This window comes from Leucopleurus acutus (genome assembly GCF_964270905.1).
Source record: "Leucopleurus acutus genome assembly, chromosome: 10".
Taxonomy (NCBI): Eukaryota; Metazoa; Chordata; class Mammalia; order Artiodactyla; family Delphinidae; genus Leucopleurus; species Leucopleurus acutus.
The window spans coordinates 103567767-103711945 of record NC_139153.1 but is presented as its reverse complement, the minus strand read 5'-3'; the positions used below and the strand labels follow the sequence as shown (position 1 = coordinate 103711945).

General features: G+C 47.5%; 1 protein-coding gene across 1 annotated transcript; it reads right to left on the bottom strand.

Moving 5' to 3' along the window:
- Positions 1-63567: 63567 nt before the first annotated feature.
- Positions 63568-134409, bottom strand: MYLK4 (myosin light chain kinase family member 4; the record flags this gene model as incomplete). The annotated part of the gene is made up of 11 exons (XM_082848095.1): positions 134236-134409; positions 84094-84172; positions 80408-80513; positions 76348-76441; positions 76165-76274; positions 75134-75275; positions 71495-71565; positions 70593-70721; positions 69793-69945; positions 67031-67109; positions 63568-63615 (listed from the first exon to the last, which is right to left on the bottom strand). The coding sequence occupies exons 1-11, from the start codon at positions 134392-134394 to the stop codon at positions 63568-63570; spliced, it is 1170 nt and encodes a 389-aa protein (XP_082704221.1). The 5' UTR covers positions 134395-134409.
- Between the last annotated feature and the right edge of the window lie 9770 nt (positions 134410-144179).

Genomic DNA, 144179 nt, shown 5'->3' with positions numbered 1-144179 from the left:
CCCAGAGCCACACGACACCTGTAAGTGGGAGCCACGCAATGCCGGCTGAGTTGCGTTAACATTTCAGAGCCTTTGCTGTCCTTTCTGTAAAATGCGACTGATAACAGTACCTAACTTACGAGGGTGAGGGGAGGATTAAATAGGATATTGCCCTCAGTGTGCTTAGTACAATGTCTGACAATTAATTAATAATCAGTCAACAGTTCTTGTCGTCACTGCTGTCCTTCTTCCTACTCTCTCATTTCCACTTTTCCGTTTGCTCGTTTGTTTTCATGTGGCCATCTTGTCGACCCCTACTAACTTGTAAGTTCTCGAAGGGCAAAGGCAACGCTATCTCTGTATTATGTTCTGCCCCGTGGTGCGCATACACACACACACACACACACACACACACACACACACACACACACACAACGTTGTTGGAGTCGTGCCGGGGGCTGAGTAGATGGTAGATGGACAAAATTCCTGTCTATTCCTGTCCAGGGTGGGTGGAGGCCTGGGGCCCCCATCATCTGTAGTGATGAAACATGGGCCTCGAGTAAAGAGGCCAGGCTGCCAACCAGGAGAGGCAGCGAGGGAGCTTCCAACGAGCACAGTTATTTTATCCAATGTCACCCAAAGGAAGGCTAGGATAACATGCTCTGACTTTGGGGAATTTATAAAATAGGCAAAGAACAACTGATGAGGACATGACAACTTCTGGATTCAGGATTTCAGGCAGCGTGTGAGGAGAAGGTGAAGAAAGGAAAGAGGCAGAAAGGGTCCCAAACAGTAGCCCCTGGTGATGGCCGTGTAATGGTTTTATCTGATCCAGGAACAAAACAAAGACAACTCTTTTCCATGTCAGAGTTTTAATTCTAGCGCTATTTCTCCGTCAAACAAAACTGAACTCAAGGTAAAATTGAAGGAGAATCCAATAGAAAGCAATTGAGGACAGGCAAAGTGAACCAAAATAATGAAAGAGGCCTTTATCACATCATGCCTCAAAACAGAATGAAGAGACAGGCCCCAGCCCTCCATCCCTCCCTGATTTCCAGGCCTGGGACTCCCCAGAGGCAGACTTCCTACTGGTTGTCCCATTGTTGCTTCAATCCAGCCCCAGGGCACTGATCTCATCTCTTCAGGTTTATTCATTTGTTTTCCTATCTCTAAAATGCACCTTTGTATAGAATCTGGGCATGGCTGAAAAATTACCCCATTCTCAGCAGTGTCTGCACTAATCCTGGCCCCTCCCTCCTCCTCTCCCACCTGGGACCGTCAGCGTCAGCACACCCGAGCCCTTGTCATCAGGCAACATCCTTAGCACCACAGGGGGGTAAGAAATACAAAGGCACATTTGGGGTATAAAGACCAGTGCTGTTTGGGCTTTAACCAGACCAGCAGAAGAAAAGGAGCCTTCAAGGGAGAGGGCCTTCCACTGAAAGGGAAACAACCACAAAACAAAACAAAACAGAATCAGGAACGCTGGAATAATTAGTCACTCAATATTGTAACAGTCTGCTTCTTAGCTAAACTCTGTTTTGTTTTCAGTACTACATAGATCGGGGTTGGGGGGAGATGGAGGTGGGCGTGTTTGCATCCTGGCCTGTGCCATTTGTGCAAATTCCCAGGTAAACTGAGTCAGTTAACCAAAGAAATAAGGAAGAAATAGAAACGGTTGTCCCAGGGTAGGCCTGCCTTTACAGATGTCACATTTCAAAGTCACGTTTGCTGTCACTACAATGAGAACTCGGTCATGGCTGGTGCCACTGCCTCATCCACTGGGCAGAAACAAACATCGGAGGGAGAAATGTGCTGTAGCCACACTGGGGGGAATGTGTGCCATTGCTGGTGCTTTAAATGATCTGAGAATGTGTCCCAGTGTTGACCGTTTCAAACGCTCTACTTATGTTAGACGGGCTTGAGACGTAGGGACGTCTGGGGGACTAAAATAAAACAGTCTTTCCCTTGTCCTGGAGAACAAAGCCCAGAAACTAAGGAGCAGGTCTTGGTTATCAGAAGGCCTATTATCTGCTCTTTATCTGACATTACTTTGGGGCTAGCTTTGGGCCCCTCTGTCCATCTTTCAGCCAGAGAGCAAGGGAACAGAGCCCAGCCTTACGATTCATCTAAGTGACACGTAACTGAGATGGCAAATCTGCAAAAACACCAAAATTAGACCAACTCAAAGCAAGACTCTAGTCCCCTCCACACACAGGCAGCGCCTTGGAGAGGCGAATCGCGCTGCCCTTCAGATGCTCTGCCTCACTGCCCCCCACGCTGAGAAACAACTGGGTCGGAACTGGTCTCCGGTCGTTGCTGTGACCAGGAAGGGCTGCCTTTCCCTGGGTCTCAGGATATGTGCTTGGTAACTTTCCAGACATTTATTGCCACAGTTCAGCCCTGTGCTGCCAAGGTCGGAGCCAAAAAGGGCGTCTGAAAATGTGCAAAAGTGAGATCTCGCTTGGCCCAGGCCTAGCCTGAGGGAAGAGAACCAGACGTTCTCCTGCCAGAAGCCAGTCCCCAACTTCATGGAAACTGGGGATCATTGCTGATGTCCTTCTCACTCGGCCAAGGTTCAATGCAGCTGCAATCACTCTACCTCCTATTCAAGTATGTCCTTGGTCCTAAGATCTTGGAGGCATCTGGTTCTTCTTTCTTTCTTTCTTTCTTTCTTTCTTTTTTCTGGCCAGGCCACACAGTGTGTGGGATCTTAGTTCCCTGACCAGGGATCCAGCCCGTGCTTCCTGTAGTGGAAGCGTGGAATCTTCACCACTAGACCGCCAGGGACGTCCCCGGAGATGTCTGGTTCTTAATCATTAAATGCATATTAATAAAAACCAATGTGCTATACCGTATCATGATATATTTATCACAATAATCCAAGAATAGTATGCATTAATAGAAGGATATTGTATTAGCTATAATTACTAGTCTATTACTAATTAATGTTAATTATATTAACTATAGGTATAGCTAATTACACTAACTCTACTATAAGGTAAGAGTAATATGTTAATATAAGCATATTCTATAAATACTCGGTTCCTCTGCATTTGTGAAAATTGACACGAGCTGCAGTGGTAGATGCCGTGCTGCTCTAACCAGATGCCGACTGTTGGCTCCCCTGGCTGACAGCTCAGCTCCCAGCCCCCTTCCAGGAACTGCTCTTGGCCGAAGCCGGCTGCCTCACCGTTTCCTGCCCTTTTCCTGGGGACGGCCTGCATCCAAATAACTGGGTGATGTGCAGTGTGGAGGCTTGGCCCCGACCCCAACTTGGGCCCACTGCGTAAGACGTGGGGCTCCCGGTGGGGCAGGCTGGGACCATCTCCCTCGGCCCCATCCTGCCTTCTCACCCTTCAGCTGTCACTCCTGAGAGCACTTCATGCGAATCTTCACCTCAGAGTCCGCTTCCCGGGGAGGTTAATCCGCAGTCTTTGGTCCCAGCAGGTGCCTGCCTGACCACGTGCTCAGTGGGCCCAGTGCTGCCTGCCCCCAGCCACTGGCAGTCGTGGTGGAGCGCTGATGGTGTCTGGGACAGGCTGCTGGTGGTGACTCTCCCGCTGGTGGTGACTGGATGTCACAGGCGTAGAAGGAAGGCTCAGTATATCAAGTGTCCGATAAACTTGGGAGACCTGAGCGTCCCCGTAGCCCATTGCCTAAAGAAGGGCCCGTCTTCTTTATCCAGAGGGGTGGGATAGGGAGGGTGGGAGGGAGGGAGATGCAAGAGGGAAGAGATATGGGGACGTATGTATACATATAGCTGATTAACTTTGTTATGAAGCAGAAACTGACACACCATTGTAAAGCAATTATACTCTAATAAAGATGTTAAAAAAAAAAAAAAGGAGGGCCCTGTCACCAATGAAGACCTAAGGGACCTGTGGCCACTGAGTGCTGGGGAAATGGGGTGCCCAAACATCTGAGGGTGGCTACTTGGTTGAGTGCTGGGCGTCCTGAGTCAGGGCCATGCCAGCGGCAGTGGAGAGTGCCATGCCGGCGGAAAACGGATACACACTGGTGAGCTCCTAGACCCCAGCGGGGCCAGAGTGCCGGCACTGTGTCACCAAGTGACCACGAAGCCAGAAGTGCCCAGCATGGGCTGAGTTCCATCAGCTCCACCAAGCCGTCAGGGGTGAGCCCAGCAAGCCATCGTCACATGTGCAGTGGCCGTGGCCCTTCAGGGGTCAGGCCTGAGTGAGGCCAGAGGGCCCAGGTGAGCCGTGGGGCAGGTGGCCCCCCACGGCCAGCTGGTGAAGGAGGTCTGTGCTGAGGTTTGCTCAGAGGGTCAGCTCTGCTCGGGACCCCTGTGAGGCAGAAGCGAACACTGAGGCACAGCAGGCAGGCCCAGGGCTGGCGCTGAGGGTGGAGCCGGCAGGTCAGCACCGAGGCCAGAGGAGACGCTCCCTGAGAGCGTGAGAATCTAGGAGGAGGGCAGCTGTTGTCGCCTGCAGGGCTGCAGCTGTGCTGCCACCTTCTTCTGGAAAGTTCCCCCAGGACACGCGGCCCGCCAGGCTCAGGAGGGGCGGCTCTTCATGGATTTACTCAGTGACAATGTTCAACAGTTATCGTGTGTTTGCCGTCGATCAGGGGCTGGGCTTCGGTGACATCAAAGGCAAAGACCTAGGTCCCTTGTGCAAAAAGTAAGAATTTCAAGGCAGCAGCTGCAGAGCATGAAACCACACCGGGCGTGGACGGTCTGCCCCGAAGCAGGCCCCGCCCAGCCTGTTCTCACGACTGGAGCTTCTAGCCATGGAGACAATTAATGTGTCAATTACAGTGAATTATTTTATTGCAGCTGTGAGAAGTGCTATGTTGGAGAAATGCAGGCTGGTGCCTATGCAAACTTACGAGGGACTCAGACCCTCTGGGCTGGGGGGCCGTGTGTGCGGGCTTCCGGGGGCAGGGTTTGAAGGGACAGAGACCTCAGGGACTTGAGAGCCATGGCCCTCACTCCGACTTCTCACCACACCGTGAACTGCTCACCTGACCACTGGCCAGCAGCGGGTCTTATTCGAAACCATCTCCAAGTCAGAGAAAATGGGCCACAGACACATGGATTCCTCCAAATGCCACACCACACACTTCCTTCACAGAGAAATGGCTCCAGAAAAAAAAAAATCATTAAAAGAAAAAAATGTTGTTAAAATAAAGTGAATGGAAACATAAGAAGGTCCTTCACTGGCTTAAGAAAATAAACCAAAATCCAAGATATTCTGAGAAACACATTAGGGAATTAGAGGGGATCAAAAAGTCCACCACAGGGCCAGTTATATGTCGGGTTCAGAAACGGGTTTAATTCTGCACTGACAGCACGGAGGCCTCAGTTCCATCCCCCGCACTCCAGGTCTGAGAAAGTCATTTCAGCTTTCTGTTCTTTGCCTGAATAATGAAAAAAAATGTTAATCTGTCATTTTGGAGTGCGTGAGTATGATGAGGATGACTCTTTCAGGGGACTCTGAGCTAGATCTTCTGGAAACACAGGCACCACGTTTACTCAGGACGAGGTGACCTCAGATCAGCGCCCACCACTCGGCCACACACACTGCGGAGAATTCAGACTCCACCCGACTGCGCCGTGACACAGACAGGTTTTCCCGAGACGCCAGACCTTCGCAGGTAGCCACGGCCCCCGCTGGGCGGGGCCTGCGCGACATCTTACCTCCTCCTTCGCTCACCCTTCAGTCAAGCCCACCTGCCCTCCACGACCACAGGGGCAGACGTCAGTTTTCCCATTTTGCAAAATGTATATAATTATTTAGTACACGAGAAATATAGTATTTCATATGCATAGTGAAAGGGTAGATTATCAAATGTACTGGGAAAACTACTGACCTAGCTGGAAAAAATTCGAGTAAGCCTTACGAGCAATAAAAGAAATTTAGATAATTATATAATTTTCATGGAAAACCCTTTCTAAAAACACCACCAGACTCACAGACATAGAGAACAGACTTGTGGTTGCCAAGGTTGGGGGTGGGGGATTGGGAGTTTGGGATGAGCAGATGAAAACCAGCATATATAGGATGGATAAACAACAAGGTCCTACTGTAGAGCACAGGGAACTGTATCAATTTCCTGTGATAAACCATCATGGAAAAGAATACGAAAAAGTATACGTATATGTATAACTGAGTCCCTTTGCTGTACAGCAGAAATTAACACAACACTGTAAATCAGCTAGACTTCAATAAAATTAAAAAAGGAATAAAAATAACACCAAAGGCAGAGATTATAAAATAAATCATCAACAGATCTGACTACATACAATAAATTCCACAAATCCCATAAACCCCATAAGCAAAGTTAAACGTCACTTCGCAAAGCAGGACAGTATCTGTCACGTACACTCCAGATAAGGTACCAGCATCCTTTGTACATGAAGAGCTCGTGAGAGTCAGTACGTGAAAGGCAAATTCTCTGGCTACCACTTCCACTTCCTGAAATCCATCCTACGGAAGCAAGTCTAGAAGTGATCATGGCAGTACTTGCCCGTTGAAGTCCCGTGGAGTTAGGCGGCCAGCGACTCCTCCCCACTTAGGAGAGAGGGACCCAGCCGAGGGTCACCGGGAGGGATGATTATGGGGGCGACACTGCATGCATTGCCAGTTCCTGGAGGAAGGGGGTCTGGAGAGCTAAAGAGGGCATCCAGTAAAGGGGTACCATACCAGGAAGAGTGCTCAGATCTGAAAACAAAGGCCCCGCTCTGGGGGCCCAATAAACACTGTAGCCCGCGGGAAGCAGAGCCAGGAAGACTGAGAGCCATCCTGCACGCCACCCCGTGACCTGCTTAGCGTTTGCATCACCCCCTTTTCAAGTTCAGGAGCGTAAAGCTGAGAAAGGTTGTTACCCAAGCTTTCATTCTCAGAAAGGGGGGAACAGACCCAACCCAGGTCTCCTGTGTTCAGTTCCCTGCTGTTCAGGTCTGGCTTCTTTCTTGGCACCTTTACTGATGTTTCTGCTCCTTGCTTTCTCCCAGGACCAGGGTAAAAGGTCTTTCTGTGGCGACGGTCGATGTGGCAGCCTGCAAACCAGGCTTGGGAGGGGCAGGCGCTCGTGGAAGCGTTTCCCAGTGTCACGGCCTCTGGACTGTGTCCGCTGACAGTTTCCAGAAGGTATCGGAGAGGTCTGGAGGCTGAGAAGGGGCTCTGTGTGCCAGGGTCGGGTTTCTCCGGCTTCTCTGCGTAAATTTCCCTTCATAAATTACAGGTCCGGCCAGCAGGTTGTGTACAGAGACCAGTAACGGTAAGAGGTGATTTGGGGGTACACAGAGGCCCCGCCAGTTCTTTAAAAGTCAGTTCCTTTTTGTTTGTCTGTTTTTACCGGGAGGTGGAAAGTCAGGCTTTGAGGACCTCGAGGGTCTCAGCAGAGCCTTTGGGAATCAATATTTGTCAGGATTCAGTTACCTGGTCTGAGCCCGTGGACTGTTATTAAAAGATTGAAAAAACCTTATCCTCCAGACTTGGGAAGATCACAGAGGTGGGGGGTAGATTTTGCGTCCCCTGCCCTTTATTTCCTCTCTGACTCTTGCACCTGACCACTGAACTGTCGGTAAATTGCATAAACGCGGATGTTCCGCTATTTGGTGCCCCTCCTTCTGGGCCAGGCAGACATTTTCTTAAAGAGCCAGGGTGTGATTTTTCCAGGCTCTGTGGGGTCAGATGGCCTCTGTCACAACCGCTCAACTCTGCCGTTTGAAAGTAGCCACCGACAATCCCCAGACACATGGGCGTAGCTGTGTTCAAATAAAACTTTATTGACAGGATATGACTGGACTTGGCCCCCGGGCCATGGTTTGCTGACCTCTGTTCCAGTCAAAACTCCTGGACCTCACATTCTGTTTTTCCACTTATTCCATCTCTTTTGCTTACTTCTTCCAAGTTTCATGTAACTTCTGTAATGTAAACAGCCCACCAACAACCAAAAGGGAGAAATCTGAGGTTTGAACAATTTGGTACCTGGCAAACCTGAACACACACTTCCTCTGGATTCCTGTTCCCGGGGCGGGGACTTACGGTTCTTTTTTTTTTTTTTTTTTTTTTTTGCGGTACGCGGGCCTCTCACTGCTGTGGCCTCTCCCGTTACAGAGCACCGGCTCCGGACGTGCAGGCTCAGCGGCCATGGCTCACGGGCCCAGCCGCTCCGCGGCATGTGGGATCTTCCCGGACTGGGGCACGAACCCGCGTCCCCTGCACCGGCAGGCGGACTCTCAACCGCTGCGCCACCAGGGAAGCCCTATGGTTCTCTTTAAATGTCTATTTTGCTTTTCCCAGTCTATCTGAAGTGCTGCATGAAGAGATGGGGCCCAGGGGCTAATTTTGCAAGGCAGTGTCCTGAGCCGGATTCTCTGTGTGGCCAAGTATTAAGAGCATTTTTACGCCCTGCTTTCAGCTACTGTTTGCATTAAATGCGCAAGGGCAAGGAGGGAGCCGTTCTAATCCCTGCAACACCCTCCCATTGCCTATAACCCCTCCTGCTCATAAAGGCTGCCATCCCCCTAGCATAACTTAGCCCTCGCAGTGTTGGATTGAATCGTAGCTCCTTTGATTGAGATCCTACTAAGCGCAAAAAGCCTCCAGGTTACTACGTCCTTGTTGCATATAATCACCCTGACAACTCTGGTGTCCCGTTAGCCAGAAGACATGATAGACTTAGAGGTTTACTCCACTGTGCAAAAAGTGCAGCCGAGAAGGGGGCCGAAGTCTGTCTGCCTTCCCACCCCTTCCAGCAGTGACACAGCTGTTATTATCGATTTGCCCATTTATGCCTACACTCACCCACCAAATACTCAGCACGCTTTTCTCGTTCCCCAGGCGCTGGGCCGGGTACTGGGGACGTAGCGCGGAACGAGGAGGCCTAGCCCCGTGGACCAGGAGCTCCAGATGCCTTACCCATCATCACGCATCAACGCGTCAACGTGACTGTGGCTTGGGCTGCAAAGAAGAGCCCAGGGAGACGTGTGGGCACGTGCCCAGGGGACCAAAGCTCCTTAGCCCTCCTTTCACGGTCAGAAACTTATTCAAGGACCGCGATTGCCCTTGTGTTATCTGCTACGTTATGTGCCTGTCCTATTGGGACAGTTCTGTTTTCTTCACCTTCTCTATCTGGGTGCACACAGATGAATGGTCGTGGAGACCAGCGTGACCTCTGTGGCATCCTGTAAGCGACCGGAAGGAATGAGATGAACGTATAGCAACATGGAGAGACTGAAAGCCTAGTGCCGTTGGGGGAAAGAACGCGGTGTATACGCAGCGCCGTGTATGGAAGTTGAAGCCCACACATACGGAGCGACTCAATACAGTGCATAAAGAGACGCATGCTTATTTAGGGATCTGTATAAAACACCCTGTACGGGGCCTGGGGGGCAGGCGTGGGGGCCTAGCTGGGAAGTCAGGGATAAAGGGAAAAACCAAAGCAAGAGAGGAGCCTTGTACAGCCTGGCCTGAGAAATAGGGTTGATTACATCTCCGCCCCTGAGGCCCCCAGAATAAACAACAAAAGCGAAATGTCATTTGACAAAGCAAGTCGCCTCGATGTTGTACTGGATAGAGGATGATGACCTTTCCGTGCTGACCCTGGGCCCCAGGCAGGGAAACGGGCAGGAAAGACAGAGGCAGAGAGGAAAACAAGGCAGAAAGCACGGCCTCGGGAACAGTGAGGGACGCTCCTGTGTTTATATAAACACGCACCCTGAGGGGGGCGACCCCTTGGCGATAAGGGCCGCATCTTCAGTACTTAATAGACGACTCTTTCAAATGGCCAGCCAAGGCTGAGTGGTGTCCCCAAGTATTCGAGGGGCGGCAGCAGGGACGTCGCTGTCGAGTGCTCTTCCTGGAACATCCGCTGTGCCGTCCGTTCGGGGCTGTGAAACGGTAGCTGATGCCTCGCGTCGATGTTCTCACGGAGTCGTGGGTCCTCTCCAACACAGCGTGACATGAAGAAACGCTGGCCGGGACCCCCAGAGGAGTGAGCATCTGGGCTCTGCCTCATCCACAGACTGTTCCAGAAACTGTCTGTCATTTCAGTTATTTGCAGTAACAAAGCCACTGCATTTGTTAGGAAACACCAAATACATCTTTCCGCCCCCGCCCCCCAAGGTAATGAATATCCAGCTTGGAAAGGGAAGAATGCAGGACATCCTCCCCCAGCGGAAAAGGGCCAAGAAAAGTAGGCTCCGCTCTTTCTCTGGCCTCCAAATGAAATCTTGGACAAGATGGCAGTGGCCTCGAGAGGGCTCACCAGAGCTGTTTAGATTTGCCAGTGTTCCTCTCGCAGAACTGATTTGTAGGTTAAAAGTACGCAGTGTACGAAAGCGGGGATCATTTATTTCTTGACTGACCTTGGGCCTTGATTTATCTTGATTTGGTGAAGGAGGGCTAATTCTTTCAGTAAGTCCTTGAAAGCTCCCTGCCATCAAAAACAATCCATATGCTGAATGCACAGAAACAGAAACGCTCTGAATTTCAGGAAGGTGTCGTGGGGAGTAGCAGGGAGGGAAGGAGATGCGAGAAGAAAAAGAGGCTGGAAGATCTAGGAGCAAGGATGCTTAGCTAATTACGCACGTTTCAAGATGGTAAAGAAAGCCCAGTTTGGGGAAGGATGAAGGTGGTCCTTGCCCCGGGCCCGCGAGCCCTCCCCGGTCCCCTCGCTGGCTGACCTCCCCCTGACTCGGGGAGGGGAGAAGAGTGAGGCCCTGTGTCCTCGCGGGCAGGGCCTTCCTGTGACCCGCCGGGGACCCCGCGGCCCCTTTCCCACAGCCCTCCCCTAGAGCCCTGCTGCAGCTCTCCGTTTATTTGTTCAGGTGAGTAAACTCTGTATCGAATGCTGGTTTCTCAGTTGCTTTTAATTAGGCTTCTGGGCTCCACTCTTTCATCTTGGTGGAATCTGCGTCACTTTTCTCCAGCTATTTTTGGTTCTAAAGCCCTGGGTTTGCTTTCATTCGGCTAATTGAAGGCACACAGGAAAGGAGAAAGGGGATAATCCCCATCACTCGATGTTTCTTAAGGCTGTGATAAACCACACGTTTTTTTAGCGGCAGAAAATCGCTTTCAAAATGTTAACTCTGCAGCCTCTTCCCTGAAGGCCCGGGATGCCGGCCCACCGAGGCTCCGAGCGAAGGTCACGTGGGCTCCTCGGAAGCCCTGAATTCCAGGGAGAAGGTGGGCGGGCAGGTGAGACGCCCAATGTGGCCAAACAGCCCCTCCACGACTTTCCCTTTCCGGCCACTCGAGCCCTTTGGCTCTGGCTGAGATCCTCGAATGATACGTTCGCGAAGCTCTGGGTGAAGGCTCGGGCTGACGCCTATTAACATCAGAGAACAGTGCGGACGGCGATGACCTTGAAACGTCCCTCGAAATGAACAGCCAGCTGCCAGGTGCTTCTTTAATCTCAGAAAGGGCAATATATGTGTGTATTTGTGTGTGTACACATATATATTAGTATAATTTTATTAAATCTTACTAAAATTAAAAGATGATAAATATAAAAAGATCATTTTTTTGCCCTTTGGACCAAAATAGTCTCTGAAAACTATATTCGTGAGGTGTGTATAATCTGTTGTTTTTACCAAGGCTATTTAGTAAACTTTAGATCTTGTTAGAGTAACAAAAATAGGTTTATGCAGGGCAAATATTTAGATTTATCACTCTTATTCTATTTTTATAATTGATAGATATGATTATGGGTGCTCTATACAGCTCCTACAAAATGGAAAAAAAAAAACCCTACTTTTTTGTTACCAAAAAAATAGAAATCATATTTACATTTATATCTTAATATACTGTTGTCCCCCCAGGTCCATTCCAGGAGACAAAACAGTGCAAACAGCCAACTACTTTTTTTTTTTTTTTGTATAATGTTGGGTTTATGTGAGACTTTATATCTTTTTTTTTCCAACTACTTCTAACTTAAGAAATAAAGTACTTACATGGATCCAAGACAATCAATTGACAATAAATTCAAGTTTCATGTTAAAGTAGCCTTCATAAGACAACGAATGGGAAAAATAGTTGCAATTCATACACGAAAAGGGGCTATAACTAATACCTAAATAGCTCCCACAAATCCACGAGAAAAAGACCAAGCTCCAGTAGAAAATGGGGAAAAGGACACTTTACAGACAAGATCACAGACATTTAAATGTATGAGAAGATGCTCAACCTCCCTCGCAGTGAGTAAAATGCAAATTAAGCTAGACTGAGATTTCATTATCCAACCCCCAGTTTGTTTGAACAAAGTGGGTAACATGGTATGGTTGCAAAAGGAGGGAAAAGGTCGCTTACGAAAAGCTGATGGGAACACATGCTGTTCTCAGCTTCTATGGGGAATCTGGCAACAGATATTAAAATTATAAATGCAAGTGCTCTTTGACCCAAAGTTATTTTTCTAAGAATTTATTCTATAAAAATATTCATCCAGGGGAGAAATAAAATATACACAAGGTTGTTCATTGGCACTGGCTGCAATAGCAGAAGATTAGAAACAACCCAAATTTCATCAATAAGGGTCTGGTTAAATAATTTTGTTATAACCCTGTGAGGGAATATTATACAGCTGTAAAAATGAGGAATCTCTCTTAAACAATCCCCACTACATATTACTAAGTGGAAAAGAAGTAATGCCTGTAATACATTATGACTTGCTAATAATAGGAGATAAATGTAGATGGTAGCGACAAGGAGTAAAGGCAGAGATAACCAGTGTCGGCACCTACTGGGTTTGTGTTTGTTTGAAATAATATAAAATAGCTCTGGAAGGATATATAAGAAATATTTATGTGCCTGCAGAAGGATTAGGTGTACCGGAGAACTAGGTTGGAAGAATTTTCATCATATATGCTATTATTGGTTAAACTGTGTCCCCCAAAGATATGTTGAACTTTTATCCTATGAATGGGACCTTTTTTGGAAATAGGGTCTTACACTGAAGATGTAATCAAGCTAAAACGAAATCATACTGGATTGGGTGGCTCTAATCCAATGTGACTGTTGTCCTTATTAGAAGGAAAAAGACACACACACACACACACACACACACACACACACACACGGAGACAGTCGAGAGAAAATGAAGGTAGACATTGGGAGGACGTGTCTACAAGCCAAGGAACCCCAGAGATTGCCAGCAAACCCCCAGAAGCCAGGAGGGAGGCCTGGAGCAGAGCCTCCTCCCAGACCTGAGGAGGAATAACCCGTTCATCACCTTGACTTCAGCTCCCGCCTCCAGGCTGTGAGACAATAACTCTCTGTTGTTCTAAGCCACCCAGTTGGAGGTGCCTTGTTACAGCAGCCCAGGAAACAAATGCACACCCTCTGTAATTGTTGAATTTTGAACCGTGTGAATGTAATATCTGTTCAAAGAAATTAAAAAGTAGATTGAAAATTTTTTGGCCAAAAGTAAGAAGAAATATAAAGTAGGTTTTCTTATACCATGGCTCTGGTGTAATTTCTAAAATCATACAGAATTTCACAAGATATATGGGGAATTCGTTTCAATGGAGTCAACCACACTTAGGCAAAGAGCGTGAAAATGAAAGAACTAAACCAGCAGAGGCCGAGGGGATGCGGGTCTCCGGCCCTCTGTGCCGCTGTCCCTGAGCGCCCGCCCCGAACTGAGACTCAGCTACAGATACAGTGGCTCTTTTTCCATCTTGCCTTCTTACCACACTTTTTTTTTTTTTAAAAGAAAGAAAGTGAATTCATTTATGAGCAAGAGAGTCTGCCTGAGCCCATTGAAGCTGCTGGAGCTATTAGGAGATCTGGTCTGGAGGGCTTTCAGCCACCGTCTGTCCACAGCTAGCAGTGACAACAGATCAGCCCCACAAGTGCAGTGCGGGCGCCGCTGACTCCTGGGCCCCTTCCCCGCTTCTGGAGTTGGACTGTGGCTTCTTGCAGACCCATAAACATGGGTCATATTTGATTTGCTGTTAGCTCTGAAACCGAAACTGCGCTCTCGGGCGGCCAGGGCGCCGAGATGCCTCATCAGCTGAGCAAAGCCACACAAAATCAGCTTTTGACACTAGGTGCCCAACTGAATTGTTTGAAAGGAGGCACTGTTTAAAAGGGTGGTTTAGATTTATTAAACACTTATAAAGAAAGTACAGGGTGTTCCTGCATGTCCCACATCCCTTTTCCCCTCTGTTTAACCTTACACCAGTTCGGTACATGTGTTACAATCGATGAGGCAATATGATAACATTGTTATTAACTAAACTTTATACTTTATTCAGACTTTCTTACTGCTTACCTGATGTCCTCTTTCTGTCCCGGGATCCCATCCAGGGCCCCTCATCACCCTGGGTTATCGTGTGATAACTCAGGCTCCTCTGGGCTGTGACGGTTTCTCAGACCTGGCTTTGGGTGACTTGGATGGCTTTGAGGAGGGCTGGGCAGGAATTTCGTAGAATGGCTCTCTGTCGGGAATTGTCTGGGTTTTCTTCCTCCTGATTAGCTCGGCTTATGGTTCTGGGGAGGAAGACCACAGGCAAAATGCCATTCTCATCACTTCATATCAAGGGCACACACTGTCAGGATGACTTGTCACTGTCGACATTGACCCCTGGCCGGGGTCGTGTCTGCCAGGCTTCTCTGCTTCAGAGTCACTCTGTTCCACCAGCTTTCCACACGGTCCTCATTGGACGGAAACCACTGTGCGCATCACACACTTAGGGGCTCTACTCAGCTTCCTTGAGGACAGAATGTATCCATAAATCATATGGAATTTTCTACGTGGAAGATTTGTCTCTTGTACACCCATTTATTTATTCAATCATTTGTTTACATCAGTATAGGCTCATGGATATTGATTAAATTCAGTGCCACTTTATTTACTTAGCTGAATCTTTTTATTAAATAGAATGATTGTTTTGGCGTTGTGAGCAGATCAGCTTAAAACCCAAAGCTCACCACACAACTGCACCCCACAGGTTCCGTCTGTGCTCCCATGGTAACGAGGGACCATTGCTAGGAACTCACTTTTTGACCACGTAGGGGCCAGGCGCACCCACTGTGCTGCAGGCGGGCTGCACAGGTGCGAACGGAGCAGGCTGCGTGCGCCCCGCGTGTATCGTCAACCTCGTGTTTGGCTTGTTTATTTGCACATCTCATTGGAATGCGGGGCAACAACAGAGACCCTCTAATTCCTGTCCTCAAGAAGCTCCAATAGTCATCTGAGCAGGCAAGAGGCACCCCCAAACTCATACAAGAGGAGAGAGGAAAGCAAGTACGGTGTAATTATAGACCAAAGCGTGTCAGGCGTGCTATAGGGCAGTTCATCAAGGGCGCTTTTCTTGGCGTGGCGCAGGAATAGATTATTTTAGAAAAGTTTTCTTTTTAAAAAAGTGAGAACTGGAGATGTGAGACGTCATTGGAAGGAACAACGGGGTCAAGTGTAGATTTTTCTACACTAGTATTTTTGCAGGAAGAATAAACAGATTCTCCATCAAACTGAGAAGGAGAATGTGGTGAGATCCCAGACTGTGGGTGAGGGGTCCCTGGACAGAGCAAAGTCTTTGAGGCACAGAAGTGGCGGAGGGGTTGGGTTGGGAAAGACAGTGGAGCTGAGGGTGACGCTACACCCACTGAGAGTGTGGGGAAGCATGAAACACCTGCACTTGACCTAAAAGGGAATCTGTGTCATCAGGCTCCACAGGGAATGAAGCGAAAAGAAGGATATTCCTTATCTGGGAGGGAAAATAGTCCTTTTCTTATTCAGTTTTATTGAAGTACAATTGACAAATAAAATGGTAAGATATTTACAGTACACAATGCAATGATTTATGGAAATATACATTATGAAAGGGTTCCCCCGTCGAGGGAGGAATTCATTAACAAACCCGTCACCTCACGTCACATATTAGCTTTTTTTTTTTTTTTTTTTTTGGTGAGAACACTTAAGTTCTGCTCTCTTAGCAAGTGTCAGCTATACCATATGGTGTTAGCAACTGTAGTCACCACGTTACACATTAGAGCCTCAGACCTCACTCACCTTATAACTCTGTGGGTTGGAAACATCTATGAAGAGTTCATTACGTTTTGGGGAAGAGCAGGTAGGATGATTCCAAAAGTCCCAGCTTGAGCTGCTGGAATCGTTCTTGAGAAAGATGTTTTCAATCCTGGAAGTTCACCACATTTCACTGCCCACCCTTCTGCCATGGCCCCAGGAGATCTGCTATATCTAAATCTTAATATGATCAGAACACTTCCAAGGATTGAAAGAAAACAGTGACATTACAAATATTAGAATAACGGCGGTATGGTTTACATGTTCTCTACACACCATAGCTCCTAACCATGATTTCTTGCTTCCAAACCTCATACGATGCTTTGCGCAAAGCAAATACAGTTACTGGGATATGCTTTAAAAAAACAGCCTCATCTCTAGAGTGAAGTAAGTCAGAAAGAAAAAAACAAATATCATATATTAACGCATATATGTGGACTCTAGAAAAATAGTACAGACGAGCATACTTCCAGGGCAGGAATAGAGATGCAGACGTAGAGAACGGACATGTGGACACAGGGTGGGAAGGGGAGGGTGGGATGCATTGGGAGATTAGGTTTGACATAAATGCACTATCATGTGTAGAACAGATAGCTAGTGGGAACCTGCTATACAGCACAGGGAGCTCAGCTCAGTGCCCTGTGACAACCTAGATGGGTGGGATGGGGGGTAGGAGGGAGGTCCAAGAGGGAGGGGATATAGGTGTACATATAGCTGATTCACTTCGTTGTACAGCAGAAACTAACACAACGTTGTAAGCAATTACACTCCAAAAAAAAAAAAAAAAAGCTTGGAGATAGAAGTTTTAGTTTTAAGTCTGAGATTTAAAAATAAATGTCGTACTTGACTGTTAAATTACTTTTTAAAACGTGGCATCTGCCTTCCTCACCCAAGTCAAAGCTTTTTGGGTTCCTTCCATTTTCTCCAAAACTATCACCTCCTTGTGCTTCCTTTCCCAGAGATTCCACCAAATAGATGCTGTGTGAATGTGGGCTAGTCAGCTGACTTCTTTTATCTTTATCCTCTCATCTTTAAATGAGGATGGTAATACCTATCACAAGGGGATGGGTCAGAATGGAATGACATTGCAATGTATGAGCGCTCCTGCTATGTGCTACAAAGACCTTGGACGTTACTTTTATTTGGGGTCACATTTTCCTTTGATAACATTGAGCTGTATTATATGTCAGGCACTAGCCTCACACTGAGGGCGCTGGTGTATTAGTTTCCAGTTGCTGCCATGACAAATTACCATAAACGTGGTAGCGTGAGTTTGTTATGTTACAGCTCTGCGGGTCAGAAGTCCCAGATGGGCCTCATTCACTAGGATCAAGGTGTCAGGAGGATGACACCTCTGGAGGCTCTGGGGAATCCATCGCCGTATCGTCCAGCATCTGAAGACTCCTTCTTTCTCTGGCCCTTGCTCCACTTCAATGCCAGCAATGACGGTTGAGTCCTTCTCATGTCCACTGTTCCGACCTCTGCTCCCATCACATCTTGTTTTTTCCCTTGTGATGGCACTGGGCTCACCCAGATGATCCCATCTCAAGGACCTTATCTGAAGTATGCCTGCAAAGTCCCCTTTGCCATGTAAGGTAAAAATCTTCAAAGGCTGGGGGAATTAGGACACGGACGTCTTTGGGGGCCACTCTTCTGCCTACAGATAGTCCCTGATTTAATGAGGTTAACTTATGACCCCATCTCCAGCTGAGAAACTTAGGAATAAGAGATGAAACGGCTTACAGAGGCCGTTGGGAAGGCCAGTGGTGCTGAACCTTGTCAGACCATGCTAAGATTTGGGGAAACTGAGCTTTCTGTGAAACACTTAGATTCCTCTCTAAAAGCACAATACATCCGATTAAAAAGAAAGACAGAAAAGAGAAAAGAAATCAGTGTACAGCTTCCATGGGTCTGGCCTTCGTGGAGCGAGACCGTGCTTTCCATTTGGAAGCTGGGATCCGCCCTGGGCAGCAGAGCTGGCTTTACTCTGATAGACCCCAGCTGAGTTAGGTAAAAGGCTGTAGCATAGAAAGTTGTCTCCACAAATCAGGAAAGCAACTGATTCTCATGGGTTTTAGTATGTAGGTCAGTAAGTTTGCTGAAATTGCCGTTCGGTTCAGGAACTGGAAAAGATTGTTTTGGTCGTCCGCCCTAACTTCATTGTTTGCTGGATGGGGTAGGTGGGACCCAGAGAGGCCGGTGGTGGGCCAAGGCCGCCCCCCAGCGAGCGGCAGAGCCAGGGCGGGCCTGGGACCAGTGACTCACATCCAACCTTCCTGGGTTCTGACTCAGGGGGGAAATTCTTTGTTTTAAAAGTTAAATCTTTCTGTCTCAAAACTACTGGACTTCCCGCATCTGTAGGGAAAATAGCACTGTGTGTGTGTGTGTGTGTGTGTGTGTGTGTAGCCAAGAAAACGTGGTAGTGAAACCACATGCCATTTAATAGTGAAATGATGACATCGAGGGTGAGGAGTGAAGAACAAGATCCTTCTTATTAACTTTGCAAAGAAGTCTGGATGTAGGTAAAGATTTAAATCCGCGAATACTGCGCTTCCTCAGTTCACATCTTACATACATATGAACCCCACCCCTCCTCCACACTGCCGCCTGCGGACCCAGGAGGGGTCGTCACCGCCCCCGGTGCCTAATTGCTTACACCCCCGCCCGGCCCCGCTCCAGCCCTCCTCCTGAAACAGTCTCTCTAAAAATGCAGTGTGTCCCTCTGGCCCTCTGAAAGCTCCATGCCTCTGCCTCAGTCTCAACACACGAGCCACCTTGCCCAGGACCCTGCTCCCTGGCCACCACCTCTCCAGTCCCAAGCCCCTGTTCTTCGCCGAGATCATGGGCTCCAGACACGCCTGACAGCGCAGCGTGCGCAGAAGCGGCCGCCTGGTTCAGCCCCCGTGCCCTTGCACGTGCCCCACCCGCTGCATTAAGACGCCTGCCTCGCCCCTCGGTGGTACGGCGTCCCTGCAGCCCGTGCGGAACTTCATCTCAAGGATGACCTCCTGGGCGGCATCTCCTGGACCCTCTTCTGTGCCACTGTCGGGCCCTTACTGACCACTATGGCCCGTGTGCCCTCCGTACGGTAATTTTGTTTACTCGTACGTCCTTCAGGGTCTGACACGTACAGGAGCTCAAGGCTTATTTGATGGGTAAATGAGTACATAAGTCTCTGAATTTAGCTTGAGGCAGGAAGTGGCGAAAAAACCCGTCTTAGCTGAACAAGCAGTGCTTCCGAAGGACGCGGCTAACTCTTTTCAGCCTGGCTTTTCCGAGCACCACGCTGTGCTTGACTCCCGGCAGCACGAGCGTTCAGGGAGTCTGCATTTCTGAATGGAAACACATCCTGAGGAAGTGGGCAGTGTGGGGACTTTCTCATGCTTTGTTCTTTCTGGCTCTTACACATCGCTGTGTATTCCTGCAGCAGAAACGCCCCAGATAGGGAGCCCTGGAGCACACTGGCCCATCAAGGGGTGGAAACTCGCGTTAGAGCTCCAGGACAAGAGAGCAGAGGGTTTCCAGAATAGCTACATACTGACCATCTACCCAGGCTCAGGGAATTGCTCAGCTCTCCTCATGGGCGCACGAAGCAATATTTTCTGTACGTATTCAGTAAGAGGCCCAGTGGTGGAGTGCATGGCATGGGCTCTGGAGGTGGACCAGCCTGGGTTCAGTCCCAACCTGGACATCTGCTGCATGTGTGACCTCTGATATGCAAGGGCTCTAACCCTCCATTTCTCCCTCTTTGAAGCAGTGGTTGTTGTGAACATTGAGAAAATGCAGGGGAGGCACTAAGCAGGGTACCTTGCATATGGGAAGAAATCGACATGTTCAGAGCTGGTGACGGTCATTCAATCGAACTTTTCTACTTCGGAACAAGCTGCTGGCTTGAACTGTCTCCAGATAAACGCACTGTGCCTTGTATGTCATCTTATAACCCATGCTACTGGGAGGCCAGGGAGATAATCCTCTTCTTACAGGTTGCAGTTAATTTGCTTCAGTTAATGGAATCGTGTGCGTAAATTCCATTTGGTCACCTAAGTGACTCACATGCTAATTTTCCTGATACGTCAAGTGGTTTGGTCGTCTGCTGCCGCCTAAAAATACTGCCCCTTAAATGCATGTAGCTAAGAGAAAGAAGCCAATCTGAAAAGGCTGCCTGCTGTATGAGCCCAATGATAGGACCTTCTGGAAAAGGCAGAGCCACGTACAAAGACCACAGTGAAAAGATCAGTGATCGTTGGGGTTGGAGGGTGAAGGAAGGAGGGATAACTCGTAGAGCACAGGGGGTTTTTAGGGCAGCGACATTTTTCTGTATGATACTGTAATGGTGGTCGTGTGACATGGCAGATTTGCCAAAACCCATGGAAAGTATAACATGTTGCTAGAAGACTGGCGCACAGTGGCGTTGTTTGCAAATAATTAACAGGAGGGGTGGTTTAAGTTCATGAAAGTTCTCAGTTCTAGTCATAAAAAAGGCAATATTATTACTTTCAAGCAACAGCGTCATTAGACATGGGCTAACTGTATTTCTTGCAATGCAATATTATTACTTTCAAGCAACAGCGTCATTAGACATGGGCTAACTGTATTTCTTGCAATGCAATATTATTACTTTCAAGCAACAGCGTCATTAGACATGGGCTAACTGTATTTCTTGCAATGCAATATTATTACTTTCAAGCAACAGCGTCATTAGACATGGGCTAACTGTATTTCTTGCTAAGCTCTTAAATAGTGCAGCAAACGTCCATCCCATAAAAGCCACTGGGAGCGATGGGTGGGTCCCTCCCGGGGCCTTCAGGATGGGTGAGTGGGTGGGGAGAAGCCATCGGAGAGGCAGTAGGACCACGACGGGGCCCCAGGAGTCCTGGGTGGAGCCGGTGTCTCAGAGGCCTGTGGTCCTGCTGCCTCTCCGATGCCTCCTGCCTGCTGTGCCCCAGCCCCAGGGAATCTCTCTTCTAGCCTTGCCCTCCTGCTAGCACATTTGCCTGCGTCCTAAATCTTCTCTCCTCTAGTGACTTACACGTGGGTGCACAAAAGGCAGGGGCGCTCCTAGAGAATTTTTCTTTCTGGCCTGGCACCTGCGTCCAGCGAGTCTGAAGAGACTTGGACAGATGTCAGTGTCATAGGAGGAAGGCAAAGCCGAAAGGGGAACTGGGGCTGAGCAAAATCCGTTGACTGGAAAAATAACGAAATCACGGGGCTGGGGGAGAAGCAGAGTGTGCTAATCAAGATGGGGCTCATTTAGGGACTGACAGATGAGCTGAGGGACTCCTTGGGGGAGGAGGCGGGGGAGGGGGGAGGAGGGAGTTGAGGGAAGGGGGGAAGGAAAAGGGAGAGAAGAGACAGGCGAAGGAGGAAGAAAGCGGTGGCAGGAGACCCAGATTCCATGGGTAGCAGCTGGAGGAATTCTGGGAAATATTTTGACATAAGACAGGTTGAAGTAAAGCCCAGGCCAAAAAGACCCTCTTCTTCCTGGGGTTATAAGGCCAGGAGTGCATAGAGAACCACAGAGAAAGGGCTGGGACTTCAGGGGCTGGGCAGCAGGAACGGTCCCCCGGCAGGGGGACAGCAGGAGTGAGCTCACCTGGGCTGACCAGGCAACGCGGGACCAGGTGCCACTCAGCAGAGCCGGGTGGCTCACAGCGTCAGCGGGACGGGCCCCTGCAGGGGTCCCACCCTTGCGACGTGCACTCATAGGGCGGCGCGGGTCTCTGGGAGTGAGGAGAGGAGGGGAAGGACGGCAAATCCCACCCGAGGCCGTGCTTTTGGAAGGGAAAGCTTTCCTCATCCTTTGGCTGGATGACAGCAGCCAATTTTATCCAAGTGAGCGTGTCAGGGGTTATAGGCAGGACGCTCTATCTTCTCGGTACCTGCAGAGCTAGGGGGTACGGGAGCTCTATTTAACAAACGAAAGTTTATAATTCCTGCATGAACTACCTAGAAATGATTTTCAGCTGTTTAGAGTATTTTATGGCCTTAAGTAGGCAGAATATTCTACCACAGTTGCACTATTAACATAGCCTTTCTCCTTGGAGAGAACGAAAATAAACTTTAGTGAATGCTCCCAACCCATGTTGCAAATCTGGTGATCTACATGGTTTTCCCTCTCTTTGTACCACTTCCCTCAGAAAGATATGCGCCCATGACCTGTATCGCCCAGCAATAATCACGCCTGTCACTAAGATACACTGCGTGCTCTGAGAACACGAGGGAGTGGATGCCAAAGGGTGTTTGTAACTAGCTAGTAAGGGCTTTGCCTCTAGAGCACAGTTACTCAAGTTCTGAAAATCATTTCCATCTGATGAAGGTTTGGGGGCCTAGTATGACAGGAGGGGATGGGGTCAGCCAGTAATCTGATCTCCACAAAAATTGTCACAATTATCACCTATGCGGGTGGTCTTGGCCCAGGTTCAAACTGACCTGGAACAAAGAAAGAATCACTTCTCTCATTCTTGTTCCTGGAGGGCTGGCTATCCTAGTTTCAGGGCTCTCCGTGGTTAATGAAGGGTGAAATGCACGCTGTCCATGAGGCTGAAGCCAGCACATGACTTGAAGAACCAAAAGCCGTTCATCTCAAAGCCCAGTGCACTAAGAAGACGGCTGTCATGGGCAGAATTCTAAGAGGGCGCCAAGATTTCCACCCATGGTGCGCACACACCTCCCCGTTGTTCAGTTAAAGACTAACCTGGGCACTGCTGGGAAGGGCTTTACAGTTGTAAGTGAGGTCCCAAGTCAACTGACCTTAAGATGGGGAGGTGATCCAGTGGGCTTGACCTCATCACACGAGGTCTTTCACTCTGATGTTGGGCTCAGAGATTCAGAGCAGGAGAGGGATTTGACACAGTGTTGCTGACTTGGAGAGGAACGGGCCACATGGCAAGGAATGCAGGTGACCGCTGTGACGGAGAACAGGTCTCCACTGACACCAGCGGGGAAAGGGGGGACCTCAGTCCTACAACCACAGGGCACTGAATTCTGCCGGCAGTGAGCATGGGCTTGGAAACAAATGTTTTTCTACAGAACCTCCAGACAGACAAGAACCCAGCCAGGCAGTGCTGGACTTCTGATCTACAGAAACATTAATAATATTGAGATAACAAATTGTAGCTTTCAACCGCTCAGTCTGTGATAATTCTTTATTCCACAGTGGAAGACGTGTACAGCCCCCTCTGCATCCTACACCACAACACCTGCAGCCCTCGGATTCTCAGAGGCGGAGAGCGGGTCCAGAACGACGGTGAGATGGGAAACGCACAAAGTTCAGGACAGGTGGGGGGGTGGGGGGGTGGCAGAAAGCTCAGTCACTAAGATAAATAGCACTTCAAATTGTGACCAAACGCACATGACATGAAATTGACCTTTTAACCATGTCTAGGTTCAGGGGCGTCAAGCACATTCACACTGCTGTGCCCCGCACCACCCTCCCTCCCCAGAACTCTTTTCATCTTTCGAAACTGAAACTCTGCCTCCTTCATACAGCAACTTCCCAGATAAATAACATCTTAATGCAATACTTTTTATTAAAGTTGATCTCTTAGAGCAGTGTTAGGTTCACAGCAAAACTGAGAGGAAGGTGCAGAAATTTCCCACCTCTCCCCTGCGCCGCCTGCCACATGCACAGCTCCCGGCGTTATCAGCACCCCCAATCGTGGCACAGTTGTTATGATAGATGACCCTGCACTGACACATCATCACCACCAGAGTGTGCTGTTTACATCGGGGTTCACTCCTGGTGGCATACATTCCATTGCTTTGGACACATGCATAATGGCATGTATTCATCATCAGGGTGTCGTACAGAGTAGTTCCACTGCCCCCCAGCTCCTCGTGGCGTCACCTGCACATGCCTCCCTCCCTCCCCCCAGCCCTGGGAAACCACTGGTCTTTTCACTGTGTCCATAGTTTTGCCTTTTCCAGGATGTCATGGAGTTGGAATCATACCGTGTGCAGCCTTTTCAGATTGGCTTCTTCACTTAGTGATATGCCTTTAAGTTTCCTAATGCAATATTTTTTAAAGATCAAAATTAGTGCAAAAAAATCCAGGATGAACAAAACATCAAAATATACAGGCTGGAGCGGTATCAGTGGCCCCTAAACATCTTCACACTTTAACTCACTCTGCAATCTGATCGCGTAACAGACTCTGTCTTGTAATAAAATTGGGACATTTGCTTTGACCATTTGCTGCCAATATTTTCGCTTGCTTTGAGGAGATCGTCTAAGTGAATTATTAAGTCGGCCATGACAGATTGGACAGGGAGCCTGGCAGCCTCTCGGGCATTCCTGCTCGTCCAGCCCCTCCCCTGCCGGACATTTCTGGGAAGTTCATAGGTGGTGGGTGGTGTAGATTACAGCTGAGAAATTAGTCCAGATCGTGCAAATAAATAAGGCTGGGAGAGTCAGCGTGGAGCATGTGTCCTCAGCTTCCAGCACAAGCTCCCATCACTGTTTCCAGAGCTTTTCCTGGCGTGGCTTCAAAATAACTTCGTTCTGAATTTCAGCAGAAAAGTACTTCCAGGGGTGAGAGAGTTACTTCGTGACGGGAAAGGCAGAGCCCTGTCCCTTTCCAGCCCCCTCCCCAGCCGTGGGGCACTGTGACGTGGGGATGGCGGGGCTGCAGACGCTGGTCCCTTCCTCTAAGCAGGGCTCTGTGTGGGGAGCAGCCCCAGGCCTCGGGCGGCCTGTGATTCCCTGGGACCAGCATCTCCAAGGGGCCCCAGAGCTCATCGCAGGGACCGGGAAGGAAAGACGTCATTCCTTTGGATGCCACTTCTGACATCCCTCTGATGGAAGAGGGTCTCCAGGCTTCTCAGATGCCAGGGAGTGACTTGGCCAGTGTTGGTTTCTGAGGGGGAAGCGCTCCAAGTCTGACAGCAACTGTGTGGGGAGATGACGGAGGAGGAACACAGTGGTCGGGGCCGGGGGCGAGAGCAGCCTGAAGGCTCTTCCGGGCATGTCCGCTCCCGAGAGCCGCCTGGCTCCTGTCCAGGTGGTGAGAAGCCAGCAAGTGCTGTTTCCTGCTCATGAGATAAAAGGCGCCCCTCCCCCCTGCTCCCAGGAGAGGAGGGAATGTTCCTGAACAGATCAAGGAAGCCCATGGGCTCCCAGGAGTGAAGCACTTACTACTTTCTTATGTTTTTTCTCCTGTTACGAACACGCCACTTTGAACAAGGAACATAGATGGTTTTTATTGTTGATCTCCTGGAAACAGCTCTTAGCTCTTAGAGCGGAGCCTCCTTGAGTTTTCAAGGGTCTCTAAAAGCAACAGCTGGAAGTTTTGCATCTCTTCCTAAATTTTATGAGTCTTGACACTGGGAGAACAGGATCGACATCCCCTCCACTAGAGCTGTGAGCAGTTCCTCAGAAGCAACTGCTCTATGGAAAAGGGAGAGACAGACTGGAGTGTGTTTTGGGGGCCCGATCCCTGTGCCCCAGCATCTCACGTAGGCCCTTTACACCGACCTTCACACCTGCCGTGCGGGGAGGATTCGTCTCTCAGTGTCTCTGATGAGGAAACAAGCTCTCGAGAGTTTAGGCCTCTTCCGGGTCAGCCAGCCCCCGCCCTTCCCACCGTGTGCGCTGGCCCCGGAGATGGATTTCGAGGAGCTGAGGGTGGCACACGGGGGAGGCGCCAAAGGGGCAAGTGCTGTGAATGAGCCAGGTCAGGCTGCGGGCTCGTCCCCGGGCTGTGGGCTCGTCCCCGGGCTGCGGGCTCGTCCCCAGACTGTGGGCTCGTCCCCAGACGGTGGGCTCGTCCCCAGGCTGCGGGCTCGTCCCCGGGCTGCGGCCTCGTCCCCGGGCTGCGGGCTCGTCCCCAGACTGTGGGCTCGTCCCCGGACTGCGGGCTCGTCCCCGGGCTGCGGGCCCGTCCCCGGGCTGTGGGCTCGTCCCCGGGCTGCGGGCTCGTCCCCAGACGGTGGGCTCGTCCCCAGACTGCGGGCTCGTCCCCGGACTGTGGGCTCCTCCCCGGACTGCGGGCTCGTCCCCAGGCTGCAGGCTCATCCCCAGGCTGCAGGCTCATCCCCGGGCTGTGGGCTCGTCCCTGGGCTGTGGGCTCGTCCCCGGGCTGTGGGCTCGTCCCCGGGCTGTGGGCTCGTCCCCGGGCTGTGGGCTCGTCCGCAGACTGTGGGCTCATCCCCGGTGTTCTTAGTGTTCTTAGGCTTCCTTTTGAGAAATGGGCTGTTTATGGTCTGCATTTTGCTAGCCTGGGTGGGATAAAGTTAAAGTGACAGTTGGGCTTTATTGTTATTTCCCCAGAAATGGTCATTCTGGGATTCTTGGGATCCGAATCCCACTGGCCCTGCCTCGGAAGAGAGCGAAGACCCCAGAAGCCCGTGGTGGTCCACGCACCCCGGACCCCACCTAGTGCAGCACAGGTGTCTCCGCGTGACCCAGTCCCACAGGTGGGGATGTGTCCCCCCCTCCCGCCCACCATGCTTCCTCCGTGCTCTTAGAGTGATGCAGGAGGTACAGGGGCCACCGTAGCACCTTTGATGCACCTGTAAAATGAGATCCAGAGGCTAGGAGCTTTCCCCAGAGGCGAGACTTCAGCTGGTGTCCCGATGGCGTGTTTCCACGGCAGGGCGCGGTGCAGGAGCACCTGACACCTCGTGCGGCCATGGCGGGGCTTGTTGGATGAGGGACCTGGGATGCCCTGGGTCTCGTCCAAGGCCTGGCAGAGGCCGACTCTTCTTTCCTGCCCTCAAAAGAGAGGCTGGGCGCTGCTCCCCGGGTCTTGCCGAAAGGCTCAGGGCTGGGGTGGAGGTCCACAGGGGGCTACAACCTTAGGTGCCTCCGACAAGGTGAGTGTGGTGTATCCACATTTTCTCAGAGTGAAAACTCACTCCCGGAGCTGCTCAGGGAGCGGCCGTGGCGCGCTCTGCCTGGAAATTCTGCCCATGTTGAAGTATGTAATGCAGTGACTGTGGCTGCCTTTTTGTTTGATACAAAAAGAGCAAAAACGGATTTCAGCTCTAAACCACCTATTTCACCAACACAGAACTTATCTGAAATAATCTCGAGAACAGCACACCCCTCACCACCAAGATTGTCTCTTTTCCTGATGGTGAAACGCAAAGCAAAGAAGCAAAGAGGAGAGGGAAAAGGGAAACATTTCAGACTGTACAGGTGCGCTTCTCTGTCATCCTTTCAGTAGGGAAGTTCATACAAAACAAAACAAAATGCAAATAAAATTACAACCTTAAGCGTTGTGTGTTTATTCTAAATTCGTCTCAGTTGGCATTACCACTTGATATGTCTTTCCTACATCCTGGGCCTCCAATTGTGATTTTCTTTCCTCCCCCGTTAGATTTCTGTTCTTTTGAAGTTAGGAAATGTCAGTGGTTTCTTTCAAGCATTTTTGGGCGAGACTTTTTTTTTTTTTTTTAAGAGTCAGAGCAGGAAGAGGCCATTCAGCTTATCTCGTTCACTTCCTGAAATCCAAACAAGCTCTCAGAAAACCGCATCACACCCCATCCATTCAGCCAGGGTCTCTGCACTCGGACAGGAGATTTCAGAGCCATTTCGACTTTATAAAAACCTTCAGAACTGGTTTGAAAAGCCTCCAAAGATTTGGAGAAATAACTTAGAAAGTTTGAGGCTAAAATTGGTGTGGTTATTTCCCTCCCGAGGAAATGATTCAGAAAGATCCTTTCTTTCCTCAGAGAATTCCATCCCGGTTGGCCTCACGGCTGATAGTTTCTAACTTTTGTTCTAATTTGATTTATCCGTGGAGTAGAGGATGCCTGCAGGTGTGCTTGTAACTCCTGGTCCTAATTGAGAACCAGACTTTGAGATTTGCTTGTGATGGAAATGAAGTTTTGAATGAATCTGCTTGCCCTCATCAGATAATACCTGTTTAAGAGTCATTTACAGAACATTAAGCTTCTCACTATGGGGGAAAAAAAAAAAGCCCAAATTCCAATCCCAACTCCCCATCTCATTTTCTCCAAAAAGGTTTGAAGCTCCTTTGCCTTTAAGACAGTTACGAGGAGAACCAGTGGTCAGTACAAATCAACTGAGTTCCCCAAAACATCTTGGTCAATAATCTGTGTCCTTTCAGGATTCCTCCCATCTTAATGTGGAAAAGCAGACATGTCAAGCAAAATATACTGCTAAGGCCCAGGCAACAGGAAGCAGGCAGTGTCCAATCCACCCTCCTCGTCTGATATGACAAAGCTCCTTAGAAAGTACCTGGCTGGTCTTGGCAACTTGACAAACAGTGTGGGTTAGTGTGAGCGAGTCTTTAAGGCCACAGCCATTAAGGCTACAAGTAACTCTGAGTGGTCGAGTCTCTGAATGGAAGCAGTTGCTCTCAGGGGCCCGCAAGGGTTGCTGTGTTCAGTGCCGGCCACCAGGAGCCTGCCTGCCGTTATCAAGGCAGACAGTGAATGTATCCATCCATCAACCCTGCTGCTCGGTGCTGGGAGCCCTGAGCTAACACTCATCAGAGGAGCCAGGCTGGGCTCCGGCCACAGAAGGAGCCCAGCCGTCCAATGGGGGTTGTTTTTTTTTTTAAGTTTCATTATCAAACCACAAAGTTTGTAGTCATATTTCATTGTCAGAGTTAAAAATAAAAGTCAGTCCCCAGATCACGTCGTCCGATTCTTTCTATGAGGGTGTGACTGCTTGTTATTTTTGAACGAGTTCCAGTGACACCGTAAACAGCAGGCTTCTTTGATAAGGGAGACACTATTCACAAGTGCATCGTGAAGACAGTTGTTGCTCATCCTTTTAAGCAGCACAGTTTTATTTGAATCGTATCCATTTTGGTTACACTTTTTTCCAAAATATATTACAGACCTCTCAGCCATCATAATACCTGTTTTTTTGTAAATTACAGTAACATATACATAACATAAAGCTTACGATTCGAATCACTGTTAAGTGTACAGTTCAGTGGTGTTAAATACATCCACACTGTCGTGCAACCATCACCACCGTCCGTAGCAACTGATCATTTTTAACATAAACGAACCTTGCTCTGACGACTCGGCGTCACCCTTATAAAGCTCAGCGCTGTGTGTGTTGTAACATGACTCACGATGGGGATAATGACGTGTTTGTGCAGTTTACCCCGTATGTTAGGGAACCTCAGGCCCCTAACGTCTTGGGGTCGGGATATGGCTTCTATCGCTCCTGTTTCTGTCGCTCTCTGTCTTCTCCCGTCAGGGTGCCACAACCATTTATCTCTGCTTTCGGGATACTTTCGTGTGACACCCACTCTATCTGAATCTCCTGCAGGAAAAGCCAGCGATCAGACTTGCTGAAATGTGCTGAACCAAGAGCCCAGCCTCCGAGAAAGCTTTCCCGTGAGTAAAAGGGTCAAAATAGCCTGTGACCGGGCCCCACGACGTGCATTTCCGAGCTTTGGAAAACATTTCTGCTTCTTTCAGATTCTTCACTGTGTCTTGGACTGTAGTGATTGACGTACATCTGACCTGTAAATAAGGGAAGACCCTTATCCTTGTGACTCTTGGTTGCCTGAAGCTCCCTTGACATCAAAAGGCAAAAGGCAGCAGAAGCATCTGGAGGCCTGGTCCCCACTGGGAAAGCAACGGAGAAAATTCAATTAAGGAGACAAAAATTTAAGCAAAACTCCCTTTCAGGCTCCCATCATTTCCTGCCATAGAAATAAAAGACAGATTCTTTCTCTATTTGCTCTCAATTTGTCTTGACCGTTATCATCTTTGCTCAGGAGATTATTCCTCCTAAATGTAGCCGGCAGAGAAATAAACTCAGAACCTAGACATTGAGGCCACCTTGGAGAGGGTGAAACACATGAGGAGGCCGTGTCTGCAGGTACCTCCCTCCTTTCTGCTCAGTAGCTGCTGGGCAGACTGGGTGGGTGAGGATTTTCTCCGAGACCATCTGCTACGGGTACTTCATTTTGCTGTTTAATTAAGTCAGTGGTTCTCAACTGGGGGTGACTTTGCCCCCATGGGACATTTAGCAAGGTTTGGAAGCAACTGATATTTTCACAGCTGGGGAGGGGTATCGAGAGGGTAGAGGCCAGGGAGGCTGTCGAACAGCCTCCAAAGAACAGGTGCCCCTGCTGCCCCCCCACCCAGCATGGACTCTTCAGTCCTCATGTCAACATGAGGCGAGGTGTGGAAAGCCGTAGCTGAGAGTTCCTGAGGCTAACAGAAGAGACGGATGCTGTAGGGAGGGGACAGAGAGGAACCCGGTGACTACAAGTGTGTGTGGGTGGGAGGAGTTCCTGAGAGTGGATTTCTGAAGCTAGAGAACTATTGGTTTTGAGGGGACGAGATCTTAGAAAATGTAAATGATCCTGTTTAGAAGTTGGGGTGGCGAGGCTGAGCTGATCTGAGCGTTCTGAGAACTGTTGTCATTGCGTATATTACAACCATTTCATATATATCTATACGGAGAGAGAGACTGCTCTGTACCTACATATATAGAGACATGGGTAGATAATTACTTTACACACACACACACACACACACACACACACACACATGCTGTCGGCTCTGTTTCCCTGGAGAACCCTGACTGTCATATCACTAACTGGTTTGTAAGAAAAAAATTTGAAGACAGTTTAAATTTCCGACATTAGGAGCCGATATATTCATATAAAGGAATACAAAATATCCATTAAAATGAACAAGTAAGTTTACGTCTTGATCAGCTTTTGAAAACAAAATGTTGAATATACAAAATGGTCCTAAACGACATACACAACGGGATGCTGCTTATGTAAACTAAAAAAAAAATAAAACAATACTATGCTTTTATTATGGAAAGTAGACGTGTAATACAACTACAAACGCTTGGACTGGAAGGAAACACATCAAGTGAATCAGAGCTGTGGCCTCTGAGGAAGGAGGGGATGGATGAGGAGAAGAAATGGGACCAAGAAGAGGCCCAAAGAAGGACCTCGGTGTCCTGAGTAATATACGGCTGTTTCATAAAGAATGTCTGAGGCCTGAAGGACAAGATGTCAGCGTTTGCTCTTTGTAGATGGTCGTTGCCATGGGCTGAATTCTGGTCCCTCTCAAAATCCATCCACAAGGAACCTGAGAAGGTGACGTTATTTGAAAAGAGAGTCTGTGCAAATGTAACTGAGTGGGGGGTTTGGGGTGAGATCATCTTGGATGCAGGTCGGTCCCAAATCCAAAGACAAGCCCTTCCCATCATGGACTTCAAATATGTTCACATATTGGAGAAAGGATGAAGGCACCATGAAAAGCGTGAAGGTTACATCTTGTGTTTCTTAAGGTGGTCCCAGACCTCTGGTTTTGGCATGAGAATATGGTCTTAAAAGCATCCCGCCTGCCCCCGGTCCTCTCTTGCAGCCGTGGCAGCCGGAATGGTCTGGACTCCTGCTCACCTTTGAGAGGAGAGCCGCCCTGCGAGGTGGCCGGCCTGCCCTTTGATAACAGAGGTCAACCTCTGTTGCGTTACGAGACCCGGGGGCTTCTTTGTTTCTGCGGAGTGGCCCGTGTTTCCTGACTAATACAGGCCCTGCAGCAGCTGTTCTCATCCTTTACTCTTCTGGCCCCCCCGGAGCGTCAGCATTCACAGACCTGCCATCGAACTTCTCCGAGTGACTCGGCTCAGTCCGTTCTCCTTAGGATTATTCAGCCATTAGCAGACAAGCATTAAAATCCATGTATGGTCTCTGCCACTTGGATTTCACAAACACCATTTTGTAGCCAGCAGTGGACCTCTCTCATCTAACTCAGAAAGCGTATTGTACTTAGAACACCTTCTGCACAATAACGGAAACAAAGCCGCGTTCACAGCTGGTGTTGCATCCGACACGTGGCTGGACCGGCACAGCTCTGCTTATTCACGCACGCTTCACGAAGCGGGGGTCAGCCCTGTGCTGGTGCAAGGTGTGTGTGCGTGTGTGTGTCTCTGTGGAGTCTGATCCCTCTTGGCCCCAAGCTGTCCTCTTCTGTAGACTTCCCTCACACAAAGCACCTCCCGTGTGACGGAGACATGGCTTTCAGGGAAGCAGTGAGGTGACGCAGGGCACAGCCTTGAAGTTGGCTGTTGGGTCCCAGGCCCGGCCCTTCTCGGCTGCGTGTGCTTGTGTTACCTCCTGAGCGATTCCGTTTCCTCGAGCGGAAGGTGAGCAATCGTGTGGCCTCGTGGCATTTGTCACGAGTACTGAAAGCGCTTCACGGAGGGCCTGGCTAGTCCTGAGCTCTTACCGTAGTTGAATGGCTGGACAGAAATCCCCCCCCGAAGGTCTGTTGCCCACAGATCAAAAAAGAAAGAGGATGGATGTGGTTGGCATCTCCGCGACCATGTCTGCAGAATCCTGCCCGCCAGGGGCAGAAGCTGTAACATCTTGGAAGCTGATGGGAGACCAGGTTGGGAAGAGCAGATGTTAGCAGCAGCCCTGCCCGAGGCGGGGAGTGGACACGGGGCCGGGTAAGGACACCCTGCAGCCAGGGAGGCAATTCCCGTCATGGAGATTCCAGGCCCGCTCTGCCGGGCAAACCTGAAGACCGAACAGCCACCCGCTTCAGCTCGATCAGATGTGTTATGACCAGTTTTCAAGCAGGAAAACCCTGGGTACTGACAAGTTCGTCTTGAAATTAATGCAGAAGAGAGACGTCCTGAAAGATATTGATTACAATGTTCCTGGTTATCCCTCCATGACGGTATTTCAGGTGATTTTTCATACTTTATTTTACAAAAGCAATAAAGTCGTTTTCATAAGAAAAATAAGAAAAAACAATGGAAATAAGGAGGAAGTACCCCAAGTTCTGAGTCAGAGACCTGACTTAAAATCCCGGCTCTGCCGCCACCACCTGTGACCCTGAGAGAGTCCCATCCTCTCTGAGGGCCTCATTTCCACATCTCAGAATGGAGATAATAGTATTTACCTCCTAGGTTATCTGAAGCTTCAACTGCATAACTTCTGGCACACAAGACAGCTAGAACAGGGCTCGGAGAGTAGTAAAGACCTTTAAACATTTTAACACTCCCAAACAACCCGCCGGGGAGCAGAAGGCATTTACTTTACGGGCCAATGACCGCCCCCAGCGAAGTCGGAAAAGGACCATGTTCTCCCTCACCCCCCAGGGCCTCCAAGACCCTGGCTTGGGGTAGGGGGCTCGCGGGAGAAGGGAAGGGGGAAGACTCAGCTGTGGAAGCCGAAGGGTGATGTCATATCTCCCACCAGATTGCGGCTCTCACAGCCAAACTGACATTCAGCCCAGAGAAGGTGTCTGAAGCCACAGCCACCGTGCAGCCCCCGTCCATGCGCCGCCCCCCCTGCCCTGGCCGTCCCACCCCGAAGCCCTCACCCAGAGGGGCAGTGGCTCAAGCCCATCTCCACTGTAAGCTGGCGTCCGGGCTGTCCTCCGTGGGGCTCCTTGCTGGGGGAAGACACGGGGCAGGGGTACTGTGCATCTCACCGCGGGCGCCCTCTGTGTTTGTTCTCTGTCTCCTGCTTGCTGCCGTCCATCTCTTTCCAGAAGTTGGCAGGTTGGCCGGAGGTGAATCCCCCTGCCAGCTCCTCTGTCTTTCCCATCTTCCGTTTAGATTTCTCATGAGGGCCGGGAATCCACACTCGGCCCATCAGTAATGTCATCGGCAAATCCTTCCACGCTCTCCTCCGCGCCTCCTTTGGCTGCCCCGGGGCTCCAGCCTCCCTGTCTTCCCATCTCCCTCCTCCCGGGGCCCCAAGCTTTCCCTCCCTGTTTTACGCCTCCACTGACCATTTCATCACTGCTATGAACACTCAGATGCTTTACTGTGACATTGCCACTCTTGGGGCTTTCCCAGGGCTTGCAATTTTGTAGCAGAGAGGGATTTCCTACCTAAAGCAGAACAATGGCCTTGTTTTTAAAGGTAGCAAGCAGTAGGCTAAAAGGCTAAGGTATTCTAAAGGTGCTCAGCCCACGGCACTCACACCGAGAGAAGTGATATTCCTGGGCACAGTTTGCCCCCTTCCCTTAACCGAATGTGCACAGGCCGTGGCCTCGGTGACGTTGCCTGGGCCTCCCTCCATGGCTTGTCGGACAGGTTCCCAGGTGCGTCCAGCAGGGTCTCCTCCCTCCCCCCTAGGCACCGGTGAAGGATGGGCTGCAGGAGACCCTCTGGGCCTGGTCTTCACAGCAGCCCTGGGCCAGCCCCGCTCCAGACTGGAGCAATGGAAGGAAGGCAGACGGGCCGCCAAGCTCTGGACGCCTTCTCCTCTCCGCTGGTGGGAAGGCCTGTGGGATAAAGGCGACACCCTTCTGATGCCCTGTGTAGACATGCATGCCTAGGGCTCCAGTTTTCTCAGGAAGTAGCAAAGTGCAGCTGAGGGGCCTGGTGTCTGAGAGTGCAGGGCCTTCGTTCCAGCTCTCAGACGTACCTCGTTGCCATGTAACCTTGACCATCTGGCCTTCGGCTTCCTCCTCTGTGAAGCGGTGAAGACAACGCCGCTTGACTAGATTTGCTGGGAGAACGGCTTAGAATAAAATCGGTAGATGCAGCGCGTCTGATGGGCCGGGCGGGGGACGTAGAGCACGTGGGCGCAGGCACCGCTGAGCTGGAGGGGGGTGCTTGCTCCAGTCTGTGGTTTTATTTTTGTTTTTATCCCATCCACGCGCTGCCCTTGGGCTCGGCGCCTTCCCAATGTCCCGGAGCCGGATTTAGAATTTTTCAGCTGCCGTTCAAAAGGCTCCATCCGCAACCTCCGCGCTGCTCAGAGCGCTGCCCCGGGCACCCCCTGCCCCTGCTCAGGGCCCCCTTTGCATCAGTTCCCTAAACCACGAGGAGCGCGAGACTCCCCGGAGCCGAGCAGGGCCTTCCCGAGCCGGTCCCAGGCCTGTCCTGAGAACAGGGCTGAGCCGGGCCCAGCAGGTCCCGCTGGAATGTTCGGACGGCTCACGTCCAGAGTTGGTCCTGCCTCTATCTTCTGTGGGAACAGATTCATGCCTGCACCCCACTGGCTAGAGCTGCTTTCCCTGCTGGCTGGGACACGGGTGGCCCTGCTGCTGACCCCTCCCCACCCTGGCCACTGCCTTGGCCGCCAGGGCCCTTGTGTCAGCAGATTTCTTTCCAGATGTCCACCTGCGTGCGTCCATCAGACCACCTGACACGGTGCCGGGGTTGCTCCCCTCGCTGGGTAGCTTCTGCGGGCTTTCTCTGAAGCAGCTGGGGGCGGGGAATCTGCGGAGGAATGGCGCTTTGTAAATCAAAAAGTAATGACGGAGCGCAGGCTAAGCGCTGGAGGCTGGACGTGCCTTGGCATCCCCGCCGGCGCGGGAGCCGCGGGGCGCTAGCGAATGACCACACTGCCCCCTGGTGGCCAAGCTGAGCTAGCGCCCGAGGGTGCACGCGGACCAGTGTTACCACGAAAACCCCGGAGGAACCGAAGCGGAGCAATCAGAATTCCCCAGGAAGCGTTCAGGCTGGGAAGAAGCACAGGCGAAAACTCCCATTTTTTAAGACTCTGAATTTTTTTTGGTCCCCCAATAGCGAACCGAATTTCTGAGTAGTTCAGAGCTCACTAAAGAAGCCTAGACTTTTTAGGGCATTTTATAATGCTGCTTTTCATAAACAAAGTATTTAAGACATTGCTATCTCTGTTAATAAGAGTGACCAAAAGTGCCTGTGAAACTCTAAAAGGAATGAAAGTCTGTGCTTCCTTTGCATTACGTAAAAAGGCCGGGTTTTAAGTTTAATTATTCAGACTGGGAACTTCACATCTAACCTCTGAGTTTAGGTTCTTTCTGAGCCAGAAACCTGGCTTCTGCTCCCATCCGCACGCCCGTGAGAACGGCATGCGTGACACTGGATGTGCAAGCCAAGCTTGAAGAAGTTTGCCCTCTAACAGAGCATTTCATTAAAGTTTCAACCGCTCGCTGTAAACATCTCCAGTCTAGACTGAGGAAGAAGCTGAAGCGTATCTGGAAATCGGGGTGGAGTAGCGTAGTCCAAGAAGGCACACTCCTCCTGGTATTTTCCACTCTCGACTATTTCTTCATAACTGGAAGAATCCTGTTTCCCGCTCCGCCCCATTATTGTGTGAGAACGGTTAGTGCGAGGGATTTTTATGAAGCACTTTGCGCTTCCTTCCAGGGAACAGCTTCGTGAAAGTAACTTCAGTCAGGGAGGAAAAACGCGACTGATGTGTAGGTATGTGCTCCCAAAGGAGAAGTGCTCTAAACATTGTGGCTCAAACCTGCCTTAAAAGAAACGGATGTATCAACCTCAGGGAAGCAGGCAGGTGGCCCTGTGCATTTACGTTATGGTGCTTACACACCTGATGAATAGAAATACTGGTCTGAAAGAAGTGATGTTTTCCAACGGAGCTAGAAGTATCACAGTTAGAAAAAGTAAAACCCAAACAAACACAGAGAAATATACAAAGGCCCAAAGTGTGTGAACTGGGTGCTTTCCTTCCTCAGATCCAGGAGAAACTGACCGGAGGCCTCCATGCGCAGAGGAAGAGAGGCTACTGTGGCTGCAGGCGGGCGCCACCCCTGCAGCGAGGTGGGAAACCGCCTCCCCCTCGAGGGCTCTTCTTTCCCCGGTCTCAGTGCTGCTTCCTTCTTCTTTTAATTGTGGGAAAATGAACCAAAGGAAAATCTACCATCTTAACCACTCAAAGTGTACAGGTCAGTGGCGCTAAGGCCATCACCACCATCCACCACCCGAGCTCTTTCTTCTTGCAAAACTGAGACTCCGCCCCCATTAAACGCTGACTCCCCTCCCCGTCCCGCCAGCCCCTGGAAACCACCCTCCTGCTGTCTGTCTCTAGGAACTCGACTACTCCAGGGACCTCGTACAAGTGGGATCATCTAGTATCTGTCCTTTTGTGACTGGCTAATTTCACTGAGCATGTTTTCAAGGTAGAGCCTGTGTCAGAATTTCCTTCCTTTTTAAGGCAAATAATATTCCATTGTGTGGATGGACCACATTCTGTTCGACCATCATGCAGTGACAGATGGGGTGCTTCCACCTTTTGGCTGCTGTGAACGTGGCACATTTCTGAGTCCTTGCTTTTAATTCTTTTGGGTGTATATTCAGAAGAATGAAATTGCTGGATCATACAGTAACTCTGTGTTTAATTGTTTAGGAGATAACTGTAGTGTTTTCCGTAACAGCTACACGTTTTGCATTCCCACCAGCAGCGCGCGAGGGCTCCGATACACCGGCTTCTGTTTCTTAGATGCAGGCTCTGGATGGGTTTCAGGTGGCAGGGCTGCCACCCTCTGATCAGTGAGGCACTCACAGCCCCTGCCCGGGAGTTTTACAGAAGGTGATTTCTTTTCACAGTGTCTCAGAAGAGAAAGTGGTTCGTGGGCTTCACTCACCACTGACTTGTGATAGTCCCTCTCCCCTCTGCCCCTCCACCCCCAACTTCTCCGGCCCTCCCCCCCCAAAAGGACCTTGGGAGCTGGTGGAGGGAGGACTTCCAGGACTTGGGGATCCTGGAGCCCATGTGATCCAGTGCCTGGGGGGCACCTAGGGAGCAGCAGCCGCCAGGCTGGACCTCTCGCCGCCTCACAAGGCCCCGGCACCCTAAACGTATCAGCCTTGAGGATCAGGGCCCGGTGGCCACCTGGTCGGGGGCCTGTGCTGATATGGGTTCCAAGGGAACCTGGGAATGAGGAGGGACCCCAGATTATAAGGGAACAAGACCCTGATAGACAGAAATGAGCCCTGGGAAGCCGCTGTGGCCCCAACCGGGTCTGGGAGTGAGTGGGATGGAAAGTCATCCCAAAGAGCCTGTTTACGGCCAGCGCTGACCTCCTCAGGCACCATTTGTGTGTGAGATGGTGATTGCGGCCCAGCTCTTCTCAAGTGGCCATTTTTATCACTGGCCTTTTATTTGCACTTGATTGATTTTATTGTATGGACAGAGAATTATAACCCCAGACTACTGCTGTGGTTAGGAGATATGCACAGCTCCCCATGAAAGCTTAATCTATCTGCCTGTTTTGGTGTTTGAATATTTAAAACAAGATAAAAATAATCGGAAGGGACCATCTCTTTTTTCACTTCTCAGCACTCATCTTTACTCCCTCAGTTTCCTACTGAAAAGTCTACGTTAACTCTGCAAAGTGTTGCAAATATAAACAAACCTCAGTTATGAACCCATTTCAAAGGGCGGTAAGTGGCGGCACTGGGGGAACCACGCATCCCACAGTCATGGGGACTGTTCTCTTAGGGACGGAATGGAATTCCGTATGCGGTTAGAGCTTCCCCAAGTGAAGACCTTAAGAGTGGACTCAGTGAAACACACCTGAGAAATAAACGGAGTCACGTTACTCAGTAAAGACCCAAGTTGCCATCTTTCCTACAGTTAGACTCATCCCCCGGGTTTCACGGTCCTGCAGCTTCTGCTTTTTCCCCCGTTCCTTCCGCAGTGAGTAGTCCCTGACCTTGATACACGTGAGGACCACCGGGGAGGTCTTGACGAGCTCAGGGCCCAGGCTACCCAGAGGGAGGGATGGCAGTGGCCAGGGTAGGGCCGGGCAGCAGGTGTGAAGGGTCCCCAGCCCACTGGCAGGCGCAGGCCGGGCTGCACACCACCGCACGCAGAGGGAGTGCGCACGACACCTGAGAGCTGTGGGGGGAACTGCAGCAGCAGGACGCTTCCCAAGAGAGGACGTGTCGAAGATTCTTTGGTTCAGGTGGCCTTGGAGAGAAGCGTGGCTTTTTAGGCAATCTGAAAGTAAAGCAAAGCACAAAACAAACACATCAACACACATGCGAAACCAAAGCTGAGAGTGGAGTCTTGTGAACCCCCTTTTCACCCAAAGACTTTCCTCCTCCAGCCTCACTAAAAATGCTCTCTAGGGGTGACTTTTCACTAATTCGCTACACAGAGTAAATAACCACAGAGAACCAGAGTGATGCCCTGGAGCTCTCGACCTTGATCCCTCCCCGCCTGACCCCAGCACGCACATGCACACGCACCCACGCAATGCACACACGTGTATACATGTGTGCACACAGGTACCCAGACACACGCACACACTCTCACATACACACGCACTGATCACCAGAGTATGAATCTTCATCTTCCTTTCCAGCCTTAAGTTAGCTTTCTTTTTGCCTTTTAAAAACCTCCTCCTCTTTCCCTGAGAGTCGCTATTTCCCAGGGCCCTTCCACACTTCTAAAAAATAAATCTACAAGTTCTTTTGATTTTAGAGAATCTCGTTTTTAAAAACTACAGAGAAATAGACGAGGTCATAGAAATAGCAAGCACAGGAGATAAAAGTATAGAAAATTCTGGAACCATGGCTCCAACACTCCTAATTGCCTTTTCTAGGATGTTTGGAAACAGTCTCCAGGCTCTGGCTTCTGGCTGTGTTTCCCAGGAAGCTAGAGTGCCTCAGGGCTTTTTATTCCTGAGGGTGAAACCCACACGTCTCCCAACGCCCCCGGCACTCACCGTAAGTCCAGTGTGACAAGGCCCCTTTCTCAGCACTTCGCTGAGGGCTCTGAGCCTTAACTTCAAAGACCAACCCTACCAGGGCAGAAAGGAACGGGGAGGGAGAAGAGAGATGTGGGGTGTCTGCTGCCTGCTCCCCACACACGGGGGACACAGGCAAGGCTTCCTTCCTGCGGACTCCAAGAGGGCTGAGTTGGTGGAGGGAGAGACTTGACCGCACAGGAACTTCCAGTCCTTGCTAGTTAAGCCAGTTATTAAGTCTGGTAGAGATGGTTAGAGGCTCATCAGCTTAAAAGAACAAAATACGGGGCAATGTTGAATAACCGACGAGTAACGTCAAAACACTAATGTTAAAAGGTGCCACCAGCCTGTCAAAATTTCAGGCTGCTAACGTATCTTTCAGAGCAGGTGCTCCAAGCCCTTGGGAGCACGTGGCCTGGGGGAGCACCCACTTTCTCGGAAGGCTCGCCCCAGCTCTGCCAGGAGTGGCTCGACTCGGTGATTTAGCAGCTAGGGCTGCAGATCTCCAGGGGTCAATTAGCGGTGGTAACGCCTACCTAGGTCGACGCTCCCCTAAGAATATTTCAGGACCTTGCTCACCAGCAGTCATGTCTGGACAACCAACACCTGAAAAGGTGCTCAGCATTGTTACTCGTCAGAGAGACGCAGACTTGAGTCACACTCAGATAGCACCAGTCTCCTCAAGTAATCAAGGCTGGCTGGACCCACAATCCCGAGGAAGGGGAGCAGCTGGGATTCGTCTCCTACGGGGGGACACACAATGGTACAGCCCCTTTGGAAAACCATGTGGCCGGACGGTAAACTTGTGCGCACCTATGGCCCGGCATCCCACGCTTGGGTATTTACCCAAGGGAAAGAAATCATGAGTCCACGAGGAGACTCAACACCGACACTCAGAACTGGAAACACCTCGGACGCCCTTTGGCTGCTAAATGAATGAACAGAGTCTGGAATACCCATGGGATGGGCCATCCTGCTCAGTGACAGGAAGGGACAAAAGATTAGCACAAGCAACGCAGCATGAAACGCTGTGCCGAGCGAAGGAAACCGACAAAATGGCATCTTGCTTGACCCCATCCATATGAAAGTCCAGAAAAGGCGAGACTGTAATGACATAAAGGTAGTCAATGGCGGGCAGGGTTAGGGTCAGGAGAGGGGATGGCCTGCAGAGGTCAGGGACGAGTTTAGGGTAATCGTGGCAATGGCTGTGGAGAAAGCTAGCAGAATTCATCACACCGTGCTCTGCAGTGTGTGTGAGGTGCACGGTGTGTGCATTTCAAATACCTGAATTTTATTATGTGTAAATAGTGCCTCAGTAAGGCTAGAAAAAATTAAATCCCCCACCGACATCCTTTCCAGTACTGTCATGGCGACGTTATCCTGGCGGCGGCCTAGGCGGGGTACCTGCTGGTTCCCACTCGCAGCCCGCATCGCACACTCACGGGACAGGTGGCGAGTTTAGGGCTCAGTCCCTGTGCTTTCTCGGGTGATAACTGTTTTCCTTTGGGACAGAGGCTGGTGGCAGAGCGGCTCTCAGGTCCCCTTGCTGTCTCAGGGGGCCTTCCGCGGGGTGGTGGGGCCCTGCAGGGAGGGGTGGTGCGGGCTGAGCAAAGGGGCCGGTCGCAAATCCAGTGCGGGAACGTGCAGCAGGGAAACCTTCGCAGGAAGGAGCCTTCGTGCTCCCGTTGCGTCAAAAATAAACACAAGGCCGTCTGTTCATTCAAGTGGCAGGTGGATGGTTGATTCAAGTCTATTGGCCTTCTCTTGCACTTGGTCGAGTGGTGGAAGTGACCTGGGCAGTGGTCGTTTTGCCTCAGGACGTGGGGAGGGTCTGTTTAGTTTGAGCGATTTTGAAAGCAGAGCCTGAGACGTGACTTTGGACGCAGTGGTTTACGGGGAAAGCCGTCCCATGAAGGAGTGAGGGGAGGAGAGAGGAGGACCTAGAGGCAGCGGGGTCTGTGGAGACCGTGTTCTTGGGAACGGGCTGCGCTCGCCTGGGGGCTCTGAGGCTGGGGGAGGATGAACCTCGGCCCCCGCCTCCCTGGCGGGCTTCGGGCATTTCTCTCTGATCCAGCTCCCAGTGAGGGTCCCCTGGGGTTTTCCTCCAGGGCTGTGGACGAGGTCACTTTCTGTGGCTCAGGAAGAGGTCCTGCACCTGGAAAGCCAGGTGAGGGCTGGGACCCGCCCCTGCAGCTGCCCTGAGCCCAGGTGTGTGGCACCAGCTACAGGTCAGAGTTCAAAGAAGGGCACCGACAGCAACAATCTTTCTGGCCAAAGAGAACCCAAGCCCCCACCCTCTGTGACGCTACAGGGGCAGGGGGTTCATCCCGTGGGGCACTTCGGGTGCCCCTCCGTGCTGCACCAAGGCAGGAAGTCTTCCCAAGTCGCCACTGGCCCTCTGGTCCTGTGTCCCTGTCACGGTGTGGGTCTCCCTGACTCTGGAAGAATCAGAGGTGTGAGGTTGTTGTCACGTGCCTCTCATCCTAAGACTTAGGCTAAACTGTCGCACAGACAAACACGAGGAGAAGGTTTAACTGTTTCAATTTATTGGTGTCCAGTTCCTCCCAAGGAAGCTGGGGTCACACTTCCTGCCCTGGGCCCTGCACCTGCAGTGAAGGCCCCACATCTAAATGGAACACAAGGTGCACTGGGGAGAACCTGATACCCCAGCCTCACTCCTGGGGCCGGTAGATGGAGTGTGCACGTGAGTAATAAGAGCTCCGGGCGGCCAGACGCTTTTGCCAAAGGCCAGACGGATCATCTGGGCTTTTTGAACTTTTCTTTAGAGACGAGGGATGACCAGCCAGTTTCTGCCATTTTTGAAGTATCAGCTGAATGCACCCGGCCTGCTCTGCGGAGGCCACTCCACCCTGGGGCTCTGAGGAAATGTCTCTGATTCTCCAAGAAGCTCACATCCTGGAACGAAACCCTTGTCCTCTTGAAGGAGGAGAGCCAAAGCCCCCGAGCAGCTCACAGAGGGGGAATCAGAGGCGAGAGGCGGAGTCCAGATAAGCTCTTAGTAACAAACACGTTCTGTTAACAATGGTGTTTCCCTGCATCACGACTTTCCAGGACCTGGCTGCACACTTCGGGTAACTGCGAGGCCAGCCTATCCCCAGAGCATACTTGACACTTAACAAACACAACCTGCACTAGTGTAAACAGTTCCAGAATGGCTGACCGATGCGAACAAAGCTGTGTAGTACGAGGAAGAGTGAGAACGTGACAGAGCATCTTCCTTTTGAACGACAGACAAATCCTAACACGGAGATGACAGATAAGTGCACCAGACAAGTCCAGCTGAGAGGCACGTTTCCAGTGAACGACTACCTGGTAAACACTGACCTGGCTGAGAAGGCTGGGGTATCAGGTGAGCCCCCAGGAACATCCACGTCTGCAACTTAGAGTTGTGGCCCTTCAGGGCAGGTGCTACAAGGCAGCGCATACCCCACCTCTGTGTGTGTGTGTGTGTGTGTGTGTGTGTGTGTGTGTGTGTGTGTGTGTGTGTGTGTGTGTGCAACTTCACGCAGAATAGAAAACAATACCAGTGAACATGGGCATAAAGAGAGTTTCTTTATGGTGCCGTTGGTGCCCTTGGGCCATCACGTGTGTCAAAGGAGCTTCTCCTCGGTAAACCCTCGGGAGAAGATGCATTTTCACAATGGAGAGAATTTCAGAGTCTCTTGAATGGGCTCTTTGGCCTTGTTTCTTCCCTGCCCCGTGATCTGGGGCCATCCTTACCAGACCAGCGCGCAGCCTGTAAACTGACAGTGGAGACAGTAGAGGGGGAGCATGTCTCACTGTGGCTTTTCGGATGTAGAAGGACCTTAGGGTAAACCCTGACCTGTCCACATTCAAAGCAAGTGACCTCACAGTTACCTCGCTGCAGAAGAATCAGCTCCCTGGTGTGGAGAGTGGCGTTACAGCCCAGATTCCTACAGAGAGGAAGCTAGAGAGTGAGGGTAAGTCTCCTAGCACAGGATCACTCACAAATTATCTGCTTAATTAATGGTGATAACTATGGACATGGTGCACCAGAAGGCTTTTCATGCACAGAGGCACCAACATTTATGTTGACTGAAAAAAATGCACAATGAGAGAGTTGTGAGCTAAGCTTTATTTGGGGCAAAATGAGGACTACAGCCCAGGAGGCAGCATCTCAGAGAGCTCTGGGGAGCTGCTCCCAAGAGGTAGGGGGGAAGGTCAGTGTATATGTGATTTTGGTGAAGGGGAGTACATGCAACCAAGCACATATTTTTTGCAGAAGTTTTCTGCTCATCTCATGAAGATTTCTGCTGGTCACGAGGAGCAGACGTCACCATGAAGGATTTTAGTGCTTTTCTGGATACGAGGAGATGCAAGAATGGGGCTCATAAAAGCTTCTCCTGAAAATATCTAACTACCTAAAGGCCTGTTCTGCCAGTTTTTCCCAGAGCACAGGGCGCCTCATTCCTGATCTCCACCCCAAACTCCTTTCAGGGTGTGTTGAAGGTCAGTGGTCACAGCAGGTTGTCATTTAATCCTTGTAGAGGCAGGTGGCGAGTGCCCACCTGTACTGGCACCTGCATGCCTCCTTGGGACAAGGCTCCTTCTTTGGGCAGCACATTAGAAAGTCATTTTTAAATGGTACATGAGAGCATAAAACTCAGTAACACTGATATTCCATGGGTTGTATCCAAGGGTGTATAGCCATGAAGGGGTTAATCCAGTTTTGCCTACAAGGACCCCCACTGAGTAGATCCCATATGCAGTGCCATTAGGAGACAGCTGGGTATTTTATTTCATGATGCAACCTTGATGGCCTCCCACTTGTATCACAGACTTCCTTGGGGTTACAAATAAAGCAGTACTTAGGGAAATTATTCACACTAAGGGCCTATAGTAGAAAAGAAGAAATAATTCAAATCAATGGGCTAAGCTTCCTCATCAAGAAATTCTTTTTAAAAAGAGAAAACTGAACCCAAAGTAAAGAAAAGAAAAGAAATAATAAAGATAAGAACAGAAATCAATTAAATAGAAAAGAGAAAATTAGTAGAGAAGACTGATGGGGGAAAAAAGCTGGTTCTTTGAGAAGATCAATAAAATTGATAAACTTCAAGTCAGATTGATCAGGAAAGAAGAGACAAGATACAAATCGGGAATGAAAGAGGTGGAATCATCACAGATTCTAAACATATTAAAAGGATTATACGGAAATATAACCAACATTATGCCAATAAACTTAGAAAATAGACAAGTTCTTTGAAAGGCACTAACTACCAACATCAACTCAAGAAGAAATAAATACTCTGACTATTTCTATATTTTTGAATGAAATGTGAAGTTATAAACCTTCCCATAAAGAAACTCCAGGTAAGATAGCTTCACTGGTGAATTCTACCAAACATTTAAGGAAGAAATAACATCAATCCTTCATAAATTCTTGCAGAAAATTGGGAGAAGGAAATACTACCCAGTTTATTCTGTAAGACCAGCATTCCCATGAAACCAAAAGACGTTACAATAAAACTACAGAATATCTCTTATGAACATAGATGAAAACATTCTCAATAAGGTTTTACCAAACTGATTCCAGGAATATACAAAAGTATAATAAATTATGACCAAGTTGGGTTTATCCGAGGAATGCATGGTTGGTTTAATATTTGCAAATAAATCACTGTAATTCACACATTAATAATCTAAAAAAATAGTTAATAATATAGAAAAGAAAAGCCATATGATCATATAAATACATTTTTAAAGTATTTAAAAAATAAATTTACTTATTTTGTTTAAATTTATTTATTTTGTTTATTTACTTTTGGCTGCATTGGATCCTCGTTTCTGCGCATGGGCTTTCTCTAGTTGCGACAAGTGGGGGCTACTCTTCATTGCGGTGCATGGGCTCCTCATTGCGGTGGCTTCTCTTGTTGCAGAGCACGGGCCCTAGGCACACGGGCTTCAGTAGTTGTGGTACACAGGCTCAGTAGTTGTGGCGCATGGGCTTAGTTGCTCCGTGGCATGTGGGATCTTCCCAGACCAGGGCTCGAACCTGTGTCCCCTGCATTGGCAGGCGGATTCTTAACCACTGCGCTACCAGGGAAGCCCTTTTAAAGTATTTTTAAAAGAAAACCCAATGTCCATTTCTGATGAAAACTCTCAGAAAACTAGGAATAGGAGGAAAGTCCCTCAACCTGATAAAAGCCATCTATGAAGACTGGAGAGCTAACATTATACTTAATGTTGAAGGGTTGAATGCTTTGTTCCCTAAGATCAGGAGCAAGACAAGGTTGTCTGCTCTCACCATGCCTTTCAATATTGTACTTATCACCAGTGCAATAAGATAAGAAAAGAAATAAAAGCCATCCAGATTGGAAAGGAAAAAAGTAAAATTGTCTTTATTTGCAGATGACATAAACACATATTCAGAAAATTCTGTGGAATACACAAAAATCTATGAATATTATTGAGCTCAGTAAAGTCAAAGGATATAAGATCAATCTGAAAAACTCAACTTTATTTTTATAACAGCCAATAAACAATCAGAAACTAAAACTTTAAAAATACATTTACCATAGCATCAAGGAACATGAAATACTTAGTGATAAAATCTGACAGAAAGAGTAAGAGACCGGAATACTGAAAACAATAAAACACTGATGAGAGTAATTAAAGAAGGTCTAATTAAATATATGAATATACTGTGTTTATGTGTCAGAAGACTCAGTATTTTCAAGACATCAGTTCTCCTCACATTAATTTATAGGTTCAGTGAAATCCCAGTCAAACTTCAAGCAGACTTTCTTTGAAGAAATTAACAAACTCATTCAAAAATTCATATGGAAATGTAAAGAATATAGAATAGCCAAAACAATTTGAATAATAAAAATGTTAGAGGACAAATAATACATAATTTTTAGACATTATAAAACTCTAGTAATCAAGACAGTGTGGTCTTAGCATCAAGATAGACAAATAGATCAGTGAAACTAAATAGAGTCCACACTACACAAATATGTTCAACTGATTTTAGAAAAAGTCAGTGCAATGCAAAGAGCATGTTTTTAAGAAATAGTACCTAAACAATTGGATATCCATAAGCAAGCAAATAAACAAACATTTATCCACACCTGTAGCACATGCAAAATTAACCCAAAAAGTACTATGAATCTAAATGAAAACTTTAAAATAATAAAAGTTCCAGAGGAAAACAGAAGAGAAAATTTTTGTGACTTTTGGTTAAACAAAGGTATCTTAGATATGGCATCAAAAGCATGATACATAAAAAATAAGCTGATGAATTGAACTTCAAAATTTAAAACTTCTGCCATTTGAGGATTAAAGACCTAAATGTAAGGCCAGACACTATGAAACTCTTAGAGGAAAACACAGGCAGAACACTCTACGACATAAATCACAGCAAGATCCTTTTTGACCCACCTCCTAGAGAAATGGAAATAAAACCAAAAATAAACAAATGGGACCTAAGGAAACTTACAAGCTTTTGCACAGCAAAGGAAACCATAAACAAGACGAAAAGACAACCCTCAGAATGAGAGAAATTATTTGCAAATGAAGCAACTGACAAAGGATTAATCTCCAAAATTTACAAGCAGCTCATGCAGCTCAATATCAGAAAAACAAACAACCCAATCCAAAAATGGGCAGAAGACCTACATAGACATTTCTCCAAAGAAGACATATAGATTGCCAACAAACACATGAAAGGATGCTCAACATCACTAATCATTAGAGAAAAGCAAATCAAAACTACAATGAGGTATCACCTCACACCAGTCAGAACGGCCATCATCAAAAAATCTACAAACTTTAAATGCTAGAGAGGGTGTGGAGAAAAGGGAACCCTCCTACACTGTTCGTGGGAATGTAAATTGATACAGCCACTATGGAGAACAGTATGGAGATTCCCTAAAAAACCAAAAATAGAACTACCGTATGACCCAGCAATCCCACTACTGGGCATATACCCTGAGAAAACCATAATTCAAAAAGAGTCATGTACCACAATGTTCATTGCAGCTCTATTTACAATAGCCAGGACATGGAAGCAACCTAAGTGTCCATCGACAGATGAATGGATAAAGAAGATGTGGCACATATATACAATGGAATATCACTCAGCCATATAAAGAAACGAAATTGAGTTATTTGTAGTGAGGTGGATGGACCTAGAGTCTGTCATACAGAGTGAAGTAAGTCAGAAAGAGAAAAACAAATACCGTATGCTAACATATATATGGAATCTAAAAAAAAAAAAAAATGGTTCTGAAGAACCTAGGGCCAGGACAGGAATAAAGATGCAGATGTAGAGAATGGACTTCAGGACACGGGGAGGGGGAAGGGTAAGCTGGGACAAAGTGAGAGAGTGGCATGGACATATACACACTACCAAATGTAAAATATATAGCTAGTGGGAAGCAGCCGCATAGCACAGGGAGATCAGCTCGGTGCTTTGTGACCACCTAGAGGGGTGGGATAGGCAGGGTGGGAGGGAGTTTCAAGAGGGAGGGAATATGGGGATATATGTACACTACAGCTGATTCACTTTGTTATAAAGCAGAAACTAACACACCATTGTAAAGCAATTATACTCCTATAAAGGTGTTAAAAAAAACAAAACTTCTGCCATTTGAAAGACATCGTCAAGAGAATAAAAAGATCAGCCAGGATGGACAGGGATAAAATATTTGCAAATTGTGTATCTAATAAAAGACCTGCCTCCAAAATATATTGATAACTCTCCAAACTCAATAATAAGAAAACAAACAACCAGTAAAAGGGGGGAAAATCTGATCAGTTACTTCACAAAAGAAGAAATACAGATGGAACTTAAATTCACAAAAAGATACTCAGATTAAATGGCCATTAGGAAATTGAAACTAAAAGCACAATGAGATACCGCTACCCATTTCTTAGAATGGCTAAAATGAAAAGTGCTGACTACACCAAGTGCTGACAAAGGTGTGGAGGAACAGGTGAGGACGTCAGACGGCACAGCTAACGTGGAAAACAGCTCGGCACTTCCTTAAGAAGTTAAAGTGTTCATCTACCATATGATTCAGCCATTCCACTCTCAGGTATTTAAAGAAAACAAACAAACAAAAACACATATGTCCATACAAAGACTTGTATGTGAGTGTTCATAGCAGCCTTACTTGCGATGGCCCAAATTTGGACAAAACCCAAATGACCACCAGCAGATGGATGCATAAAATGGGTTCATACTGAGCAATATAAGTAAAGGAACTATTGATATAACATGGATGGATCTCAGAATAAGTGGGTTGCATGAGAAGAGCCAGACAAAAAATTAGTACATACTCTATGAGTCTGTTTATACGAAATTCTAGAAAATGCAAACTGATAAGTACCTGATCAGTTAGAAAACAGACCAATGTTTGTATCAGAAGGTAGGAGTGAGCTTCAAGGGACAGGAAGACGTCTCACCAAGAAGCACAAAGAGATTTTGGGGGCGACGGCTATGTTCATTATCTGGACTGTGAAGATAGTTTCACAGGTACATACACGTGTCAAAACTTAAAGTGTACATGTTATAAAACAGAACAGTGAGCAGTTCCTGAACAGGAATCCTAACATGTGTGAAGTAAAGAAAACATGATTGGAATAAACAAACAGCTACAGAGGATGACTATTTCGAGTACAACGGTCATTCAAATGTATACGTTTTAGGTATATTTCTAAAGTCAGTACCCTCAGTATCTCATTAATTACTTTATGTAGTCCATTGTTTCCAGGTGATTATCATTATATCTGCCTCTGTTGCAATAAAGGAAAACTGGAAATGGTGAATAGAATTGGCGTAGGAGTTTGATCTTCTAGGTCAAGTATATATTGATTAAATGAGTTTTTATTTACTCTTAATTTCTTTCCACTGTCTTGACAATAGATAGTCTGTTCATAAGTCTAGGGCTGTGTGTGTACGTGCATACATGAACATTCAGAAAAGACTGTTTTTAAGGTCAGAAAGTCCATTCCCTCATACACCCATCTAAGCCTAATTTTTTTGTCCCCAGCTGCCTCTGTAATGTTACCACATAGTAATTATCAATAACTAATAAAAGTGGCTATTAAGTTACTATGCAATAAAACTCCTGTTTAAAGGCTAAACAGTAAACACTGTTTACTGTGACAAAATGGAGCCCTTACTTTGCTGATATGGACAAAGCCTCGCTTACCCTCTACTTTAAAGAGCATTATTTTGAAGTTACAAGTCCCAGTAGATTGTCACAACAGGGACCATCATTATCCAGTTTGTTCTTTTTTGTGTTATTAGTAATGTCCTCATGTGGCAAAGTACCCTAACCAAACAGTTTATGTTTTAAGAAACAGCTGGATGTTAGCCGAATGTGTAAGCGAGCACACCCGGGACCAAAAGAACTCCTGAGTGAGACGGAGGCAAAGTGCAAGTTGTTGCAGGAAAACCGACCAAAACTGTGGCATCTGACTCCCTAGGAGTGAGCAGAAGGTGGGCTTGAGAGAGTAGTGAAAACCACGGATCACCTTGGAGAGCTGTGAGCTACTGCACACAAGAAAAGCTGCTAAGTGAATTATGGAACGGTAAGATTTGAGACAAATAGGTAGATTTTCAGTGAAAGAGGTTTTTAAAAATGATTTTAAAAGCATTTATAAAAGCAGACCTTAGGAAAACTTCATAATGTTTTGAAATATAAAGTTCAATTTTATAAACATGTGGGTAAGTTTGAAATTACTCAGAATATTAAAATTAATTTGAAAACAATTAAAATTCAGAAAAACCTCAGGTATGGGTCCAAGTTCTGGACAACATTAATATGGTATGAAAATTGCTAAGGAAATTTACAGTGAACAGGTGTGTGAAGTAATTGAGGGGAAAAGAAGTTCAGACATTAATTAGCAAGAATTAGGAATATCCTTGTTAGGTTGTTTTCTCTCAAGTTGACATATTTTTAAGCATATGTAGAGAGGAAACATTTTTTAAATTATGAGTACACATGGAAAATAAAATCTTAACTTATTCACAATATTCTGTACTTTTGCCATCAATCACTTAATGAGCTGTAGAAGGAAAACAAAAAAGGGTCTAAACCGAAGGAAACTATGATTCTAATAAGTATGGCTAATAGTGTTGAAATGTTCTCATTCCAAATCCAGCAAAATAAGGCTTCATGTACTCAAAAATTAGCTCTCTTGAAACTTGGAGAGAAAAGGGTAATTACGCCCCAAATAAGACCCCACATCCTACACTCAAGGAACGCACAGGAGGAGGGAAACCAGACCCCAAAAGCAGAAGCTAGACAGTAATGTGACAACTGCTACGAGAAACATATAGAGGGTGTGACAAGGACATAAGGGCTTTGCCCTGGATTGGGAGACACTGTGGGATTTGGGTACTTATCAGACAGAGAGACTAGTGGAAAACATTTCAGAGAGATGAGGATGTACAAAGCTTCCGAATCATAAGCAGGTGTACTGTCCCGGTGCTGTCAGCATGTAGAGCATCACCACAACGAAAACCCAAAAGATGGGAGAGGCTCTGGAAACAGGCCGTGGGAAGAACCTGGAAAGACTCTGGGGAGAGTGACCTTGGAAGCGTGAAGAGCCTTGAAGAGTGTTTCATGAAGTCCTGATGCCCTTGGAAGAGGCTGAGAGTGAGGGCTTGAACGAAAGCAAAGAAAATGTTATTTGAAACTGGAAGAAAATGATCTTTGCTATAGAGAGGCAGAGAGTTTAGCGACACTGTTACCTGCAGTAATGGGGGAGGTGGAGGGGACTTCCCTGGTGGTCCAGAGGTTGAGACTTCGTCTTCCAATGCAGGGGCTGTGGGTCCGATCCCTGGTCAGGGAGCTAGGATCCCACGTGCCTCATGGCCTTAAAAACAAAAACAAAAACATAAAAATAAAGCAGAAGCAATTGTAACAAATTCAATAAAGACTTAAAAAAAATTTTTTTTTAATGGGGGTGGTGGAAAACTTACCAAATGAGCTGTGTGTTCTAGCTAAGGAGACTTCCAGGGGCTGTTGAAAGTACTTCTTGGTTTCTTCTTGTAATTGCTGCTTGTAATAAAATGTGAGAAGAGACAGCTACACTACAGGAAGGACTTTTAAATAAAAAGCAATTTTAAAACTCAGCCCCTCCAGACAACAAACGATGCTACGGGTAAGGAATGGCTTCCAAGTCAAGATCAGATCCAGGGCGCTCTGAAGAAAACGTGGGCTGACCACGAAGCCAAGAAACCTTTGCTAAGACCTCAGAATATCCAAGAAATATCCACTATCCATCAGAGAAGCATTCAGCAGAACGATAGGGCTTCTGGGAAGTGGGAGGGTGCTGCCCCGTATGAGGCAGACGTCTGTGGGTGTGGCCTTTTTCTAATGGAGTCAAACCCCAATAAAATACACAGGTGGCCTGTAAAGTTTTTAAGAGCTTTCTATTGCCAGGTGCACTGCCCGCTTGGACTGAAATGGGCAGAGAGAACACAACGAGGAAAGAGACTTTTGTATTCTCCAACTTCTCGGCAGGAGGAAGGCCGAGAAACCTACCCAGCTGCACACAGACTAGCTTTCGTGGGCGAGGAAGGAGGACTCAGAGGGTGAAGCTGAGATCCCAGAGGGCGGAGCCAAGAGTAAGCGGCGAGTCATTCCTGGGAGGGGTGAGGCTGAGTCCTGAACAAGGAGCTCCAACACTCGCTCGCGGGATTTCACAACTGCTACGGACCAGTCACTCTCGTACGTTGTCCCTTTGCCCTCATTTTGAATAGGAATTTTAGTGGCTGTCCTATGCCTGTCCACCATTGCGGGTTAGGTGTGTATGTGGTGGGGGAGGGGTGGCTTTTCTCTTTCGTTCACATGACTGTGGATCAAGGAACTTCACTAAGGAGCTCCACTAAGGAAGACTCATCCACAGCCCGACTCGATGTACATGGTGAGATGCCTGACTATGAGCCGCTGTCGTCACGGGATGAGACCTTGAGGGGCCTTTGGAGTGGGTGAGGTGTTTTGCATATGTGGGAGGGATGTGAGTCACTGAGGGGCCATAGGGCAGACAACGGTCACTAGCCTTCAGAACGACCCCTCATGATTCTCACCTCAAGATTCTCACCTTGTGTCATCCCTCGCCATGTGGAATAGGGCACTGTGGACACGAGGGCGTAGGTCATAAAGGAGATCGAGATTTCCATCTTTCTCTCTCCTTGATTCCTTGCTCTGAGAAGCCAGCATCACAGGAGCCGCGCCGTGGAGAGGCTCACCTCAGAGCTGTGGTCTCTGCTGAAAACCAGCATCAATTTGCCAGCTCTGCGATCCAGCCGTCTGGGAAACAGATCCTCCTCCTGTCGCGGTCTTTTCTAGCACGAGTTGTCTGTGATAGAGAAACCGCGCACAAATAGTGTGAACCCTTTACTGGTGCCTGAAGGGTCTAAAGGCGTTACTTTCAAAATTTTAGCAACCGTGGTGTCCCAAAGGACACACATGCAAAGCCCTAACCTGGCCAGAGACACCACATTATGACCCTGCTGGACGCCTAGGAGATAATTCCTGTGTCTTTAGGGTGGGAGTGGGGGAACACAGCAAATGATGCTGAAAAGTAAGGCCGATCCCACTAGCATGTGAGGGTCTCAACGCTGACATTAAGGAGTTTAATTTTTTTTTTTTTTTTGAGACTAAAGTTCTAAACTTTAAAGTGATATAAATAATTAGATTTGTGTTTTTGAAATAAAATTAACAACATGGAGGATTGGAGGAGAAAGAGACTTGAGTCCAGGAGACTAACTGTGAAATCCGGGAGGGCTATGGAGTACGGGGTGTGTATTGGCAGGTGCCCCCAGGTGAGGGATGGAGAGGGAAGAAGCAGGAGGTGACCTGAGAGGGGCAGGTGCTCATCACAAGCCCAAGTCTCCACAGAAAATTGCAGGATCTTAGTTTTAAGAGGAATGTGGGCTCAGAGGGGCCATCCCTCTGGCTGTGATGAGTGTGGCCCTCGAGTCTCCTAGAGCAGCGGGATTCTTCCTTGGGCTTCACATCTACGTTAGGGACGTGCATCGTTAGACCGTTAAGAGGGACAGAAAGCGCTGTGGTTGATGGCCCTGTAATCACCCCTAAGCGTTAGCTGGTTCTGTATGGCAGAGATGTCACCAAAGGTAACACACAGGGAGCCAGGGGGCTTTATGAGATGTGCATTTTGGAGCAGGACGGATCTTCATGAGAAAGAAGGGAGAGGGAGGGGGCTGTACGCTCCTCAACCAGCTCAGTGATGGGCCAAACACAGAGGCTGGAGAGCTTTTTTAAGGAAGAATCATGTGAAATGCTATAGCCAACCTGTATGATTTTGTCTGTGATTTATTGGAAAAGACTGTGACAGAGAAGTTAGTTAACATTTGAAGGATGTTACCCTAATCAAGAATTTACACTCCAGGATTTAGTAGGTAGCATTTAAAGTCAACATAAGAAGCCTGATTTGTACAATCTCTTCTTCTATCCTCATATCCATTCAACACCAGAGGAGTTTGAAATGGACATAATGGATACTAGAAAATGATCTTTTTCTGATTGGTGAAATAAGTAGTGTTTAGAGTATGGATTGGCTAGAAATGTTGTACAGACACTTCCCCTCTTAAATGAAGAATAAGAATAGAATAGAATATTATTAATAATAATAATAGTGTCATAATCCTTTTATGATAAGAATCCAACAAGCTCAGGAGCCTGTACGCTTGGGAGAGGCCCCCAGGCGTCAGAGCTGTGTTGAGGCTGATGTCAGACCTTTATCAAGGATGCTGTCATCTGATGTCACTAAACAGCAACTTGGATCTTACGATTAGAATTTTTTCACATCTGTCTTTTTTTTTTTTGCGGTACGCGGGCCTCTCACTGTTGTGGCCTCTCCCGTTGTGGAGCACAGGCTCCGGACGCGCAGGCTCAGCGGCCATGGCTTACGGGCCCAGCCCTTCTGCAGCATGTGGGATCTTCCCAGGCCGGGGCACGAACCCGCGTCCCCTGCATCGGCAGGCGGACTCTCAACCACTGCGCCACCAGGGAAGCACTCACATCTGTCTTGAGTGACCCTCCCATACAAGACACTGTCACGACACCTGCAAGGCCCGCGAGCTGGAGCTCCACTGGGCTCACACAGCAGTTTATATAACTCTGACTGTTCTGCGGCTCACACAGCAGTTTATATAACTCTGGCTGTGCTGCGGCCATCTTTTGTAGGAAAGGCAGAATTCAGCCTGAACCTTGCTGTCACTGGACCAAACACCACCCAGCAGCCAGGTTCTGGGGGAGGCTCACTCAGCTCTACCTGCTGGTTGCTGGTAGCAGCTCCCGAGAGCCTAACAGGTGTGGTGGCCTGGTGTGCTCAGGTCTGAGCACAGAGACTGAGGCGGACAGGCGGTGAGCGTTCTCCGCGCTTCCCCCTGGCTGCCTGGCTCTGCACACAACCTTAGAGTGATGGGGGCTCCAGGAAAGACCACATCGCGTACCTGGAGGGCTGCCAGGAAGCAGCGCCCAAGGCAGGGCAGCAGGTGTCGGGGGACCAGAGCTGCGGGTGGACGCCTCTCCCTGGCACGCTGGCTCCTAAGCTTGTGTACGGGTACTTTAGAATTCTCTAGTAACAGCTGCGTGAGCTGTGAGGGGACTGAGCTCTGCAGGGGAGGCCACGAGCCACCTAAGCACAGGTGAGTATCTTTCCCAAAAACCTATTTGTACCCACAGCGATGTCCGGGGACACAGATCACAAGCTCTCGGGAAACCCTGTGTTAGGGGCAGCAGAAGTAAGTTACTGAAGGGGGGGCTCAGAAGCCCCTCGTTCCCCTGATGGGCCCGGATCCCACGGTAGGTGGTGGTCGCCTTTCAGAGCAGGGAGGGGTCGGCGAAGTGATGATGTGGGTTTAGTGTCTCCCTTGGGGAGAAGGTGAGGGACACCACCCCGTCCCCTTACCCCGGGAGAAGGCGAGGACAGGGCCCGGGAGGGCAGTGACCAGTTCTTGTCCCCGCGCCCCAGGCCCCAGCCGTGAGACTATTCTTGCCAAAGGTGGAGCTGGACTCCGGGACCTGCCTTGTGCCGATACCAGAGGCTGAAGGAAAAGTGCTTCTCTGCTCGGAGCATTTCTGACAGCAAACGTGCAGGGTTTTCCTCACAGGAACAGTCCTGACACTTCACTGCTTGGCGTCAGTGCAGACCCCCGGCTCCCAGGCCCACAGACTCCCCCCAACCCAGACACACTTCTGTCCAACTTGACCACACATCAAGGCTTCCCAAGACTCCCTAAGCTTCAATAATTTGAATTTATAACTGGTTAACAGAACCCAGGGAATAACTTCCTTACTATTCGCAGTCTATCAGGAAGGATATAGTAAAGGACACAGATGAACAGGCTGACGTAGAGGTGCACAGGGCGAGGTCTAGGAGGGTCCAAAGCGCAGGAGCTTCTGTCCCCATGGAGCTGGGGTGCGTCACCCTCCAGACCCCTTCATTTAGGGTTTTTAATAGAGGTTTCAACACACAGGCGTGATGGGTCAGCTCAGGGGCCATTGGTGACTAGCTCAATCCCTGGCTTCTTCCCCCTCCCCGGAGGTGGGGGCAGCAGGGGTGGGGCTGAAGGGTTCAACCCTCTGATCACGTGGTTGGGTCACTGACCGCCAGCCTCATCCTTTGAGAGTCACCTGAGGGGCAACAGCTCAGGTGCGGCTGCTCAGGAAATTCTGAGGGTTTTAGGGGCCCTGTGCCAGGAACCGGGGACCAAGAGCAAATGCACAGCTGTGTTTACGTCACAACATCATCAAAGATGGCCTGTGAGGTTTTCTCCTCTGGGAGGAGGTCAGAAGGCCTCGCCTGGACGCTGGGTACGAAAGACTGAGGCTCGAACGAGAGGGAAGGAGGCTCTGTGTGAACAGGGCCCACTTGTGCTTCTGACGGAGACACCAGAAAACCCAGCAGGTCCATCTCAGCCAGGTGGTGCGGGTGGAGGACCCCGTCCCTGCTGGGATAAAGTGGGGACACCGGCGAGGCCCCAGGTCCTCCTCAGACACACGGCTCAGAGCTGACCAGTCACAGCAGCGTTCCAGCCGGGATGCTGGCCCAGAAGGTGACCCGGTGGTCCCCCGCTGGGGGGCCGTTTCGTCCTGAGTCTTTCAGTGGTAGGTCTTCTGAGGCAGACATCTTTCTGGGTCTGAAGAACCTGCCCGAAGTCACTTTAGAGAGTGAGCTGCTGCTAATCGCCTTTATAATTCGTCACCCACTGTTCTGGCACTAGACACTGCATATGGATATCTCAGTCAGTATTTTTGTGTTAAAATTAGGGGAAAAGCCCTGAGCCTTGTGTTGGTTCGTCGTATACACTATGTTTTCCAAAGGGGGGCGGTTTTCCCCAGGGTTCCTGCGATGGTCCTGGGGCCCCTGCAGGTGTAGCTTGGGTTCTTGATATCGCGGGACGTAATACGTCAGCCTCGTCCGAAGGAGAGCGTTCGGATGCCATTTGCAATGTCCACGTCATTGCATAAATTAGCTCATTTACCAAGGGCTAGACAGGTCCAAGTTTATTCTTCAGTGGAATACATATATATGACTGTTACACATCTTTGTAAGGCAAAGGAGTACAGCTGAATGAAACTACGTTCAGAAATAGAAAATACACACAATATATGCAACCACCACATTCTGGCTCCGTTTTTATTTCTTATCGCCACTGAAAAACCTCATCCAAAGGGCTCGCTGGCATCTATCCGCCGGAACAACTACAGAACACACAGGACGCAACACAGGCACAGGCGGGGGTAGCACGTCTTCCGCTCCTTCGAGTGGGCAGTAGGGGGTGACTTAGAAGCCTTCACGGAAGGTGAAACTGCCCACACAAAGACCACTTAGGGAAAGCACCCCGGACTGCGTCAGAAGCTGGGAGAAATACACAGACCTTCTAAGGCGGGAAGCTGTAGATTTCACGCAACGCACGGAAGGCACGCACGGAAGGCACCCCAATCCCGGAAGCCACATCCTGTAAGAGCCGCATCACGTTTCCTTTAGGACAGAAGAAGCAACTTGACCTTTGGAAACATACTTTTCATCTCAAAGAGGCTCTAGAGGAGCACGGTGATGGATAAGAAGATGGAGTCTGATTCTAACTTAGGAAAAAGAGAAAGAAGTAAAAAAATAAAATGGTGGAGCAAAAGCAAAGCGGGCGGCATCCTGGCTGCTGAGAAGGGCGCAGACATGGAGGAGCGCCCTGAACCCACTATGGAATCGCCAGGGGACAGAGCTGAGCTGAGCCCCCGACCTCGGCCGCTGAGGTCCCCGCCCTGCCCTCATTACCAGTTCACACATCAGTTTCCAGATGAGGTCCCCTCGACTGGCCTACATTTCATACTGAAGAAGCTCATGTCTGAGATTGCCCCCCTACCCCAACCCAGAGCGGGGGGCGGGGAGCGTCAGGGCAGTGGGAGCAGAAGAACAAAAGAGGAATTAAATGAGAGCCTCGCTCATTTCCCTAGTACAAAATCCATATTTTGATTCTAAAACAAGAAAAGAATTTTGCTGCACTAATTTCCATAAAAACGGTGAAAACCTTGGTGTTCACACGTCTTTAGACCACATCACATCAGCGTCTGCCTCGGCGTGACAGTGCCCCAGGCCAATTTGCATTTTTGAGGAAAGAAAGCGACTACAAGCAAACCTGCGGTGCTCAACAGATGTGACTCACCCAACTTCAACCCAGAAATAGTTTCCCCACGTTAATTCGGGTGAGAATCCATTCCAGAGGGTTTTACGTCACAAATTGGGCGCGAGCTCTTTTCTCCGATTTTTAAACAGCAGCAGATCCTGGGTAACTGTTGGTGTCTTACGAATGGGGCGCGCTTTTTCCTTAATAGCTTGTGAAGTTTAATTCTCTCCAGGCAGCAGGAAGTGCCCCACTGGTGCTTAATTTCCTGCATTTACTGGAGGAACGGCGGCGGCCTAAGGGGAGGGAGCAAGGTTGTCTCGTCCATTAAGAGGGTGGAGAAGCAATACAGCCTCCAGTCCTCGTGACTTCTTGGAAAGGTTGATCACAATAACCCCAGTCCAGCCAGACTCCACTCCTCTGGTCCACGCTCGCATCTGGTTTGATTCTTCCGATGTGCAAAGCCCATTTCCCATCAGAGCGGCCACGTACTGCAAGGCGTGGAGGGAGGGGACCGGCCGAGCAGGAGACCGAAACTCTCCCCTTTCACCGTAACTGCAGACTGTAATAATCAGCTCTGCAGTGCAGACTCTCCCCCGCTCCCCTATAAAAGCCCCCCACTGGCATGGGACCACCTCCCCATCCGAGGTGGAAACATAGCTACAAATTCTAAGGAGAGTCTCCTTTCTAAACCCCTAAAAAAAAATCACACCCACCGACCGTGGGGTCATCAGTGGATGAATCCGGCAAAGAAATCACCGCTTCATTTGGCCGAAGCCGTCCCCCTCATGTGCGTGCAGCAGGGCCGTGCGATCTGCACGCCCTGCAAAGGCCCCCTGCTCGGGCCGGAGGGGAACACACGAGACCCCGTGTCCTGTTCAGCATTTGAGTGGATGCCAGCTCTCTGCAGGCTGAGTATTAAGCCTGCACCGGCTTGTATTTTTCCAGACTCGATGAGTACCAGCAGCTAAAGATAGCGCGGTAACATAACACTTCAGTCACAGGGCTGTGTGCGTGTGTGTGCGTGTGCGTGTGTGCGTGCATGTGTGTGCGTGTGTGTGTGTGCATGTGTGTGTGTGTGTGTGTGTTTGAAGGAAACTAAACATTGGAAACATAGTCACAGAACAGGAACAGGAGACGCCAACCTTGGATAAATGCATAGGCCCAAGGAAGAAAGAGTGCATCCTAATGCAAGAGCAGAGGCCGCAAAGGAGGACCTTCCACAGCCAGCACGACCAGTAAGTTGGCTTGTGGCCTGAACTAATGACACCTCGTCTTCTGCCTCTGCTTCCCCCGTAACTGAAACACAAGAAAAAGGACGTTGCACGCGTCGCTATCCGTGGGCAGGCCATGAGGATTCACCGGTGGGATGCTGGGAAAAGCCAACGCACGTCAGGTCCGCCCTGGCCCAGGCAGCCCCGAGCTGCCTTTATTTTGTTTTGTCTTTGTCGCTGTTGAGACAACTGCAGGCTAGAACGATTTAAGCTAAAGATAAAGACATTATTATAGCTGATCTCAACACAACAGGTACTTGGAAGTGGAAAATGTGAGGGAGGCTTAAGATGCTAGTGGTGGGCGTGGTGCTGGGCGTGTAATCCCTCTGCTTCACTTCTGCTTTGCTTCTGCTTTGTAAAGAAACAACGCCCAAGCCTGCAGCAGGGCTCACATCCCCTGTTAAATGTCTGTGACAAAATGGCACACGAGCTCGGGAACAAGAAGACGCTTCCAACTGGAAATCAGTGTCACATCCCCAAAGTGAGCGGAGGTGCCCCTGGCCTTCAGTGTCCAAGGCTCCCTGCACGGGGCTGAGCCACAGAGATGCCACGTGGGTGAGGTCACTGGTCCTCACACGGGCTGGCATTTACCTGGGTCACTTTGACAGGAAACACAGCACCGTCCCCCTCAGGACCCACCAGACCCATCTCTTCTTGTTTCAGCCACGTTGAGGGAAGCTCTCGGGACTGTTAACGTTATTCCAAAGGTCCTGATTGTAAAGACTAACCATATACCATCTCCCAAAGCCAGTGTGCTCCATGTGGATGAAGATTCCCTCGGAAGAGAGCAGGGTGCGTGGCGACAACACACGTGCCTCGTTTGGAAGTAGATCTGCTGCTTAGAAGACACTGCTGCTCTTGGAGGGGATTTCAGAATAAATGAAGGTAGAATGTCTGATGCTTCTTGCCTCCGAATTCAAAGAAAGCTTATGTTCCAGAGAGCAAATGACTTATCAGCTGGATTCACCCGATTTCAGACCAAATCCAAGTAATAGAGTCTGAGAAACTAAGTGGTCGAGGGCGCACCAGACTTAGAATTTTTTCTGGCATTGTACTCACCGCTTTGAAAGGCAATTCTCCCTCTAAATGTATCCAACATGGTTGTGTTTTTTTACATATATATACTTTCTTTTTCTTATTCTTTTCTGTTATGGTTTATTCTTTTCTGTTATGGTTTCTTTTTCTTATTCTTTTCTGTTATGTTATGGTTTATAGTTCCCTGTGCTCTACAGTAGGACCTTGTTGTTTATTCATTCTATATGTGATAGTTAACCTCTGCATCCAACATGTTTTAAAATCTCAACGAAATCTCCAGTATGATTTTGCTCTAGGGATCTGAGAAATTGCAGAAATAATGCACCCCGCGCCCCAGTGAGATCGAAAGTTCGAAAGTTCGAAAGTTCTAAAGCTCAGGGTGGCAGGGAAATGTCTTCTGGGGTGTGCACTGCTGCAGGGAGCGGGCTTGCCTGCCCCCTGGGCCGCAGCTCTGGGTGTCCCCAGCCCCGCGAGCCTGGCAGAGGTACTCAGAGTTCTGTGTGGTGGCTTCCCCTCCCCCAGAGCCACCAGTCTCCTTAGGGGTCAAGGCATCAGAACTGCTGATTTTTCCAAAAATCTTCTCAAAGCAGCAGCAACCGCAGCAGTTTTCCTGCAAAGCAAACAAAATATGAGTCTTGTTCATTCAGCAGGGCATTTAAAATTGTAATTAGTTGGTTGTGCCCCTTAGGAAAACCACAGATGACTTTTTATCATGTGTGTGTGTCTGTGAGGGAATAAAAAGAAACCCCTTGGAGGATCCCACTGCTTACCAGAGCTGGGTGGTTTTTTCCGTTGTTGTTGATTTAGTTTACGCAAAGCTATTTTAATACTATTTGCCGTGGCGAAGGACAAGACCTCTTTGTTTCACCTGAAGCACAGCTAGCGCCAAAGCTGCCGCCAGCTTGATTCGCTTCGAAGTCAGGCTGGGCTGCGCGTGGGAATCTTCCCATGTGCTTTACGACCACATGTGACCCAGGGCCGCATCTATCGATCCATCATTCCTATAGATCTGAGGGCGTGTCCCCAGTGCATGTCTCACGGCCTGGCACAGAGCCACGGAAACGAGAAACGAAAACGCCACCTGGTTGAATTTTAGAGCGTTTCCTCAACCCATCCAAAAACCTCGAACCAACTGCAGGAGATTCCTAGGCCTCAATTTACATTGCGGATTAGGCCCTACCATAAGGCCCGGGAGCCTTCTTTTTCCGCAGGAATCATTTTCATCCACCAGATTTTTAAAATCAATATTATCTCAAAATTGGTTTTCCTCATATTGTATGTTGCCAAAAGCCGTATCTTAGCCTGGCGGGAAAGGTTGTGAAGAATGATCTACTTTTCTAACACGACACTCTTCTCAAAGGAGTCTGCTCCCAGAGTAAATATCTGAAGCTTACATTTTCATTTGAAAAAGAAAAAACAGTGGGAAAGTAAACAAGGAAGCACCCACATTGCAGGGACATGCAGTGGTAACGGGTGGGTTTGTGTGGCCCCTGGAGGGATGGGGGGACCTGGGAAAGGAAGGCAGTCAGCCCGAGCGGCTGGCGCGAGGCGGACCCGGCCAAGTCTCACGAGGTCTCCCTGAGCATCTCCCACAAGGATGCCGTCTCTCTGTGCCAGGGGGACCAGATCAACGCTTCTGTCTTTGTCCTCCGCATGCCTGTGGCACTGCCCGGCTGCTGCCACCCTCCATCGCCCTGGGCTTAAGAGCCAACCTCCTTGGAAGGACTCAGCCATCTCCCACCGCCTTTTCCCCTCATCCTTCCCCCCCAGACCCTGGCAACAGGCCTGCCTCTCTGTCCCCCACTGAATTCCTTCCCTCCAGGCCTCCAGAGTCACCCCAGTGCTTATGGTGGGAAGCTGGTTTGTGGTCAACCCTTGGGGTTTGTGGTCGCTGGGGACAAAGCTGCCTCTGGGAGGGACGGGGGGGAGAGAGAAGGACCGACCAGGCCCAGCTGTGTGCGGACACCGGGGCTCCCGGCTCACAGCGAGGCCGGGCTGTAGCTCATCCCAGGCCCCGGGGTGCGGGGCGCCCTTGTCCACACTGTCACCAGACACAAAACGACTTCCTCCTGTGCCCAAACCCTGAGGCCTTGCTGTTCTGGACAGACAAGAATGGTCTCTGTACGTAGAAGGCAAAAGCTTCCCTGCTGACTGCTCATCAGTGTCTAAATAAGCGACAGAATCCTCAGTAAGTGGCCCTCGTACCAAAGGCTGAATGCTTGCCTGATGCTGGCTCGTGACTTTTATGATGATTTACTGAATGATTTCTGCTCTACCCGATCTTATTCTACAACAGATTCGAGGCAGCTTACAAGAATACATACAGTCAAACAGACAAAAAAAGCCTCAGGACCAGAGTAGATATGAATCAGAATCAGAGGTTAAGGTGAGTGGGCAGCGAGAACGCAGCCTCACAGGCGCGAGTCCAGCAGAGATGCTGACGCCAAGCTGCACAGCCGGCCGTGGACCTGCTGCCCGAGGAGCTGGCTGGCTGGGGGTGAATGTCTCCCGCACCGGATGCAAACGCTGGGATTTCTAAACGTCCTCTGTAATAAGTACACTTCCCTAGGCCTCTCCTTTAGGCCATAAATCAGGCCATTTATTGATGTGACAGAAGATATTCTCATGTAAAACTCTCTCTCTGAATAATTCTGACAAAATTCTAAGCAGGGCAGAGGCTTTGCATGAAGAGGTGGGGCCTTGGGGTCCCAGAGTGGGTCCAGACCCGGAGGCAGCTCAGGGGGGAAAAGAAGCGTGAGCTTTGGGGCAGGATCTCGCTCTACCGCTGACTAGGGGCGTGGTCTTGGGGGGTTAATCCTAGGTTTTCCCATCTCTACAAAGAAGGTATTATGTCCCCTGATCTCACACGGCTGTTGCAAAGACCCCCAAGGACCGTTTCTGTGCAGGTGTTACTTCCTGAGCACCTACTGTGTGCCAGGCCCTGGTCTCCGGGCTTTTCTTGGATGATCTCATTGGAGCCACTCAACAAGCATAGGAAGTGAGACTATTTCTGGACCACAAATCTGGAACCGGAGGTTTCTGCACTAGAAAATGGCAGACGGGTGCAAACACAGCTGCCCGGTTTCAGGGTCTCCCCAGAGGAAACGCTGCCCCACTTCCCACACAGTCAGGTGGCCCTCCCCTCCCCTCCCCTCCCCTCCCTAGGCTCAAACGCCTCTTCAGGAAAAGGCCCGAGACCAACCTTTCAAGAGGGCGCCTCCGGGGACTACTTGGCCACCAGGTCCTGGGCGTCAGAGCAGCAATTCTTCCTCTTCTAGGGAAACCAAGAAGTGAGTTTTGAGAAGGATTAGAACCTTTCATCAGCTCCTGACTTGAGATCTGACAACACTTGAAGAGGCAGTGACTTGTCACCGGGTATGTCCTGCCCTTGCAGAGACGCCCCTGGAGGCTGAACGGCTGACGGCCTCTTACAGACGCACCAACCGGCCCCGAGTCCAGCCCGAGGGCGTCCCCACTGTCCCCCAAAGCTCCGTCATCACCAGCCTTCCTCTCAGAGTCACAGACAGAGCTTCGCACCTCGTGACACTTGACTTCTACACGCGTGTGTTTTGTCAAAACTCGTGTCGACAAATGCTCACTTCGCCAAAGCACAGAAGTCAAGACAGACTGACCAAAGGATGAGCCAGACACGGACAGTCAGACACAGACACTGCTTGTCCCGGATGTTCTCAAATCCAGCTGACAAGGTTTAAGTGCCAGGGCAGAGTCTCGAGAGGACGGAGAGAGCGTCCCCAGTTGGGGGCTTGAGAAGGCCGTCCTGGAGGAGGTGGCAGTGACAGTGGGCCTCAGACACTGGCTGGGGTTCGGGCTGATCCGGAAGGAGCCGTGGGGATGGGGCTGGGAGCCCGGCCTTGGGATTCACTGGGGCCCGAACTGCTGGGTGTGTGTGTTCATGGTGCACGAGGGGAAAGACTGGAAGAGTTCCTGATCAGGGAATCGTATAATCGGAGCTGTAATTAATGAAATGATGATTTGGTGAACTAGAGAAGAGAGTGGGCGGAGGTTGAATATCAGCTCCAACGTTATCTTATTAGCTCACTGAATGGGAAGAAGGACGAGAGCTGAGGCAGGTGCACGGGGGCGCGGAAGGGAAAGGTGGCAGGTCATTAGCTCTGGGAGGAAAGAATCACGTCGCCTTTGTTCATTGTCCTTCCTCTGGCCACAAAGCATGGAACACAGGAGGTGCTTGCTAAGTTCCCACAGATTTGCAGTGAGGCTCTGCTCCGTCCCAGGTGAGAGCTGTTTCTGATGGAAGATGGGTTACGTGTGGATGGTGACACAGAGCAAAGGTGGGAACGTCAGTCTTGTAAGCGTAACAGAGAAGGCAGAGAACTCCAGGGCCTCAGCGTTTAAGAAGGAAAATCCTTCCTAAATTCACTGACCACAGTCAGGCGCAGCAGTTCCGAAACAGGAAGTGCTTTTAAGCACGAAATACTTAAAAGGGATAAAAGTTTATTAAGAAAACTTTTAAAAATAGAATTTAGATTTAAATAGTTTGGGTAAGTGTTACATTTTCAACATAGAGTTGAATTCTGATTCTATAGAACATAGAACCAAGATGATTCCAGAAATGAGTCTTCTGGGAAAAATTAGTCTCAATATTTCTCTGAAGAATAAACTATATTGAGCTTGGGTGTTGGCCTTCAGGAACAGCAACGATGTCCTACAAGGATGGTTCCGGAATCATCACAGCAGGATGGCAGAGTGGGGACCCTCGTCCGACTCCCGAGCCTGCTGCCTGTGTGGGATTCTGGATGAGCCCCTAACCCTGTCCTCGGCGGCCTCATCCACATAACGGGGATGATAACAGTGCCCGTTTCGGAGGCTTGGCCTGGGGACCAAATGAGCTAATTTTCATAAAGCAGTTAGAACGGTGCCTGGCACAGCGCTGTGTAATTATAACTTTCATGGAAACTAACTGGATTTATACAATGGAATTTTTCAAAAGTCCTCACTGTTCTTGAAATGTCTGTTCACCTTAGGCACCGGCAGTTGGACAGAGTAACAGAAAGGGGATTTTTGTTGTCGTTGTCATTATATGGTTTAAAAAATATTTTTAAACACTTTTAAACTGTATAATGTCATTAATTATCTGCTGTGGTTTCCATATTGTCGACCACGTCAAAGTGTATTTGGACACCAATAAGCTTGGATAAAAATACATCAGTGGAAAATTGGCCCAGAATAGGTTGGTAACCCTAATAAGCAGGTTACGCAGTCTGGGTGAGGCACCTGCTAGGGAATAAGCCTATTTTTACTTGACATCAGTACCAATTATCAAGGAAAGGTATATTCAGACACAAAGAAAACTTACTACCCATGCTGAATTTAGAAGTGAAGTTAATTTCAATAAAAACTGGATGTGGAAAAAGTGAGTACTGGGAGCACAGTCATCCCAGGGTTCTGGTCAGCGGAAAAGCTCCATTCCAAAGCCCCAGGAGGTGCAGGAGCAAAGGTGGAGGAAAGGAGAGTGTATCAGGCACATCCGGCACCAGGACACGACAGCAGCCGTCCCAGCTGCCACTCACGCCAGGCCCGCGTCCCCAGAGAGGCCTGACGGCCTGTGTTCTTGCCCCGTTGACCACCCTGAGTATTCAGCAAAGTTACTTAAACGTTACACATCTGCTTCTGTGTTATTGGTGTATTCCACAGAATCTGGATGGAGATGGTCTGAAGGGGGCTGTGACGTAATTCAGGTGACAGGCACCCCGGGCAAGATAACCACTCAGACGGAGAGGACTGTACAGATTCCAGAAATAATTGGGGGAAATCACGTATAGAAACTTGGAAATAAACTACAGATGAGATGAGGGGATTGAGGGAGAGGAAGGAAGCAAAGAGATGCTCTGGGGTCCAGTTGAGGCCGTTCGGGGGAGGTGCCGCTCTGGGAGGATGGTTGAGAATGAGGTGAGGGCGGGGCGGGGCGGGGCGGGGTGAGTTCCGTTTAGAGCTGAGAACATCCGCGTGGAAATGCCCAGCGCACAGGTGGCTGTTCGGATCTGAAGCTTAGGAAAGGAATCTGTGCTGAAGAGGCAGACGAGGAAGTTGGGGTGTAAACAGTAATTAAGGCAAAGAGAGCCAATGGGGACTCCATTCAAGAACTGCCCACAGGGCAGCGCTCAGTTACTCTGGACGTACACCCCGGGCCCCTTCATTTAGTCCTTGGTAAGCGTCTCCTTCACACGCACTTGTATTAATCTCTTGACCAAGCTGAATATTGCAGGTTTTTGCCACCCGAAGCAGACTAAACCAGGTAAGCACAGAAGTTGGGATTCTGAGCTGTGTTTGAAGGAGAATATTTACCTTGAATGTACATTAACACGTGTTCTCCAAAGCTTTACGTGTTTATAGACCCTAGGCTATATGCGGGCATGGGCACAGTTACCGTGATACAATTCACTGTGTAATGGATACAGTAATTAAATAATAAATGTAACAAATAGTTCTGCTGAAAATAATGCTCTACTAAACAATGTAATTAGCATTCATTAAAAACATAAATTGCTCAATAAACACATTTTAAGCAATTTAACACTTTAGCACAAGATTCGAAGCCCAAGAGAAATTAATTAGGAAGAACTTCACTCAAGGCTAAGGTGCCTCTAGCATCTGCTCGTCAGAAGACTGAAGCCGACTGGAAAAGAGGGAAAGCCGGGAGCCACGGTTACCTGCGCGCTGAGCCTGGAGCGGAGCGTGTGATCCGACAGCCAAGGGTGCTTGAGGGCTTCACTCGCGCTTATCCTCCAACTAAAGGGAAACGCAGGGGGTTATTGTATCCCCTGCGTTTGGATCCTCCCCTTCCACCCAAGGCTCCGAACGAGATAGAAATGTATCTCTCTCTCACATGATAGTCTAGGGCTGGCCTGGTTCCAGGCTCCAAACGCGGCAAAAGAGACCTCGGCTCTGACCACTGCCTTTGGGAGACCAGATGGCCGAATGTCCAGGACAAAGCAAGGCAGGTAATTCAGAATTCTTGTTCATAACTGAACATTTATCTTCAGATAGAAGTAACCATTCTTGATGGAATGTCTGAGCTTCATAAATTGAACTTCTATCAGTCAGTTGAAGAATCAACATATATTTATTAATATAAGACAAAATTCTACTATGATTCTTGATGATTGCAAAAGCAATGTATGTGTCAAAACTTTTGAATAATATGTATTGCTAATGTTTGAATTAAGTTTTGAGAGTCAAATAAATGGAGAAGTAGATGGAACATCAATGTAAGTACTGAGAGAGAGTATATTAGAAAGTCTTGAGCCAACAAAGGTTCATACAATTAAAAAATATATGAGGAAGAATCATAAAGATTATATACCATAATTTTAAGCTTTGTAAACCTGTCTTGTGTACTAATGTTTATCACATTAAACAAAATAACCTTTCAAACTTAAAAATTATGAGTGAGTGCAATAATCTGAAGTCTGCTTCTGAAACAGTATCAAGAAAGTAGTTTCAAGCTGTCATGAAGTTCAGTCTATAGAATTGCTTCAATAAAATTGCTTCATTAGACACCAAATATTTAAGTATAAGAAGAGGATGTAATGGAAAAGAATCTGAAAAAGAATATATATGTATAACTGAATCACTTTGCTGTATACTTGAAACTAACACAGCATTATAAATTAACTACACTTCAATTAAAAAGAAGAAGAGGAGAGAAGCCTTTACTTTAGTCAATGAAGGATAACTTGGTGACAACATCACCAGTAGGACCCTAAATGAATAGATATAATTTAAAAAAACAACTCTGGACCTCCATCAACTTCAGTTGGAAGAGTTAGTCTGTTGACTACCATAAATTTTCCATGTTGGACCTCAGAAGCATTCCAACAGCTGACAGTGCTAAAAAATTATCCCTGCACTCCAGTGTCAAACTTTCAAGAGCTGACTATTAAAGAGTTAACTATAACATTGTACTAATAATTAAATATTTAATACAATTTCAAGTTTACTTCTGTAGCCCAGAAATTTATTCTATGATAATAATGGTCGCCATTGGCCTTGGTTTCATTCATGCACTGACTTGAATGCTCAGCCAGTTGTTTTTCTGCCCAAACATGCAATTGTTGCTCTTTAGGTAAAGAACGAAGCCCTCAGACTGAGGGTGGGCAGAGCAAGGGCGCTGGAGCCCCTGAGCCAGCTGGGCGGCTGCTTCCCTGCTCTGAGCCTCAGCTCCCTCATCTGTAAAGTAACTGTGACAGCATCCACATGCCCCAGGATCAGCTGGAGGATTAAACCAGCTGACGCAGAAGAGCACGTGTGTAACATAGGTTCTCAGTAAGTGTGGACTTCTCAGCCTCCAAAGATTTGACGGAGATGACATTTTGCATCTGTTCTCTGCTGGCATTCAGCAATGTACAGACGGCGATGCTGGTTACATCATCAGCGATGCTGGTACAATATACAGACAGTGATGCTGTCTTTCCTTATCTTTCTTGGCTCTAAAGAGCTCTCCGATTGACACTCCAGTCGGGCTAAGCCCTCCTCACCTTTCAGGCTCAGTTCTGGCCTGTGTCAATATACTCCATCTTTAATAAATGTTAACCACATTTCACTGCCTCTTTTAAAATATACCCGTGTCTTCCATTAGCTCGTGACTTAATTAAAGGCAGGGACTGGGCTTTATGCATCTGTTCTCAAAGCCCCAGACATATTTCCTGGCAGCTTGGAGATAGTCATGAAGTGCTGCATGAAGGAGTATGTCAGGCTCTGCACCAGACCCGTTACCCCTGCCGTTCCCTGACTCCCATCACCCCCATGGTTCTAAAACGCAAGCCCCTATATTTCAGTATCACTACTCTTCATCCACTGAAGTTTGAATTATGTGATTTTAGCAGGGCAGAAAAATAAAAGTCCATGTAATACATAACAGTTAAGTGCACGGCCTTGTGTTGGTCGTCGGTTCTGCCACTTAACTAGCCGTACGATCTTGGAGTCTCACGCATAGAATATTATTGATAATTTCCACCCATGGGGCTGTGTGGGGTTAAAGAGATAATGTCTGTAAAGTGGTTGGCACAGTCTGGTCCATAGCAGACTCTCAGATGAAATGATCGTCAAGTGTTCACCTACATGGAGCCACATATGCCTCGTAGATGTGAAAGGGATCATGGGAATAACTTGTCCCGAACCCTTCATTTGGAGGGTGAGTGCACAGAGGCCCAGCAAGAGACCCTAACTGCCTTGTTGGAAAAGGCAGAAGGATGGGTTTTTGCAGCCCCATTCAAGCCTCGTGACCACGGCAGTCCCAGATCTCAGGAAACCGGGTCAAGGGCATCAAATTCATTCTAACTACAACTCTGCAGGTGCAACACAGGTGTCACCGAGGGGGTGGTAGTTCTCTGACATGAGTTCTCACAACCCTGGTGGAGCATGCCTCTCTGTTACCCCTACTTCTTCCTGAGCACAGAGTGGAAGTGATCACCTCTTCTCCTTGATCAGAAGCTTGGAGATGAACCCCCGGGCCTCCTCCGAGATGTCCTGAAATTCTTCATCCTCCAGATCCCACCTGCAGGCCAGGATGTTGTTCAGGGTCTCGGCGTCGTTATCTCCCAGGAAGGGGGACAAACCGCTGAGTCTGTAAGACACGGAGTCCGGGTTGAGTAGTCTTTAAACACCTTCAAACCCTGTACAGATAAGTTGCCTTCTTGTTTCTGTCCTTTAAAACTGAAAGGAGGCAAATCACCAAGAATTAAGCATAATTTTATAATATGTCTTTGCAATCGAGAAAACGCTATGTCTCCCACCCAACTCCTAACTTAAACAAGGTCACAATGAAGGCAGCAGCTACCCTCAGATATGAATCTCAGAGAACAGTAAAACTGCCTTTTTAAAGCACTTTACAGCTAGCAAAGTGCTGTCACATCTGCAGACGGCAACCGCCAGGAACGTCACTTCTGAAGAGTAAAGCTACTGAGTCATTTCAGGGATCAGGACACAAGTTTGGGGGCAGTTGTGTTCTTCTAGTTTCTTTGGGGGCACTAGGTGTTGTCCTAGGGTTAGGGTGATTAATGAAGAAGACATCCTTTTACTTTTTCAGGGGATGTACAGGGAAAGAGTTTATTCCTTTCACCCACGGGAGTCAACAGAACCTAGGAAGTATCTGACTATGGAACAGAGTTATTTATTTTCGAAAGACCTAAATTAGGGTTTTTATTCAAAATAGCAAATAGAATATGCGGGGTGATTGAGAACAAGCGTCAGAGGGGCTGGGGGTCCACTTACAGCATGTAAGTGATGACTCCCACGCTCCACATGTCCGTGGAAAAGGAAACAAAATCATAGTTCACAACTTCAGGGGCGAGGAATTCTGGCGTTCCGAAGTTCACCTTCAGCTTCTCTCTGGGTTTGTATCTGAAATTTAGGAGACAGTGCAGAGGAATGGAGAGGGTCAGTCAGAAGTCAAAAAGCACGGAAGTGGAGAGGATGCGGTCTACGAGCAAAAGAACTGCAGCCACACAGCAAATTTAAAATAAAGAGACGATAAAGGAAATCCCATACTGAAGAGACAGTGTCCACAACTTGTAAAGAAGCTTCCCACTAGAAAGCCTTAATAATCTGAAATAATTGTGAGAAAAGCCACTTGGAATAATTTCGAGCACAAATTATGGAACACGACAAAAGGAGCAGTGATACAGACTGTGACATGTTGATGGCTTGAATGAGCCTGTTTTAATGAATAAAGAAGATGCGGTAATTTACGACCATTTAATATTTTCACTAATGCGCTGAGGTCCATGCAGAGTCTCTGCTCCCTTAAGAGGCTGGTCTGAGCCAGAATCCTTTGCAATCTTGGTCACACTATTAATTTTTTAAAGTAAATATTCTCTTTACACATGGAACAAATATAAAAGACTAAGACAAACTCTTACAAATCCTGAATTAATGTCTTCAAGTTTAATAACTGCACTGTATTAGGTTTTAATATTCCGTATTTTTCTTGCGTGCACTGTGCAAACTCCTAAACGTTCAAATTCCGAAGCCAGCACGGTAAAGCTGAAACACAACTTTGGTTAATTCTAAATGGGGATATGAAACCAAGGGGTACGTCAGATTTTTCTTTGCAAAGAACGAGCACCACCGTGCTCCCTAACTCAGTTCATACACCTATGTCCAAACTGACATACCTTCTGGCCAATCCAAAGTCAATAATTTTTATTTGTTTAGTATCCCGATTCACACACAGGATGTTCTCAGGCTGCCAGGAGAAAGAGACACATTAGCAATGAAAACAACCATCCTTCACTCAAATTGTCCCTGAACCACAACTAAAAATACAACGATGCTCGGGAAAAACAGATCGGGCCTTTCCCTCTGGGGCTGGCTTGTCTGCCTGGGTATTTTCTCCTTTAATTATGTGGTGGACAAGGCTGTAGGTCCCCTGCCTCGCTCGCCTGGCCCTGCCCGTCCCTCCCCCAGCTCTGCCGCCGCCGATCACGCCTGAGTTCAGGCCGAGGCCTCCTGCCTCAGGCCTTTCCAAACGGACTGGTGGGGGCCGTCTCAGCCTTGACATCTGCCCCCTAAAATTATGAAGTATGAATTTCCCCTTCTTGGAGGAATATTTTTCCTGAGGATTTATGAGTTCCAGGAGAAATGGCCTGATTCATTCCACCAGCCACACTGAACATGCACTGTAACGAGAACGGCTCTAACCTCCGGACGTTCCCTTCGCGCTCAGTCTGTGGGAAAGTCATATGTGAAAGGAGGGGCTCCCTCACCCCCGTTCACTCTCCATTCTCAGCAATTCCAGAGTTTTGCTGAGTTTGGTCTCAGTGCCTAAAACCCTTGACTAAGTGTTCCCTTGGAGTTTGAGTCTGGAAAGACTTTGCCCCGCCAACCGGACAGTCTCAGGGTGACGAGGAGAAAGGTAGGTAGCACTACAGCTCAGTGTTTACAGAATGTCTTACAAGTGTACCTACCTTTGTTCAGATAGAAAAACCGAGGTCTGGGAAAAATAAGGGATTCGTTTTAAAGTCAAGGTCATCCATAAAAGAGAAATAAAAATTTCGAAGAATTGCCTGAAACTTTCAAGCTCTAATTAACCCCAACTCTTCCCTAAGTGCTGGGGGGAAGTGGGAGGTTGGCCAAGTTGCCAAATCCCCAGGATTCATGTCCCATCCTTTAGGTGGGATCATGGCTGCCCCTCCCCTGCCCGTCTAGGTAGAGAAGAGGTTAGAATGAGATCAGAAACTCAGAAACACTTCATGAAATGACCTAGTGTCACCTTGCCAATAATCAATAGTCCATTTGGTCGGGCATAATGTCTTTGGAAGCCTTTTTTCTAAAATATCTCTAAAACAGAAGTCTGTAAGAAAAGGCGACTTATGGAAAAGTGGGTGCTATACGAGAAGATTTGGCCTCATGCTTAAATAACTGATCGATCATGTATACAGCTGTCCGATTGCCAAAGAGCACCGTGACATAAGATATTTGCAGAATGTAAAGAAACAGCTCTGAGGGCACTTTCAAAAGTTACATTTGTTTTCTAATTATGAAATTAAAGCATATTCATTGAATAAGTTTTGCAAAACACAAAAAGTATATAAAGGAGATCATTCTTAAGTCACCTATAATCTCCCCTACATAGTGACAAGCATTCAATACTTTGGGCCCCCTTCCTTCCAAGGAGCTTTCTGGAAGGGATGCCTGACCCTTAATGACTCATCCAGCTGTCGCTTTTATTATGATCTTTACATACAAGCCACAGCTAAAATTGCCCGTTGCAAGTCCTCCATCAACATTGTGAAGCCACATATGGAGTTGTTTGACTTATGACAGGTCAGGTCCTCATTTCAGTTGCCAGTCAAAGCCCTTTAGGGATATGCGTAGAATATCGACACTCAATGAAAATGCTCCGTGAAAACATGCATTATCAAACCAGCTCATAGCCACGGGCTTTGCTAATGATTTTTAACCTCTGGCTGTGTCATTTTATATATCACTTCCTTCTGGCCTGTGAATGGGAGAGGCAAAAGACATAAATCAAGAGAGTAAGGGAAGCCAAGTTAGAGGAGCAGCGGCCCATGGAAACCTATTTAAGGAAGTTACATTTATTTAGCTCTGCAATCCCTGATGACTTGCAGTAGATGGTATGTTATACAGAATATATATTTTATCTCCCTGTCACGCTGTGCAAACAGGGAAATGAGAAAATGACTGAGCCACACAAGAAGATGCACTTTACGAAATTAGAGCTGGTCGGAGTTATTGGTCCTTCCCTGGTTGTAACTATGCGCCGTCCAATTCTAGGGACTTCATAATGGGCGAGAGAGCGAAAGGAAAGGCTCATTAAATAAGAGGAGAAAGAAGGCTTGGCTCCCCGCTGTTGGCACAGGCTTTCCACTGCTCCCAGGGTGCTGCCCAGCCCCACCCACCCACTTCTGCCCCTCGCCCTTTTAGCACCCCCCTCTGGCTGCCCTGTATCCCATTCTGCCATAGGTTTCTCCTCTGTGCTCTAGTACGCCTGTAGAAAAACAATCCCTAAAGTCCTCACTTTCCTAAAAGGTTTTGGGAGAGTGCTGGGGATTCTTGGAGAGCTGGAAAGTTTGGCTACAACCAGGAAATTCTGAGTTAGCTAAAATTCTCCCACCTACTCATCCTAATAATGAGAGGATGCAACACGGATGCTGTGATGGTGGTGGTGATGGTGATGATGGTGGTGATGGTCATGATGGTGGTGGTGGTGGTGATGGTGGTGGTGATGATGGTGGTGATGGTGATGGTGGTGGTGGTGATGATGGTGGTGGTGGTGATGATGGTGATGGTGGTGATGATGGTGGTGATGATGGTGATGGTGGTGGTGGTGATGGTCATGATGATGGTGATGGTAGTGATGATGGTGGTGGTGGTGATGGTGGTGGTGATGGTGGTGGTGATGGTCATGATGATGGTGATGGTAGTGATGATGGTGGTGGTGGTGATGATGGGGATGATGGTGATGATGGTGATGGTGGTGTTGGTGGTGATGGTGGTGATGGTGGTGATGATGGTGATGGTGGTGGTGATGGTCATGATGATGGTGATGGTAGTGATGATGGTGGTGGTGGTGATGATGGGGATGATGGTGATGATGGTGATGGTGGTGATGGTGGTGATGGTGGTGGTGATGGTGGTGATGATGGTGATGGTGGTGGTGATGGTCATGATGATGGTGATGGTAGTGATGGTGGTGGTGATGGTGGTGGTGGTCATGATGGTGGTGGTAGTGGTATTGGTGGTGATGATGGTGATGGTGGTGGTGATGATCGTGGTGGTGGTGGTGGTAATGATGGTGATGGTGGTGGTGCTGGTGGTCATGATGGTGGTGGTGGTGATGTTGGTGATGGTGGTGGTGATGGTGGTGGTAGTGGTGGTGTTGGTGGTGATGATGGTGATGGTGATGGTGGTGATGGTGGTGGTGATGGTCATGATGATGGTGATGGTGGCAATGGTGGTGGTGATGATGGTGATGGTGGTGGCGATGATGAGGGTGGTGGTGGTGGAAACCATCTCCCATGTGAATTCCTTTAACAAAGGCAAGTTACAAGAATCTGAATAGCCGTTCCCTACAGATGGAGACATGCACATATTAGGAGGTGAGAGAAGTTGAGAATGGGGAGATGAGGCTAAGAACCCAGAGTTTCAAATTCCTGAATATGTACCTAGTGACAGGATCCATCCCCCGAGCTGGTGTACAGTACCCAACAGGGCCCCCTGATCCAAGTCCACTCACTGAGGGGAGGGTTTGGGAAGGGTTTACATTTCAGATGATGCAAAACACACCCTACCTTCAGGTCTAAGTGGAGGATGTACATCTGATGCATGTGCCTTACCCCCTCACATATCTGCCTGATGAACAGGATGGTATCAAGCTCGGTCAGATTGTAGTTGTCATCAACGATGCGGTCGAAGAGCTCCCCTCCATCCACACTGCAGGGAAAGAGGGGGGCGTCCTGAGTCACGACCTCTTGATGAGCATGTGTTTCTCGTGTCTGAGCCTCTCTGACTCTCCCAACAGGTGTGTGGGCAGCTATGTCTCTACCTTCTCAGTGAGATGCCTCTTACGTTGAAGGCCCTTATTTGAGCCACCATCACTTTCACAGATGGAAAGTCTCAAAGCCCTCTCATCCAGTGGCTACAGCTCTGGGATGGGTCCATCTCTGCTGTTTCCTAACCATATGGAGGATGAAGAGGATGCTAAGAAGGCAGGGAGAGGGATTCCAAATACCACGGGAAGGTTAGACTAATTTCACTGATAAAATGCTTCTATGTGGCTGATGCTGGATATTTTATCATCCAAAATCCCCATCGCACAGTGATAAACAAAACCCCAAATGGGGGCTGGGGTGGGGAAATGATGTGAATCACAAACACCGATTCAGTGTCAGAATGACTCACCGTCTAACTAAACACTTACTACGTTTTTATTAAAGTAATTTGAAACAGAAGCTTCTTAGCCCTACTTGTAAGAGTTTGACATGAACTTTGTATTAGCAATTAGGTCAAAGGGGAGATGCAGTTCAAGAATCACGTTCCTCCAGGTTACCCAGAACAAGAGTTAAGCCGGGGTTTTGACAGCACAGCTTGGAAATAAAGCTAAACCTCTGTTGTCGTCCTGCTACTTATCAACAAAATCTCACGTGGAGGCGTCAATTCCCGAGTAATTTCCTTCCCGAAGTGGATGAGATTCTGACACATGCAAGTCAGAATCAGGGCGCCCCAGCATGGTCCAGCAGCTCCGAGGCAGGACAGAGCTGCAGCCGCATATAAAGGGGCCCTGGCTGTGTGGGTAGGTTTGGGGCAGCGGCAGGGGACATACTACTCCATGACCAGGACGATGTCGTTCTTAGACTCGAAGGCGTCGTAGAGCTGAATGAGGTTCACGTGGTCCAGCTGGTTCATGACGTTGATCTCATTCTTCACTTCATCCTGGGAGAGGGAAGGGCTGGTTTAGCGCCGTGAGGACAACGGCCAGGTGGGGACCACACAGCACAGCCCTCACCTTGTCCTTCATGCCTCTGGTCTTGATGATCTTGGCCGCCAGCTTCAGACCTGTGGCTTTCTCCTCACACTTGTGAACCTGGCCAAAGCGCCCCCTGCCAGAGAAGAGGACGATGCCCAGCATGAGGGTCTGTCCCCACCAGGACCCTGCTCCAGTCACTGCCCAGTGGACAATACAGCTGCCCGGCACCCCTCTTTTTGACTTTGAATGAGCAAGCCTGTTATGCACGTGCTGTAGCCAATATCTCCTAGAACAGGGGCTTCCCTGGTGGCGCAGTGGTTGAGAGTCCGCCTGCCGGTGCAGGGGACACGGGTTCGTGCCCCGGTCCGGGAAGATCCCACATGCCGCGGAGCGGCTGGGCCCGTGAGCCATGGCCGCTGAGCCTGCGTGTCCGGAGCCTGTGCTCCGGGGTGGGAGAGGCCACAGCAGTGAGAGGCCCGCGTACCGCAAAAAATAAATAAATAAAAAAGTCACTTGCTAATGCAGCGGAGACGGGTTCGAGCTCTGGTCCGGGAGGATCCCACATGCCGTGGAGCAATAGGCCCATGCGCCACAACTACTGAAGCCCGCGCACCTAGAGCTCATGCTCCGCAACAAGTGAAGCCACCGCAATGAGGAGCCCCGCTCACTGCAACTAGAGAAAGCCTGCGCACAGCAACGAAGACCCAATGCAGAGAAAAATTAATTAATTAATTAATTTAAAAAAATACCTCCTAGAACACGTCAAGTTCTGATACAGGCCACTGGCATCAGAATTCCCTGGGGGGCGATGTCCCAGCCCTACCCCAGCCCTACTGATACAGGAAGGCCGGGGGAGGCCCCAGAAGCTGCACTTTCATGACGCCCCTTGGGTGGTTCATATGAACCCTAAAATTTGAGAACTTCCGTCACAGAAAAAATAGAATCTTTCTGAATACATATGAATGTAACAAGCTAGGCTTCGTAAGCATATGAGTGATACAGGCTGTAGGTCAGGCATATCAGATTACTTTTGGAAACTGCATATAAATAAGAAGTAATAACAAAATTGCATATAGACACATTTAATCAAAATACATATTACATAATCACCTGTGAGATTTTTTGACAGTTTAGCTTGGATATAAATTTAAATATCCTTCTTTTTTTAATAAATTTATTTATTTTTATTTTATTTAATTTTGGATCTATTGGGTCCTTGTTGCTGCGTGCGGGCTTTCTCTAGTTGTGGCGAGTAGGCTCCTCACTGCGGTGGCTTCTCTCGTTGCGGAGCACGGGCTCTAGGCGCGTGGGCTTCAGTAGTTGTGGCTCGTGGGCTCTAGAGCGCAGGCCCAGTAGTTGTGGCACACGGGCTTCGTTGCTCCGCAGCATGTGGGTCTTCCCGGACCAGGGCTCGCACCCGTGTCCCCTGCATTGGCAGGTGGATTCTTAACCACCGCATCAGCAGGGAAGTCCTAAATATACTTCTTAAGACAGCTTCTTTCAAATATCCTCACATACCAAAGGGCACACTCAGGAACAATCTTCAGATTTGACCTGCTTGCTGTGATGCCTGATTTAGTGAAATAACTGGAACCCACGTGCCTGCCTGTGTCGCGCTGGCCGCATGCAGGAGTGGAAGGAGAGCTCCCCAACGTCGTGGCCAGAAGCCCACAGCAGAGGGGAGGGCTGCTGCAACCGTGAAGGGGTGGGAGTGGAGGCGAGGGCACCACATCCCCCCGACTCAGCCACTCTCTTTGAGCAGAAGCAGGTGGGTCCGTGAGCACAGGCGAGCACGACTTCCATCCCGCCCACCGGCCCAGGCGTGGTCTCTTTCCTGGAGCTCATGAACCTACAGCCCCAGGCGCTTCCGATGTGGCTGTTCATTACGAAAAGGCTTGTTTCTTAATTAGCAACGGCCCCCAGAACGGCCTGGACCAGCAGTGGTGCCTCGTCGCTGTTTTGCTTTAGGGCCACCCCGTCTGTCTCTCTGGCCTGGTTTATTCTGCAAAGCTTTGAGTGATGAGGTGACCTCACAGGGTCCCTGCTGGTCCACCAGGCTGATAACGTCATGCTAACTGAACGGGGTGAGCAGGGACTCTAATCCCCCTACAGGCCACGGGGGAGATGAACCCCAGGAAAATTCAGGGGCCTGACACCGCATGCAGGGTCCAGGGATCCTTGCCATGGTGCAATAGCTCTGCCCAAAGTGCAGGATAATTTGCTGCATGTTGACTCTCCTACTACTGAGAAGGAGGGCCACCTGCTGATGACCTCTTCGTGTTTTGGGGCAAACATACACATCTGACTGTGTTCCTCTAACTTACTTACTGAGCCCAGAACAGGGGGTGATGGGCAGCTGGTCCTGCCTGCAGGATGACAAAGAAGAGTCAACGCTGCCCAAAGGGGCAGGAAGGAAACTCTAAGAGTCACGGACAAACCTCGATCAGAAGCACGCGCAAACCCTGGTGCCGCTTCTGCAAATAACTTCTCTCCTTTAGAGAAACAGTCGCTGGCTCGCCACCCAAGCACCCCTTTCCCCCTCAGCCCATCCTCACAGGCCTGAGGGGCCTTCGCCACAATGGATCAGCTGGCCAGCGGAGGAGGGGGAAGTTCATGTGTGTCCGCGTGACAAAGGGCAAACGGTAAATGGGATTGGAAGGGGGGGAGGGGCTTTGCAAAATCAACCTCACCCCCAGGACCATAGGCGGGAACGCGCTCTGTAATAGCCATGCGTGTTTTCCCTGTGTTGGTAAGTAAATTTCTATATATTTGTATAAATGTTCTGCTTTCCTCTTCCTATTTTACATAGATATGCTGATGGGAGTCAACTGAATAATTTAAGCCTTAAGTTCCAAGATCTCGCAGGGGGATTATTGTGACTGAGGTACAAGAAGAAGGAACTTCCCCCAGTGACCGACCCGCCCCCGATAGACTTGACTCTTCCTACTTCAGGGAGGTGTGGATGTCCTGCCAATAAGTCCTTCTGGGAGGCAAGTAACCGACTGAAATACAGTAATAATAGTAATTCATACGGTAACAGCATAAACGGAAACCAACAATGACAAACACGTGCCATGAGAAATACAGTGTTCACTCATTTCTACATTCTGTTCCTCGGTTTTCAAGCTTCTAAACCTTCTGAGGACTCACTCCAGACACGACAGCACAGGAAGTGAAGCAGATGTTAAATGTGGAGGGTAGTCACCACATCAACCTCTCCGGCATCAGTGATGATTTTCAGAAATGGTTAACATCTCTCATCTCTTAAAATGTTCGCTTATGATGCTTCCGGTTCTCTGGTTGAGACGGGCAAACACTTATGAAATTCTCAAGATCCATCTCTTTGTTCATAGCAGCACTATTTACAGTAGCCAAGACATGGAAGCAACCTAAATGTCTATCAACAGATGAATGAGGAAGATGTGGTACATATATACAATAGAATACTACTCAGCCATAAAAAAGAAAGAAATAATGTCATTTGCGGCAACATGGGTGGACCTAGAGATTGTCGTACTAAGTGCAGTAAGTCAGACAAAGACAAATTATCATATGATATCATTTCTATGTGGAATCTAAAAAAATGATACAAACGAACTTATTTACAAAACAGAAACAGACCCACAGATAAAGAAAACAAACTTATGGTTACCAAAGGGGAAAGGCGGGGCAGGTGGCAGGATAAATTAGGAGTTTGGGATTAACATGTACACATTACTATATATAAAATAGATAAACAACAAGGACCCACTGTATAGCACAGGGGACTCTACTCAATATTCTGTAATAACCTATAATGGAAAAGAATCTGAAAAAGAATAGATACATGTATACGTATAACTGAATCACTATGCTGTACGCCTGAAACTAACACAACGTTATCAATTAACTATACTCCAATATAAAATAAAAATTTAAAAGCATGAAGAAGCAGTACGAAAGCTAAAATAATAAAATAATAAAAATAAAATAATAAAAATAAATAATAAAAATAAAAACACTTATAAGAATTAAAACAACAGAAAAGGACCTGTCTCTTTGAAAGCGCTCTTCTTTCCTCTTTTGTCGCGAGAGTGTTGAAGCTGTGAGCATTACTCACCCTCCTAGGATTTCAGTTCTGCTCACGGTGTAGAAGCTGTTGACCGCGGCCTGCTTGGCTATCACGATGCGGTGATCAAACGGCGCAGGTGGTGCCCAGGCCTCGTCTGGAGGTGAGAGAAGGGCCGCGTGAGAAGCGGCCCGAGGGCCAAGCCTGGGCCTGAGTGCAAATGTGCTCATTTAATAAGAAAACACAGTGGGCCACCTGTCTGATTTCTAATGATCCAGGGAATGTAAGTTTTCATTTCGTGTTAGGATACACGGTTCATGAAGGTGACGCGCAACACCTTTGAGAAAGGCTGTCAAGGCCTCTGCACCGTGGCACCTATCTCCCTCAGGGCAGCTTTCAGAAACGTCAAACAACTGCAAATCTCCAAGCCCCGTACAGTCCAAACAGGTAGTACTTTCAAACTGGAGATATCGGAACATAAACCCCAGAAACTGACCCATTTTTTTAAAAGCACCACTGATAAAGCCCATTATTTTCTTTAAGGCAGAAGAAAAAGATGAAAAATTTCTTCATGTCATTGAAAGGTTTGATATTACTATATATGACTTTCCAAAATATTTTAGCCAGTATTCAAGACACATTTAAGGCGCAAAGGTGCATTTTTCCTGGCTGAAATCCAACACCCAGTAAAACTGGCGAAGTATATATTGTACAGCTCTCAAATTTCTCCCGCCTTCTACCTTCCAGCCTAAGCATCTAACCTCCAGTCCACCTCAGCTCTAAAATACATCGTTACTCACTAATATTCTTCCAGTATCCTTTTTACTTTTCCACGGTTACTTGCCGTGAACCTATTCATTTCCCCATTTATTCATTACTTAAACATCTACTGCGTGCAGCTTCTTACGTGCATACAAAGGGTACGAAGGGAAGTGAGTAGATAATAACTTCGCTTTCAAAAATTTACATTTATTCAAAATGTAATTCTTGAGCACTTATCTTGAGCTAGGTACTTTGCCAAGTGTTCATATTTTTTAAGATTCAGATAATACAAATCTCTGGGCAGTTGATTTGATGGGGACGTTCTCCCTTCACACCATAAATATGCTGAAAAGTGAAGAAGGTATGAAAGAATTCTCTTGGTGGCATTCGTCTCTTCAGACCAAAAAAACCCCAAAAGTGATTGAGTTATGAACACAAATGCCATCAATGTGGCATGATGTCTCCTCCAGGCTGTTAGACTAAGTGAAATGTAGTCGGAAATGTTTGCTGGAAAGGTTAAGGAGCTTTAAAGGGCTGGAAGAAAAGCCGTTTCCTACCCAGGGGGGCCACCAGATCTTGCTGCCTGGGGGTCTTTGCTCCAGGGAACCCCAGGACTTTGTCTTGTTGGTCCCCCCGGCGCCTCTGGCTTCCTGTGTCCTCCATGTGCATCTGTCACCTGCACCTGCCGCATCTATTCTGCTCTTCTTGTTCTCCTCCTGGACCAAGCTCACCTCTGCCCCTCTCCGCTTACTGCTGCCCGAGGGCTCTGTTGGATGAGAGTTCTGCAAAACAGGTCCTGTCGCTGACTTTCCTGTGGTTCGTGATGTGAAAATGGCTTTTCTGCTGCCATTATTTTACCTGGAATATAAAATCCAGCCACAGCTCTCAAAGTTTCCGGGAGAAAACTTCCAGATGGCCAAGTTTCTGAGCACTAAAGCATCCTCAAGATGATGCTTTGTTGAAGGGAGGTAAGCTTCGCGATGGAGAGTTGGCGATGTCAGTGTTCGGGGTGAGATGAAGCAGGATCATCCCCGTCATCCCAAGCAGCACGGTTACAGGCGGAGATGACCAGCATCCCGGGGACTGTCCTAACAACCTCATGACCCCAAGTTAGTCCACTGACCCTTTACAAAGGCAGTCATTTTATGACTGCCTAACTAGTCTGACCTCCATTTTTCACTTCCTTTCCTTAAAGACGATAGAAGTGACCACGTTAAAGCAAAATGAAAGGAGCAGTGGTCTCTGAGTGGTAACAGCAGAGAGTCAGCCTTTACTGGTGAAAGAACTGAAAACAAGTTCTTTGTTTTCAGTTTCCCAACTAACAAGTTTCCCAACAGCTCCAGACCTTACTAAAAACATCTCTGCAGTGATGGACTTTCTTAGTAAACATTAGTGTTACATTTAATTCTTGGAAACTTAGACTTCTCTACAATTAGTTTCCAAAATACATTAGTTAAGAATGAAATAAGGGGAATTCCCTGGCGCTCCAGTTGTTAGGACTCCGAGCTCTCACTGCTGAGGGCCTGGGTTCAATCCCTGGTCAGGGAACTAAAATTCCACAAGCTGCGCGGGGCGGCCAAAAAAAGAAAAAAAAGAAATAAGAATTATGTCTTAAATCCCTAAAAAATACCACAGATGTTTGAACTGGGATGGTCTTTGTTCCAGACATCCTGTGGCTCATCATAACGTAGAGTAATTCATTTGAGTTGGCTACATAATTGCCTGAATTTATATGTGAAACTTCACGGTTGAGGAAGAATCATTCAATGACCTACTGTGTACTCAATCCTCACAATATTTGGGAAGCAGCCAATTTATACATCTGATCAATCTGGTCATTGCTCAGTTATCGATCTCAGGAAGGATGTGCTCTATACTGCTAAAAATAGGAAACTTTTACTTGATATTTTAAAAGTACTGGATGTGATTACTACTAATCAGTATATCCATCTATCATTTGGTAGAAGACTTAGAAAACCATAAAATGCCTGAAAATGTCACAGGCAAGAAGAAAAAATAACGGCAAGAAAACATGGCCAAGAAAACTCCACACAGCTGGGAAAGTGGCTTCTCAACCCCTGCTTTAAAGCAGAGTCACGTCAGTTATCCTTCGATATGGACTCAAATTGCAACGGCACATAGATCTGCAGAAAACGTCAGCTGTGGAAGCAAATGCTTTACACCCTGCCTTTCATAGGATTGACCACTGTTAGTTCTATAAACACACTGCTCTTTATTTGAACTCTTGTCCAGCCCTGTTTCATCTGGAATTTCGGATTCTCCTTTTTCCTTAGCTTCTCGGTCACCAGGCTTTTCCTTAGAACGAAGCCCATTTTTCTCTTCTTTGAACACTGGCCATTTATTTTTATCTGCAGAGCCTTGCTTATCATCCCCAGAGCTATTATTTTCTTGTCAGCTCAGTCTCTCTGGGCATGAAATGTCTCTCCCGTCTTCACTTTCTCTTGGCTCTGTGGAATTTCTTACAGCAAAATCTTCTATTTCATCCTGTGGGCTTTCTGTATGAAATGCGGCGAAACGTCTCTGAACTAGAGGCAGGGGTCTTCTAAGCCTATTTCGTGTTGAGCTTTATTAAACGTTTCTTTCTCAGATTGTTCTTCGGGGAAGAGCTCTCTAAAAGCCACCATAGGACACAGTGTCTTAATGGAGGACGCATGTGATCGGTGTAATTTTGGCTTCACAGAATGGCATCTCTATACAGGCTTCTCTTTATTGGCAGATAAAAGCTTTGGGGAAGCAAGTAGGAGAAAACGTGACCAGTGGACTGACAGCTGGGCCTCCAAAGAATTTCTAGTTTGTAACTAGTAGGACCCAAAGCCAATCAAACAAAGGTATTCAAACAGCACTTCACCTGACACAGGGCATCACGAACATGTAACTTCCTCTGAACAAGAACAACCTCGCGACTTGTATAACAGAGCTTGACCCACAAATATCTAGTCTTATAGAAAGGTTACCTGTGGGAGGTGCCGTCCTTTTGCCTTTGTCTGGTGCTGCTTCCTTCAGGCCAGGGTGTGAGCACACCTGCTCCTTAGCCTGTGGGCACACGATTGAGTAATGTGAGTTACACATCACACCAGGCTCTCTCGACCTCAGCACTTCTGACACTTGGGGCTGGAGAATTCCTTGTTATGGGGAATGTCACAAGGATTATAGGATGTTTCGCAACATCTCTGGCCTCTGCCCACCCGAAGCCCACAGTACTCTCCCCCATCCAGGTGTAATAGCCAAAAAAATGCCTCCAGAAATTGCTAAATGTCTCCGGTGGGCAAACTCACCCCATATTGAGAACCATTATATTACACAATTCAAACACAGAAAAAAATACCAAAATAAATAGTAATTTAGAGGGCAGAACAGTCTGAATTAATGAAGCCCTGTACAGACTAGAGTATTTGAAAGCAAATGACCTCATTATTTTCAAAGAAATTTTGCAAAACTCTGGCATTGTTTGTAGAAGAAGGCCCATCTTCATGGATAGATAAAGGATATTGTAACGGGATTGTCACCTTTGACCTCTGTTTGCATTGTCTTGATATAGTTCACATATAAATCAAATAAAAATGAGAGGCTATACGTCAGTGGGTTTTGTAAACCAGAAAGTAGGAGAGTAAAGCAAGCTTTTATAAAAGGGGCTTCTACATTGCTTAGAACAGATGGCCCCTTTCTAAGGAGATAAACATTCTTTTCACAGTCCTGGTTTCTCTGAATTAGCTAAGCAAACCCTTTTCAAATACCACATAAATCCACCCAAATTATCATAAGTTCTGAAGTTATACGTTATAAGTTAATGAAATTGTATGGATGTCCAGAGAATCAGTCTTTTTTTCTTTGGAAAGAGAGTAAAATTTGCCTGAGGGTGACTTGCAAGCATGAAACACCATGTAAGTGCAGGTCATAGATATCAAGACAAATTATAAATGTGCTTTTAAACAATCCAAAGGGCAGTCCCATAGGTTCAGAGCCTTTCCAGTTTTCAGATAAGGACCTTCAAACACAGAGGCATGTTTAGTAACTCTGCAGAAAACCAAAGCTAGAGATTAGAGCCCAGGACTTTGGAACTTTCTCTTTTAAGTGAAAGGGCAGGAAAATGTCCTTTAGTTTCCCTGCTCTATACTTGCACAGCAATCAGCACATACTCCCACCCCAGTATAGCTTGCAACATTTTCTTAAACATTTTTTTTCTTTCTTTTTTTTTCTTTTGCGGTACGCGGGCCTCTCACTGTTGTGACCTCTCCCTTTGAGGAGCACAGGCTCCGGACGCACAGGCTCCGGACGCGCAGGCTCAGCGGCCATGGCTCACGGGCCTAGCTGCTCTGTGGCACGCGGCATCCTCCCAGACCGGGACACGAACCCGCGTCCCCTGCATCGGCAGGCGGACTCTCAGCCACTGCGCCACCAGGGAAGCCCTTCTTAAACATTTTTTCTCATCAATTTCCCACTTTTCCCAATTTTTTGCGTACCGCCAAAAAAAACCCAAAAAGACAAACAAAAAAACTGGTGTGTCAGTTAAATTCAATCTATCAAAATATGTAAAATTGAGAATTTGGCTGTAAGCCTCCAGGCGTTTGCCTCCAGGGGCGTCTCAGTGTCAGTGGTGGGTGCCCACAGGATGCGCTGGCGCGCTGGGTGCAGTGTTCTGATGTGACCAACAGGAGAACTGTCAATTCTGAGGAAGGTAAGAGACAAGCTTCCAAACCAGACCATGTTTTCCTTTAATTATAGATCAGATATGATTCACCATTTAGATAAGTAAGAAGGTCTTTATTCATTGCCACAGGCTATTATGTTTTCATTTCCCTAGGTCATACTGACATCTAGAGGAACTTTGAACTGAAGAGTTCCCGAAAAACAGAAGACGTATTTCTCCTCTTCTGTTTCTGGGCAGCGACTTCAGTATGAAGTTCGTTCTTAATGTTTCCAAGTTATATGTAGAAGTTGCTAAAATAGGAAGTACAGGTGTGTAAGCACATCTTGTTTGTTTTCAAAAAACAAACGTATTCTGTACTGATTAAAGAGGACTGGTCAGTGCTGGAAGGATTATGATCACGGTCTGCTAAGGAATAAAAAAATCAGGCCAGACACTGTGTCCTTTGCTGAATTCATGCTGACGGACCAGACGAGCACGAGGGCCCCATTTCACTCACAGTCACTCATTAATTTGTTCACTTAATCATTACTCATATATTTGCACATGGATTCCTTTTTTTTGTTTTTTTTTTTTTGCGGTACGCGGGCCTCTCACTGCTGTGGCCTCTCCCGTTGCGGAGCACAGGCTCCGGACGCGCAGGCTCAGCGGCCATGGCTCACGGGCCCAGCCGCTCCGCGGCACGTGGGATCTTCCCGGACCGGGGCACGAACCCGTGTCCCCTGCATCGGCAGGCGGACTCTCAACCACTGCGTCACCAGGGAAGCCCCATGGATTCCTTTTGTAACCATTTCCCCATTCCTTTTATAATATCAGTGGATGTAGAATGACTCGGGAAAGAAAGGGGATTTGGCCTGAATACCCAAGTATTCAAAACACAGTTTTGCTCTCTCTACTCTGTCCCATTTCCTGGGCTGGTGTCCTGAGTGGACCTGTGTTCCCAAGCTTGTCCAGCTAGTCTTTGAGGGGCATGGAGGAAATGTTAGAACTAATTTCTATTCTTTCTCCATTCTTTTCAAATGTATATTTTACTTACGTTTTAAAATATGTATTAGTAATATTGAGCACATATAATTTATGTCTGTAATATATGAAATGTTTATAAAAATATGTATACATGTATTGCTTATCCATTTATATCATTTATAAATAGAGTAAAATATTGCCACATGCTTTAAAATATTTTGCCGATAGCAGTGAACAATCAAACTACTTCGGAGACCATCCCTCTAGGTAACACTATTTCTCACATTCTGCTTTCCTGCAATATGTGCTTTAGAGAAGAATCATTCTAATTAGCAGGTTCAAGGGCAAGTACCTAATGAGAGCTATCAGCTCAATTCTTGCAAACTCTTCTCCACCTTCTACAAAGTACTGCTTTTAAGAGGTCAGGATTCGTTCTCCAAATGACCTTTGTGACAGAGTAAACCGACTGCATGCCCTTCATACTCCTGTCTCTATTGTAGTTTCGCTTATTGCCGTGGCATCGAGACCCTTAGAGGAAGCAACACGGGTGCACAGGTGTGTGCCGTGTACCACCAGCCTCACCAGCCCAACACTAAAACCCTACTTTTCCTGAGTGGTGGGATAACCAAAAGCGAAATTAATTCGATTGAACAACTTTGCCCAATCCCTCTTTCATTCCCATTCAATAAAAATCTATTTTAGAAAGCAGGCCTGAAATGGCTTTAACTTTGAAATAACAGAAAGACTGAGACAGAGAAGGTTGCTGCCTTCTCTGGACGATCCTTTCCTGGGTTATGGTACTGTCCCCGCCCCGGGGGTATGGACCTTTCCCTACACCTCTTCTTCCCCAGCACCACACGAAGGGTCAGGGTTCTAGAAGTGCCTGGTGAGCCCGTGTGCACGAAGGAAGAAGTGCTTTCCGGAACGGTGGTCTCATGGCGAGAACATCCGTGTGTCAGGCTGCATCACTGAAAAGCCGGACCCCCCAGGCACAACCTGACGTGCACCCTGCCACTAACTCTCACATCCTTCGCATCACTTAGCCGATGTTAAGTGACACCCACAGCCCTGCATTTGGGGACTACAGTTGCTTCAGAAAACTGTTTTCTTAACATCACAATGGGCCACGACTAAACTAACCGCATAAATCCTGAGCTGAGGGTATATTACTGCTTATGGAGGTGCCAAGATGAACATGTTTGGTAATTTTAACATTATGCCTTAGAAATACAAAAGCAAAATTACAACAGCTGTAATGACCTTGTTAAACTCTGATTAGAATCCTCGTGGGGGAGAGAGAAAAACAGAGGCTAAAAGCAGACAAAGAGAGGAATTTTCAGAAGAAGTATTAAAACTGTTTCCTCGCCTGAGCACAGATGATTGTAGAGATCACTTGTGAGAGCAATCTATTTCTCTTCATCCTCAGGGCACACTCAGATTCCCTGGGCATTAAGGCGAAGGCCCCGAAAGTCCCTGGCTGATACAACCCCCTTTGTGATGTGCAGGGTCTGGTAGGACAGGACCTGACGTTGGCAGGAAGGCAAGTGCTGACCCTGACCTCAGAGCCCAGCGAGTGGACCCTCCCCAGGCTGCGGAAAACATCGGGGATAATCGGACAGAAGACTAAAGCCTCTTGGAGTGTCCACAATTCCAGGGACAGGCTTCATCCAGAAACCAAGGAAATAGGACTCCTCACGGGTGTATGTCAAGAAAGAGCCCGGAATCAAAGGCATTGGTTCAGGAAAGTCTAATCGGAGGCTCTGTCAAGGGAAGAGACGCGGGCAATCCTGCTTTCATTTGATTATAAGATGCACGGACAGTTCCACAAAAAGGCGGCACACTGCACAGGGAACAGCCCCTCCAGCCAGAGAAGACGGATGGGGGCCCGCACTGCTCAGAGGTGCTGTCAGGCTACTCCTCACTGACCACAGGTTTTCCTTAAGCTAAACACACTTTTGAGTTTTCTTAGCTCCACAACCCCTGCTGCGGCCAAGGCCCCGTGGCCACACGGGGGTGCTGAGCCGGGCTGTGCAGACCCAGGGTTACGGGAGAGGCCGGCCCTTGGTCTGCCCTGCCGCCTGGGGGCCAGCTGTGGACCAGAGCCGCAGACTACTGACAATATAGGCCTCCTCCACCCTCCTCTCCAGCCTGGCTTTGTCGATTCAAAAGAACTGGTGAGAATGAACCTGGAACGAATTAAAAGTCTTCTCCTAAAGATCCAGTCACATCGGGTACTTGGGTCGTAAGGATTTGACTTTCCCTGTCTCGCTGCTGACGGATGAGCTCACCTGAGACATCTCATACCAGACCCGTATTTTCTGACTTCCTAGCCACCGCCGTCTCCCCGCTCAGCCCTCCGACGCCTACCTGCTCTTCTCCCACAAGCTGCCGGCCTGGCGGCCCCGCGCCACCCCGCTTCCCACCTGCCCAGACTCTCCCGCGCTCGACCTGGTGCTTCTCGGCCACCCGGGGTGGCGGAACGTCCGGCAGCCATCAGCGCCCGGGGCGCACCAGGGAATCTCACGACCCCGCGCGGGTGGAGCCCGGACGCGGAGGCTCTGAGGCCCGCACGGACCGTCAGGCTCTGCCGGGTTTGGGGGCCACGGCTCCCCGGCGCCGGCCCCGCCCCTCTGGCTTTGGAGGCGCTTTGGTCCCTCCCCGCCCGGGCGGCCCCACCAGAGTGCGGAGGCCAGCAATACCCCGGGGAGGCCATGTTGCTCGTGTTTCCCTTTACCCCTGCCGCCTCCCACCCACCTTCAAGAGTCAGACCCTCCCCAGGGTGCACGATTACCCAGCAGACCACTGCCTCCCAGGGGCACGTGTGGAAATGGGTCTGGGGCACAGCCCCGAAGACCACAGCCCCCCCAGGCTGACCTCGGGAGGATTGGGGTGGGGGGAGCCAAGAAAAAGCCCGCGCTGCCAAGCGCCCCTCGGGACCCTCCGTCCGGGACCCTCCACCCGGGACCCTCCGACCAGGACTCTCCGCCCGGGGTCCTCTGCCCGGATCCTCCGCCCGGATCCTCCGCCTGGGACCCTCCGCCCGGATCTTCCGCCTGGGACCCTCCGCCCGGGACCCTCCGCCCGGGACCCTCCGCCTGGACCCTCCGCCCGGGACCCTCCGACCAGGACTCTCCACCCGGGGTCCTCTGCCTGGACCCTCCGCCCGGATCTTCCGCCTGGGACCCTCCGCCCGGGACCCTCCGCCTGGACCCTGGCGGTCAAAATGTAGTCATGGCAAGTGATTTAATTCCTCCACCAAAATGGAGGTGAGCAAAAGAGGGGAGACTCGGGCTGAAGTGGAAGAACACTACCTTCCAGGGCGTGGAACTATTGACACACTGCACGCAGAAGCGTGTCTGAACAGCCCGAATCAGCGCAGGCCTCTGCCTTCTTGGGATTCTGTTCCCAGAACAGAACCTGCACTTCAGACCGGGCGGCAAAGTCACTGAGGAACGGCGGGTGTGTGTGTGTGTGTAACCAGTTTCAAACGCAGGTATAAATGGGATTAGAGCTCCTTGATGTTCATTTGATTTAAATGAGCCTTACTTAGTAAAATTCCTCTCTTATTCCACACAAGACCCGACCTTGGAATGTTTTCACATGAAGTTTACTTCGTTTTATCATCACCTAATAAAACTCCCTGACTTCTCCGCGCTGCAGACAGTTTTGTAAGGATTCATTTCACATGGTATTCTCAGGCTGCTTGTTAATTTTTATTTTAGGTTCGCTTTTATCACCCCGTCCCCTGTCTCCTGCTCCGAGTAAGCGGTGGGCGGCTCAGCCCACGCCCCCCACCGGCCTTCTTGGAGGCGGGCACCCGCCGGGGGGCCCAGTGTTCCCCAAGGGAGGGGCTGTGTGGGCCCTTGGCGGTAAGGGAAGTTCGGAGGTCTGAACTTAGATTCACTGAACGAAATATTTAACCTCGCGCTTCGCCTTTCCACAGCTTCCCCAGGGCAGCAGATTTTGAAAGCACACTGCAAAGCGAAGTGGCTTTCAAAGGCTATCTCTGAAAAACAGTGAGAAGCCGCAAAGCTCTCAAAAAGTCTCTGAATGTGGAATGTAATACAGACTCTGTAAGTATAAACCCATCTGTTATGACTATCCCCAAACGTTTAGTTGCCTGGTCCCTTCTACTCAAAGTAGGTCCGGGCCAGCACCACCACCTGGGAGCTTGTTAGAAATGCAGACGGTCAGCCCCACCACACCCACTGGATCAGAATCTGTGCCTTCACCAATCCCGCAAGGCTCCCGTGAACGCTAACGTTTGAGAAGCGCTGGCCTAGGTAACACACGTAAGGACTTGGTGTGAAGAAACTTTTCACAAAATATTCATCACGGCCTCTTGTATTGATTTGAATCTTGCCTCCATCCACGATGAGCGAATGTCACGCTTGGGGAAGCTCAGAGGGGGGCGGGAGGGAAAGGGGGCGGAGCCAGGACACTGCTCAGCTGGTCTGGAAACCAGTGGCCTTGAGGGGCGTAGGCGGGGGAATCCAGCACCGTGTTGAACACTAGTGACTTCCGCAGAATGTCCAGAATCTTGACACCGACCCAGGGGTCCTCACAGGGACTCAGAAGAGAATGCCAGCCTTGATACCACGTGCCGAGAACCGGCCACTCACCTCTGGGGTCTCCACTGATGGTGGGAGCTCTGGCCACAGACAAAAGCAGCATTGAGGTGTAAAGGTCCTGCTACGGACTGAACCTTTGCATCCCTACAAAATTCATATACCGAAGCCCTAACTCCCAGGATGAATGTATTAGGAGGCGGGACCTTTGGGAAGTGATCAGGCTTAGATGAGGTCCTGAGGGCGGGGTCGGACAATGAGATCAGTGTTTTTATAAGAGGAGGAAGGTATCAGGGTCTTCCTCTGTCCCTCTGCCACGTGGGGACACGGAGAAGGCGGCTGTCTGCAGCCCGAGAGAGGGCCCTCAGCGGAGCCTGACCGTGCTGGCCCCCAACCTCAGGCCTTCAGCTTCCAGAACCGTGACAGACAAATGTTGTCCAGGCCGTCCAGGCCACGGCATTTTGTTACAGCCACCATTTTGTTACAGGGAAAATGAAAACTGTCACAGTGGAAACTCTAGAGAATTAGGGATATGTTCTGCTCAGCTCCAACCTGCAAAGAACAGTTAGTATTAACACAAGTGCTCTAACTTGGTTATAGCAAGCTGACTGTCAACTTTAAAAGGAACAAAAGTTATCTTATTTAGCCCAGTTCTTATGAAACAAAAATTTAGAAGCGCACAGACAGTACGTGGCCTCTGATACGGTCTAGCTGTCTGTGCTCTTACTCCTAAGGTAGCCTTAAACCCTCAATTTACGGAGAACATAAATACCTTATCGAACCCTTGGTGTTTTTACCTCACTGTCTTTTGTCTTATCGTGGACGTACGGGAAACTATTCAGCGAGCACTTATACCAGTCATTAAAATAGGGAAAAGCTTCAATACTGGTGGGTAAATAGTGGGTGTCTTGCGACCTCCAGGGGTCACCCCCAGCTCCTGACCCAGCCGCCCTGCCAGCCTCTGGACCTTCCTAAGACCCAACAACTCGGGAGTCCGTACCTGGCGGGGTGGGGACCTCTGTGTCCCTGCTCGGATGGGCGAGTGACTGAACTCCCAGTTATTCAACTCAGTCCTGCACAGGGAACAGGGATAACATATGAGTGCCCCTGGACACAAGGGCAGACTCCTGGCTACACAATTTTCAGTATTTGAATGAAGGCCTGTAATTTTATTTTTGCTACCCCTACGAGTTATCATTAGTGGGAGATTGGAAAGTGCCTTGACAGTCAAGGGGAGAGCCGTGTGTGGTGAGTGAAGAGGACGTGGGTGTTTCTACCGGCACCTCCTTTGCTGCCTTAGGCCTTGGGGCAGTGGTTCTGCAGTTTACTAAGCTCCTGCCCCAGACAGCCTTAACAGTAGCTCTGGGCTGGAGCCCGAGAACACTCTTCACGAACTCTGTAAGTGATTCTGATGTAAATGGTCCAGGGGCCATACTTTGAGGAACCATACGGAATTCCTACTCATTATTCAACACTGTACCCAAGAAGGTTTCCCGTTGTGAATTCGGCCTTGAAACACTCCTTCCCTCAGCCTTTTACTGAAAGAGGAATCAGTCTTTCTTCCATGTGGTTGGCTGTGCATCTATCATGCATTTATCATGGCGACCCTGCCTAGACACCTCGGTATCCTTAGCATCTAACTCTGTGCTTGATCAATTGATTCGATCGATCGATTAGTAAGTGGGGGGGTGCTGATGCCAGACAGTATGTGCTGAGCACCTCAGTCACCTGTATAAAACGTTATCTTGAGGGATGAGCTAGTTATTATATCCTTTAGTACATCCTCCTCAGTATGAGGCTAGACGTCCAGCTCCCGGGCCACCTAGAAGTCCCCACGCTCACGCAGTGGGCTTTGCGGGCCTGCACCTCTGACAGAGCGCCCGTGCTCTGCTCACACCGCTGTGTCACCAGTTATGTATCATTTTACCACTTTCCCAACAAACGTCTCATACCTCATAAAAATCATTTGCTTTACGTATATATTTCAGACCTATTATTCATACCTCTGTATTGCCCATAACTTCCTTAACATGCTTCAGAGACACTTAATGAACACTTCCAACGACGGAAACGAGAAGAGGTTAGGGTGTCAGCACTGCTACATTTTACTTCAGTAGGATTATGGAGCAATTTTGCCTAGTAAGCAGCAGCTATTTCCTTTGAAAAGTCTGATTAAATCTCTTTGTACATCACGTAGCCCAACACTAAAATAGGTGCTAGCTCAATGCCTTTGCCTTTGCCACTGCCGTCCTTCACTGTGTCTGTCCTGGGATTAAGGAGCCAGCCTGTACGTTATTCTAATGCTCCCTCAGCTCTCAAAGTCTACGATGCCACGGGATCTAGACGGCAACTCGGTAGAGTTAGAGAGCACACTCCGAATCTTTGTCTGCTGGCACGAAGACGCTTCTTGGGGGCTTTGTCAAGTACCTTCACCCTTGGAATCTATCTCCTGTTGCGATGATGGTTTAGCAGTAATCAGATGCCTGCGCGGAAATGTCTTTAGGGCAGATCGTGGAAAGCAGTGTGCTTGTCTGTTTGGCTGCGTGATATTAATTTTCCATTTCTCAGCTGGCGGGGCATTGCTTCAATGGCGTTGGCTCCTCCCCACTGCATTAGGCCCTGTCAACACGAGGAGGGGGCGGTCTCTTGGGAACTTTACCAACAGAGGCCCGTTTCCCCCTCTCCAAGGGGAAGGGAGTGTGGTGGGTTAGTCCTGTTTCTTCCCCAGCATCGCTCAGAGGCAGTGATGCGGGGATGGGCTTGTAAGACGCGCACATCGTCAGCTCCTTTGCAAATCTGCAGTCTCGGGCAGCCTTGGCAGTGAGCCTGTCCTCCTTGTTTAAACAGGGAGCTTCGATCACTGATTCAAATAAGAATAACATTCGCTTGTTTGCCAAGGTGAGAGATTGCTGCGTCAATGAACAAAACCAATACAAGCGAAAAGGTAGCATTTTTCATTATGGAAATCAGCTCTTTACTTTCCACAATGGCTGAAGGCAGAACCAGGAGAAATAGGAAAAATCAGCTTAGACGAAACATCACAGGTTTAAATTAGATTTTAAAAAGAAATTAAGATAATGGAAGTAGTTTGCTGCACAGTCAGGCGGGTGAGATACATAACTGTTCTGTATTCCCAACCACACAATTTACCACAAAAGAACCCAGTATTTTAACAGTTCAAAATAAGACAAAGAAATAGAAAACTTACTAAATCATAAAATCTATTTAGCATTTGAAGAGACTCTGAAGGGCATGTAACTCAAGCAGCTCAACTGAAAATGAGGAAAATGAGAGTCTTCCCAATTCCACCCAAATACAGGCGATTTTAATAATATTTGAAACGTTTCTGCTTAAAGGGGTGGCTCTGGATAATACTGGTGGTTCTTCCTACAACACCTTCATCCTTAAAAGTGTTAACAGGGCTCCATGGAGTACGGACTCTGTCCTCGTTTTCTCTCACTAAACATCCACCCACCACAGTACATATTCCAAATGTACGCACAGTTCTCAATATCCCATTTGTTATTACACAGCAGTTTTCCGTGACTTTTAGAACAATAGGCAACTATAGATGAATTTATGTTAGGAATTGGTATAAGCATAAGCATTAACCTGTGTTATGGTATTGGTTTGCCAGAGTGAGAAGGACATAGTTAGGTCAAGTAAACTTTAAAGTGCCTATTTCTGTTTGGAGGGAAAACTTCTTCTCAAATAAGACACAATAATGGACAGGATTGAGGAAGCTCGATCAGCACCTGCAGGAGGCATCTCAAGAGAGTCTCTAGGCTTGCAGCGTACAGGGCCTGAGGACCAGAAGGGCCTGAGGACCAGAAGGGGAAGGCTGAGGACCTGCCTTCCTCGGCTTGCTGGGGCCCCGCATGGAATTCTCTGTGGGTTTCGGGGAGAGCAAAACCCTGTGTCGTGTCCTGCCGTAGGAAGCAAAAACAGCGCACACTTGCTTGCCCACCTTCCTGGAGACCGTTTGCTAGACTACGCCCAGAATAGCAGTAAATAACTGAATGGCTCCGATGAGGTGACAGCTGACCTCGGCCGCAGCGCTGCACAATCACAGCTGCAAAGTGCAGTCGTGGGTATTCCAAGAGTAGGATTGCAGTCTGTTTTCAGTTAGGAACCTCGTATAAAACCGTACTCCATCTACATTCCCTCCATTCAGCTGTGCCCCCCTCAACGTGCTTAATGAACTCTTTCTTCTTTGTGAACCTGACTGACACACAAAGGTAACCCCCTTAGGTAAAAGTCATGAGTAAAATGCTCATATAAAACCACAGGGGCCGATACGCATTTGTTCTTTTCCTCTGTTCACTGAGAGGCACGGCATGCTTCATGCCCACAGGCTAGGCTATCTCATCAAATTCCAGAAAATACATCTAAACTGTGAAATGAGAAGCCGCTAAGAGAAAAGAAAAAAAAAATAGAAGTAACTTTTTCCATCTATTCTGGTCACATCTCATTATTTTTATGTATTAAAATTTAGGCAATAGTCTAAATATACTTGAATTTCACATTTAACGAGACCAGTTCAATTTGGCATTTAACAATCACTGTAAAATTTTTCATTTTGATTTAGTTCAGTTATAAGCAATATATTTTCCAAACTGACCTCATTATTGGTGGAGTACATTTACACAAATACATAACTTACTATAGCAACATCGGTCAAATCTGAACATGAAAATTTCTTTACATGCTATTACTTTACTGTTCATTTTCTATTCACTCCCACAAAATTACTCGTATTGGCACCAAATTTTCCTATTCAATAGAGAAGTAGCATTATTTAAAAATAAATAAGTTCAGTTTCCAGGTAGATGTTATAAAAAATATTAAGTACTTTTTATGACTTCTAGTCTTAGTATCACCTCAAAATTTTTTCTCTACTAAAAGTTATGACAATTAATGTCAAAGTCAAATGCAGGGGTTTTTTCTTTTTAATTTTAAAGAAAATTAACCAGATGAGGATTACAACTCCTATAAAAATCCACATTCTATAAAACGAGGACTCCAGCTGCAAAAACTTCCTCAACTCAAAATCCTAAAATCTAGGGGTTTTTTCAAGTGATTAAATAACTAAGACTAGTTTATTTTATAATACGGATATATAATTTTTAATGAAATAGCATACCATTTATATGCATTTCATAATCATCTATATTTTTATTAAATCTTGGTCCCATCAACACTGATTTAACCAAATTCACAGCTTCAAAGTGTACATAACCTTTTCCCCCTAGATGATCTAATATCTTTATTAAAATGTAAAAATAAGAATTTTGATAGAATTATCCTAACCCTATATGTAAATATACTTCCTCTAAACAATGTTTTATTTTAATAATTAATAATGTTAAAATAAGTTTCCTTACTAAATTCAAGTACTAATCAAAGAACACCAACTCCAAACTAAAAACAAAACTTGGGAAAGTTGACTGAATCTATAAACATACTTGTGCTTGGAGATAATAGAAATGTGTTCTTACGAGTGATATTCTTTGATGAAAACTCTGTTTTTTAAATTTGCCTTCAAGCATTACATTTTGTTACCTTCTCTTTCAATAGTTTTTCAAACCACTTTTTCAGAGGTTACCAAAGAGTTGATCTTTTCTTAATCAAAGTTTAACGTCACTGATTTACCATACAACGTAGCCTTTGTCACCATGACTTTTGGCTGTGAAAAAAGGAAAATAAATCACGTCTCACCTTCCCGTTCCCTCCAGTGACAGCACAGAAGGAGTTGTCCACTCTCAGATGTGCTGTGGCCTAAGCCATCAGTCTCATTAGCCTCAGGTAGCCCAGGAGTTAATTAGGTACTAAGATGCTCAGGGACTATACCAGCTCTCAGCTTCTCACAGGCTGTGTCTCGTTTATATTCAGGACTATATGTTCCTTCCACTTAATATTTTGGCTGCTTACTTTGTACTCCAACTCCAGTGAAAAGTTCTGGTCTCCTCCCCACCCGGCTCCCTCAGTGCAGAAGTCTTTTTTTTTTTTTTTTAACAGGTTATCTTGGGATTTATAGTTCTTAACAGTTTCATATATACTTCTCTGTATATTAGTCTCTCTCACATAATACACATACATCATACTAGTATCATGTGAACACATACAACAAATGGATTATGTTATTCCTAACCTATTTTGTTTCTTATTCTTTTTTTTTTTTTTTAACATCTTTATTGGAGTATAATTGCTTCACAATGGTATGTTAGTTTCAGCTTCACAACAAAATGAAACAGTTATATATATACATATATTCCCATATCTCTTCCCGCTTGCGTCTCCCTCCCTCCCACCCTCCCTATCCCACCCCTCCAGGCGGTCACAAACCACCGAGCTGATCTCCCTGTGCTATGCGGCTGCTTCCCACCAGCTATCTACCCTACGTTTGGTAGTGTATATATGTCCATGCCTCTTTATCGCTTTGTCACCGTTTACCCTTCCCCCTCCCCATAGCCTCAAGTCCATTCTCTAGTAAGTCTGTGTCTTTATTCCTGTTTCACCCCTAGGTTTTTCATGACATTTTTTTTTTTTTAATTCCATATATATGTGTTAGCATACGGTATTTGTCTCTCTCTTTCTGACTTACTTCACTCTGTATGACAGACTCTAGGTCTATCCACCTCATTACAAATAGCTCAATTTCGTCTCTTTTTATGGCTGAGTAATATTCCATTGTATATATGTGCCACATCTTCTTTATCCATTCATCCGATGATGGACACTTAGGTTGTTTCCATCTCTGGGCTATTGTAAATAGAGCTGCAATGAACATTTTGGTACATGACTCTTTTTGAATTATGGTTTTCTCAGGGTATATGCCCAGTAGTGGGATTGCTGGGTCATATGGTAGTTCTATTTGTAGCTTTTTAAGGAACCTCCATACTGTTCTCCACAGTGGCTGTATCAATTTACATTCCCACCAACAATGTAAGAGGGTTCCCTTTTCTCCACACCCTCTCCAGCATTTATTGTTTCTAGATTTTTTGATGATGGCCATTCTGACTGGTGTGAGATGATATCTCATTGTAGTTTTGATTTGCATTTCCCTAATGATTAATGATGTTGAGCATTCTTTCATGTGTTTCTTGGCAGTCTGTATATCTTCTTTGGAGAAATGTCTATTTAGGTCTTCTGCCCATTTTTGGATTGGGTTGTTTGTTTTTTTGTTATTAAGCTGCATGAGCTGCTTATAAATTTTGGAGATCAATCCTTTGTCAGTTGCTTCATTTGCAAATATTTTCTCCCATTCTGAGGGTTGTCTTTTGGTCTTCTTTATGGTTTCCTTTGCTGCACAAAAGCTTTTAAGTTTCATTAGGTCCCATTTGTTTACTCTTGTTTTTATTTCCATTTCTCTAGGAGGTGGGTCAAAAAGGACCTTGCTGTGATTTATGTCATAGAGTGTTCTGCCTATGTTTTCCTCTAAGAGTTTGATAGTTTCTGGCCTTACATTTAGGTCTTTAATCCATTTTGAGCTTATTTTTGTGTACGGTGTTAGGGAGTGATCTAATTTCATACTTTTACATGTAGCTGTCCAGTTTTCCCAGCACCACTTATTGAATAGGCTGTCCTTTCTCCACTGTACATTTCTGCCTCCTTTGTCAAAGATAAGGTGACCATATGTGCGTGGGTTTATCTCTGGGCTTTCTATCAGAAGTCTTTATTAAGACTGGGTTTGCCTTCTGACTGCGGTATTTTCCCTACACAGCTCACATCCTTGAAAACATTATCTGGTTTCTTTCTAAATGAGCACCTCTGGTAGGGCACTTGTAAAAATATCTAAAAGTTAAAATCTAAACCCTCCCTGTGTAAGCCATGTGCCTCTCAGGGTTCAGATGACGCCCTTTCTCTTAGACGATACGTTTTCATCTCATCCCTTTAGTGGTCCTCATGACTCACGCGTGACCAGGAACTGAGAGGTGTTTGGCATTTCTTCCTGCTTTGGCCTTCATCTACCAGGCTTCTCCGTCCACTGGTGTATTTGACATCTATGAGCACTGAGCCCTGGTTTATTCTCCTTGGAGAACTCACCGACACTTTCAGCTAAACTCTATACAAATGATCTCAGAATTCTGTCTCTAATCCCATAATCCCAATGACTGCTAGATCTCAACATTTTGCCATGCTATAAGGCTTTCGAACGGTACAAATCTAAAATAAAACCCAACATCTTACACCTGCATTGGCTTGCCTTCAGTGATTCCAGCCTCTGTCAACAGTGCTGTGACAGTCTTAAGTGTAGATCTGCCAGGGGGCCACAGGGTCCGGCTGAAAACAAGCCAGGGCCAGGCCTGAGCCTTGCACTAAACTCCCCCATCCTCCCACCGGGTGCAGCCCTCAGAGGAGGCTCACCAACCTTAGACCCAAGGCCACGGCAAGCTCCACCGTTCAGGCATGCGACTAGTACCAGGACCCCAACAAGTGAGCACAGAAAACCAAATGGGAATTCCAAACGGGAAAACAAATCCTGAAAGGTCTGCTCATGGTGAATAGGGCCCCGATGCTAAGCTTGGGTCCCAGGGTGCAGCAATAGTCTCTGGGGGGAGCCCAACAAGGTCAAGATCTAGACTCGGCTCTGACACACACAACACAACTTGAAATGGGGACCAGCAAAGCCTGGTCCTAATATCTGGGGTCTCCTTGGGAGATGGCGACTCAGGCGTAGGAGGCTCACATGAGAACTCAGGGTGCCCACGGGGGGAGCTACACATCTGAGAACCATGTAGAGGTCAGGAGCAGCTTCACGCAATGGCCTGATGTACAGAAAGGAGCCCAGTGGCTGGGCAGAGACACTTCATTTTACAAGAATTCTAATAGGGAGAATTTCCTAGAATAAAGCTCCTCTGTCTAAGGAAGGGCAGAGACGTCAAGGCTGCCTAGCATTTCCTGCTTCACCCCAAGCCTGTGGGTCCACTGATCCCTGAGGTCAGCCTGTGGGAAGCTAAGGGCCAGGATACCTTGGAAAGGAGGCGGATGCTTACAACTGAAGGCCCTGAGAACAGGTTCCAGGTCGAAATGCACATTACAGGGCAGTGACCTGCAACCCCAGCTGCACCATAGAATCACCTGGAGAGCCTCTGAAAAATACCAGCCCTGGCATCCCATTCCAGGCCAACTGTATCCAAGTCTCTGGAGTGGGACCCTCACTTCACATTTTCTAAAGGCTTAGACTTGTCAGACCTAGCAAATGAAAACATAGGATGCCCAGTTAAATTCAAATTCAGATGAACAACAAATAATTTTTTAATATAAGTATGTCCCATACTAAAAAAATCATTCATTGTTTACCTGAAATTCCATTTTAAGTGGCGCCCTGTATATTTTCTGGGGCAACTCATGTTGAGTAAGGTACAGTCAAGGCTTGGGGACAGTTGCCCTGGGGTTGGTTGCCCTCTAATTTGCAAAGTTTGTCTTAAGTGGAAAGTGAGTTCTGTCACAGACGAGACTCCCCTGTGAGGTTTATGAACTAGGGTTTAATTCACCAGACTTCAGTGGTGTGTGTAGGAGACAGCCAGGGTCAACAGCAGGGAAGTAAGCAAGACAGTATTGCTGTCCTCCAGGGACTAGCCATCCAGAGGTGAAATAAAATAATACATTATTTCTTATTAAAATAGGAAATAATTTCTTTAAAATATTTACCCAATTAGTAACTGATCATGTTGACATCTCTGTTTATGAGAGAAGTCTATTTGGAGCAAGACTTACAGAAATAAAACCTTTTTGGAACCTTTTAGATGGAGCATCAAAACTTCATTCTTAAAAATTAACCACTTTGGGGCTTCCCTGGTGGCGCAGTGGTTGAGAGTCCGCCTGCCGAAGCAGGGGACACGGATTCGTGACCCGGTTCGGGAAGATCCCACATGCCGCGGAGCGGCTGGGCCCGTGAGCCATGGCCGCTGAGCCTGCGCATCCAGACCCTGTGCTCCACAATGGGAGAGGCCGCAACAGTGAGAGGCCCACGTACCACAAAAAGAAAAAAATTAACCACTTTGAAATACTGATTTAAAGCTTCTGCCGTCTATAGGTTTTCTGGCACCGAAAGCCACCTCCAGGTTCGAAGGATGCCTCACTCCTGCAGGCTGCTCTCAGCTGTGGAGGTGGAAGCTCCCAAGCCATGGGGTTCCTTAGGCGATTCGAAGCACACCTCTCAGTGTTCTTTAAAGATGGAGTTTAAAATGTTCAACAGGATGACGCAAGGGACAAGGGGCCAAGTCATAGCACAGACTGTCTTACAATAGCTCATAGTAGCACAAATACTTTGCTACTAATAACGTCCCAGGTACTGAAATCTGCCAGCCTTTCATTTTCCAGATCAGAGTGGTAAGTTTATTCTCAGAATAATGTCTCTTGCACTAACCAGTTTCCAGGTGTGTTTTCTTGAGTGGGAGGGACAGGGTGGACCTGTGGCCAGTCTGCTGGACTGTACGTACCCCGCACACAACCATGGACACAAGTCCAGGAGGGGCACAGCCGTCCTCCACATGTGCCACAACAGAAAGCAACTGAGGACCATGGCTCCAGGTTCATATCAATGCACAGTTAACATGTATTGAGGATGGTTCTCTAATTAACCACAACTTCACCCGGCTCTTCTGTTATCCAGTTTACATGCCTCTGAATTTCCCACAAGACATGGTAAGAAACTTAATTGCAGAAATTAATCTAAATCATGGCACTCTCACATCAGCCAGTTTAGTAACCCAGAAGAAAAAGGAATAAGATGAATTTAGCACGACATTTCCTTGATGAATGCAAGTTACAAAATTTTTGGTGATAGCGGCCCCTACCTTTACCCCGAGATGGTCCATGTCCTACATGCTCTTGGCCACCAGTTACTTCCAAATTTTCTCATTAAATTCTCTTACCTGTGCCTCAGTAGAGATGGAATGAAATGAGGGAAAGACTTTTTATTTTCAAACTTTGAGTATGACACGGGAAGGAGATTTCTGGCTATCCTGCATGAGCTTTTCTGTGGGGTGTCAGCCCCATGGTTCATGAACAGGCTTTAACAGGGTGGTATCATCTGAGAAGCTGTAAAGTGCAAAGATGCTTTGGAAGGGCATCTCATACGTAACATTATCCACTAGTTAAAAACTATTTTTAAGTAATGCTAACGTTGGGTATCTTTGGTTTAAATGAAATAGGCAACTTTTAAGGTCTATAATTTTAAAGCAGGCTCTGAGGATTTCGTTCCAAAGAGCAACATAAGACTGATCATTGTTTTTCATGATAACAAAAGCTCTTTCCTCCAGTCATGGTATCCTTGACAAAAGGTGCTTCTGTAAAGACATAAATAATAAATCAAAGTTATACATTTTCTGGTAAATATACAATAGAATACATATCAGAGTTGGCACGTGAGGTAGCTTTTTCTCATCTTTTGTTTTCAAGCAGAAAAGGGCCTGCTGTTCACTGGTTTATTTAAGGAAACCGTCACCATGTTCCCACTAATACTCACCGTAACCTAAAACCCTCAGGCACTGACTCTGCCGTCCCCGTAGCGACAGCTTCATCACGCTCTGGGCTCATACTCGGCGCAGGCCACCTGAGCTGAGGAATGACCTCCGTGGAGAGAAGCCATAAGAGTCAGCTGGTTGCCTTTGTCTATCAGTGACATCCACATGCCGTGTCCACAAGCCCCTGTGCTCTTGGCCACTCAGGTCTCCAGCTAGTAAATTCCAGAAGACGGACCACTTATGTGTGGGCTTGCACATTTGCAAATAGCCTGGTGAGGGCTGCCCAGACCTGTGTGTCTACTTCAGGCCACTTAAACTCCAGAAGGAAAACACCAGTCACTCAGAGACCACCGCCAGTGGCACAGAACTTCACATGATCTCTCACCTGAGCTAAGCAGGGCAACAACAAGAGGCCCGGGAAGTTCTTTAGTCTATGACATTCATGTTTTGAGAAGCTGATTTTAATGATCATGAGAGTCATCAGCAGTGGTTTCTAACCTGAAGCTAAGCACAGTTAACCAGACTGAGTCTCGAAGTCTTGTGAGGAGCCCTGGGTGGTACCCGCTGAGGTTAGGGAGGCCCGAGGGTGGGGGCGGTGCGCCCATCTTCACGGAGCTGGGCTTTACCACCAGGATCTATGGAGAAAGGGCCAGACGCAAAGCTGCGCCTCTGCCGCTGCTCCACGCAATACTTTGCTTCGAGCCGTAAAAAGTCCTGAAGAAAGCAGGCTATTCAGATGCACGAAATCTTAACTCCCAGCGGGGATCATCTCTGTGAAATGCATCACTGGTCCATAGCCAGAATGCTGGGTTCTAGTGACGTTTCTGTTAACCAGCTGCGTCCCCTGCAGAAGGTACTTCACGTCTCAGAGACTATGGTTCTCGCTGTCAAATGGGCTGATCTCCGCTAGTTCCAAAGATTACTGAGAGGCTAAGGTACGGTGACAGACGTGGACGTGTTTTTGGAAAAAGAAAAGCAACAAAGACACTAAGTTGGCGTGGTCTCCTGGAACAAGCCTGTTCAGCTGTCTGCACAAACGGTGTCTGCTCGGATTCCTCCGCTGCCTCGGTCAAGTCCACCTCCAACGCTGAAATAGGAGGAGTGTCCGTGCCTGACCCTGACACTTGGAAGAGCACTCCCCCATTTACATAAGGGCCAGCACAAAGCTGTCAGCAGTGTTACGTTAGAGAGGGCTGTTCCCACCCCAGAGTCAGGGCACGATTTAATGGTCAGGAATCCCTGGGGACGTCTCTGGGGCTCAGCACGGCCGGGTGATGCAGGGCTTCCCAGCCAGCTCCTTCTAAAGGTCAGATCCCGTCTTTGGGCCCAGGCGTAGGTTGATGAATGTGCCCTGAGCTACCATTCGGTGGAGAACTTTGCTTTTATGGTTCCTCCTCAAAACACTCCCACCAAACCCGGAATGAAGAATGCTTTTTCTTGAGTGAAAAGTAACACACGCCAAAACCACAGCGAGATACCACCCCACACCCATCACACCACGGAGCCCATCAAAGAAACAAAAAGTAAGTGTTGCTGAGGATGTGGAGAAATTGGAACCTGTGCTCTGCTGGCGGAAACGTAAAATGGCGCAGCCACTGGGGAAGACAGTGTGGCAGTTTCTCCAAAAATTTAACGTGGAGCTGCCACATGACCCAGCAATCCCTCCTCTGGGTACACACCCAAAAGAGTTAAAAGCCAGGATCCAAAGAGACATTTGCACACCCACGTCCACAGCAGCGCTATGGACAATGGCCAAGATGTGGAAGCAGCCCCAGTGTCTGTTGATGTGGTCCATCCATACAATGAAGTATTGTTCAGCCTTAGAAAGGAAGGAAATTCTGATACAGGCTGCGACCTGGAGCCTTTTTTTTTTATGTTATGTATATTTTTATGTTTTATGTTATGTATATTTTACTGCGATTTTTAAAAAAGTAATAGAAGCTAATTTCATATGTTTCACTGTTTGGGAACTTTCTTAGGAGAAAGTAGGCTGATCCAGACAATCGTGGGCTGAGAACAGCACCGGGTGACGGTTCTCCTGCAGCGTCCAAGGTCTGAGCACAGGAGCTCGTAGTGACCAAGGGGAAAGAGCACACCCTCAAGGGCATCTGAATCAAGGCCTTCTGCTGACTACTAAGAGTGAACTAGGCCTGCATCCAGTGTCCAGCCTGTAGGATCGAAATCACAAACAAACATGTTCTGCTCAGGTTCAGCTCTGCTTCGGAGAGAGGTACATCTTTGTACCATGTGGAAAATAAAGGCATTTTCCCTGCCAGAGGAGGAGATGAAATGTCCACACAGTAGAAGAACTCAGCGCACTGAAGTCCCTTGGAAAGTCCAAGATGTATGGACCCTCTTCTGTGCTAGCCCGGGGTCCATGGGTTGTTATACCCACCTCCCAGGCTCCCAAGACCGAGGCCGCCAAGGGCTTTAGAGCCTTTGGGCTCTGCTCGAAGCCCCCCATGCCCCCCCATCAGCACCCCTCCTCTGCTCCTTTAGAAAAACACTCCAGTGAATGCTTCTTTGTAAATGTAGACGAATAACAGAAATGAAAGGATTCTGAGTGAGCACTGCTGAGAGCACACTGGCTAAGAGACATAATTATCTCATTTCTTCCTCTGTTCCCCAAAGTAGTTGAGGTTGCTACTATGTGGTTAGAACATTTTAAAAACTGGATTTGGGGCTATGATCAATACTTTTAAATGATCAACAATTTTTACGGACACAAAATCGACGGAATTTTCAAGGTATCACAGTTAATCAAAATATCAGAATCACTTTTCATTTTTGATAAGTTGAAAATAGCCCTGTATGTACTAAGCAATGAGCAGAATGTTTAAGAGTGATCCTGTTTGGGTAAATTCTTTAAATCACATACATATATGCTGGTATTTCTAAAAGAAATCACAGGAAATGATTAACAGGGCTCACTGTGAAAAGAAACTTGAATTGGGGGCATACAGTAATTTCTCATCATTTTAGAGTTTCCTGTACAGTTAAAATTTGTTACCCCATGGTGTGTGTACACATATTCATTCATTCATTCAGGATAGAATGCTGGGTATGCTCAGAGGAATAAGACAGAGCCCCTGACAGAAAATTCTTATAATCTAGTGAGAAAAACTGATAAGTACATTATTAAAATAATTATCATGTATGTGTTATAGTTGCTTAAGAAACTGGATTCCCATCCTGACTTGGCCGTTTCCTAGCTGTATGATCTTGGGCAAGCCGCTTAATCTTTCCATGCCTCAATTTTCTTCTGTAAAATGAGGATAATAACAGTTCTTACTCTACAGAGTTTTCATGAGCATTAAGTGAACATATATAAAGCACTTAGACCAGTGCCTGGCACACAGTAAGCTCTCAACAAACGCCCGATGCTATTACAGTGAAGATACAGACAGGAATTACACCAGCACAGGGGAAAGAGGGATTCCTCCTGCCTGGGTCCTGGGTTATCAAGGATTTGAAGAAGAGTTGCTGCTTGAGCCGGTTTTTGCCAGGTGAATAGGAGGGAAAGGCCATCTCAGGGAAAGAGAACAGTCTGAGGAAACGCAGGGCGATGTGGGCGTCTGGACAGCCACCCCAAACAGGCAAAGTGAACTCCTGAACTTTCCTTCCAGGAGCTTCTCAAGGAAATAAAAAAGAAAGAGAAACTTTGTTCATTTTTAAAGTCCAGTACGTAATTTGTGTAAAGTCCCACCCTTGGTATGGCATTTCAGACTCACTTGTTAAATTGCTTTTTTATAGTCTTCTTGGTAGACGTTCACACCTGATCAAACATCTGTAAATGAGCCAGTATAAAAAATGAAAATCCTGAAATACAAAGCAGACACACACGCAGACCTCCAGAGCGGACGGGCAGCGGGGAGGGAACTTGCACTTTTCGAAATCCAATTTGCACCTGCTTCTGGGGTCGAGCAGTTTACAAGATGCCGTTTGGCACTGGAGATGACCTTGTGGCCGTTCACCCCAGCATCCACCACGTGGGACTCCAGGTGAAGGTCCAGCACCTCACACCTGCCTGCTTGTCCCCAAGTCCGAGGTTGGCCTGTGACCCTGGGCTCCTCAGTTTAAAGCCACATTGAGTAAGCATCTCTGTGTGGGAGACTCCACGCCGAGAAGCTTTCACAGACCTCGTCTCCATCCCCCTCCCAGAAGCAGCTGTTACTATTTCCTCCTTGTACAGGGAAAGCTGCACTTCTGAGAGGTGAAGCCATTTGTCCAAGTTTCTGACCCATAGCTCAGGATTGTGTCCACCTCTTCTGCCTCCACACTCGGTGCTCCTTTGACTGCTATGAGTTACCTCCTCTGAGAAATGCTTAAACCCAGCACACCGAGATGCCAGCCCCGTAGAATAGAGTGTTAGGGACGTCTGACCTGTGGTCTCCACCCACACACCAAGAACCCCCTCGCTGCCCATGGTTCCAGACACACTCTCAGCCTCGTGTCTGGACTGACCACGTCATAGGTTGCCAGCAGCCTATCCAATGTCCTTCTCCCATCTTCCCTTCTAAGAGACCCCTGGATAATGTGCTCGGCTGAAAAACTACATTCTTCAGCCTCCATTGCAGAGGGGGTGACCACTGAGACGTAAGCATGAAAGAGCAAAAGGCTTTCAAAGGAAAACTTTTTGCCCTTCATTCCTCAAGCTGCAGCAAAAGCAGATGTTGTGTGTGGCAGGAGCTCCAGCAACCTCCTTGGGACCATGAAGAAAAGGCCAGAGGATTTCAGAGACCTTGGCTTTAAACCAACACCCCTGGACCTCTTGCCTGTCAGGGTCTAAACCTTCAGGTATTTAATTCACCAGAGTTAGAATTCTGTTTCTAGAAGTCACATACAATTCCTAAGTGATACACTGACTAAACATGGGCACGTACTAACTCTTACCATTGTTCAAATGTTTACACTGGCGTGGTTAGTAAAAGTCAGACCTATTTGAAAGAATCAGTGAATAAAGATAGCTTTTAGTCATGTATTTTCTCAAGAGAAAGTAACAGAGGTATAGCTGCTATTATTAGGGAGTCTGTGAACTTTCAGATTTTACATTCATAAGGCTGAATGTCACTAGTCTCATTGGAGCCTTAAAGTGACTTTTGAAGGCCAGTTCTCTGCATTCTCTTTTACTCCACTGACATCACTTAGGACTGCTGTTGTAGACAGGCCAGCAAGGCGCAAGCAGAGTCCCAGGGCTTCTAAGGGAAAGCCGGTGCTCTACACACACACACGCTCTTCAAAGGGCAGGATGTGCAGCTAAATCTGGGCTTACATCCTTGAGTCACATCCACCCACACATGGGAGAAAGCACTCCAGTCAGCTTCAGGCATAAAGACCAGCACACTGGATGTTTATCAGTGAGGAAGGAAGGAAGGAAGGATGGAAGGAAAGAAGGAAAGAGGGAGGGAGGGTGGGAGGGAGGACCGAGCAATGGGTCATCATAAAAAGAGACAAACCAATGGCACTTCCGGGGACTGGAAGGCTGAGGCACCATTTCCCCCTGAGAGCACGAAAAGAGGGCCAGTCTCACAGGTGAATTTGTGAGTTTGAAAGCAATTAAATATAGTAACTTCCCATCTAGCTACAGAATTGAACGCGCCAAATAATTTTGTATTAATTGACTGTGAAAATGCATGGCATTTTATAGCCCTTGAATTCCTTGCCTGTGTTTAGTGGTTTTTTAATTGTAAATGACATGTTACAGTTCATGTCTTTCTGTTCTTTTCATCAGAGTAAACCCTCCACAATTCCAAGTTCAGGTAGACGAAAAGCCTGTAAAAAGAAAAATTTATGAAATTTGCTTAAAGAGAAGCAAGGATTTTATTTCAGTTCTGTTAATTCAGTCATACAGATTAATAGCTAATAAAGTGCAGTTCAGGGCATAGCAAATCAGATTCACATCAGTAGCAGCATTTGTAATCAGAGGAACTTTCTGTCTTTCTGCATAAGTTCTAATAATATCCTTGAATATTTTTTCTCTTAACCAGTTTACCAATCTGCAGTGTCATTTACACTAATTTTTTTAATTAAAAAAAATGGAGAAAGGCAAACTTCATCCAAGTCCATTATCACGAATTATAAATTAGTGAAGTTTGACTACGTGAGGTTTTAACTGTATAGCTGACTGTGGTGCCAGTGCTCTCATATTTAAAGAAAACTTGGGTTGATTTTGAGCTTGTAGCCCCTTCTGAATAAATGAAGTGAAGTTAAAATTTCTGCTGATGGGGCTTCCCTGGTGGCGCAGTGGCTGAGAGTCCGCCTGCCGATGCAGGGGACACGGGTTCGTGCCCCGGTCCGGGAGGATCCTACGTGCCGCGGAGCGGCTGGGCCCGTGAGCCATGGCCGCAGAGCCAGCGCGTCCGGAGCCTGTGCTCCGCGGTGGGAGAGGCCACAGCGGTGAGAGGCCCGCGTACCGCAAAAAAATAAAAATAAAAATATCTGCTGATATATTTGTACGTATGTCAATATACACTAGAACTGAAATAGAAGGCCCCTTCCGGCTGAAAACTGACCCCCTCAAAGTGTCCTTTCCTCCCTATCTATCTGCTGATATATTTGTACGTATGTCAATATACACTAGAACTGAAATAGAAGGCCCCTTCCGGCTGAAAACTGACCCCCTCAAAGTGTCCTTTCCTCCCTATCTTACTCTGTGCTCTGCTCCTTCTTCAGACCCTATTGAAATAGCAGTAAAGGGATCTGTGAAACGGCAAACACACACACACACGCACACGCACAAGGTCAAAAAATAACAGGAGAAGACAAGGCAGTAATAGAATTTTGGAAACTGGAGGCAGATGGATAAGTGGTCATCGACTGGGCACAGCCAGGAAAGCTGGATCTTAAGACAACAGAGGAGGAACATTGAAAAGCAGCTTGAATTGTCCCGCAAAACACTGGAAACTTCAAAAACTACGAATCCCTTCATCTTAGACCCTGAGATTACGATTTCATTGGTCTGCCATGTGGTCTGGATGTTGGCATTTTTAAAGATTTCCTATGTGATCATAATATGCAGACAAATTTTGGGACTTCTGCCCTAATATGAAAAACAGAGGCTAAAACTAATGAAGCAAAGCAAGTTGGAGGAAGCAGAGGTGATGCCGAGAAAAGAAAACTGTTTTAAAAACTCATCAATATCCTCATAAAACATATTAAGTCTCAGTTACAAGAACAGGATTCGCATAAAAGAAACACTCAGAGAATAGGAAAGAGTTCCTGGAATTGACTCTGATAGTTGACAAGAGAACTTAAAGGAGCTTCCACAATAAAGGAATCTCCCTTAAAGCAGAGCAGAGGAGGAAAATTGAAGTGAAAGGATAAGAAATTTCCAGACCAGGCGAGGAGATCTAACACTCAAATACTAGGAGTTCCAGAACAAAAACAAGAGAACATGAAATTGACCAAGACAGTTTGCCAGATGGAAGGATGTGAGAGGCCAGTAAACATCCTGCACAATGGACAAAACACCCATACAAGGCCTGTCATTGTGAAATTTCACAATATCAGGGACAAATAGAGGGTGCCACAAGCTGCCAGAGAGAAGAATATCTGTCACTTACAAAGGGTCAGGATTCTGAACTCATTTGGACTTCTCAACAGCAACACGGAAGCTAGAAAACGACGGTACAATGCCTACCAAATTCTGAAAAGAAACTATTTTGAACCCAGCCAGATAAACTATTATCCAAGTGCATGTGTAAACTAAAGACATTTTCAGATGTGTAAGATCTCAAAAATATCACATTAGGAAACTACTGGAAGGTGTATTCCATCTAAACAAAGGAGTAAAACAAGAAGGAGAAGCAAAGGATACACAACAGGGGATGCCCTTTCCAACAGAGGATAGGAGACAGGGCTTCTCCAGTAGAAATGCTAGGACATCAGCTCTGCTTCAGGCTTAGAGGGCAATCACTGTAGAGTAGAATAAAATTCAGATTGGTCAGAAGTCTCTGGGAGGAATTTCTTCAAGAAGATAAATTTGATAGGATACCTAATGTATCTAAAGGTATGTAGAAAAGATTTGGACAATTAATAGATGGCTTGGGGCTTCCCTGGTGGCACAGTGGTTGAGAGTCCGCCTGCCGATGCAGGGGACACGGGTTCGTGCCCCGGTCCGGGAAGATCCCACGTGCCGCGGAGCGGCTGGGCCCGTGAGCCATGGCCGCTGAGCCTGCGCATCCAGAGCCTGTGCTCCGCAACGGGAGAGGCCACAGCAGTGAGAGGCCTGCGTACCGCAAAAAAAAAGATGGTTTCGTTTTGAATTCATGATACGTACTTTTAAAAGCTAAGCAAATTTTAAAAATCAAGGTGACCAATAACTCCAGGGAAAAGAAGGGCTGAGCAAAAAATGAAAATCCATAATAACGCTCTACATTGCTCGCAGTCATGAATAGAATTTTCAAAATCACAATAATTGAAACACTGAATTTTTATTTAACCAAAAATTATAATATAACTGTGTTGGGAGAATGGGGAAAAGGAGCAAAACATAAAAGGTGTGTGTGTGTGGGGTGAAGGTAGAGATGAAAGAGACACAATCCTTACCTTTCTCTCCATACCATTTGATTTGAAAAGCTTAAATATGAGAAAGGAAAAAGAACATACCATATTGTTTAGATATATGGAGATATTGAAAGAATTAGCTAAAACAAATGAAAATATTTACCTCTGGTGAGGGGGGACATGGGCACAGCAGTAGTAGAAATACTACGTCTATGAAAAGCTGTGAGGAACTTTACGGATCTTTAGAGTATGTGAATGTATAATGAATACAAAAAATTTATATGAAAAATCTAAAGATTTTTATGTAAAAATATTTTATGTGTTTTGTATAAAAAATGTTTACTTATGAGTGGGCTGTCCCAATTTTTAGCATGACAATTGAAATCCTATTATATCACCTTAATAATTTGTTTTTATACTGAATAATTCACCTTTTTTTCAATGATACATCAACCTCTCATATTTTCACTTCTTTAATTAAAAACAGAAAAGTTACGTGAGCTCTGATAATTATCAGGCTGATCAGGTAGGGCCCATCCCTGCAGAGCATTGGAAAGAGTCTATTGTAAAGCTTGAAGTTGGAACAGATTTGCTCAAGCAATCCAACACTCAAACACTGGGAGGCACAGAGGTGCTCAGAAATGCTGGGGGACCGCCCTTGGCCTGGGCGCTCCTGAGGCTCTCCTGCCCTCACTGGCACCCCAGGGGCTGTGTTTGCTCTTTCATTTAGAATCAATTTTCCATATTTCCTCTTCATCGTGGCCCAGCCAAAGCACCTCATAAAGTTAGGGTTTTGGCTTTTCGCATCTTCAATAAGAGCTCAGGTGGAAGTGGTCGGGCTGTGGGTGCCTCTGGCTCCAGCCATCCCTGGCTAGACAGCTGCCCTTCATGAGGCTGTTAGCACTCGTCGGAGCTTTGCTATTTCTGGGCTCTTCTCCACAAAGTGATTTTGTCTGTTTCCACACCCGTCACCCTGGCTCTCTGGTGGATCACTTTGAAGACGGCCTTGCCCCCCTTCAGTGCCCTGCAGCCAAGAACAGCATTTCTACTCCTCACCCAGCACCTGTGCCAATGGGCTAGACTCACAAGGGGCAAGGTGGCGACTTCCTAGTCATCACCACCAAAGCCATGGATCCTGGTGTCCCTGCTCCTCAAGGTCCAGCAGGGGCTTGCTCTGGGCAGGGATATACTAAGGAAAAACAACAGGAATCCCAGAGGGTTCACATCCAAAGGGGCTCTGAAAAAAGTGCTTCAACGTTGATCCAGCTGAGGAGAAACAAACACCTACCTCAAGCAGAACGGCATTTAGAGACCCCGGCTGAGGAACAAAAACGCAAAGGGTCAGTGAGAGCCTTCTGAGAAATCGTGGAGGAAAGAAGATAGCTTTTTGGGGGGGTGGGGGGTAGCAAGTAAAAAAAAAATCACACTACAGAAACTCATCCTTTAGACCTCTGTGGTCAGTTGCTAACCTCATGTGTACTGAGGGAATATACATCAGAACTCAACATACGTCAGGATTCAGTACTAAAACAAAATAAAAGACTCCTACAGTTGGGAGTGGCATTAAGTGTATCTCATCCAAGCTCCTTTTATAACATCCTGACACATGGTTCCAGCTTCGAGCCCACGACTTCACCAGCCTGTTCTGGGAGGGCATGATCTCAGTATTTGGAAGGTCCTTCTTGTCCACCAAGGTTAGAACTCCTGGTGTCTTATCTTCAAGACACTGGCCTCAAGGGTCCACCCAGGAGCAAGTAGGGCTTCTCTCACTGTCAGCTGCACACATTAACCTGGAGTTAAGGGCACTGGGACATTTCTGAAAAGGCTAGGAAGAAATCAGCATCTCCAATGTACTTAGGAAATGTACACTGCTTGTGAAAGTCCACAACTGGTATTGAGACACTGTAGCTGCAGAATTGCAAAAAAAACCATAAAATGTTTCAGGTTACAGACAGATGTAATAAAAAGCAGAGCAGATGTAGTAGGTGAGAAAGAGGAAGGGGGTCCGGGCACACAAAGCCATTGCCATTTGCCAGGAAATGGTTTAAGTGGTTTGTGGGAAACCAGGTCTCAGTGTCAGGCGTCCGCTTAAGTAAATTCCATCCTGATGTGCTCTCCCTGTGGCCGTTCACACCAACTCAGAGGAGAAAAAAGCCGTGCCCAGGGTTGTCAGGTGACTACAGGAGACACAGTGAAGTGCAGGAGAGGCTCAGAGGAGACTCAGACCTTACCATGTAATTACTATGTAATTAACCAAATGGTAATTCAGGCTAAAACAGACTTCTATGTACACATCTTAAAACTGGATTTTTACCTTGTGGCAGGAGAGACCACTTTCATGATACTTTGAATTGTAAACATGTCACAGGCTATTGTCCTCTGAAATGGGGTCCTTGTAGAGTCCCTGTGGGGCTTCAGAGAACATAGATGTAGGCAGATGGGTGGCAGCCCAAGAACTTGGAGAATTTGCTCTTTCTGGTCAACCTTCACGAATCTTGAAGAACTGGCTCCATTAACTAAATCAAAGTCAAAGGCTGCTGCCCTTTAAAACGAAATGGATCCAACACAAGCTCAAACACAGGCATTTGGATTCTGTTTCCCTACGATTCTGGCCCCAAGGAAGAAGCAAGACACTGGAAAGCCCTACAAGGCTTTTGGGGTAAAAATGGAAACTAAGATGGGGGACATGCCAGGAAAGGGGCTGCCCAAGTTCTGGGGGCGGGGCCGCTGGAGAGCTCCCCCTTCTCCCCCAGAGCCTCAGAGCACAACCCCCCGCATCGGTGGGCGGGAAACCCTCAGAGGTCAGGCATTCTTTCACCGAAAACAAAATCTGTGTTTCCAAAGTTTTAGAATCCTAAGAATCACTGAAGCAGGCATATTAGATATTTGATTTCATAGGTCTGGAGTGATTGGGTCACATCTCATCATTATTATCATTAATAGCAACCACTTTCTGAGGACTCACCACGGCCTGGCTGCCCTTGTTTAGTCCGCTAAGCGCTCACATCCCCCCTCCCTTCTACACAGGTAAACTGAGGCTCAGAAAGGTTCTGCGGTGACTCCGACGTCACTTGGGTAGTAAGTAGCAGAGCCCAGATCTCTGTTTCTAAAGGTAACCAGGTACCGCAGTTTGAACAACAAGGTCCCCACAAGGGGCATCGGACACCAGGCAGCGGTCCTAGGCCGTGGGAAGGCGGTCTTCGTACGTAGGGCGTGGGGAGTCAGTGAAACCTTACTGCTCTCTGCAGAAGGGATGTTTGCACCCCACCACTCTGGAGGGGCCACTTCTACCTCTTTAATTTAACTCATCCTGTATTGTTTGAAGAAAGGGCTTAAAAATAAGAAAGTTTGGCAATCGCAGCCTTGAGGAATTTAAGCCCTTTATCAGGCCCTTGGGGCCTTGAGCCCGCCTGCCTTTCCATCCTCACCTCCTGCCACCTCTCGTCTTACCCAGCCTGCTGGGCCCCTTCTTCTACCTGTGACTTTCTCACCAGGTTAGGCTGGGACTCCAGAACCAAGCGGGGGGCACTCCAATGCATTTCTCTTCCATTCTGGTTATCACGGTGACCAAAAGTCCTCTGTACCCCGCCGGCTTCTCTTCACCAACGTGGAAACCCAGGACAGTCACATCTCCTTCTTCTAGACCTTCAAATCAATCTGTCAGGCCCCCGCCTCCCAGTCAGCCACTCTCTGCCCCCGCCAACCCAGGCGAGAGACCACCCATGGTGCCCACAGGCCTCCGGTGCCTGAGCTCCGCCCCTGCCCCTGCCTTCTGCTGGGCTGTGACAGCCCCCAGAACTGGAAGGACACCGGTGTCCCAGCAGTGGGCATGGGCGCCTCCACTCCCTCCGTTTCCAGCCCACCAGCTGTGCCCACACCTGGCTCCCAGATTCCAGGGTCAGCTCACGGCCACAGGGGCAAAGTACCTTGTGGGCAGCCTGCTCACAGGCTGTGCCCTGTTACAATGCAACTGAAAAGACAGGAGGCCCCGTGAAATGTGAATTTCAGAGAAGCAACCAGTAGCTTCTGAGTATAAGTATGTCCCAAATATTACATGGACATACTTACGCTAAAAATGATGCATTATTTCTCTGAAATTCAAATTTCACTGAGGTCCTGAACTTTATTTGGCAGCCCTGCCCGAGCCCCCGCCTGCAGCCCTGGGCCAGACGCCCTCGTTAGGCCTCTTGGGACACTTTCTGGACTGTGGGCTCAGTTCATCTGATGTGTTTCAGTGACTCTGAACCTCCTGGGGAGACGCTGAAGGCCTCATTTTGTCCCTCCTCCAGGGCATTTTTCAGCGTTTATGCACCAAGACCCCTGGGAAAGCAGTTTTTGACAAACTACAAAGGAGCCTATTAAAGCCCAGCCCGGGGCAGTGGGCTCTGTGATTTTTCATTGACACAACCCAGAAGGGTCACTGGAGCAACTGCTCCTAGCAGGAACTCCGGGCCAAGCAGCTTTACCTCGTCCAGGTGGGGACGCGGTCGGCAACCTTCAGATGCTTCCTCTCCTCCCCTCTCGAGTACCGCCTTCCCAGGAAACCCACCACAGTGGGTTTCGCAAATGCGTTATTTTATTTGGAGTCTTAGGAATAAACTCTCAGCAGTTCAACAGGAATGAGTGGACAGCTGGCTAAGAACAAAGCTCGTCGTGCCAGCGAGACATCCACGGTGTGTGGTTCGCGCGCGGAGCAGAGCTGCCGGGGTTGGGGGAGGAAGGTGGGCCGAGAGCCAGCTGTGGTTGAGCTCTCCGCCTCGGGGCTGAGCCCACGAAAGGGACTTCTTCTCCCGTAAGCGTCGTCGGCTGACCAGGATGTCAGGCCACCGGGCACATAGAGGGATGTCCCCACAAATCTACTGCCCTGGGGGGAGCAGTTTTGAAAACTTTGTACCAAAGAACTTTGCCAGCCTGGTGTGACCCTCTAGTCCAGGAGGATCTGGACTGGAGATCCTCCTGGGAGGGTGGGCGGAGAAAGGCTGAGAACACAGAGGAAGGGGTCAAGTCTCAAACACCCAGCTTTCCCTGACTGCCCATCGACTAGAGAACTCCAAACAGCCACAGAAGCAGGTCCCTCCATGGTTGAAGGCTCTGGCATCTACTTAAGAAGCTAATTCTCAGGCCACATTCTCTTACTCAGCACTTTTCATCAAAATAATCAGTCCAGTGTCTGAGGAGGAACAGGGAATGAATGGGGCAGTGTAAGAGTCCCCAGCTGCTAATGAAATATTTAAAAATCCAGGACAGGGATGGCCTGTACTATTTCATACAAAGGAGGCTCTTACCGTGCCCCCCACATACCCTGTTTTGTTTTGGGTTTTTTTGCAAGGGGAAAAAAATAGAATTTTTGCACCTTAAAAAAATATGAAGTGAAAAATTATCCACTGGCACAGCAAAGACCTATTTCCAGGAAACAGGTTTTAAAAGAAAATTCTTGACATCCTGAGGTTAAGCCAGGAGGTGTCATGACTTTGAACGTGGATGATGAAAGAGCCACTGTGTCCAGGTGCCGCGCAGGCCTGACTCGTTTCATCGTTAAGGGAGGCTGGTTAAACCCCTGGTCGTGGTCCAGAAATATCCTGGCAGTTAGCGGCCTGCATTAAAATTTATAAACCACGAAAGACCTTTTCTCACAGAAAAGATAATTCGGTCTGGAGCGCCTGGAAAAAGAGTGTTTAAGGGGTAGTCATCAGAAGTGGTTATATGGAAAACTAGAGGTAAGTAATTCTTTTTACTCCCCTAAAACATGCTAAAAATATAGCAACAGTAACTTCAGAAGGAAGGGAAATGGCAACAAGCATAACCTCATTTCTAAGAAGTCCTAGGAACGAGGCCTAGAACTACCAGAATTAGCTTTCGGGGGTGATAAAATAATGGCAGGGGTATTAGCAGGAAGTGGGCCTGACCAAGGGGTGGAAACGGGCCCCCTTGGTATGGGCTCTGCAGCCAGCCCAGAGGTACCCCCGCCTCGGCTCGGGCCAGTCAGTCTGCAAGGGCGTCTATTCCATCTCCCACCGCCTTCCTCCCTCCTTCACTCTGAGCCTTTTTTGGGCTCCTCCTGTATGCTGCCCTGGCTCTGTTCCTGCCCACGCTTCAGGTGTGAGCTTAAGAGGCCTTCCCTACTCCCCACAGATTAGGGAAACCCCCTGCATCTGCTCTGCTCTCAGCCCTCTGCACCCCTTCCATCGCCTGGCTTCTCTGTAAGACTGCGGGGGAGAGGGGAGCCCCGTGCTTCTCACCACGGTGTCGGGCCTCACCGCCCCCCCCTCCACACACCCACTGGGTGCTCAGGGAATATTAGTGAGATGGATAAATGCCAGACTCTGTGAGTTCAGTTCTGTGTACCTATTTTATCTTTCATTCCAAAAGGACCTGGAAATGCGGCTCTGAAGTTAGCCTTTTAAGGGGACTGGCCAAGAAAAGTGTCAGCAAAGACTGGGTGACCGTCGAGGTAGCTGGCCGTGACATAACCCTCCTACAGCAGTGAGGGGTCAGCAGGCACCCACCGGACAGCCTGGAGTGACCCACTCTGCTCACCTAAGTGACAGCAGAGAAAGCCCTAAACGGGCCCATCTGTAGGACTGTCCCAGGAAGTCAGCCCGAATTTCCATTCTTGGAGAATTACTGTCCCCAAGGACCATGCTTGAACTGCCTATCTTGTTTTCTTCCTGATTCATATAATCCAACATTTCACCCTCAACTAGATGATGAGCTTCTAGAGTGACAGGAACAGTAGTGTCATCGCCATTTACTGAGCACTTGCTGTGTACCGGGCACAGTGCTAAGCGTTTCCTAAACAGTCTGGGTGTATCTGCCCAGCAGCCCTCAGGAGAGCAACGTCACTAACTCCCTGTGCCACGCGCTCAGCAAGCCGCGGGAATCGCTGTAGGTCTGACAGCTAAGCATGATGGGCATTTCTTTGTCCTCCTCTGTAGATCCTAGGGGTATCTGGGCACTTGGGAGGCATTTAATAAATTCTTCCACTTCGCCTGAGCAGAACGGTACAAGTCCTTGCATTTCTGGTCACAGAAGTTCCCAGCTGGGTCCCACATTCTGAGCAACCATCTGAGCCGGGCCCTGGCCTTGACAGAGTTTGCTGCCAGCTCCAAAGCACCCTGGGACTGCTGTTCTGTGCCAGCCGTGCTGAGGGAACCCCGAGGCCACCAGCACCTAGGGCAGGTGTGGGCCAGCATTCTGGGAGGGGAGCAGAGTCTGCTGCTAGCTAAGGCCCTAAAACTGGAAATCGAGCGGGTTTTGCAAGAATGGCCAAAGGGACAGCACTGGTGCTTCATTTCTTCTCAAAGTGACCTCGGGCTGCAGAAAGCTTGGCCTTCTCTCCCAAACATGTTCCTCCCAAACATTCCTTCACTCACACCCTCCCTTGACCCTCTGTCCCCATGTGCTCTCTCCATCTATTTGTGGACACGTTTAGTAAGAACTCTCGGGTTGGATTTCATTCACGTTCTCAAGTCGATTCAAGGAAGGTCCACTTTATTGCAATTCTTCACAGAAATGGGCCCTTCCTGCTTGGACACATGGCAACAGGACTGTCATTTCTTCTTCAAACCTTGTGTAACATCTTCCTTCTGTTAAGATGATTTTTAATCTGTTGGTTTTACCCTCGTGAAACCTCTTTTGCTACCCCAGCGAATCCCACAAAACATTTATTGATACAACTGACTCAAAGATAAAAGAGTTATGGTGGGAACGGAAATGAATACCTAAACTAGCGTTGCCACAGTTTCCCGTGAATTCATAATCCCCGGAGACCAAACGAGCACTGGAGGGGCAAGAAACTTGGTGATATCAGCCAACATTCATGCAATCCTCAGAACCAAGAGCCATCTAACACGTGTGTTGTGATCAGCAACACAGATTTATTCCTTATTCCACAGATGAGGAAACTCGAGTGGTCACAAGACTAACTTAGTTATAAGAGGTGGGTGATGAGTACTCATTGCACAAAGAGATCAAATATTTCAAGTTTAATATATTTTTTATGGCCTAACCAACCCCCAGCAAAGACACATTAGCATCTTTTTAGTTGCCAGTTATAACAAGTTCCGAGAGAGGAGAGTGAGCTGGACAGGAGTCAGATGGGGTCCCCAGAAGGGGCCCAGCCAACCACACTTCTCCCAAGGATCCCCGGGATGGCCGTTAGAAGCACAGATTCCCTCATGGGGATTCTGCTGCAGTGGCTTTAGGGACCTGGGATCGGAGTTTGCCAAGCATCCAACTGCTGCTCACCCGCAGGAGAGGTTGAGAGACGCTGTCCTGGATAAACAAACATCAGAGAGTCACACAGCTCGCTCAAAGTCAAGACCCCTTGCCCAGTGTGAGGAGCCCAGCCCAGATGGACCCACGAGCCCCAGACACAGCGATCTTGAGGCCGGGAGCTTCGGAAGCAGTGCCGTCCTAAGTAGATGCGATGGATCCAGCCGCTCCGCACACACGCGCTCACGTCTACACACTAGAAAGCCCGCAAAACGGACTCAGTCACAAGATGAATCTCACGGATTACCCCTTTACTCAGCACACTTTCAATTAGACCACCTGCTGCTTCGCAGACAAGGGCAGACCAAGGACTTTCCATGACGCGGTGGCTCATCACGGGCCCCCACCTTTCCAACGGGTGAGGAGCTCGGGGTCCAGACCCATCTGAGGGGCCCAGTGACCTTCACAGGGAGATAGGCCATGCTCAGCACCTCACACGTCCCTCACCCCAGCTTATCTAACTGGCCACAGTACAAGTTTTGTATTTTGTCTGCTGGGAAATCTAATGGAAAGAACTATTATTAGACATATTTATTTTATCAAGGAAAATATGCTCTTAAAATGTTCAAGAAAGGATTTTGCCTGGTTCCCAAGAAACAGCCTGACAGACTCCTGGAAGAATATATACACTATATACACACACATGCACACACATATATACACAGGCATTCTGGATATGTTTGTGTGTATATGTATGTATATAATATGTAAGCATTATTCACAACTGTGGTAGTAAATGTTTTTCTTTCAGCATGTTTTTACACTAAACTTTAATTAACCCTTCATTTTTCAATTGCAGAAGATAACAAACATTCTACTGTTTCTTATGCTTTAATGCGCACATGAGCAGGAACCTTATTCAAATGCAGATTCCTACCCAGCAGGTCTGGGTGGGACCTGATAGTCTGCACCTCTAACCAGCTCCCAGGTGATGCTGGAGAGCCATGGACCACTCTTTGAGTAAAAAGAAGTCCAGTTTGTGGTGCATGACCATCTTCATAACATGGAAAGCAGCAACTGTCAAAGATTACAATACATAAAAGAAACAAACAAAAACTGTTCAGATTAACTTACTCTTTCTTGGATAATCTCAAAATGGAATTCAGGATCCACACAAGGCCTCTTGGCCATAACTGTAAACACGTTTCACTCAGTTTGATGAGAGCCACTTCAGAGAACAAAGCTGATAGACAAATTTTGACTTGAGAGAAAGAGGCAAAAGGCAGCCAGAGCTACAGGTGTCCTGCTCCTACGGACACTCTGAACCGTGGGTGAATGAAGAAAGCCCGGGTGTATCAGATCACACCGACCTCTCAAAGTCGACTCTGCCAGTCTAGAAATGATTCAAGTTTCATTCAAGCGCATCCTCTTGGAACTCGTGGGGAAAATTCCAGCCCCAGTATTATTCCAAATATTCTGCTATTTGGAGCTTTGCCCTACTCATTACTTTGTTTGAATAGTTGAAATAAGTATACTAATAATTATCCTCACTTCAAAGCCTTAAAATATGAAACTGTCCCTAAACTGCACTGGTAATAACTAGAACACAAATGAAAATGGACATGCGTAATACAGGTGCTGTGAAGGTTACAAAGAAATACAGGGGACGATCCCCATGGGGAAGGAGCCCCAGCTTTTTAGGAGCAGAGGCCAAACCTGAGTAACTACCAGAAAGGGCATAAAAGCTACCCACACAAATGGCACAGGGTACTTAAACGGTGTACTTAAAGGATGATGTAGTCAGTGCAAACTGGGGAGGTCGGATTAGAATCAACTGTGCTGGAATTTGAATCTGACCTTGAAGGACAGAAGGATCCCAAAAGGCACAGGAGAGGAGAGAGAATGAGGAAAGGTGTGGTGAAAGGTAAAAAAGAGGGAACAGAAGTTACATTTGGGTCACATCTCTGTGCCAGGCACCAAGCCACTTGCTAACAGGTGGATTAGCTCATTTCATCCTCCAACTTCTCCTGCGAGGTTGGCATCATTACACCACTTTGGGGAACCACGGATGGAGACTCAGGTCACACAGCTGGTAAGGGCTCCCACGGGAATTTGAATCTGGGTCTCTGATACCCAAGTCATTAATCGGTTTTCTCTAAACCAGCCTTCCCACAGGTGCACCTGGTGGCACCCTGCGATATGGTTATGAGTCAGGAAACAGAGACTTCAGTGGTCAAATAAACTTTGAAAGCTCTTAGGATAAATAATACTAACAACATTTCAGATATGAGTTAACGGTTATTGAATGCTTCCCATGTGCCTGGTTAAAAACGGCTTTGTTGCTGTTGTTTTATCAGCGGGACCTCTCAGAGCCTTTAATGTGCTAACGTGCATTGATAATTTCCAGTATTATGTGTTGGGAATAATATTAATAATCCCACGTAAGATGATGTTGATCGTGCAAATGCATAATATTAAAATAGAATAACTGGAAATGGGCTTCAGTTTAAGTCATCATCTGCTGGTGGACAAGCTGACGCTTCAGACATCATGACAGGTGACTATCCACTCTTCCCTCTAATCCCCAGATTAGATTAGTGTGGCCCACTGAGCTTGGCCAAGGGACAGAGGGTGGGGAGGCGGAGAGCGCAGCTTCCCCCAGGGTGTGCAACAGCTGGCTCAGTGGGGTCTGGTCAATCACCATTTGAAATATCAAGAGACAAGGGTTCCTGACAGGACACCAATGGAATCCCTCCTGCCCTTTTATCACACCGGTGATCATAATTGTTCTAATCTGAGGGTTTATAAATCTTTGTAAACTCTAGCTATGTCAGGCTTGAACTACCTGTGCACTGCCCCGCTCCCATGTCATGCTGGAAAACATGTTCAGTAAAATAAATAGTCCTGCTTTCTCTCACGTTCTATTAAGCCCATGTTGCTAAATCTTTCTGTGTTTTTCAAATAACACAACCCCACCATTAAGCATTTGGTGATTTTCCAAGTCACGTTCCCAACTAGTCCTGTGACTAGCTGGGCCTCTTGAGAGGGGATTCGTGCAGCCTGGATGGAGTGCTGTTCTCTGCCTTGCGAGCTCCGAAGATCACGCATCTTATCTGTACACATCCTTGGATGACAGTGAGAGAAATACCAACCCATTCTGCCATCATCCCAGATGTAAGAAACCTTTCAAGAAGTCACGTCCAGAATTTGGTGTTGGACAGGATGTGACAATGGAAGGAAGGGTCAATAGTACAAGACAGTGAGGTCAAGATCACTGAGGTTTCCAACCCAGAGACACCAGGAAACCTGAAAGGAAATTCTGGGTGGAAAGACAGTAGAGGGGAAAAGTCCCTCGGGACCTGGAGTGCGGGGCTCTCAGCAGGAAAGAGGTCACAGGCCGCAGAAGAGACGCCAGTGCTGTGCAAAGGCTCAGCTGCTGCTAACGATAAACATTTACTGCTTTGTCTGTGGTGCCCTCTCTCTATGCCAAGCACTGTGTTAACTACTTTACACAACAACCCTGTGGGGTCGGTATTGTTAACCCCAGAAGAGGAAGTAGGTGAGAGAGGCTGAATAATATGCTCGGTGTCACAAAGGCAGCACAAGGCAGAAATGAAATCCAAGCTTGTGGTCTTACACTAAACTATGTGCACAGCAAAAACGGCTCACCTTGTAGTGCCTCACTATTAAGTACGAGCACCTGCAAAGATACCACGTATCAATTCGACTGTAAAAGCTAAACAAGATAGCCCGGATTATCCACCTTCCTGATCTGTCATCCACTATCTTCAGTGGAAACTCAATTCCATTCAATAGTCAGGACTTAACTATGATTAATAAAGTACAGAGAGTATAGAAACTGTCATGTATTGTACAACAAACAAATTAAGTATCTCATGGCATGCTGACAAACAGCATTTAGTGTATAATTTTTCAGCCTTGTTATATGTTTGAGAAAATCATTAGTTCCAATGTTTTGTTTCCTGGCTTCTCCTCTGTCCAGGAATCACAGGCTGAGAACAGGCTGATGGCAGCCTCAAGACATTGGTTTCAACAATTGGAAGGGTGAGAATGTAAACTGGTGCAGCCACTGTGGGAAACAGTATGGAGATTCCTCAAAAAGCTAAAAATATAGCTACCATATGATCCTGTAATCCCACTCCTGGGTATATAGCCAAAGAAAACAAAAACACTAATTTGAAAAGATACATGCACCCCAATGTTCATAATTGCATTATTTTTACAATAGCCAAGATATGGAAGCAAGCCAAGTGTCCCTCAAGAGATGAATGGGTAAAGAGGATGTAGTATATATATGCGATGGAGTATCACTCAGCCTTAAAAAAGAATGAAATAATGCCATTTGAAACAACATGGATGGACCTAGAGAGTATTATGTTTAGTGAAATAAGTCAGAGAATGACAAATGCCGTATGATATCACTTATATGTGGGATCTAAAAAAATAATACAAATGAATGGATATGCAAAACAGAAACAGACTCTCAGACATAGAAAACAAACTAGTGGTTATGAAAGGGGAGGGAGAAGGGGGAGGGGCAAATAAGGGGTATGGAATTAACAAACTACTATGTATAAAACAGGTAAGCAACAAGGATATATTGTACAGCACAGAGAAATATAGCCACTATTTTGTAATAACTTTAAATGGAGTATAACCTATAAAAACATTGAATCACTATGTTGTACATCTGAAGTTAATATTGTAAACCAAACTGTACTTCAGTTAAATCATTAATTACTTCAACAATTTTTAAAAACCACCTGGATTACCCAGAGCTGCCCTGGCCTCATGGCAGGGCTGCAGTAACTTTTGTGACTTCTTCCCACTGGAGGTCACTGTTACATTGGTTCCAGAGAAGAGCCTCAATTGGCTGAGAAAAAGAAACTAGCCCGTTTTTGTCTATCTACCCAGTCTGGCTGCGTTTGCATTAAGGCAGTGGCCAACCTCTTTGGCACCAGGGACCAGTTTCGTGGAAGATAATTTTTCCACAGATGTGGGTGGGGGAGGGGGGATGGTTTCGGGATGATTCAAGCGCATGACATTTACTGTGCACTTCATTTCTATTGCTATTGCATTGTAATATATAATGAAATAATTATACAACTCACCATAATGCTGACAGGAGATGGAGCTCAGGTGGTAAAGCGAGGATGGGGAGCGGCTGTAAATACAGATGGAGCTTCGCTCGCCCGCCCCTCCCCCCATCTCCTCCTGTGCGGCCTGGTTCCTAACAGGCCACTGACTGGCACCGGGCCAAGGCCCGGGGGTTGGGGACCCCTGCATTAAGGAATAGAACAACCAAACAAAACAATCACCAAAGGTGAAATGTATTTCAGATAATGTGAAGATAACACAAACTGTCCTTAGAAAATTCATCAGAGGTGGTTTTCAAATACTTAATGTTTAATTTCTGAAAAATAAATTCCAGTTAAATGGTCTACAAATAAACCTAGCTCTCTGTTTCGTGTGCTGGGCTAACTAATCCATTCAAAAAGAGGGATCGTGGTATATAGTTGCATAACTTTGGGCAAGTTCCTGACCTCAGTTTACTCATCTGCAAAACAGAGATGATAATTATACCAAATTCATGGATCACTGTGAGGACTAACTGGAATGAAAAGTGCTCAGCGCAGTGCCGGGAACATGACAAACACAACATAAGTGCTAGTGATCCTACCATCCTTAGAGCTGATCGAAGCAGTGCCCACAAGGTTTACATGAGTTCATATCCGTAAAGTGCCTGAAACAGGGTCTGGCGCACAGTGAGGGCCATTTACATGTTTGTTAAATAAAATAGGTAAATACACAGACCCTAGTTTAAAGCATAAATCCTAAGCAGGTAAAGTGCAAACACAGCCTTAAGAATATAGAAACTTACTTATATTATCCCATCAATTAAACATGCTCATTCCGGAAGGTTAGGAAGAAATGAGACCTTACGCTTGTCGTTATCCATTTTTAAATTTTGAAATAAGTAGAGATTGCCAAGGAGTCTAAAGGAAGACCCTGACATAAACATCTCTGTGTAGGCGTGTTGAGCTGCAGACCATGTGTACCCTTTAAATAAATGGTCTCGTTTCATCAGATTCTGCCTCTTTTTGAGACCATCAGTGACCATCAGTAAGGGAAACTGCCCTGGTCCTTGGGGCTCAAGCGTCTGCCCTCCAAACGGAGTTGCATTCGGCAACGATTACAGGAAATCCTTCATTCAGTGGGAGCTCAGTGAGTCTTCCCTGAGTAAATTAATACAGAATCTAGGCACAAAGATTTGCATGAATTCTTCGACTCCGCTACAGGCTTAGACTCCGCTACAGGCTGACTCCGCTACAGGCTGACTCCGCTACAGGCTTAGACTCCGCTACAGGCTGACTCCGCTACAGGCTGACTCCGCTACAGGCTTAGACTCCGCTACAGGCTGACTCCGCTACAGGCTTAGACTCCGCTACAGGCTTAGACTCCACTACAGGCTGACTCCGCTACAGGCTTAGACTCCGCTACAGGCTGACTCCGCTACAGGCTGACTCCGCTACAGGCTGACTCCGCTACAGGCTGATTAAACGCGTTTATGTTCCTGCTTCACCAAGTACATTCTTAAGGAAACCTGGCTCTTTAAAAAACGAAAACTAAAGCTTTGAGTGTCTGGCAGTGAAAAGTGCTGTGGTTACTAGTACACTGTGGTGCCACGGCCTGATTTTGTGTGGAGGTGCCAACAGTTTTACCCACCACTGCCTTTTTGTCACTAGTGCAGATGTCAAGGCAGTGCAAAACGCAAAAATATTAGAATAGAACAGAAAATAGTTTTGACCGTGCAGACCTCTAGAAGAGTCTTAGGGTCCCCTGGTGGGTTCAGGGACCTCACTCTGAGAACTGCTGGTCCCAGGGAAAGACAGAGCTGGACAGCGTAGATTCATCACGTGTGCCCCTTGGCTGGCCCAGCCTCTCCTTCTCTGGACCATTTGTGAAAACCCTCGGGGCTGTTGGGACCCTCCTTAGGGCTCAGGCTGGACAGCGTGATAAGTGTCTTCTGAGGCCACACCCGTGGTGCTTTCTAAAGCTCTCTCCAGAGAACTGTAGAGGCCTGAGAGATTCAGGGGAGGGCCAGGTTCTTCGGCAGATTCTGGGAGACTTGGACGCTCCGCGTAAACTCTTCACTTCCTGCTACCTCCCCTCCTGTCCCCTGGCATCCGAGGGAGCTCAAACCCCTTTCAGGTTGGGGAAACATCCTGCAAACCATATATACATTGGACTCAAAGACACCCAAGCTGGACGTGGGCCCCAGAACTGACAGGTTGCCTGGGACAGGTCCAGGGTAGAGCAGCACCTGGCAGGGGTTACAGTCTGCCTGTCAGATCTCCACGGTCAACATCCCAGGGCTCCGCCTGTGCCCTGCCACACCCCAAACACAGCACAACTCAACTTAGAATCGTATGGCTGGAAGGGGATGCACCATCATAAAGCGTCTACGTTGTACAGAAGGTAGAGAACTTTCTTTGGGACACAGAAAAAAAAAAAAAAGAATTAAAATCTTATCTTTATAACTCATTTCTACACTTACTCCTATCCTAATTTAGGCTGGATAAGCCCTAAACGGTGTAACAAACATAAGGAAAGGAAAGGTGACATCCGTGTTCACTGCTCACATTTGGAATGCAAACCCTGCAAGCTAAAGGTCCACTAGACAAACCAGAGGTTGGGCTCACACACCCCTCACTTGCAGCCTGGTCTCTGCCTCTTTTCAGAATTTCCTGACTGCTGACCACGGACCGGGCATCAGTCTACCCCGTCACGACCTGAGCTTCTAACGGGCTCCTTGTCACACAGAGCCCAGCTCCCAGCTTGAGGCCTGGGGTGTTGTTCCCAGTGCAGCAGCTGGAGAGCAGGGAAGTCAGGAAGGGGTGGCACCGAGGCCAGAGGCCAGGGCCCGGCTGACGGGCAGCCACCCTGCGAGGGGCCTGCAGGACCTCTGCCCGCTGATCCAGGGGCTGCCCCGTGGCTGCCGTGCCAGGTCCGCGTGGGAATGGCCAGCAGGAACTTGACAGCGACCTCGCCTAGTGTGGCCCAGGCCCCTGTGAAGAAGGCGGCCTCTGACCTGGACGTGGCTGGATGTGGGGAAAGGACAGTCTCGATGCAGCAACCCTGGGACAGGCCCCCTTTACCTCTCCTGGGCTTTGAGTTCCCTCAGAGAAGGACCTGGGTCAGCTGGCCTCCAAGGTCTCTCGGGAGCTATGCTTCCCAGGCCCCTGACCTCCTTTAATATCCCATCCATCATGGAAACGCCACAGTGGCCTGCGCTCCTTGGAATCCGGGTGCACGGAGCCAGGAGCCACGCTCTCGCCGCAGGTCTGGGCTGGCAGCCTGTCGTCTGCACACAGTCAGTGGACTAGCCAATCAGATGTCTTTCCCTGATCAAAAGTTGTAAATGACGGGTGCCGTTCACCCGCACACAACTGAAAATGCTGGGGGTTTGTCACCCTGCGGACGGCCCTTGGAGTGGCAGGGGGCTATGCAGCCTTCGGGGCTCCCTTGTTCCACACCCCCAGGCCCCGCCCCCGCTCCCACCCCCACTGCCTGAAGTCGATTCCCAGGACAATCCCAGCATCTGCACTCGAGCTCCTGACTCGGCGCCGCTTTCCGCTGGGACCTCAGGAGCGATGGCAGGGAGAACCGGGGCCAGCACGCGAGGGGCACTGGCTGAATTTGACCTGTTAGGGGTTTTCTATGTGTCTGTGTCCAGAGCGGAGACTTTGGGCCTCTCTTCTCTCCACTGCTGTCTGCTTATCACCCCCCCATCTTTGTTATCGTCTCTATGTTTGGGGCAGAAAGTGAGAAATAAAGCCCAAAGTGTCCAGTGGCCCAGGACAAAGACCTGGACACAGCGCCCCGAGGCCAGCGTCCAGCGGCTGACGTGGCATCACCTCCTTACTAGGGGTTTGGGGTGATTTTCGGTTGTGAACTAACAAACCCTTTTTAAAATTTATATATGTGTATGTTATTGTGTATTTGAAAATCTAGAATAAGCACATCAAAAACATGATTCCAGGGACTTCCCTGGTGGCGCAGTGGTTAAGAATGCTCCTGCCAATGCAGGGGACATGGGTTTGAGCCCTGGTCCGGGAAGATCCCACATGCCACAGAGCAACTAAGCCCGTGAGCCACAACTACTGAGCCCACGTGCCACAACTACTGAAGCCTGTGTGCCTAGAGCCCATGCTCCACAGCAAGAGAAGCCACCACAGTGAAAAGCCCGCGCACCACAACAAAGAGTATCCCCCACTCGCTGCAACTAGAGAAAGTCCACGCGCAGCAACGAAGACCCAACCCGGCCAAAAATAAATAAATAAATTAATTAATTAAAAAAAAAACTTAAAAAAAAAAACACACCCAAAGCACTCCTAATTAGCCCAGCTATCTGTCAGCCTCTCCTCTGGGAAACACTTGGAGGCCACGTCTCATAGCCGGGGGAGTAACCCATTCTTTTCCACGTGCATGATGAAAGCGCACAGTGTTTCCCATTGGAGGTGTGTTCAACAGCCAAAAATGATTGACGCTTGGGCAACAGCGACACATATCGTGTCAGGTGCACGGACAGGCGCAGGGCCACCACGAAAGCCTGACTCCTTGAGTTCTGGGTCCTCTGCGCACCACCAGGACGAAGAGCTCGTAGTTTCTTGTTTGCTTTTGTTTGGTTTTGTTTTGGCTTTGGCCATGCCACGTGGCACGTGGGATCCTAGTTCCCTGACCAGGGATCGAACCTGGGCCCCCTGCGTTGGAAGCACGGAGGCTTAACCACTGGACCGCCAGGGAAGTCCCCATGGTGGTTTCTTGTTGAATAAGATATAAATCAGGCGTTTATATGCGGGTATAGGGATATATCACCCAACTCCCCTGCAGAAATTTTTTAACCATAAATTAAGGCATTTTCAATACAGGGAATATCCAAGGAGGTAAAAATTAATTCTTTAGGAGGGGTGAAAAAAATCTTACTCTTCTTATGTGCAAAGCACAGATACACCTATAATACACGAACATGAATACAGTGCATCTGTGGTATTAAGGTTTCATGGGAGGGGTCCCTGGAATGGGGGAGATGGTGATGAGAAAGATGGGGGATGCTGTTGTCAGTCCACTTCCTGTGGGAACAAGGATCCAACACACTCCCTGTAGTATTTGCTAAACTGCCTTATATCGTCTTAAAAATAATTCATCTATGTTAATTGATAAAAGAGTTAAATATGTAGAAAGAACTGATTTCCCAGATATGAATACCCTCTACTGGGAAGAGCTAAAATCCTTAGAATCTGAATTCTTACAGAATTCCACTGTTTTCCTGACAGAATTCCATTCCTAGAACAGCTACGGCATCACAGGAAAGGCATCATGGGGCAACGGTTCAAAGGAAAAATCACGGAAGGCCGTGCTCGGTAGCTTTGTCAGAAGAGGTGATCACTCTTCAGACACTGCTTTTGCAAAGGCTTCTTTGTAAGGGGAAACGATGCTTTGCTTTTGTGCTATTTTGTTTTCCTAAGTCACATAACAGGTAAGAGAAGAAGAGATGCTGACATTATTCTTAGCTCTCACAGACAAAAATAGTGCACGTCAGGGATGGCTGTCTCCAGATTCCCCGAAAGTTGGTGGAGAGGTTGACATATGAAGTGTGCCACCTGCCTCTCCTCATCCCAACCCCCAAGGCGGCCGTCCTGGGCGAGGACTGAGACGGGACATGCCTCCCCTCTGCAGGGCAAGCCCAATCCCTGGCTGGAAACACTCAAATAGGACAGTAACACAGATCCGCCACAGTTAAAAGTGACGACGTTACTACCTGTGTGTCCTCAAGGGCAGGCGCCTGTCTGCGACCTCCCCGTGTCATCACGGACCGGAGCACACGCCAGAGGATGGGAGACGAGAGAAGGCACACGCTGCCTACGATCCAGACGTCTTTTCTTCTAAGTGAGAAGTCCATCCCCGCCTTCCCTCCCCGACCCAGCGCGAGCACGTTCCCAAGCAAAACTCTGCTCTGAGCAGGAGACGTTGCCCAGCCGCAGGGCTCTGCAGGGCCCCAAGGGAGACTCTTCCAGTTACGCCATCAGCGGGCAATCTGCCTCTTTAAAAGGAGAAAATAGGATGGCCCGTGTGACAGATCTGAAACAGGTGCAACGGCAGAGGGAGACGGGCTGGCGACAAGTGACACCCCCGAGAATGTGCTCGTCTCCAGTTCAAGGACAATTAGCACCACGGAAACTGGGCCGCCGCCAGGGAGCTTTCTCCTGCCCTTGCGGTCCGGTGAGGAGCACAGAGACGGGGTGGGGACACGCAGCCCCAAACATCACAACCCCTCCACCCGCAGCTACGCTATTCTGAGACCTAAGTTATAGTCACCGTGGCTGCCGCTGAGGGTCCAATTTCATAGCGGTTAGGCAGGAAAGGCCACCTGCGATCAAATGTGCCAACTGCCGTCACGCTTTGCCCCAACCCACTCTAGTCTGTTCACATCCTGTTGAGGGCTATCTTGTTCTGTTTGGTCTTTGGAGCATTTGGAGCGGTTAAACATTCCAGGGGCTGTGATCCCGCCCCCTTGGGACCGTCCTCACTTCTACCCTCCCCTCGGGACCATGCCTGGGGGTGGAGGGTAGGGGGCTAGGGGTCTCAGGAGAGCGGGGGAAACCAGAGGACAGGAGATGAGCACAGATAACCCCGGGCACAAAGCAGGGATGCATACAGCAAATGGGGGCGGCCGAGGAAGGCGGACGGAACCGCGGGGATTTGGCCTCAGGTTGTCTGAGAACGGAAGCTCCTTGGCCTTCCATTAAGCAAAGAGAATGTGTGTGTGTGTGTGTGTGTGTGTGTATCAAAACAGCAAATTAGTTCTGAGGGAAATGCAGCACAGGGCTTATTTATATAGCTAATAGAGAATGAACAAAAGAGGAAAACCTGGATTTGACTGTGTAAAAGTAATACTAATTATAGTTATGAGAGCCGTTATCATCTACAAGTTAATGGTACACACACAGTAGCTATTAAACTCATCACTCATATGTGCCACATTAGTTATTTAAGTTTTACTTTATTTCAACACCATATTATGTGGCTTTAGATCTAGTTTATTATAGTGTATCTGCTAAAAGCCTTTAAAATTCTACACTATTTAGGTGATTTTGAACAGCCTTTGGAATATAAAAGAATGAGAAAAGTCAACTGAAAACAGAATCAAAAGGAAAGTTGGAAAACAAAAGGAACAAAACATAGTAGAAAAGTGGAGTATGTGGAATTTAATCAATTCAACAAAAAATAAAGCAGAGAAAAAGAAGGGAGTTCAAAATAAACCCAGAGGAAGAAAAATGAGTGAAATAGAAAAACCTGGTTAAGAGCAGGAAAAGAAGACTCTGGGCTTCACCAAACTATGTTAACAAACATAAGTTGTTGGATGCATAGATAATTTTTTCCTCTTAGGAGAGAAAAGACTCTTCTAGAAAGAAATTGAGCCTCAAGCCTTCAGAACAGTTTGCGTGTCATTCGAGTGTCTGAAATTCAGTGTAAATTCTTGTCAGTGCACTGCAGGGAGGGTCTCGACTACGGTTAGCTGAGCTAAGCTTCTCAAGGAGAGGAGGGGTAAAGAGAAAGGGGGCCAGGTGGGAAAATGATGCGAGCATTTTTATGGTTCCTGGGAGGAGGGTGTGGTGTTGGGAAGATCTCCCGTGGCCCAGCAGGAGATTGAGCCGAGTCAGTCCAGCTCCGTCTGCATTCCGGAGGACATCCGAGCCGCTGGAAGGCCCTCCTTGCCCACCCCTGCGAGGCCTGCTGGCCGCCCGTGCATCCACCCACTGGGCGAGCGAGGGCCTCTGGGGCCGGGGCCTGGGCCTTGGCAGACACAGAGAGAAGAGCTCCGCACCTCCCGACCATGTGCCCATCCGTCCTCCACAAGGCGAGACAGAGAGCCGGGGAGATTGCCGACATCTCTGGGCCTTGAGCCATTTACCAAGAAGAAACTGAATGGGACACACGGTCATTCCTCCCCACCTTCCACACAGCAGTGACCGCAGGGTCCACACCAGGGCCCAGGTGACACAGGGGACATCAGACCAATCACAAAGGACGTTCTTCTAGGGTCTCTGAGGAACAACATTCTCAGTGTTTCCCTCAAAAATATCCTAAAATATTTAACTTCCCAGTCATTTGATTTCTAATATTCTGGAGCGGTTCATCACAAAAACAATTCTTCCTAAGAATGTTCATGTTTCTGCTAAGCACCATTTCGCTCTTTAAAGATACGGCCTCTACTTACAAAAATTATATCACGGAACCTGAAGAAAAACAGTCCTGGAAACATAATCAAATTCGTAGAAACTATTGCCAGTAGTTGGTTATTTCACAGTTATCCTGTAAGAATATTGTGTCTCCTCTGTTCTACAGAAATCAGTGAACAGAAGATTTCATTCATTTGTATTCATTTGTATTGTAAGCAGCTCTAATGAGGAAGCCCTCATATCTGACTTAAATTTTGCCCATGGAAGTTTCTTCTTGGTGTTTGCTGAACAAGATGTTAGCTCATCAGGAAAGTGGAGTCTCAAAATACCCACGTTTCCACCTGACTCGTTTCTTCTATCCAGTACGTTTTACACACTCACGATGAAAAGAGTCCTCCGCCCCTTACATCTAACAGCTTTAGTTCATTGTCTACTGCATCGTTAGAAATGCCCTTCCTACCTGGACAGGGGTTTTCAGAACAGTAGCCAGACAAAGAGGGACGTATCCCAAACCGACCTAAGAATCACTTGCTCTGATTATTGAACATAATGACCCCCAGCCCTCAACCAGAATGCAGGACTCACGTAAATAGACCTGTTTGTTCCGCAAACATTCTTGGGGCCTATTCGGTGCCGTGACCAGGAAAGCAGCCAAGAATGCAAGGTGGAGTGAGGTGAAGTCCTGACGTTGAGGAGGGCATCCAGAGAAGGGTGACAAACAAGTTCCAAACAACTGCAGGTGCTAGAGCAAGGCCCATGCCAGGCGGGCAGGAAGGGTGCTCCGTGGATGGTGAGGGAGACCCAGCAAGCTCAGACAGGGGACAGGGTGCTGCTGGCCGACACCTACTGAACGCCTACCCTGGTGACAGAGCCTGTGCTGAGTGCTTTGCATACATGCAATGTTCCAACAGCTACGGCCCCACTATTCAGACACGCAGCCCCCGGGCTGGTTTAGTAACTGCCCCAAAGAGCAAGTGGCCAGAATGGGGCTCTGCACGAGCTGTGCCGTCGGCAAGGGCTTGTCCCTGACTCTGACCGCCACTGTCAACAGCGAGGACCTCAGGGTCCTGAAGAAATTAGAAACTTCTGCAGGGCAATTGTGGCCCTCGCAGTGCTTCTCTGGATTTCATGCCCAAACCCATCCTTTTAAACCATCCTTCCTAAGAAATGTGTGTTTCCATACGTTCACCATCGTAACCTGTAGACCAGCCACCGGGCTGAGGAGCTGCCTGCAAGGGAGAGGTGCACGTTCAAAGGCCTCCGAATGACTTCCGACACCCGCCGATACGCAAACCGCCATGAAACAAATGGAAGTTTGCCTGTTCATGAAGCTTCCTTAACTCTACACAAGTGACCAAACAGAGTCAGAAAACGGTCGTATAAATGGCGACAGGTATTGCTTTATGTGAGAAAAGATAAAGTAGAACTGACATTTTTCAGGAGACTGAATGAGCACAGTTACCTCGCTCCTCCCAGATCTCGCATCCTGCTCGCTAGAACTTTCTTCCAGAACACACTTCACTGTCTCCACCTCTTCCATGCACTGAAAAAAGGCCATTTTCTCCAGCTGGTCACCGTGGTAACACGTGCTGATTTCTTCCAGCCGCTTCACTTTCAGCATCTTGGTGGTGAGTCCGACTAAGTTCCTGTCTGGTGTGTGGTGTTCGTGCCCCTCCGCCTCCGATTTGTAAATCAGGACGCAGTCGTGACTTCGGAGTCTGCCTTCCCCTTGACTGCAAGGAGGAGAAACAGAGTTCTCATCACCGACTCACACATCTGACTCTGTGGGAAAATGACCACTGGGAATTTAGAAGTCGCTTCTATTTAAACAGAAGGGACCCAAAATTAGGAAGAGAAATGCAAATATCAATACTGAGTTTCAAATGCTGGAACTCTGAAAGGAAAAAGGTTTCTTTCCCCACTTTTTTCTACAAAAGCAAACAGTAAGATGCCACCTTAAGTTTCACTGGGCAACTACAATTTTCCCTCATCACCTAAAATAAGTGTTTATGTTAAGTTTATGTTAAGTGGCTGGTACAAGTATGGGATACAAAGTTTCTCTGGGTTTAACTGGATTTGCTGGTTTTGCTCCTCCTGGCCCTGGTGGGAAGGGCTTGCTGTGTAAGCAAGGGGCTCTCTGGCGCTCCCCCCGGGAATTCTGCGCCCTCGGAGGAGTGCTCTCCACCAAATGAGCCATTTCCAGAGCCCCTCTCTGCCTACATCTTAAAATGTTTGGTGCTTATTTTAAAAAGAACTTTGTTTCCTAATAATCCTCTCACATATATTAAGATTCCCAGATACCCTTCTTTGCATCCTCATTAGCAGCTAAGTACCAAAGATTTCACACCCTTGTGCTTTCCTTGAAATACTTCCCTTACGAATGTAGGTGATACATGTTCTACTGCTCTGATACTGAAGACCCACGCGGCGCATGTGCCTGTGCGTCTCCTGATCGTCAGGGGAGACTGATGAGAGCCTGTGGCCGGCGCCCTCCTGAGCCCTGCTGGAGAGTTTCTGGAGATTGCTTCTTCCAGCCTTTTCTCAACTTGAAATCATCTGTAATTAGCTCCACAAAACGCCGCCTTTCATTTTCTCAACTCAGCTAGTAAAAATAATCCCTTGAGTTACAAATTAGTTAAAATCCAGTGCTCTACAAACTTCTACTGAACCACACAAAGACCTTACATTTAAACACACCCAAATGTAAGCAGGGTCAGCCAGAGCTCTGTAAAATACACCATAGACCGTCATCAGTGTTCTTACAAGTTGCCCTGAAAACAGTTATTATTAAAATAAGGATTTCATGACTACGTCTAAGACAAACTACAACTAAAATCTAATATGTAATTGTAGATGGTATTCAAGTTGGCTCAGGAAGCCACATAAAATTAACATATTAAAACAAAAGCTTGGGTCCAAGATATAAAAATTTTGCAGAGAAAATATTAAACGTTAAGCTCTACCTGGAGTTTGGTACAACTTGTTGTTTAAGGTGATGCAGAAAGACAGAAAATAAGAGTAATTACCATTTATAGGAGGACATGCTGGGGTCCAGACCATTCCAAGTGCAGAGTATAAGTTCCAGCAGATAAAAGGGAGTTTGCAGAGTTCAAAACAACTGTGCAATTCCCTGGTAAAAGTCTTGACTCACTGTCAGAGTAAGTCTTCTGAAAAGACAAGTGTCCACTCTGAGAGGAAGTATCCTCTCTCTCAAATGCCACTTTGAGCCCCTGTTTAAACTCAGATGGTCCTTGATCTCATGTTGCTCAGCTGTTGCCTTCTTAGTCAGATGGGGAAGAATATTAATTTTAGACACCAGGCTTTTCAAAGCTGACGGCTCCATTTCAGAGGTCAGGTAAGGAGAGGACAGACCGTAACAGTGGATGAAATATCACCTTCACCTTCTTGTTCCGTCAGGGTGGCAACACACTCAGGACTACAACGCTGCATTTGTCTTTGCCATCAGACGCCCCGCTCTCCTGCCCGTTTCAGACTCGGCATTTAGGGCACGCTTCCAGCCAGAGGGTTTAGGTGAGGGAACCGCACAGCCACCTTTTTTGCCCACCTTACACTTTGAACACATCCAACTACAGTGGGAGAGAGCTTCTGATGGCCAAAGCACTCTGCAAGTCCTTAAAATTATTTGCAACATCTCCAGCTGTTTACAGCTGCAGGGAAAGTTCAAAGGCACAGGCATGAAGGGGAGTCACAAGAACAATAATAAACTCTCCCTACAAGCGGCACTCTGCCTTCCCCTGCCTTCCATCACGGGCCAAGGAAAGAGAATCCAGTGCCGGCAAACCACCTGCCTGATCCCAACAGCAGCGGATGCCTGGATTTCCTGAAGTTGCATAAAGCCTTGATTCCCCAGAAAATCAAACTAATAATACAAGCGATCCTGCAATTCTTTAGCTTTCACCTCTTCAGAGCCTTTGCCAACCCCTCCACTCCCTAACCCAACACCAGTCTCTAGTGCCCTCTTGCTTTTCCAAAAAAAGTCCTTATTTTTAATTCAGATCAATGTATTCCATATAAAATAAAAATACGTTTTCATTTTGAGTAGCATATAAAGAATTATAGCAAGATCTTTAAAAAGCCAAACGTTAGGTATTTTTCTAGGATTAGAGAACTTTGCTCTTCAGGAAGAACACCTAAACAATATTATGTATTTGTGAAAGATAAATTATGTGACACAATTGTTATGAAAAGACTGAACTTATTTGAGGTTATCAATTTTCCTCGGAGTAATTAAACTGTGAAAAAGTACTGATAAGGTGACCAATCCCCACACCCAAAGAAAACCATGTGTATGGCCTTTGGCTAATTTGACAGTACCCTCTACCCAGACCATCCAATCAGTGGAAGCAGACTTTCTGTCCCCTCGGCTCCAGCAAACCAGCCGCAGGCTCTAATCAGCTAGAAGTCAGCAGAAACTGCTCCTTTGCATATTTCCTTAATAATTTTTTTTTATATTAGAGTAGTTTAAGATCTACAGAAAAGGTAAAAAGTGAAAGGATAGCAGAGAGTCCCCCTATGCTCTGCACCCAATTTCCCGGATTTTTAACCTCTTACATGGGTATAGTACACTTGTCACAATGAATGAATCAATGCTGATACATTATTATGAACTAAACTCCATACTTTATTCAGACTTAATGAGTTCTTCCCTAATGTCCCTTTTCTCTGTTGGAATCTCATCCAGGATTTCACATTCCATTTAGAAACTCTAGGATTTATGATGGATTGGATACAGGGAGTGAAGGAAAGATGGTAGGCAAGGATGACTTTCCATCTCTTTTCCTGAGCACGTGAAGGAGAGTTGACATTGACTGGGATGGAGAAGGTCATGGGAGGAGTAACTCTGGGGGGAAAAGTCAGGCCCTCAGTGTTTGACAGGTCTATTAGACGTCCGAGTTGAACAGGTTGTGATATAGAAATCTAGGCTTCAGGGGAGAGGTCCAGGTTGGAAGTCATCACACGCAGATAAGTTTCAAGCACAATATGTATTCAATAAGCATCTGTCAACTGATTACTAGAGAGAAGGTTTTTAATTATGTCTATTTGTCCTAAAGGAAAAGTCAATTAAAAGAACCCATGCTACTTGTCTTCTAATATTAAACGACAGAAGTGCAGTTCTGCTGTGTCACACTATTTCTAGCTTCTGGTGGCACAGAGGACAAGCAGCCTGGTACAATACTGACCACCAAGAAGAACAGGTAGTGCATGCATACCCACTGTGGTCTACCCACCTAGCCTCAGCACCCTCTGTCCATATCCATAAAATCACTGGAACATCTTTAAAGATGCTCTAAGGCAGCGGTCCCCAACCTGTTTTGGCACCAGGGATGGGTTTCGTGGAAGACAATTTTTCCAGGGACCCGGGTAGTGGGGGAGGGTTCAGGCAGAAACGCGAGCGAGGGGGAGCCATGGGGAGTGGCAGATGAAGCTTCGCTCGCTCGCCCGCCACTCACCTCCTGCTGTGCGGCCCCGTTCCTAACGGGGGCCCCCGCTCTAAGGCGTGGAAAAATTCACAGTGAGGCTAGAAGCAGCCCCAGCGGTACTCTTCCTGGATTGCCCTCATATTCTGGAATTGCAAACCTTTTTTAAAAATACTCACCTCAGGGGCTTCCCCAGTGGCGCAGTGGTTGAGAGTCTGCCTGCCGATGCAGGGGATATGGGTTCGTGCCCCGGTCCGGGAGGATCCCACGTACCGCGGAGCGGCTGGGCCCGTGAGCCATGGCCGCTGAGCCTGCGCGTCCGGAGCCTGTGCTCCGCAACCGGAGAGGCCACATCAGTGAGAGGCCCGTGTACCGCAAAAAAAAAAAAAAAAAAAAAAAACTAACCTCAGGAAGACAGCATTCCACAGAGCCATAGAAATTGTGATGCTTTTCAAGGGACATTGACCAGCAAGAGACCGTGCTGTCACAGGAGCGGGCGAGGCAGGCATTGCCAGTGCCTCTGTGTGCTGGTCGGCGTCCAAAGCAGCCTGGACAATGCTAATGGTTTCTGCGTGTGCACAGCATTCGGAATGTCTCAGAACAAGGGTTCTTAAACGTCTACACACACAAGTGGAGCAATCTTCACGAACACCAAAATGCAGGTGAAAGGCATCCCTGTTATCCACATAGCTACTGAATTTTCTTCCTTTCAAAAAGCACCACTGAGTATGATTGGTGAGAGCAAAAACTGATACACTGCACTTCACCAAAATTCAAAATCTGCTCTTCAAAAGACACCATAGGAAAATGGAAAGACAAGCTACAGACTTGGAGAAAATACTGTGAAATCATTTTGATAAACGACTTTGATATTTGATAAACGACTCATATCCTGAAGCAAACTCTTACAAATCAACAATATGATGACAACCCAATTTTACAAATGGACAGGAGATCTGAAGGCTAGCTTACCAAGGAAGATAAATAAAAGAAGTTAATATGCACATAAAAAATGCTCCGAAATCTGTCATTAGAGAGATGAAAGTTAAAATCACAATTAAATAACATTTCACACCCGCCAGAAGAGCTATAATAAAAAGGCAGCAGAAGGGAAATGCTGGTAAGGGTGTGGAGTCACGGGAACTCTCAGCACAAAGGTCGGAGGGAGTGTAAAATGGTGCAGCTGCCTTGGGAAATAGTTCCTTAAAAAGTTATTCCCCATATGACCTAACAATTCTTCTCCCAGGTATCTTCCCAAGAGAAATGAAAACATTTGAACACACAAAGCCTCCCATGCAAATGTTCACAGCTGCATTATTCACAACAGCCCCAAACTGGAAATCACCCAAATGTCCAGCAATGGATTCAGTGAATGGAGAAAGGTAATTGATACATCCACTCAAATGCAATACTACTCAACGATAAAAAGGAATGAAGCACTAATCCCTGCTACAAGCTGGATAAACAAAAACATTGTGCTAAGAGAAAAAAGCCAGAAACAAAGACCGTATACTGTAAAGTTCCATTTGCGTGGAATGTCCAGAAAAGGCACATCTATAGACACAGGAAGTAGATTTAGGTTGCCTGAGGCTGAGAGCAGGAACAGGCATTAACTGTAAACAGAATCGTATTCGGGTGATGGAAAGGTTCAAAAACATTTTGAACAACTCATTAAGTTTCCAAACACGTAGTTGAATTGTACACTTACGATGGGTGAATTTTATGATACGTAAATTACATTTCAATAAAGTAATTAAGAAAGCAGAAAACCCAATAATATGAATAATGAAAGGTAAACTTGTTAAAAGAAGAAAGAAAAGCACCAGTGAACAGTTTATGGCCGGCTGTTCCAGGTGACCCAGGCTGGATCCAAGCAGTCATAAATCATACCCGACGCTTGCCGGGTCACCTGGGGCCAGAGAAAAGGAAGAGGAAACGGTGAGTGGGAAAGAGTTAAGACTCTCACTCTTCCCTTCTCTGGGTAGGAATACCACATAGTGTATGATTTTGTAATTAGTAGAAAATGAACAGAAATTTAAAACTAATTTCTACCTCTTACTTTCTATTTGGAGATAGGAAACTCCAAGGCAGGACAGTGACGTTACGGAACATTCAGACTTGCTTACAACCTAGCTGATATTAGACCCGTAGAATGTCCAAGTGACAGTGAGTAAGTAGCTAAATTTTGTGTAATAAAAAATGAAAATAAAATAGGAGGATTGAAAACAATTAGATAAAAATATAGCTGCGGCCATTTAAAAATGAGTCTCCTCAGAAGTACTAAACAGTGTTTTCTGTTCATTACTTCTGTAATGGTTGCACAATTTGTTCATCTAATTATAGCCTTTTTTACTTTCTTGTAAAATGTAAATACACGTCACTGAGTTAATATACTGCTTAGAAACCATGTGTGATATTCAATAGGAACAAAGTACACGGTGCAATCCTATTCATAAATTCATAAATACGTTTCCAAAGCTCATACGACTTCTATATAATTTTTGTTAGATATGCTTCCTTTTCTCTGAATTATTTTTTTAGAACTTAAAACCTGCAGAGAATCTGCATGAACAGTACAATGAATATCGATACACCCTGCACGTGGACTCACTAAATGCTTATGTTTTCAATATTTGCTGTCTCTCTCTTTTCTGAGAGTAAGTTACAGACCTTGTGAAACTTTATCCCTAAATACATTGACATATGTCTCCTTGGGAACAAAGACAGGAGCCAACCAAAAATCACACAAGCACATTTCGGTGAGATGTCTTTTTAGTCTCTTTTTATCTATTCAAGGAGCTATAACCCAGTCTTTTTTTTTTTTTTTTTTTTTGAGGTACGCGGGCCTCTCGCTGCCGCGGCCTCTCCCGTTGCGGAGCACAGGCTCCGGACGCGCAGGCCCAGCGGCCATGGCTCACGCGCCCAGCCGCTCCGCGGCACGTGGGATCCTCCCGGACCGGGGCACGAACCCGCGCCCCCTGCATCGGCAGGCGGACCCCCAACCACTGCGCCACCAGGGAAGCCCTCTTTTTTTTTTTTAACCTTTCATGACATTGATATTTTTGAAGACTTCAGACCAATTTCTTCATAAAATATCCCTCAATTTGAATTGCCTGATTGTTTCTTCATATTTGGAACCAGGTAAACCTCTAATCATGAAAACCACATCAGTGATGGTGCGTCTTTCTGGGAATGTCTCAGTAGGTGGTACGTGATATAGCTTGTGTCACGATTCATATAATTTGGTATCCTGATTCAGATGGTGTCTGCCAGATTTACCCACAGTAAAGTTACCCTTATTTCTTTTGTAATTAATAAGTAACCCATGAGATTTTTATGGGTATCCTGTTCCACAGTCTATCACTCCATGACTTTAGTATCCATTCTTGCATGAATCAGTTATTACCACAGTGATTGTTCAGTGGTGATTTTCTAATTCTATGATTTTCTGCATTTAGTTAAGTGGTATCATATTCTATTAAGAAGAGCTCTCCAGCCCATCCGGATCCCCGTCCCTGTTTAGTATCATTTCTAAACGTGACACACATTCCCCGTGTCAGTCATGTGGATGCTCAAACTGTCCCAGATTTGGTCAATGGGAGCCTCTGTACTTCTGACATATCACTATTGTTTGGGGGGGCACTTCCTTGCTTTCTGGCATAATGAGATGTTCAAAGCTCACCATGTAATTTTCCTGCCCTGTTTCTAGAATCTGCCATTTCTCAGAGAAGCCCTGGCTCCTCTTAGGGAAGAATGGTATTTAGAAACCAAGACCAGGGCAACGGGAGTGCTCTTTGCTGCTGGGGTGTCATTGCTTCTAGTCCTTGCAGTGGACAGAGCTGGAAATATAATTTTTTTAAATCCTGAGTTCATTCTTATAGTTTCCTAATTCCAACCCAGCACCATAGGATTCTCTCTGATCCTTCCCCCATTACACAAATGTACCTCCCTCCCATTAATTCATTAAGTCTGAAAATGTAAGAACAAAATAAAATGCCTGCTGTAAGGTAAACTTCATGCTTCTGTTGAGATTGTTCTAAACAATTGGGAAAAGTGAGAGCATTCATGCCCAAATTTAAAACATTCCATTCTACAGCATGAATCATCATTTTTTTTTCCAGTTGGAATTTGAGGAAGGGTATATTTATGTTTCCATTCTTGAGAATGCTTTTCTACCTTCTAAACTGGAAGTGAATTTTAGGAGCTAGAAGAAGCTTATGACAGGAACAAGGCATGAAATTACAGAAGTGCAAAGCCCAAGACATGCTATTCTGACCAAATGTTGGCCTGCTTTTCCCAAGAGGGTAAGGTTCAGTAGAGAAATTTTCCATGGGGAAATGCTACAGCAGAGAGGGTAATAGTGGCTGAAGGGGAGGTGGGTGAAAACTCCACATACTCTCAAGTTTGGGTTATTTCTTATTAAAGGTAAAAGTTGTATCTTTAGGTAGAAGATAAATTTGGCTATTATGTAATGGTTCATAATAGGTTTTTAGGTTTTATGCTACATATTCAAAAGTATTGATGTTTCTTGCTACAAAAGGACCATGGCAGCTGGTAAAATGGTAACAGGGCATTGTAAGTCCCAGCTCGTATATGGGAAACACTTCCAGCATAAATGAAGCCTGGGAGGGCACAGGGTGGCACGCTCCTACACTTCTGGTTGGAATGTAAATGTCCTCATCTTTAGGGAGGGCAAGTTGGCCATTCTCTTTGACCCCATTTGCATTTCTAAGACTTTTGCCCCTAAGAAATAGAATTGTAAAATATTATCTTTGAAGTAATACACGATGACAGTATTTACTACATTTAAAACATTGAAATAAAGCCTAAGTCCAAGTTGATTGAATAGCTGTGGTTCTCCCATAAGAAAGAACGTTATGCTTCCATTAAGTCGTGTGCAGAAGAATATTTAACAATGTCAGAAAAAAAATGAGTGTGGTAGCTCAGGGAAGTAGTTGTTGGGGTAGGTTTACTTCTGGGTAGCCTTGCCAGGAGGCGCCGCCCCCCCCGCCCCCCCCCCGGGTACCAGCTTCACGAAGGGACGTCTATTAGGCCCCTCCGCTTGAGGTCAGACCCCTGGCTCAGGTAGACCCTGGGCTCATGACTGTCACCCTCGCCGGCAGAGGCCACCCAAGGCCAGGCCCACGGTGCGCAGAATTAGCAAAAGCCCTCGGGGCAAAAGGAACTCTTGCGCTCAGGTCCCTCTGGCCTGTTTGGATTTGGATTCCCTTGGATTTTTGCCAGGTAGTTCCTATTTTATCAGGTCTCTGATACTTTTAAGATTTCTAAACCATTTGCTTCAGCATTTTTACTTGTTTTCATCAGTTACTTGTGTTGATCTTAAGTTCCTAGCTGCCATTATTGGAAATGGAAACCCCTTGAATTAATTTTTTTTTAATTGAGGTGAAATTTGCTAACAGTGAAATGCACAGAGCTCGGATCTACAGTTCGATGGTGTTGAGAAATGTGTGTCCCTAATTAACCAACATCGCAGCCAGGATGCAGAACATCTCCGTTATGCCCCCCGTTCAGTCAATGCCCTTGTCTCAGCAACACCGATTTCTAACACTCCCGTTTCCTTAGACGTGCCTGCTCTTGAACTTCCTTCCAACGGACTCACCATCTGTGCTCTTTGTGTCTGGTTTCATTCACTCAACATAATATTTATGAGAATCATGTGTGGTTTTGCATGTATCTCCAGTTCATCCTCTTCTAATTTAATGTAGCATGTCACAGACCACAATCTGTTTATCTATCACCTGCAGATTTACATTGTTTCCAGGTTTTTTTGTTTGTTTGTTTTGCTATTACAAATAAAGCTTCTATAAACATTCTTCTACAAGACTTTTCATACATATGGTCTCATATCTTTGGGGTAAATACCTAAGAGTACAATTGATGGGTCATAGGGCAGGTGTATATTTAATTTTATAAGAAATCAACAAGTTTTTCAAAGAGCCCATTTTAG